At 44.7% G+C, this 144,179-nt stretch overlaps 2 protein-coding genes across 4 annotated transcripts; one reads left to right on the top strand and one right to left on the bottom strand.

Moving 5' to 3' along the window:
* Window positions 1-1,367: 1,367 nt before the first annotated feature.
* On the bottom strand, window positions 1,368-77,098 carry LOC145362121 (SPARC-related modular calcium-binding protein 1-like). Its single transcript, XM_080218168.1, has 12 exons — window positions 76,881-77,098; window positions 36,911-37,082; window positions 29,778-29,890; window positions 23,284-23,383; window positions 20,649-20,699; window positions 16,724-16,780; window positions 16,516-16,593; window positions 14,110-14,178; window positions 12,842-13,034; window positions 11,009-11,091; window positions 9,790-9,886; window positions 1,368-3,462 (listed from the first exon to the last, which is right to left on the bottom strand). Exons 1-12 carry the CDS (start codon window positions 76,965-76,967, stop codon window positions 3,198-3,200), a joined length of 1,365 nt encoding a protein of 454 aa, XP_080074294.1. The 5' UTR covers window positions 76,968-77,098; the 3' UTR covers window positions 1,368-3,197.
* A 34,865-nt stretch (window positions 77,099-111,963) lies between these two features.
* LOC145362250 (dynein axonemal assembly factor 10-like) lies at window positions 111,964-140,116 on the top strand. Of its 3 annotated transcripts, none has more exons than XM_080218325.1 (8): window positions 111,964-112,498; window positions 119,766-119,866; window positions 126,069-126,199; window positions 129,699-129,800; window positions 130,201-130,316; window positions 132,137-132,271; window positions 135,424-135,521; window positions 139,707-140,116. In XM_080218325.1, exons 1-8 carry the CDS (start codon window positions 112,310-112,312, stop codon window positions 139,792-139,794), a joined length of 960 nt encoding a protein of 319 aa, XP_080074451.1. In that variant the 5' UTR covers window positions 111,964-112,309; the 3' UTR covers window positions 139,795-140,116. The 3 variants fall into 3 exon arrangements, with proteins under 3 accessions (XP_080074451.1, XP_080074449.1, XP_080074450.1); XM_080218323.1 differs by lacking the exon at window positions 139,707-140,116 and adding an exon at window positions 138,007-138,959; XM_080218324.1 differs by lacking the exon at window positions 139,707-140,116 and adding an exon at window positions 138,010-138,959.
* Window positions 140,117-144,179: the final 4,063 nt, after the last annotated feature.

Consider the following 144,179-nt stretch of genomic DNA (forward strand, 5'->3'; position numbering starts at 1 on the left):
TGAATGGCGGGGCAGGCTCGAAGGGCTAGATGGCCTACTCCTGCTCCTATTTCTTATGTTCTTATGTTCTTATGACTATCCTCCTGACTGCACTGACTTGTCTCTACCCTACTCAGCAAATTCAGAAGCACCAGGCTTAAATCTAGTTCAAAGATTCTGGCCCACCAACAATTCCACTGGCAGTGCTCCTGTAGTAGAAGGCGGAGTGGTTCTGTAGCCCAGTGGCCTCGTTGGCCCAACCCATTTGAATCCTGAGCCTCACTTTGGACAACATAAGTGAACATAAGAACATAAGAAATAGGAGCAGGAGTAGACCATCTAGCCCCTCAAACCTGCCCCGCCATTCAATAAGTTCATGGCTGATTTGATAGTGGTTCAGTTCCACTTACCCTCCTGCTCCCCATAACCCTTAATTCCGTTATTGGTCAAAAATCTATCTGTGACTTAAACACATTTAATGAGATAGCCTCTACTGCTTCAATAGGCAGAGAATTCCAAAGATTTACTACCCTCTGGGAGAAGAAATTCCTCCTCAATTTTGTCCTAAGTTGACGCCCTCGTATTTTGAGGCTGTGCCCTCTAGTTCTTGTTTCCATTCTAAGTGGAAATAACCTCACTGCTTCTACCCTGTCTAGTCCCTTCATTATCTTATAAGATCTCCATGGATCCCTGCTGGTCAGATACTTGATTTGCTACACCTAAACTGGCAACATGTCCATTGTGGGTGGCATAGTGGTTCGCGCTGCTGCCTCATATTCCCGGCTTGGGTCATTGTCTGTGCAGAGTCTGCACATTCCCCCTGTGCCTGCGTGGGTTTCTTCTGGATGCTCCAGTTTCCTCCCAGTCTGAAAGACGTGCTGTTAGAGTGCACTGGCTGTGCTAAATTCCCCCTCAGTGTACCCAAACAGGCACCGGAGTGTGGCTAGTAGAGGATTTTCACAGTAGCTTCATTGCAGTGTTAATGTGAGCCTACTTGTGATATAAATAAATAATCTTTAAACTTTGAATCAGAGGCAAATATTTTACTTTGAACAGTGGAAGGAAAGGGTTGCTTCGTTCCACTGGATATAGGAATCTTCAGTCATTTGAACCAAGGAACCAGGCCAAACCCCTCTATTTTACAGTTTCCCCAGAAAGCTGACATTCAGGTTTGCCTTGGACACTTCTCTGAAACCCACTGTCAAATCTGTGTGAGTGCCTGATCGTTTGCAAAGCACCTGGGATATTTTATGATGTTAAAAGCCTTATGTGAATTTGAGTTGCTATTTATCTATTTTTTCCTTTTGGGACTTTGTTTTCTTTTGGGAGAGAAAAAGAAAAGGCACTCAAAGCTCATTAAAAAAATGTAAAGCTTTAATCTGCATGTATCCATTTTTTTAATTACACTGTCATATTTTATCCCTTACTCCGAAACAAACTGAACCAACGTTATGTCCACTTAATCATTCTCACATTCTTACTTCAAACATAGAAGGTTTTTTTTAAATCATGTGGCACATTGATTTATGAGCTTGCTGACATCTGTTGCTGTATGCGCAAAATGTTTAACTCACAAAAGTATGTGAACGAACAGGAACCCAGGTCAGCCCAAAGCTTTGAAAGGCTGCTGGCCTCAGACCTTCAGGTTAGACCCTGATCTGCGTCCAATTTCTGTATAGTGAACACCCTGCAGGGGAACAGAGCGAGGAAAAATGTCAACCCATTGGTGCAATCTTTCTGTTTGCAAACTGTTTGCCTGAGGGAATCAACATGTGCCAAAACTGTACACTTGTCACATGTCCCAAAAGCAAGTCTAGCAGCCTTCTTAACTTCTTTGCCTGCCTTTCTCTTCCCTTTAAGATTGTTTTCTTTTAACAGCTTTTGAGCCAAGGGAGTTCCTAACAAGTCACTGTACTTCAAGACAATTCACTGTGTGGGATACATACGTGTGTTTCTGAGGTGACAAGTTGCTACATAAATGACAGTTCTTTTATTCTCTTCCATGACAGCAAGCGAAAGTAAAAAAGCCATAGAGAGAGGGCTATCCCAGCATTCGTAGTGATAGTGAGTACCCTCTTGTGAAAGTATAGGCCCAACAGAGAACTTTTCCAACCAGTATAGATGCTAGAACTTTTCCCTTATGCTGTCAGTCTCCAATGAAAGAGAAATGCCGGAGTTACCAGAATGATTAAAACACAGATGGGAGAGTGATACATGGCTGGAGAGATTCAAGCTGATGGTATGATAGTGCACGAGTTCAGTGGAAGTGCGTCCTATATGAAATGTGTTTGTACAATCCTAATGAAGTTCTTATCGGCTACCAAATAATCTGTATGGATGCGAGATGCAGCCAACTGTGAGAGGGGGCGGGTGTGTATATGTGTTTGTAAGGATGTGGGGTAAATATGTATGGTTCTGTGCAAGGGATACTTTTTGGCATCGGTTGTGTGTATGAACCTGGAGGTCCCAAAGCACAATTGCTTGCACTAGATTGGATATGTAGCAGTAAGTGGAACAAAAAGTCACAGGCGTGGACCCTTCTCCCTCTGAAGTTCCTTCCAAACCATACTTTAGCAAAACTCCCATTTTGTGCTGAAATGTGACAGGACAAAACACAAATATTTGCAAATGACCTCTCTACTGATATTAAGATGTGCTGTCCAGCAAAACTGTAGAAGCAAATAAACTCTAAACACTGAAGCAATACCAAACAAGGACAATATACAACTTAACAGATAATTGCTTCAGTCGTGCAAAATGGAAGTTAACAGCAGACAGCTAAGATCTACTAATTAAAAAAAAATCCATTACTTCCAGCAACAATGAAGCAATGGGTCAAAAACTGATCTTCACCCTGACGACCTTGATCTTCAAGACACTGGTTTGGTGGTGCCTCCACGATATAGTCATAGCCAATCCACTCCTCATTGTGAGATGACCATTGCTACTTGGTATATGACAATGAAATTGGCCCAGTCATTGTACCAGACTATTTACAATATATATTCTTATTGTAGTTGAGAAACTCGGTAACAGGTAAGATTGGGAAGGCGGCTTGCAATATTTAAAAAAGTAAAGTCAGGCTCCAGTCCACTGATTTAATAGTATAGACTTCTGGATTACTAATCCAGTAACATAATCTCTATACTATGATATACTTATCCCCCGTATCCCAGCACTAACATCCTTCATCTTGATGAATCATGAAGATAGAGTCATTAAAACATTGGCCTACTTCTGCTTTTGGTGAACCCCAAGCATCCCTTCAGCTCATGGAGTGAAATGGACTTGCTGCCATTAAGATCGCAGTATTCTATGAACTTCCTCGTGCACTTTTTCGGCTTGGCATTCTTCCTCAGGTAAACCTTAAAGGGCCTCAGCTCTTTCTCGGAGATCTCATTGTTGAAGTCCTTGTCCAGTCTCCCAAAATACCAGCGAATGGCACGATCTTCCAACAGAAAACTAGTCGATCCTTCAGAGACTCTACAGAGAAACAGAAAAGACATATACAATGGCATAAAAAGCAGCCTGTCCTAGGTTTGATTTCTGCAGAGTAAGAACTCACACTTAAATAAGTATTGACCGCAATTGTTTCTGGGTCAAAGCCACAAAACTCCCTACCCAATCTTTTTATGGGAATACCATCAACATATGGACTGCAGTGGTTCATGGATGGTACGGTGGCACAGTGGTTAGCACTACTGCCTCACAGCTCCAGAGACCTGGGTTTGACTCCTAACTTGGGTAACCGTCTGTGCAGAGTTTGCACGTTCTCCCTGTGTCTGCGTGGGTTTCCTCTGGGTGCTCTGGTTTCCTCCCACAATCCGAAAGACATGCTGGTTAGGGTGTATTGGCCACACTAAATTCTCCCTCAGTGTACCCGAACAGGGGCCAGAGTGTGGCAACTAGGGAATTTTCACAGTAACTTCATTGTAGTGTTAATGTAAACCTACTCGTGACACTAATAATAGAAATACAAGAAGGCTTATCACCACTTTCTGAAGAGTAACTAAGAATGGGCAACAAATGCTGGCTTCACCAATGGTGCCCACGTCGGTAGAATTAATTAAATAAAAGCATGTTCTTAAATGAAGCTTGAATATTGATCCCAAACCTAGGTAACCATTGTAATATCTCTCATCTGCTATCTTACTCTTTTCAACTTTAACCTATCTTCCAAATTTCTCAACTTCAAAACAAAAAATATCACACAAAATATGCGAGCAAGGAATGTCAATGTAAATTGGACTCCAAAGTAATAAAAATCAGAAGAGTTGAGATGTCAAAAGTATGCACAATATAGAACAACAACCAACTTTAACACTAAAATACAGAGTTAGGGCAACTGCACAGGACATGACGGCAGATGACCGCTGCCATTTGTCTAATGTATTGAAACCTATAAAAATACAATGAACTAGAGGTCCCAGGAATTTTTAATCTAGTCTTGCTGAATTTGGTGAAAACAGTTAAGATATCTTATCAGGAGATAATGAGCATACCTTAACTGTTTTAGGATATTATGGGTTAATTATACCTATATAGTACTGTATAAAAGAGATTCTGTTGTATTATCTCATTGACTTGATATAATAGAGTATTATCTAGATGTGTTCGCTGTCTCCTACTCCTCAAACTTGTATTAGGGATAAAGGAGGTACGACAATATCCCATAACAGCTCCAAATAAGGGCAGCAGGAATTAGGAGCAGGCCATTTGGGCCCTTGAACCTACTCCGCCATTCACTATGATCATGGCTGATTGCTTGTGGCCTCAATGCCACTTTCCTGCCTACCCTCAATATTCTTTGACTCTCTTGTTAGCCAAGAATCTCTAGGCTCAACCAAAGTATTGTGTCTATGGGCGCCACACTTTAGCAAGAATGTGAGGGCATTAGAGAGAGTGCAGAATGGTTCTGTGGATAAAGAACTTCAGTTATGAACTTCTTCAGTTTAGAGAAGTTAGGACTTAGAGAAAAGAAGGTTAAGAGGAGATTTGATAGAGGTATGATAGAGGTATGATCTGGAGGAGGGAACCGAGTGTAGGGTGTCGAAATTTGCTGATGACACCAAGATTGGGGGAACGGCAAATTGTGCGGAGGGTGTGGAGAGTCTGCAGAAGGATCTAGATAGGCTGGGCGAATGGGCCAGGAAATGGCAAATGGAATTTAATGTTGGCAAGTGTGAGGTGGTCCACTTTGGTAGGAAGAATGGTAGGAAGGACTATTACTTACGTGGCGAAAAACTGCAGCAGGCGACGGTGCAGAGGGACCTCGGGGTCCTTGTGCATGAGTCGCAAAAACCCAGCTTGCAGGTGCAGCAGGTGGTCAGGAAGGTGAATGGGATGCTGGCCTTCATAGCGAGGGGGATTGAATATAAAAGTAGGGAGGTCTTGCTGCGGCTGTATAGGGCATTGGTGAGGCCGCAGCTGGAGTACTGTGTGCAGTTTTGGGCGCCGCACCTGCGCAAAGATATTTTGGCCTTGGAGGGAGTGCAGAGGAGGTTTACTAGGCTGATACCGGAGTTGAGGGGGTTGAGCTATGAGGAGAGGCTGAATAAACTGGGCTTGTACTCGTTAGAGTTTAGGAGAATGAGGGGAGATCTCATTGAGACGTATAAGATGATGAATGGGATGGATAGGATAGAGGTGGAGAGACTCTTCCCGCTCAAAAGAGACAGTAGGACTAGGGGGCACAGCCTCAAGATAAAAGGGGGGCGGTTTAGAACGGAGTTGAGGAGGAACTTCTTCACTCAAAGGGTGGTGAATCTCTGGAATTCTCTGCCCGTTGAAGTGGTGGAGGCTGCCTCGCTAAATATTTTTAAGACGCGGGTTGATGGGTTTTTGATAAGAGAGGGGATTAAGGGTTATGGGGAGAGGGCGGGAAAGTGGAACTGAGCAGCGACAGATCAGCCATGATCTTATTGAATGGCGGGGCAGGCTCGAAGGGCTGGATGGCCTACTCCTGCTCCTATTTCTTATGTTCTTATGTTCTTATTCAAAATCATGAGTAGGCTGCACAAAGTGGATAGGGAAAAAGAATCAAGCACAAAAACGCACAGATTTTAAATTATTACTTTAAAAAAAAAGGTGATACCAGGAGAAGCATTTTTACACAATGAGTAGTTAGCATTTGGAATGCTTTCCTGAGAATGTGGTAAGTCAAGTTCTGTCAAATAGAATAAGACTGTTGTCTGAAAATGCAATTAGCGGGCCTGGAGATTTCAGTCCTAGACGTGCTAATTCATTAAACATAGACTAAAATGACGTTCTGCATATGTAATGCAGATCCGCACTTATTTCTGGAGCCGATGCTGGGAGAAGCATTTGGGTCCGGATGCCCAGGGCGGATTGCGCTAATCTGGCCCCACTGAAATCTCCCATCCCGCTGCACTAAAAAAACCAGCGCAGCGGGATAGGACAGTCATCCCCTATATCTTTCAATATGATCACCTCTTATTCTTCTAAACTCCACTGGATATAGGCCCAGCCTGTCCTATCTTTCCTTGTGAAATAACCCCCTCATCCCAGGAATCAGTCAAGTGTACCTTTCCTGAACAGCTTCAAATGCAGCTATGTCCTTTATCAAATATGGAAACCAAAGCTATACCCAATACTGTAGATGTGAGGCAGGATTCTCTGATCTTGTCCATGGCCACAGCACTGCAACTGAAAATGGAAAGTTTGGTGTTGCAACCAAAACTCCACTCACTTTCAGCAGCACTGGAGAATCCCAGTTATAAACAAGGATGGAGATAACAAAGCATCTCTACTTTTGTATGTCATTCTTCTTGCAATAAACATCAACATTCTATTTGCCTTCAAAATCACTCCCTATATCTGCAAACTAACATTATGTCATTCATACATCCCTTTGAACCCAATCTCTCTCCATTTAGATAATTTTGTATTCTTTCAGCCAAAGTGGACAAGTTCATATGTTCCCACATTATACTCCCATCTGCCAATTTTTTTACCCACTCAGTTAACCTATCCATTTCCTTCTGGAGACTCCTTGGGTGGGATTTTCTAGCCGTGCTTGCCCCAAAACTGGAAACTGCCACCCAAAGTTAACTGGCGTTCCGCACCCCCACCTACCCCCATCTGCTATGATTCACTGTGACAAGCTGGGCGGCAAAACTAACCCCCCCCAACCCGCATTGTCTTCATTAAACTTACTTTCTGACTTATCTTTGTGTCATCAGCAAAATTAGCAATAATATATTTGATCTCTTCATCCAAGTCATTGATATGGTTGTAAATAGTTGAGGCCCAAATATTGATCCCAATAGCACTTATTACACCTTGCCAATCTGAAAATGATGCATTTATGCGTTCTATATGTTTCCTGTTAGCTAAGCTATCTATATTCTATCCATGCTAATATGTTACCCCCTACGGTACTGATGTCGCACTTTGTCAAATGCAATGCATTCTAAAAATTTCAGTACAACACATCCATAGATTCACTTTCTCTATGTTATTAGAACCATAGGATCCCTACAGTGCAGAAAGAGACCATTTAGCCCATCAAGTTTGGCACCAACTCTCTGGAAAAGCATCCCACCCCATCCCTCCTATCTCTCTGCTCTTTCCTGTAATTGTGCACATTTACCATGGCTAATACACCAAACCTGCACATCTTTGGACATGACCGGGCAATTTGCCATGGCTAATCCACCTAACCTGCACATATTTGGATACCAAGGGGCAATTTAGCACAGCCAATCCACCTAACCTGCACAGCTTTGGACACTAAGGGGCAATTTAGCACAGCCAATCTACCTAACCTGCACGTCTTTGGACTTCCTCAAAGAATAAATTTTTCAAACACAATTTCCCTTTCACAAAACCATATAGGCTCTGCCTGTTTCACTGAAATTTTCTAGGTGTCCTGCTACAATTCCTTAACAAAATATTCCATCATTTTCCTTATGACAGATGTTAGGCTAACTAGCCTGTGGTTTCCTGCTTACTGTTTCCTTCCTTCCTTGAATCGAGGAGTTATATTCACTGGGTGGGATTTTCTGGCCACGCTCGCCCTCAAACTGGGAAATCCTGCCCGAGATCAACAGACCTTTGCGTAGTCCACCCTTCATCCAGTATGATTCCCTTGGTGGGTGGGATGGAAAATTTTCCTCCACTATGTTCCAATCTGATGGGACCCTTCTAGAATCTAAGGGATTTTTGAAAACGAAAACCAATGCATCTACTATCTCAGCAGCCATTCCTTTTAAAACCCAAATCCATCAGGATCTGGAGACTTGTCAACTTTAAATTTTAATAATTTTCATAGAATCGCTACAGTGCAGAAGAAGGCCATTTGGCCCATTGAGTCTGCACCAACCACAATCCCACCGAGGCCTTTTTCCTGTAACCCCACATATTCACCCTGCTAATCCCCTGATACTAGCGTCAATTTAGCATGGCAAATCAACCTAACCTGCACATCTTTGGACTCTGGGAGGAAACCAGAGCACTTGGAGGAAACCCACACAGACATGGGGAGAATGTGCAAACTCCAGACAGACAGTGACCCAAGGCCTGGATTGAAAGCTGATTCCTGGCGCTGTGAGGCAGCAGTGCTAACCACTGTGCCACCGTATCACCCTCTCAGTACTCTTTACCTGGTGACTGCAGTTTTTTTAAGTTCTTCTCTCCCTTTCACTTCTTGATTCACAATTATTTCTAGAATTTTATTTGTATCCTCTACATGACAGTATCCGATGTGAATGTATGCAGCACACTTGGTGAAGTTACAGTGACTGAACAGGAGCAGTTGCAAGGAAGTTCCCAACCAAATAAATGACCAGAGAAAGAGCAGAAATACCTCAACAGTATAGTTGCTTGTCTGGAATATTCCATCAGATCTCACCAAAGTTTGAAATGTCAAGACTGAGGAATGAAGAATTTTTCCCACCTTTTGGCTAAAAAATCATTTTCAAGTAGATTACCCAACCACTAGCTCAAGGGTGGAAGAAATTAATCCAATCTGTGTCAGCATCAAGCATTTCCAGATCAAATAGTATTAGATGCAAAGCTCTGCACTGTTCCCAACAATGCACTTCAAACATAATCCTTTTGCCTAGAGCAACCATCAACCAGTGTGGCATTTCCACTTCCTACACTAGGCATTCTTATGCCAAGTATGAATGAAATTACCAACTTGGTGCCAGTTTGATTTGATTTATAATTGTCACATGTAATAGTATGCAATGAAAAATATTGTTTCTTGTGCACTATACAAAGCATACGGTACATAGAGAAGGAAAGGAGAGAGTGCAGAATGTAGTGTTACTTTCATAGCTAGGGTGCAGAGAAAGATCAACTTAATATGAGGTAGGTCCATTCAAAAGTCTAATGGCAGCAGGGAAGAAGCTATTCTTGAGTTGGTTGGTACATGACCTCAGAATTTTGTAGCTTTTTCCTGATGGAAGAAGGTGGAAGAGAGTATGTCTGGGTGCATGGGTTCCTTGATTATGCTGGCTGCTTTTCCAAGGCAGTGGGAAGTTTCCTGAATTAGGTGATGTTTTGCATTGTGAAAGCGTACCCAACAGAAAGTAGGTTAGACTGCCATGCTCATTTCACACAGAACACCAGTAATTAGAGAGGAACGCTTAACCTCACTAGTCACAGCAAAATCTAGTTGCAGTTGATGGATCATGAGACTTATTACTGTAGCATCCATTCCAATAACATTTAATGAACAGCAGTAAAGAAGGAAGTGTGCAATCCAGGTTGCTGTGTAAGATACCAGGATTTCATAGAAGCTATATGCCTTTTCCCTCTAAGTCCTAACCAGTTATACCATACCTTCTCCATGTCAGATGGTAACCAGATTGGTCCATGTCCATGATTAGGGACTTCAACAATGCTGTCACAAACTCAGTCTTCTTTCCACCAGGACAACCTGAAACATAATAAAGATTAGCAAGTCATTGCAATGTGCATTTGGACTCTGTCCCACTACCTGCAGGCAGAAGTAGTTGGCCATTTGAACAAAATGAGATCCCACAACAGCAAATAAAATGAATAGCTAGTTGCTGCTTTGTTTGTGTTGATGGAGGGGATGAATGTTGACCAAGAGCCAAGGAGAACTTAGTATTCTTCAGAAAAGAAGCACGAGAACTTTTCCATCAATCTGAACTAGGAATCCAGTTTAACATCTCAATTGAGACTCAGAATGAACATACAGGTTAGGAGCAATGGCTGCTCCACCATTCAATAGGATCATGGTCAATCTGACTATCAACTTGCGCCTAGCCCAGATAGCATTTTATCCGTGATTTATCAAGAGTCTATCCACCTCTGCAGCAAGATGGCACAGTGGTTAGCACTGCTGCCTCATAGTGCCAGGGACCTGGGTTCGATTCCACATCAGGCCACTGTCTGTGTGGCGTTTACATGTTTCCCCCATGTCTACGTGGGTTTCCTCCGGGTGCTCCAGTTTCCTCCCACAGTTCAGATTAGGTGCATTGGCCATGCTAAATTCTTCCTCAGTGTACCCGAACAGGCACCGGAGTGTGGCGACTGGGGGATTTTCACAGTAACTTCATTGCAGTGTTAATGTAAGCCAACTTGTGTCATTAATAAATAAACTTTATAAACTTTAAAACCTCTGAGTTGAAAACATTTAAAGGCTCTGCTCCCACTGACCTTTGAGGAAGGGTCTCCAAAGAGTCACTACCTTCCAAGAGAAATAAAATCACGGTGAGGGGGGCCAAAACGTCCCGTCTGGTGAATACAACTCCTCTACTCAAGAAAGGAAGGAGACAGAAAACAGGAAACTAAAGGCTAGTTAGCCTAACATCTGTCATAAGGAAAATGATGGAATCTTTTATCAGCCCTATTTTAAGTGGGTGATCGATCCTTTTGGGGAATCACCCTTCCTGTAATATCAAGCTCGATTAGGAGCTCAAACCCTGGAGTGGAACATGAACCTACACCTGATGAAAATGATATCACACTGTCTATCATCTAATGCCTAGCTTTGTTTCTTAATTATTCTCTCATCAATTTCCAAGATACTCACCTTGGAGTTTCCTATCTCTGAAGAGAGGACCCATCTCAGAGATTTTTGACCTTGCACCACTGCCACAGTCCGGTGTCTGGTTACTGCAGAGAACGGTAGAATAAGTTAAAATTCTCTAACTTGATTGTTCAATTCAAGGATTTCAAGCTTTGATTTGATTTATTATTGTCATGGATATAGTAAAAAGTATTGTTTCTTGTGCGCCATACAGACAAAGCATACCATTCATAGAGTATATAGGGGAGAAGGAAAGGAGAGAGTGCAGAATGTAGTGTTACAGTCATAGATAGGGTGTGAAGAAAGATAACTTATGCAAGGTAGGTCCATTCAAAAGACTGATGGCAGGAGGGAAGAAGCGGTTCTTGAGCCGGTTGCTACATGTCCTCAGATTTCTGTATCTTTTTCCTGATGGGAGAAGGTGGAAGAAAGAATGTCCAGGGTTCAAGGGGTCCTTGATTATGCTGGCTGCTTTTGTGAAGCAACAGGAAGTGTAGACGGAGTCAATGGATGGGAGGCTGGTTTGCGTGATGGACTGGGCTTCATTTACAACCCTTTGTAGTTTCCTTTTCCTAATTCATTCATGGGTCATGCACGTCGCTGGCTGGCATTTATTGCCCATCCCTCAATGTCCAAGGGCAGTTGAGAGTCAACCACATTGCTGTGGCTCTGGAATCACATGTAGGCCAGACTAGGTAAGGACAGCAGATTTCCTTCCCTAAAAGACATTAGTGAACCAGATGGGTTTTTCCGACAGTCAACGATGGTTTCATGGTCATCAGTAGATTCTTAATTCCAGACTTTTTTTTAATTGAATTGTAATTCCACCATCTGTGGTGGCGGGATGCAAACCCAGCTAGCCAGAACATTTTCTGGATTAGCAATAATACTATTACGCCATCAGGCCATCACCTCCCCCTCTTGCAGTCTTGGTCAGTGCAGGAGTCATACCAAGCTGTGATACATTCGGAAAGGATGCTTTCTATGTTGCATGTGTAAAAATTGGTGAGAATTGTAATGGTCATGCTGAATTTCCTTAGCCTCCTGAGAAAGTAGAGGTGTTGGTAGGCTTTCTTAACTATAGCTTCAGTGTGCAGAGACCAAGACAGTTAGTGATCAAATGATAAAATTTGGTGATCAGATGGTAAAATTTAACACTTAACCAGATAATGAGATAATTAGGATATGTAACCAAGGAGCTTGGTTTTAAAAGTGTCTTAAAAGGTGAGATTTATGTACTCACTAGATTTCGCACCAAGGCCTGCCACATTAAATGTGGACCTTTTCACTTGCATGAGAAATTTAATTTCACATATCACCCAATATAATTCCAAAGATGTGTGGGTTAGATTGATTGGCCATGCTAAAATTGCCCCTTAGTGTCCTGAGATGCTTAGGTTAGAGGGGTTAGCGGGTAAAATATGGAGGGATATGGGGGTAGGGCCTGGATAGGATTGTGGTCTGTGCGGACTTGATGGGCCGAAGGGCCTCTTTCTGCACTGTAGGGTTCTACGATTCTATAATTCACTCTCTTAGGCACAAATTAATGAATTGCAATATTTGCAAAGTTGCTCTGTGTTCTCAATTGTTTATTTCTGCAACTGTTTCCCTCATGTCAGATACAGTTTCCTGACTGATAGGGAGGATAATCTACCCAAGGTTGATCTTTGATCAGCAATTAGAAAGAGCACGCTAGGTGTGCAACCTGATCTCTTCCTCTTGTGATGTATTCCTCCCACTGCCATATTCTAACCAATCCTTGACATCCTGCCAGTCTCAACATGGCAACTGCTGATTCAAACTTGCTCTGGCCAGTCAATCTAGCGCCGTACTCACCGTGCAGTTGTGCCTTGGATTGGGTGCCCTGAATCAACTCGAACACACCAGCAGTATCCAGTGGCTTGGTGACACTGCACCTGTTTGTATAATCCGCTTGTGGTACACTGTGGAACAAAGGCTCCCTCATACTGATGCTGTTTGGCTTCTTCAATGGCAGATCGGCGTTCCTGCTCGCACGAAACAGGCTGGTCTAACGAGGGAAGAAAAGTTACGCAGTTCCAAATTACACTGGAGACCAATGAGGTATGGAAGCCTACTCCCACCTATCATTAGTTAAATCTTATTTATTGGTCACAAGTAAGATTTACATAAGAACATAAACATAAGAACATAAGAAATAGGAGCATGAGTAGGCCATCCAGCCTTCGAGCCTGCCCCGCCATTCAATAAGATCATGGCTGATCTGTCGTGTCTCAGTTCCACATTCCCGCCCTCTCCCCATAACCCTTAATCCCCTCGCTTATCAAAAACCCATCAACCCGCGTCTTAAAAATATTTAGCGAGGCAGCCTCCACCACTTCAACGGGCAGAGAATTCCAGAGATTCACCACCCTTTGAGTGAAGAAGTTCCTCCTCAACTCTGTTCTAAACCGCCCCCCCTTTATCTTGAGGCTGTGCCCCCTAGTCCTACTGTCCTTTCTGAGCGGGAAGAGCCTCTCCACCTCTATCCTATCCATCCCATTCATCATCTTATACGTCTCATACGTCTCAATGATTTACATTAACACTGCAATGAAGTTACTGTGAAAATCACCTAGTCGCTACGCTCCAGTGCCTGTTTGGGTCAATGTACCTAACCAGATGTCTTTCGGACTGTGGGAGGAAACTGGAGCACCCAGAGGAAACCCATACAGAAATGGGGAGAAAGCATAGACCCCGCACAGTAACCCAAACCGGGAATTGAACCCGGGTTCCTGGCTTTGTGAGGCGGCAGTGCTAACCACTGTGCCACCACTGTACCACGCCACTGTGGCACCATATTGGCCTGGATAACTACAGTCACTGCACTTCAAAGAACTAAACTGTATGTGAATTGCTTTGAGAAATTTATGAGGAGTTGATGGACACAAAACATACAAATGCAAACCTTTCTTTCAAAAAACTATTTTTGTTTGACATGCCCTTAGTTAGCTCCTCTGTCAAAATCCGATGTTCCTCATACCCTCCCACCCCCTCAGTGCCTTGGGAAGTATTACTATTTTAATGGCAGTGTGTAAAGATCCTGTCATCAGAAGGAAGGGCTGCCAATCACTGGACTCACTTACCTAACTTGGCACTGCGGTTCGACTTTGCATCTCTATTGAATAGAAACAATAGGGCTGGATACGTAAGTTCTGAAGAAAGGAAAATGTTAAAACAGGATGAGACTATGTCTCTTGTTAACTATTTCCCATAAATATTAGAACACTGATCAAGTATCACTTCTCTTAATTAAATGAACTGGCCTTGAAATGTTCACTGCCATCCAATGTTTTACCAAGCTTCATGTTACAATACCCAATCTTTGCTTAATGAACTGATCCCAGTTGTGGGTGAAGCTATTGCCTTTAGTAGGCCTGATCACAATAGGGGAGAAAAACCCCTTACTATACTCCTTATACACCTATGAATGTGTGGCCAAATTTCCCTCCAACTCAATTTTCAACTTTGCTAATGACACCACCGTTGCAGGTTGGATCTCAAACAATGAAGAGACAGAGTACAGGAATGAGATGGTGCGACGACAATAATCCCTCAATGTCAACAAAACAAAGGAGATAGTCATTGACTTCAGAAGTGTAATGGAGGACATGCCCTTGTTTACATCAATGGGGACTAAGTAGAAATGGTGGAGAGCTTCAAGTTTTTAGGTGCCCAGATCACCAACAACCTGTCCTGGTCCCTCTCATGTGGACTCACGTTAAGAAAGTCGTTGACACCTCTATTTCTCAGAAGACTAAGGAAATTTGGCATGTTAGCTACAACTCTCACCAAATTCTACAGATGCACCATAGAAAGTATTCTTTCTGGTTGTATCACAGCTTGGCATGGTTCCTGCTCTGTCCAAGACCGTAAGGAACTACAAAAAGTTGTGGATGAACCCAGTCCATCAGCGAACCAGCCTCCCATCCATTGATTCTGTCTACACTTCCTGTTGCCTGGGCAAAGCAGCCAGCATAAGTCAGGACCCCACATACCCCACACATTTTCCCACCTTCTTCCATCAAGGAAAAGTGACAGAAGTCTGAAGACACGCACCAACTGACTCAAGAACAACTTCTTCTCCGCTGCCTCGCATTAAGTTGATCTTTCTCTACATCATAGAGTGACTGTAACACTACATTCTGCACCCTTTCCTTCTCTATGAATGGTATCCTTTGTCTGTATAGTATGAAAGAAACAATACTTTTCTTTGTACCCCAATACATGTGACAATAGTAAATCAAATCAACAGTTCCAATGGGGAGGGGGAGAGAATTTTCCTGTTTTCGGGGGGCAGGATTAGCAGAAGGTGTAGACAATCATGTAAGAGTCCCAGAATGCCTTTTACACCAATCTGATTTCCCACTGCGGTTATTCCCGCCCCATGTCAGTGATAAGAACATAAGAAATAGGAGCAGGAATAGGCCAACTAGCCCTTCGAGCCTGCCCCGCCATTCAATAAGATCATGGCTGATCTGTTGTGGCTCAGTTCCACTTTCCCGCCCTCTCCCCATAACCCTTAATCCCCTCTCTTATCAAAAACCCATCAACCCGCTTCTTAAAAATATTTAGCGAGGCAGCCTCCACCACTTCAACGGGCAGAGAATTCCTGAGATTCACCACCCTTTGAGTGAAGAAGTTCCTCCTCAACTCCGTTCTAAACCGCCCCCCCTTTATCTTGAGGCTGTGCCCCCTAGTCCTACTATCCTTTCTGAGCGGGAAGAGTCTCTCCACCTCTATCCTATCCATCCCATTCATCATCTTATACGTCTCAATGAGATCTCCCCTCATTCTTCTAAACTCTAATGAGTACAAGCCTAGTTTATTCAGCCTCTCCTCATAGCTCAACCCCCTCAACTCCGGTATCAGCCTAGTAAACCTCCTCTGCACTCCCTCCAAGGCCAAAATATCTTTGCGCAGGTGCGGCGCCCAAAAATGCACACAGTACTCCAGCTGCGGCCTCACCAATGCCCTATACAGCTGCAGCAAGACCTCCCTACTTTTATATTCAATCCCCCTCGCTATGAAGGCCAGCATCCCATTCGTCTTCCTGACCACCTGCTGCACCTGCAAGCTGGGTTTTTGCGACTCATGCACAAGGACCCCTAGGTCCCTCTGCACCATCGCCTGCTGCAGTTTTTCTCCACGTAAGTAATAATCCTTCCTACCATTATTCCTACCAAAGTGGACCACCTCGGTGTGATTTCACAGCAGTGCAAATCAGTGCAGGTTTTCAAAAACCTAAACCACGCCAGGGGTTAGTAAGTGCTGTGCGTTGTCTGCAGGCTCTGCCATATGTGGGACAGGTGGTTCTCAAAGAGTCAGCTAGATAAGTTGTTTGGAAGTTTGTGTACTCTCTCTAATGCCTCGACTTCACCTCTGTAGTTCTGATGAAGTCTTTGGAATTAGTTGTATTAAATGGCATATGGACAACAAAGAAGAGACAGTGCTTTGCCGATGACACTTGTATCTTGAGAATGATCAGTCACCTGGATTTTTGGAGATCAGAAGTGCGTCTTTGTGCCTGTCTTCAGTAGGTCTCTGCTTGTGACGATCCAGTGCTTCACCTGCAACAAACTTTCAACTTAAGAAAGCTTTGTTTGTTTAAATTTGTAACAAACCTCAATTGCAATTAAAGCAGCCTCCCTGCTGAAGCGATGCATCTGGGATGAAGACAGAGCAATAAGTGCTGCGTACCTTTACCTGTGTTGCGAATCAGGGTTCTTGTGGTAGGCCGAAGCTTCGCTCCTTGTTCTGGGATTAGATAAGAAAAAAATCGAAAAGACACTATTATTGAGGTTAGTATTATCTATTCTTCCCACTCTCTTGGATGGATAGCCAGAAGGAAAGAATAGCCTTGAAAAGACAGATTGGAAGAATGGAAAGGGGCTTGTATAGTTTTGGTTCTGGTGTGGCATTATCATCTTTCCCCCCCATTCCTCTCCTGAAGCAGCACTTACTAAAAACCTCTATACAGACTCATAACACTCAGTCCTTCAGTGTTACAGTTCAATGATTTAACTATGCCACAGTATTGCCACCATCCAAGATGGGGATCATTATTATTGGAAGTGAATACGTTTTCATTTCAGAAATATCAGCCCTCAGTATCAAGTACTCATATATGTAGGAGTTAAGTTTCTTCTATGTGACTCTAACAATGTACCTGGGCCCTCATAGCAGAGCCCCTTCACTCCACTTACTTACATTTCCCAAACCAGCATTAACATTCAAGGCCAAGTGCTGGCAAGTGAGAGTAGGTGGGCAGGTCAGGGCATTTTGTGCGTTGGTGCAGACTCGATGGCCCATAGGGCCTCTTCTGCACTGTAATATTCTGTGATTAATATGACTCCTTTAATTAGTGCCACAGATTTATTACAGCAAAGAAGGAGGCCATTCAGCTTGTCATGTCTGTGCCAGCTCTCCAAATGAGCAAATTACCTAGTGCCATTCTGCCACCTTCTCCCCATAAGACTGGACATTCTTCCTTTTCAGACACTAACCCAATTCCCTCATGAATGTTTTAGTTGAGCGTGCCTCCACCATACTTGCAAGCAGCACATTCCAGATCTAAATCACTCGCTGCATGAAAAAGTTTCTCCTTATGTCTCCATTGTTTCTTTTGCAAATTGCCTTCAATCTGTGCCCTCTTGTTATCAATCCTTTGCTAGGTTGCCAGATCAGAATCTCCAGGTATATTATGAAGCCAGACTGGACCCCAACAGTTTCTCTATTTTAGCATAAATGTCAGAATAGGATGTTTCACTCCAGATGTGATTCCACTGACAAATTAGGGAGCTTTTATCAAAACAAACTTTATGTGACACAGTTTAACAATAACAAATGAATTAGCTTAACTTTTAACAATTGAATAATACTTAAAATGAAAGGAAACCATTCTAAGTTCTAATTTGGTCAGTTCTAATCAAGCAATATTTCTCTTACTCTTTTAAACATTCCCAGGCATACTTGCATTAATCTTTGTTAATAGCTTTGAGTAAACTTCTGGAGAGAGTTAGAGAGATAGCCTCTTCTTTCCACCAGCTCCAGGTAACAACTGCTCTTTGTTTAAAATGAAAATGGAACTGATTCTCTGCTACAAGCCTAGCTCCTCCCATTTACCTTTCATTACTTGAAATTAAAAAAAACACCCCATTAAGCCTTCTGATAAATAAAAACTTGCATGGCAAAAATGAGTTCTCAGCATCTGCTGCATTCCTTCCCAGACAAATTGACTTGTCTAAAAAAACACTGCCACTTAAACATAATATATATCAATAGCACAGTATCATCACATCTTCCATCAGTGCAAACAGCTTTCCCTATCTACTCTGTTCAGACCCCTCATGATTTTAAACATTTCAAATCTCCTTTCAACCTTATGTTCTTGGAGAAAAAGAATCCAAACTTCTCCTATCTATCCACATGACTGAAGTTCGTCATTCCTGGAATCATTCTCATGAATCCATTTGACACTCTCCAATGTCTTCACATCTGTCCTAAAGTGTAGCACCCAAAACTGGATGCTATTACTCCAAGTAAGGCCATATAAAACATAAGGCCAAAACACTTTTTATATAAGTTTAAAAACCTTTGCATTCTATGCCCCCATTAACAAAGCGTAGGATGGTATATGCTTTATTAACTGCTTCCTCACCTTCAATGACTTATGTACATGTAATGCCAGGACCCTCTGCTTCTGCGCCCCTTTATTTGATACTGTCTATCCTCTATTTTATATTGGCCAGAATTCTCTGGCCATCTGCGCCTCGCTATCGTTGTCAGCAAAGACAGGGAATTTGGTGCTCAGCCAAATCTCCATTGAGCGCAACAGGACGGGAGAATCCCAGCTGCGGATGAAGTCGGAGAATCCAGCCCATTGTATCTTCATTCTTCCTACCAAAATGAAGCATGTCACACTTCATTGCATTGAATTTTATCTGGCATTTATTCCACAATATATCTATATCCTTATAAAGTTCCACACTACCATAGAATCCCACAGTGCAGAAGGAATCCCACCCAGGCCCTATTCCCATAACCCTATATATTTACCCTAGCTAGACACTAACGGACAATTTAGCATGGCCAATCCACCTAACCTGCACATCTGTGGCAGGAAATTGGATCACCCAGAGGAGACACAGACACGGGGAGAATGTGCAAACTCCACACAGACAGTCAGCCAAGACCAGAATTGAACCCAGGTCCCTGGTGCTGTGAGGCAGCATTGCTAACCACTGTGCCTCCCTCATAAGTTTCCTATAATCCACAAATTTTGAAATTATGCCTTGTGTACCAAGGTCTAGGCTATTAGTATATCTCAGAAATAGCAAGGGTTCCAAAATCGACCCCTGGGAAACTCCGCTTCAAATCTCCACCTATAAAACATCCATTAGCGCTCTGTTTTCTGCCACTCGCGCAATTTTTTTATCTATATTGTTACTGTGTCTCTCGTTCCATGAACTATAGGTTTGATCACAAGTCTGTTGTGTGGCATTGTATCAAATGCCTTTTGGAAGTCCAAGCACACTACATCAATAGCATTGCCCTCATCAACCCTCTCTATTACCTTTCAAAAAAATTCCAGCGAGTACTCCTTGATAAATTCATGCTAGCTTTCCTTAGTTAACCTCCTTCACCCCAAATTACTATTAATTTTTGTCTTGAATTATTGTTCGTGGAAGCTTCCCCACCGTCAAAATTAAACAACTGGTCTGTAATTGCTGGGTTTATCTTTACACCCTTTGTTTCACAAGGGTGTCACATTTGCAATTCTCCAGTCTTCTGGCACCACCCCTGATATGATTTTAAGCAAGAATGGAAAATTATTGCAAGTGCCTCTGCAATTTACATTCTCAATTCCCTCAGTATCTTTGGGCGCATCTCATCCGGTCCTGGTCTCTTATCAACTTTAAGTTCAGACAACCTATCCAATACCTTCTACTTATCCATATAAAATCTTCCAAGTGTCTGAATTGCCTCCTCTTTCACCATGATCTGCACAGCACTTTTTTCCTTGATAAAGACAGATGCAAAGTATTAATTTAGTATCAAAGCCTTGCCCCTTACCTCCATGCATAAAGCCCCTTTCTGGTCCATAATTGACCCCACTCTTTTACTATTGATATGCCTATAGAGAAATTTAGGATTCCATGCTTTGTTAGCAGCCTGTCTCTTTTCATAGGGGGTAGTTGTCCTGCCCACCTGCCATGGGAATTGTAGCGGGCAGGAGGCGGACCATGCCAAGGTCTGTTGATCTCAGGCAGGAATTTTGGTTTTGGGGCAAGCATGGTCAGAAAATCCCACCCAAAGTCTCTCTTCCTTTTCTTATTTGCTTTTTCACTTCCTCTCTGAAACTGTCGCATCGTGGACAGTTTCATGTTGTGAGTCAAGCACTCTGGGAACTGCTCAATTCATTTCCTGCAGGGCACAAACACTTCACAGAGAGATGAGAGCTTCATCCCATCATTTTGAACTCCCTTAGAATCCAGGTACCAGAGGTACAAGGACAGTGAATTACATTATATTGTGGTCCCTAATCATACCAGCCTGTTCAGACAAGGGTGAAGTACAGAGCTGCCTCAGAATCAAACAAGATGGCCAAAAGCTTTTAACTTACCCATCCTACTGGAGTCACGACCCCGTTGAGATGTTTTCTCCTTTGTAGAATCTGGAAATAAAAGATTAGGATAAATTATCTATTTTTCACTGCTCACCATACTGAGAGTTCCTGGAATGGGCTCTATCAGAAGAGCTATTAAAGCGACATTCCTCCATTGACATCGACATTACCTAGAAGAATCGCTTCATGGGAGCCTTCGGGTTGGGGGAAGGGGTTGTCACTCAAATTAAAAATGCTTTCTTAACTTTAAACAAACAAATTTTACACCTTGGGATTTAAGTCACTTTCTAGATGGGAAAGGTGACAAGTCAATGGTTCACTTGGTTTCAACATAAGCAGTTTGACTCTGCATCACTGGGACTCATGAATGGCGGGTGGATTGATGTTGAATACCAGACTAGACCATCACCCAGCTGGGGAGTGCAATGTATAACTGGTATGCAGTGAGCATGAATTCCCAGTCTCCAGCGTAGTGTGTGCGCTGACAGATTACTAAATCAGCAGCTAATCATCATTATATCAGCTCTGACGGATGGTCATCCTCACTCCAAATGTTGGCTCTATTCTCTCTCCACAGACGCTGTCTGACCTGCTGAGAATTTCGAGCAATTTCTGTTTTTGTTTCAGATTTCAACATCTGCATTTTGCTTTTAACCATTAAATGGCTCTCCACTGACATGCTGCTGAACTTTTTGATTCATTATTATCACATGTATTAGTCCATAGTGAAAAGTATTGTTTCTTGCGTGCTATGCAGACAAAGCATACCGTTCATATAGAAGAGAGCGCAGAATGTAATGTCATAGCTAGGGTGTAGAGAAAGATCAACTTAATGCGAGGTAGGTACATTCAAAAGTCTGACAGCAGCAGGGAAGAAGCTGTTCTTGAGTCGGTCGGTACATGACCTCAGACTTTTGTATCTTTTTCCCAACAGAAGAAGGTGGAAGAGAGAATGTCCGGAGGTGCATGGGGTCCTTGATTATGCTGGCAGGTTTTCCGAGGCAGCGGGAAGTGTAAACAGAGTCAATTGATGGGAGGTTGGTTTGCGTGATGGACTGGGCTACATTCTCAACCTTTTGTAGTTTCTCGCGGTCTTGGGCAGAGCCTCAGACCCTGATATCAGCTGGAGAGTCATTTTCTTCTTTGCTGTAAAGTTACTCAACGTAGGGAGGAAGGTATATTTTCCACAGTCTACAGACACTGACGTCAGAATTCTACCTCCATGGGAATCGAAGCAGGTGAGGGACAGACAATGGGAAGGTCCGTTGGGATTTTCCAGTCTTGGGTCGAGTGAGACCATGAAACCCGCCCTGACTCTCCCTGGTTTTCCCCGGGCTCAGTGGGTAGTAAACTCACTCTTTGAAGTCAGGTAGTTCTATGTTCAAGTGCCAGTCTAGAAACTTGAGCACAAACTCAGTACAGTCCTGAGGGAATGCTACACTGAGAAGTGCTATCAGACTTTAAACTAAGACCTTCTCAGATGGATGTAAAAGATACCATACTGAAGATCAGGGGGAGCTTTCCACAGTGTCTCGACCATATTTATCACTCATCACTAAAATTCTTTGCACATTATTCGGTTGCTGTTTTTGGCACTTTGCTGAGTGTAAGTTGACTGCCCAGTTTCCTACATTACAACAGAGACTTCAAAAGTATTTCAGTTTTGGGATGTTCAGACGTCCAGGAAAGGTACTTAATAAATGCAGGTCTTTTTTCTTCCAACAAATTTTAAAATCCTTTCAGTATTTTTAATGAAAATAATAAATGGGATTTTAGGACGTTGCTCAGGGTAGTGGTGTCGAGCTTCTAATTGATCTGTTTCTTTGATAGAACCCCAAGAGTGCAGAAGGAGGCCATTCGGCTCATTGAGTTTCTACCGACAACAATCCCACCCAAGCCCTATCCCTTAACCCTACTAGTCCCCCTACCCTAAGGGGCAAGCTAGCATGTCCAATCCACCTAATCCTTACATCTTTGGACTGTGGGAGGACACCGGAGCACCTGGAGGAAACCCAGCCACGCACAAAGAGAATGTGCAGACTCCACACAGACAGGTATACAAACAGGAAATCGAACCCGGGTCCCTGGCACTGTGAGGTAGCAATGCTAACCATTGTGCCATCATGCCGCCCCTTTAAAGGAACACTTCATGTGGGGAAGTGACCTTAATAGTTTCTAAATGGAGTCGATGTTGGAAATTTAGCTGGATAAACAGTTATCTATTACTACTCCCCTCAGCTTTCTGTCCAGACAAGCTCAAGGTGAGAAACAATTTACCAGAAATGACTGGCTTTCCTTTTACATTAAGATGGTATAAAAGAACAATAACCAGTACAAAGTCTGGCAGCCGGAATATGGGGTTGAGGCAAGGTAAATTGCAAAAAAAGCATAATAACTCTAGTATCCAAATCCCTAAAAACATTGCAACAATTCACAAAATATATCTCAACATTTTACAACGCACAATAAATGTCTCATGTCCCAAGCTAAGTGTGTTTATTTCTGCAATTATATTTTACAGTAAATAAAATATGGAAGATTTATTTTGGCTTCCAAGAACTCTCGATGCTCATAAAGGATTAATTGGCAATTACCAAGTTTATAAAGTTAAACAGTTTTGTGTGTCTAGTACCTGAACAGGTCGGAGTCCGGTTGTGGACTGAAGATCCACCAATTGGTTTGCCCTCGGGTGTGACACACCAGCAATAGCCCGTCAACTTGTGACACTGAACCTGTTGAAGCAAAGAGAAGGAAGTGGTTGAAACAGGGGCATTGATAACATTTAAAAGGCATTTAGACAGATACATGGATAGGAAAGGTTTAGAGGGATATGGAGGCAAATGAGGTTAGATTAGATGGGCATTTTGGTTGGTATGGACCAGTTTGGGCTGAAGGGCCTGTCTCTGTGTGTAGATTCTATGATTCTATGGAAAGGGAAATTATTGTAAGATCTAATCTGTGTGTGTGCCTGTGGTGCATGTGCAGATATGTAGTAAAATGCTTTTTATTTAAAGGTAGTGTATGGACATTCCAAAGGTCACGCTGATCTGTCAAGGCTCTAATTTTTAATCAAAAATCTGGGCTCCTAGCAAACCTCTGCAGCCAGATGACTCAGACTACACCTTCCACTCTAGATTACCTGACGGTGAGGGACTGGACTTTCAGTTACTCGCTCCTCTCTAGCATTTGAGAACTTCCTTCCAAAGGTCATTGGCCCTATCACTTTCTTCCCTTTAGATGAGGGCTCTTATCTTGGTTCAGCGGTAACACTCAAGGAATAGTTCTTATGATTCTTATTTCAGGGATATGGAGAAATTCTCTCAAAAAGTTGAGAGTCTGTGGAATGCACTTCCCCAGAGTATGATGGATGCCAGGATATTGTGTAAATTTAAGAAAGAAGAGAACAGATTTTTAATTAGTAAGGGTTTGAAGGGCAATGGCAGATGGGCAGGAAAGTGAAGTTGAGACCTAGAAGAGATCAGCCATGATCATATTCAATAGCGAACAAAGTAGATTCAAGGGGTTGAATGGCCTACTCCTGCTCTTAGTTCTTATGATTCTTATGTGGATCAAAGGCAAGTAAATAGAGGTACTGAACAGCTATGATTTAATGGAATGGTGGGATAGGTTTGAGCAGCTGAATTGTCTATTGCTCTTCCTATGCTCCTATATTCCCCCTGCCAATTAAGAGAGTTTGATGCTAAGTGAATGAAGATTAGTGAAGGTATGAACAATCACAGCTCCCTGGCACGTACTTGATTGCTTAATGGCACATTTCTTAAAATGGCAACAAGTTTTTTTACCTCTCTATTGCAAGTGAGTAAAGGGGCCACGACATTGACTGGCATAGTGGCTGGAATTTTACAGCCCAATACGTGATCGAGAGGGCGAGGGGCAGACAATACAAAAGGTCCTTGACCTTGGGTGGGATTTTATGGTTTGGGGCCGAGGTAAGCCATAAAATCCTGCCCAGTGGGTTTCATACGCTTAATAATGTTTCTCTCGCTTGTCTTTTTATATGTACATGGTATGTTTTCACTTAATGAAGAGCTCATTGGTAAAAGCACTACCAGAAGTGATGGTAAGCGAAAAGTTCAGGAAAATCCCAGACTCTTTAATTTTGTAGTGGTTTCACTTTCAAAGTACACCCTCACACATAGAAGTTCTTGAAAGTACTCTTGAATAATTTAAGGCATGAATTGTGGTAATTGTAGCGTGATTGAGAGGAATAATGACTTAGGACCCATGATTTCCAAAATTCTCCATTACTGGGGTTCATGTCAGATCTCGGTATGTTGTTAATAAATTAATTGTTGGAGATTCATTGCAAAATTAATCAGCAACTCCATTATCATTGTATCATGCATTCCACTAGACCACCCTTAGCCATTTTTCACCTATTAATTGCCACATTCATACAATCATAGCGCATTGAAGTGTCATGAACTCGTTTGTCCTGAAATCCTAAAATCCTGCCTGACATCATTGGATCTTGCCATGTTCCGCCCCTTGCCCGCTATGATTCTCATGGCAGGCGGGGCGGTAAAACTCCGGCTGAGGTATTAGAATCCTTCACTCAAGAGCCTGCCTCCAAGTGGTTGAAACTAGTTGTTACTGTGTCGTGGAGTTTGAAGCTAACAATCATCAGTGAGAAAGATTCCATGAATTCTTTCAAATGCATTTGTGCCATGCAGATTCCACAGATTCCTCTCGCTGCTGAATAGTGATCTGCATTGTGTAATAGAGTCTACAACTCAAAACCCAATTAGCAAAACAAATCAGCAAGAGGCAAATGACTGATTTCAGCAGTTTTTACTCACGAGGTTCCCTCCAGGGCACCCCCAGTCCGTGAGGTTAGAATCACAACACAGGACATACGTTAAACCATGACCCCCCCCCCCATTCTGCTCTCTCAAACAGACATATGAAGATTCCATGATACTATCAAAAGAAAAGCAGGAGAATGTCTGTGTGTACTGGACAACATTCATCCCTCAGCCAACATCTCAAAAACTGCAACTGCTGTTTGTGGGATAATACTTCGTGTACATTAGCTGTGAACTTCAGAAAGGTGTCTACACTTCAAGAATCATTAAATGGCTGTAAAGCACTTTGGGATGTATTGAGCTGATGAAATGTACAATATAAAATGCAAGCTCTCACTTTCCCTGCAGCTGCAAGAAGGCTTCAAGTAGGCTTCAAGTATTGTTCAAACCACCAGCCCGTAATGTGTGCCCTTACACAGACAGCAATAACACAAGATTGGTGCATTGGTATAAGAAGCCTGCTACCTGCAACTAAAATCATTAAGCAAGTTTCAAGTCTCCTATGAAACTCTGAAATTAACCCATCATCATATCCACACACATAACAAGAACATTTTCTTTTACCCAGTCGTGCAACATGGGTGTAGTTGATTGGACAGCATTCCTAGTTGCCCTTGGTCAGAGGGCAGTTGACAGTCAACCACATTGCTGTGGCTCTGGAGTCACATGTAGGCCAGACTGGGTAAGGACAGCAGATTTCCTTCCCTATTAGTGAACCAGATGGGTTTTTCCAACAACCAATAATGGTTTCATGGCCATTGGTAGATATATAATTCCAGATATGTTTTATTAAATTCAAATTCCAGCATCTACTGTGCAGGATTTGAACCTCGGTCCCCAGAACATTAGCTGAGTTTCTGGATTAATAGTCTAGCGACAATATCACTAGGCCATCGCCTCACATATCTTTCCTCAAAAGCTACAAATGCATTTGTTCTCCTCTTGGCTTCCAGGATCATATGAGCTCGTACTGAAAACTCCTTCAGTTAGCTCCACCCCTACTACAAGATTTAGTAAGTCAAGCTTGGTGTCACGTATTCATCATTTCTTGATTTACCTTGCCCAGTTCCTCATTGTTTTCAAATTTCAGGTTATCCTGCACTCCTGGCTTTGGCACTTCACTCTGACTTCTCAGTTAAAAAAAATGAGACAGCACCGACAGTGAGTAAATCGTCAATTGATGCTGTACATTACCAAGTCTTACATCATTGCACAGCTTCTGTGTGCAATAAATCATCTCATGTCGATTAGATGAGTTCATCGGCTAAAGGCTTAATTAATTCTAGGCCTCAATGTCATTGTTTGGTCACAGGCTAATAATTCTTTCTCCACAGCTACCAAGCATTAGCCGTCCAGTCACATTCAGAGCAGAACTTCACCCGAGTACTTTTCAGCCAGCATTCCACCTCTGTTGCCAAAGCATTCAAGAAATATTGTATGTAGGTCACAGAAGAAAAAAAATGACTTCAAGTTGTCCAGGATATTTATAAATTCTCAGTCAGACAGGACGAACAATATCAACTGACAACTCAATGTTCATTTTTATAAAATTGTCCAAATCATTTTTTTTCACTGGTCCTCTGATGAAATCATCCCACTTTTTTTTAACATTTCTCTCCTTCCTCTCTGTCTAATGGTTGTGAATATAACTCAGTAGTTTCATTTTCATTTGGTCAAATTAGGCTGTTCTCATTCACTTCTCCAGTGGCTCAGTCGTCATCGAACGTCAGAGCTATCTGTGATACTTTTCCTGCAAGACAAACTGAGTCATTGAATTCTGACTGTTCCAATTACTATGCAGATATATGGTGTGGCGCGGAGGCACAATGGTTAGCACTGCTGCCTCACAGCTGGGGTTCAATTCCCAGCTCGGGTCACTGTCTGTGCTGAGTCTGAACGTCGTCTGCATGGGTTTCCACTGGGTGCTCCGATTTCTTTCCTCAGTCCAAAGTTAGGTGGAATGGCCGTGCTAAATTCTCCCTCAGTGTACCTGAGTAGGCGCCGGAGTGTGGCAGTTAGGGGATTTTCACAGTAACTTCATTGCAGTTTTAATGTAAGCATACTTGTGACGCTAATAAATAAACTTCAAACTTAATTATTTTTAATTCATTCTACCATTGTTTGCATTGCTAGCAAAGATGGCATTTATTGCTTTCCCCAATTGCCCTTGAGAAGGTGGCAGTGTGTCTTTATTTGAATTGCTACTGTCCATGTGATGCAGTGTAATTAAGTTCTAGGATTTTTGACTTAGAAACAATAAACAGTGATACACCTCCAAGTGATCTTAGAAGTGTTGGCGTTCTCATGCAACTGCTGCCTTTACCCTAGGTGTAGAGGCAACAGGTTTGGGAGGTGAGGAAGCCTTGGTGAGTTGCTGCATTGCATCCTGTAGAATGTGCACAGTGCAGCCATGGTGCATTGTTAGTGGAGGAAGTGACTGTTAAAGTGGTGCATGAGCTATCAATTAAGCAGGCAGTGTCCTGGATGGTGTTGGCTTCTTGAGTGTTGTTGTAGCTGCGTCCATCCAAACAAATGGAGAACGTTCCATCAGACTCCTGACTTGTGCCTTTTAAGGTGATGGTGTCGGAGCAGCACAGAGCAGCACAGAGCAGCACAGTGCTTAGCACTGCAGCCTCACAGCGCCAGGGATCTGGGTGACTGTCTGTATAGAATCTGCATGTTCTCTCTGTATCTGCATGGGTTTTCGCCAGGTGCTCCGGTTTCCTCCCAAAGTCTGAAAGATGTGCTGGTTAGGGTGCACTGGCCGTGCTAAATTCTCCCTCAGTGTACCCAAACAGGCGCGAAGTGTGATGATTAGGGGATTTTCACAGTAACTTCATTGAGTGTTAATGTAAGCCTACTTGTGACACTAATAAATAAACTTCAAACTTTAAACACAGCTTTCTAAGAGTGTAATTATATAAAATGAGATCCGTTTTTCTATTCTCGTCAGAGTCAGTGACTGGCTCATCGCATACGGAGCAGTGGGGCCTATAAATCCTGGCCGCTGTGCCACATGGAATTTAGATGAATAACCAAAACGTAAAATATTCGTCTCTAGTAATTGCTTTCCCAAATGCGGAAAATTGGTCTAGTTCACCAGTTATGGAATTAGTCAGAAGATCCTGTCTAGGTGGTAGTAGGAGCATTCTTACCCAAGTCACAAAATTGTGACTTCAGAATAGCTTGTCCTAGTGGGACATTACTTATCTGTGTAGCAACTTGCAAATTCTCCTTACTCTCCCCATTCCCCCATACTACAGCTGGTTCTTTTACAAATGATTTTAAATCAGTGTCCTCTGATTATTATCTGCTCTAGCAAAGCTCCTGATACTTTTAAATGTCTCCGTTAAATCTCCCCTTTGCATTTTCTGAGAAGAGTAGCCTCTCCAGACAGCTACATAGAGTCCTTATTCAGACTTTCCACAAATAGCAACAATGTAGTGGCACTTTAATGCTATGATCATTGGTAAACCTCTGATCCAAATTGATCTGAGTGGTCCTCAGTTGGATTTCACTAAGGACTGCCATCCCACTCTTTCTAACAGCTCATTGATAAATTACACAATGAAATGCAAATAAAATTTCTCAGTTAAACAAGAGATTATTTATTATCGTCCAGTGATGTGCAGGTTAGGCCATACTAAATTGCCCATTAGTGTCCGGGGATGAATAGGTTAGAGGGATTAGCAGGGTAAATATGTGGGGTTACAGGGATATGGCCTAGTTTGGATTGTTGTTGATGCAGATTTAGTGGGCCTAATGGCTTCCTTCTGCGTTGTAAGGATTCTATAATTCTATTTAGGGGAGGCAGCAGCATTGTGGTATTGTCACTGGACTAATAATCCAGAGACCTAGGGTAATACTCTGGGAACCCGGGTTTGAACCCGGCCATGACAGATGGTGAAATCTGAATTCCATAAAAAAATCTGGAATTAAAAGTCTAATGATGACCATGAAACCATTGTTGATTGTTGAAAAAACCCATCTGGTTCACCAATGTCCTTTAGGGAAGGAAATCTGCCGTTCTTACCCGGTCTGGCCTACATGTGACTCCAGACCCACAGTAATGTGGTCGCCTCTCAACTGCCCTCGGACAACTAGGGATGGACAATAAATGCTGGCCCAGCCAGCAACGTCCATCTCCCATGTATTAATAAAAAAAAATTCCATATCTTAATTCACTTCAGCTGGTAAATTGATTGACTAGGCTTTGGTAGATAAGATATCATGTGGTATCTAATGTCTTATATGTAAATGATTTCAATACTGTGTGACTAACATTGATTCCCAAAAGTACCTCTGCAAAGGAGCCATCCGCGTTGCATTCTGGTACAATGATGGAGTCTGTTGCCTTCCTTGACTGTGCCAGTGCTTGGGCTCTGTCCTCTTGGCATCTTACAGTAGCTCTATCTGTAACACATCAATTTATTTCAGAAATAACTAGGGCTCAATGGATCCCTAATCACACCGTTCACTCAATTAAAGTTCAGAACCTTGGTGATCTTCGAGGTCAAAGGTGTTCAGAAAAAGATGAAACGCTTGACCGCTTTCAGCTGTTCTGCTGAATCTTGCTTTTACCTCAGGAGGCTATTACAGTTTCACAGATTATGAGTAAAATTACAGGCAATTAGGATTAGTTTAGTGGTAAAAACTGTGTGACATGGACAAGTTGGGCCAAAGGGCCTGTTTCCATGCTTTAAAATCCACGACTCTATACCATGGACACAATTAACAGACCTTCAAACCAAGCAAGCACCATAATCTTTCATGGTAAATGAGCACCACGAGTAACTCTGCTTAAGTTTGGGAGAAGTAGTCAGAAGTGAGCAGGGCGAAGAGGAAGGTTTATATAAAATGTAGTCTGTCAACAGGTTCCATTAGAGATGTCCATCAATAGTTCCTGGATAGAGTGTCTAGCCACAACTCCTGTAAAAGGATAGCCCGACCATTGGTTCCAGAAATGGGAATCCATCCAGTGGGTGGTCCATATCTCTATGCCAAAATTCGTAGAAACATAGAAACCCTAAAGTGCAGAAGGAGGCTATTCAGCCCATTGAGTGTGCACCAACCTCAATTCCACCCAGACACTATCCCTGTAGCCCCGCATATTTACTCTGCTAGTCTCCCTGACACTAAGGATGGCAATTTAGCATGGCCAATCAACCTAACCCGCACATCTTTGGATTATGGGAGGAAACTGGAGCACCCGGAGGAATCCCACACAATCACGGGGAGAACGTGCAAACTCTATACAGACAGTGACCCAAGCCAGGTCCTTGCCGCTGTGAGGCAGCAGTACTAACCATTGTGCCGCCCTGACCCGACTCTACCGGGGTAGGTGAAAGGCAGACGAAATATCCATTGACCTTGGCCGCGATTTTCTAGTTTTGGGTCGAGTGAAGCCATAAATCTTGCCCCTAGTCTCAAAGGAAAATGGTCCACTCACATGCCAGAAGCCTCTGACCTCATCCGCAGCTGGGATTCTCCGGGGCCGCTGCAGTGAATGGAGTTTCAGCTGAGTGCCAAATTCACCATTTTCGCTGGCAGCGGGGGCAGGGCAAATGAGATTGGAGAATGACAGATCACCAAAACTCTGGTTACACCACAACTGGGTCATCACCACACATGTTTGGTGTGGAAATGAGGAAGAGTGTCTCAGACAATATATTTAGAGATTAGTAGTAACAAGCGAGGAAAGGCTAAAACAGCAAGGACTAGCAACACAGAAAATAGGAACCAGAGTAGCTCATTCAGTCCATTAATGCAATAGAGAATGCAATAGAGAAGAAAGATTGGATCAGAAAACTAGAAATTAGAGGGAGTAGGTGAAAGAAGGGAGGCTATAAGCTAACAAACCTTACGCTGAGTTAATAACATAATTCAAGTAGAGTGTCCTGTCTGCTGGACTTATTGTAGGATCAAATGCTTTGGGTGTTTTTTTGTGCTTTGGATGTTGGTGGTACAAATGGAACTCCAAGTTAGCATCGGATTCCGTCATTGCGAACTAGGTTGAAACTCATTGCACTGCAGATTGAGCAGTAATTTTTAAAAGTCCTTTTCAACTGCAATTCCCATGTTCATAGATGCCAATCATCACAGTCCTGTTGGTATTGCCCCTTCTTGATAAGTCCTCCATAACCCTGTCTTGCAGCTTCTTCCCATTGCCATCCCTTTCTCTGTTTTGTTTTGGCCCATTGTTGCTTTTATTAATTCTTCATTAGTTCTGATCTGGGATATCAGTAGTTTAACATTATCTTTACCACGTATGCTAACTGTTATTTAGTCAAGAGCCCCTAGCAAGCCCAGTTCTATGCTGTGCGCCAAAGGTAGATAAAATCGATAGAATCTCTACAGTGCAGAAGGAGGCCATTCAGCCTATCAAGTCAGCACCAACAACAATCCCACCCAGACCCTGGAAGAATACTTGAAGAGAATGCCGTTAGTGTACCTTTAGAGTTTTTTAAAAGATCATGTTCTCTGTAGCTCTCATTGCGGCACCGGGTTGTCTCTGAGGAGCCCTTTTATTGCTCCTTAAGTGGCTTAAGTGGGGGTTATTTACTTTTACTTTGGGAATTAGTGTTATGCTGTTGCAGGTCAGGTGACAGGAGTTCTATCATTTTCAGTTCTGAGCTGCAGGATTTAGATTGCGTGGGTTGGGTTAGGCGGATTGGCCATGTAAATTGCCCCTTAGTATCAGGAGGAAGAATAGGGTAAATATGTGAGGTTACGAGGACAGGGCCTGGGTGGGATTGTTGTCAGTGCAGGCTCGATGGGCCGAATGGCCTCCATTTGCACTGTAGGGATTCTATTTTACTGTGCGCCAAAGGTAGATAGAATCAATAGAATCTCTACAGTGCAGAAGGAGGCCATTCGGCCCATCGAGTCTGCACAAACCACAATTCCACCCAGGCCCCTATTCCTGTAACCCCACATATTTACCCTAATGGTCCCCCTGACACTAACGGTCAATTTAGCATGGCCAATCCACCTAACCTGCACATCTTTGGACATCCTTGGCAGCAAAACTGCTGACCACTTCCAGCAGGGTGTGACTTAGTGTGATGAAGGACAGAGGTGTGATAAGAACAAAAAACCCTACAGCACAGGAACAGGCCCTTCAGCCTTCCAAGCCTGCACCGACCATGCTGCCCAACTTAACTAAAACCCCCTACCCTTCTGGGGATCATATCCCTCTATTCTCATCCTACTCATGTACTTGTCAAGAAAAGATAGCCTGTAACGTAACCAGCTTCCTTGATGCTTATAGCAAGGGAGAACAAATTATAGGCATGTGGGAGATAATCCTTTGTAGCTGAGTTTTCATGTGAGTGGCGAGCATGGTTTCACCAGTGGAGAGAAGAGTTTTCTGATCATATTTTTATCTTCACTTTCAGTCTGGACAGATTATTACAGGCATAATGGACTGATGATACAGGCATAATGGACTGATGATCTCCTTCTGCGCTAAAAGATTCTGTGGACAAGATGTTTTAAATGGTGAAAAAATGAGCAGGAACTTCATTCCCACTCAGCTTGGCCGACTCGCAGCCATTTAATGCTCCTTGCAGGAAGTCCCATCTCAGACAGCTGTCAGCTAATCAGAACGGTTAGCAGCTCAGGAGCCTCAACAACAGGGGCCGCGCAGCTTGATGAAGGAAGAGGTAATGCGGCCAACTGAAGGTATGCTAGAGATAACTTTAAACATATAATCACTGCTGATGGAGGGGAAATCTCCCAGGAAAGGGGCTGAGATCACAGTGCCTTCCCTACCACAGCCCCTTCGTTGCTTAGAAAGACACTCCCACACCCCAGGTTGCCAGTGGGGAGTCCAACCACCAGCCTGTTAAAATAGTCCTCAAGATTTAAATTGGTTTCGCGCCTCATGCAGGCTAGGAAATTCTTTCCAATGATTCCACTCCAATTACTTTTTGCCTCTTAGCCATAAAACTGTGCGGCTCCTTATTTCATTCCACCTTTGCCCATTTCGATTAGCTTCTAAAACTCAAGCTTTTTTGATTTGCAGGCAACTTCTCCCTTCAACCTTGTCCCATTGGCTTTAATTATTCACTTGCCTTTCATAATAGTCACTTAGCCTTTTTGCAACATTTAAAGAAAGATTCATCGATCTAGCCTAGACTGAAATCCAGGACCTTGTGATGGACCATTGCACCAGTTAGAGCAGTTCTGCAGGGAGCCCGTTTTGGAGCATTGGTAACACTTTTATATATAGCATTTACATGTTCAAAAGTAATTAAACAGATTGGGATGAGAGAGGAGAAAAGCTAACAACTTGATAATAGCAATGTGCTGAAGTTTTACTTCATTCGTGTTAATAACAACACTCAGCAGAATTTCAACTGCTTGATACCTCTGTCCCGGAGGAAGGAGTCATGCAGGCCTGAGAATTTGGTGGGTTGGACCAAAACCCCGTGCCTTTCCATCTTTCCTGTAAGTAAGCTCCGGGTGCGAAGGCCTACCATAGACCTTGGAGCAGGCTCAAGGGGCTGAATGGCCTGCTCCTATTTTCTATGTTGCAAAATTGGCACTCCACTTGAGTACCACAAGTGGTCACTTAATCTTCTGAAGGGCCTCTTCACTGCCTCTCCTGCGGTCCTAATTCCAGGCAGGCCTGTGGGACATGCGGTCTGCATGACTGGTAAAACTATGTGGGCTGCGTGTCCCTCAATCTGCACTCATCTGATTGAGGGCATGGATAATCGGCAGGGGGTGAGGGGGTTGACCACTGACAGCCATTCTACACCATTGCTGCTGAGCCCCAAGGCAGTGCTCTCCACATGACACCACCCCCCCCACCTTACCTTCGTCCAGGGTTGATGACCTGGGGGAGGTGGGGGAATAGGGCAGCAATAGCCAAAGCCAAGGCCTCCTATTTGATGCTGCCGAGTTGCCAGAACTGCTGGCCTCTTGGCGGGCAGAAGCTTCCAGGGTCCTCAGTGTGGAGGAAGGCTGCCACTGTCCACTTAACTGCCCTGTGGACAGAAGGTACAGCAGGCCTTCTTCCTTAGAGGCAGTACAGTGTCTCTTTGCTTTTTTAGGCAGCTGGCAAGACACCTGCTGAGAATGGAAGATTATACGCACTGAGTGGAAGCCAGTAACTTCCTTTCAGGCTGAACAAGAAGGTGGGTAAATATAATTGCCCTGACCAAATCATCTGCCCCCACCTGGGAATTTCACACATGTAACTGGAGCAAGTTGTCTGTAGCTTTTTTCTTTGTTTAGAGACCCTGTGCACAAAGGTACCCTAGAAAAACAGTATTGCTGTCACTAAACCCAGACAGAAACGGATCGTGCATCCTTTGCTCTGCACGGTGACACACTGAGATTTATAGGAAGTGTTAAATTTAGTAGCAGTCAAGGTCAGAGAAATCCCTCGAGGAGTCATACAAGAAACACCCAGCTAAGCGCTCCAATGATTTAACACTAACCTGTCACACCACATTTAAACAGATGACTTATACATGACTGAAATGGATGTGTCCTACAGGCACCTGTCTGAGACCTAACTGAGCTTTCCGCCCACCTCCACCCACTTCTTTCAACTGCCCGTTGAGGCAATCAAGACTGGAGTTTCTTCTCTGCAATGTCAATAACAATGAACAACACTCCATGGAAATATTACGTATAATTAAAAGCATAGAAACAGATCAGAAGGTCTTTGTTGCCACATGAACCTGACTCTTCTGTCATCTAACCCTTTCAGCTTACATTTCTATCCCCTTCTCCTTCATGTAGCTATCCATTTTTTTTCATTGAAGGCATCAGCCTCGGCTGCTTGTTCTGAAAGGCACTGCCACATTCCAACACCAGTTTCTCCTGAATCCCCTGTTGGATTCATTAGTGCCTATCTTAAATTTCTGTCCTACAGTTTTGGATACCCTGTAAATGGAAGCTTCTTCTCTATGCTCACCATTAGAGGAGGTGATAGCCTAGTGGTACTATTGTTAAGCTATTAATCCACAAATTCAGCTGATGTTTTTAGGGACCCAGGTTCAAATCCCGCTACAGCAGGTGGTGGAATTTGAATTCAATAAAAAAATCTGGAATTAAGAATCTACTAATGATCATGAAACCATTGTCAGAAAAACCCATCTGGTTCACTAATGTCCTTTAAGGAAGGAAATCTGCTGTCTTTACCCACTCTGGCCTACATGTGACTCCAGAGCCACAGCAATGTGGTTGACTCTCAACTGCCCTTGGGTAACTAGGGATGGCAATAAATGCTGGCCCAGCTAACGACACCCATGTTCTACAAATGAATAAAAAATAATTGAGTCCTTTCAGAATCTTGAAAGAGTTCTATTAGGCTCACAGCTTTAGAATGAGTGTGATAGCTTACCCAGAAACATAACAGCAATCTTAGAAAGGAACATGGTGACAACTCAGAAAATTACAGCAGTAATTTTTGCTACAGTATTAGAATGCCTTTTGAAAGGCAGGATAATGAAATACCTGTAAAAGTATTGTTTGGTACAATTGAATAAAGGACAGAGATCAGTGAGGATATAGGAACAAAGGAGAGTTTTGCCAACCTAAATTATCAAACTAGAATCATAGCAACCCTACAGTGCAGAAGGAGGCCATTCGGCCCATCGAGTCTGCAGTGACAACAATTCCACCCAGATTCTATCTCCACAGCCCCACATATTTACCCCACCAATCCTCCTGACACTAAGGGGAAATTTATCATGGTCTATCAACCTAACCAGCACATCTTTGGAGTACAAGGAACAAATGACAGCGTTTGTTGAGATTGGCGACTCTGGAGCTGTGACACAAACGCTTGGATTTTTTTTAGCACCATTGATGTTTGGAAATATCAAACACAGCCACAAAAGAAAATACGAGAAGAGATGACTAAAAGCTTGGTCATAGAGGTAGGTCTTCAGCAGAGGAAAGAAGAAGTTTAAAGTTTATTTATTAGTGTCACAAGTTGGCTTACATTAACACTGCAATGAAGTTACAGTGAAAATCCCCTAGTCACCACACTCTAATGCCTATTAGGTACACTGAGCGAGAATTTAGCATGATCAGTGCACCTAACCAGCATGTCTTTTGGACTGTAGGAGGAAACCAGAGCACCTGGAAGAAACCCACGCATACACAGGAGAACATACAGACTCCACGCAGACAGTGACCCAAGCTGGGAATCGAACCCTGGTGCTGTGAGGTATCAGTGCTAACCACTGTGCCAACTTGGAGAAGTTTAGAGAGGACTTGAGCAGGTGTAGGCACAACCAACAATAGTGAGATGATGAAATTTAGAGATCAGAATTTGACGAAAGTAGAGTCCTCAGAAAATTGGAGGATGGGCAAAGAGGTTAGAAAGATGGGGAGGGCAAAGCCAATAAAGAGACTCCAGAGTATTGAGTAATGGATGAGTCAGCCCTGCCCTCGTGTTCCCATCCTTACCACTACATCGACTCCGTGGCATTGTCTCGAGGGTCGGGTCCCTGCATTTTGCTCGCTGGAAGGCACAGTGGGATTTGTAGAGCTTCCTGTCACTCCCGCAGACTGGCTTCTGTTGAGTTCTGGAGCAGTCAATGTTGCACAAACCCCCTCTGTCGCTCTCAGCTATAAGAAACTGAAACAGGAATAGTTCCAGTTAATTCATGCACATTTAAAAGCCTCCTGATCTCTTTAAAACATACTGTGTTCAGGGGAGGCAATACCTAGTGGTATTATTGCCAGACTATTAATCCAGAAACTCAGCTAATGTTTTGGGGACCCAGGTTCAAATCCCGCCATGGCAAATGGTGGAATTTGAATTCAATAGAAAGTCTGGAATTAAGAATCTACTGATGACCATGAAACCATTGTCGATTGGTTCAATAACGTCTTTTAGGGAAGGAACTCTGCCGTCCTTACTTGGTCTGGCCTACATGTGATTCCAAAGTCACAGCAATGTGGTTGACTCTCAACTGCCCTTAGGCAACTAGGGATGGGTAATAAATGCTGGACCAGTCAGTGAAGCCCATGTCCCATGAATGAATAAAAAAATATTTTGGGCCCTTACCCAGCTATGAAATCTCCTGAGGGGATCCACCTCTCCACTCTGGGTCAAAAGTCCAGCATACCAATCTAACCTTATCAATTGCATTTCAGATCCCAGAATGGGAAATAGGAACAGAAAGAAGCCATTTGGCCCCTCAAATCTCTTCTGCCATTCAGTTATATCATAGCTGATTTGTACCTTAACTCCATTTAGCTGCCTTGATTCCTTGACCCATAGTATCCTTGTCTAACAATCAATAACTCTCAGTTTGGAAAGTTTCAGTTACCCAGTCTCAACTGTTTTTTCTTGGGGGGGAGGGGGGGTAGAGATTGAGTGTTTCAGATTTCCACTACCTTGTGTGTAAAGAAAGGCTTCCTAACATCAAATTTAGAACTAATACATTAAAGGCCCTAGCTTAGGGCCTCTCAACAAGGGGAAATATTTTCTCTCCACCAATCCAATTAAATCCTAATCATTTTAAGTACATTAGATCATCCAATAATATTTTATACTCAGTGGAACATAAGACTAATCTATGCAACTAGACCACATAATTTAATCATTTTGCCTTGTTATCATTCTAGTAAATTGACACAGTACTCACTCGAGTAGTTGCCCACTAATGTGGATGGAATATCATACAGTATATGAATCAGATGCACAATCTTCACACTGTAATTCCCAAGGGGACTTCTGTTGTAGGCAGGGGAATTTTCATGTTGCACCCACCACAGGAATCGTAGCTGGCTGGACATGGACCATGCAAAGGTCCACGGACCTTGGGCAGGATTTTCTGGTCTTGGGGCGAATGCAGTAGCGTGTACTAAAACAAAATATGTATCTACAATTTGTGAGGTTTTAGATTCCTGGCTTGGGTCATTGTCTGTGCAGAGTCTGCACATTCTCCCCGTGTCTGTGTAGGTTTCCTCCGGGTGCTCTGGTTTCCTCCCACAGTCTGAAAGATTCACTGGTTAGGTTCATTGGCCGTGCTAAATTCTCCCTCAGTGTAACCCGAACAGGCGCCGGAGTGTGGCGGCTAGGGGATTTTCACAGTAGCTTCATTGCAGTGTTAATGTAAGCCAACTTGTGACACTAATAAATAAGTTTTAAAAGTATCATAATTAACTAGGCTACAGTGCCATTTTACAGGTTTTATTTTTGCTGCACTCTGATGCTCAGGTGAGGAATCCAATTACTGATAAATAGCCCAACCAGCTGGTTAATCTTTCACATGAGCAGCAGTCAAAGTGTTTGACACAAGATCTACACAGTGCCAGGCTACAGAAGAGGAGTTCATTATACACCCACCGATACTAACATGTGCACCATCAGGTAAGGAGGTAGACAAGAGATTCTTGGTCAGATAATTAGTGCAAATGGAAGCTCCCGTTCTCAATGAGTTCAATAAGTCTACAGTACCGCTGAGACACATGAATGTTCATTTTACCACAAGCATCGAAGATAGGAGCAGGAGGAGGCCATTTGGCCCTTCGAGCCTGTTCCACCATTCATTTCAATCATGGCTGACCATCCAACTAATCCTGCTTTCTCCCATGATCCCCTGCGCCCCAAGTGCTATATCCAGCTGCCTTTTGAATACATTCAAAAGTGCTAACCACTTTGCCACCCCTTAGAAGGATATAATACCTTACAGCATCACCATTGACAACTGGGCAACCATCTGATGCAGCCCTAATGTCAAAATTCCCTCACCTATATCCCTTCAGGGCCATTCCAAACTCAAATTTCTTTCAACCTATTCTGATTATTCATCCTCTTCCTTCTAAATGTTCACTTTTCTGCAATTTTCTACCCACCTTGAGTTCCTCGCATCATTCCAAATCTCATTATGACCTCATTATGCAAGAAAGAGAACCTCCTGGAGCATTAGCTTGGCCCTTGGATCCAACAGAAGATGATCTGGGCTATTTGAGCAGTTCATCTTGTGCCATCCCCCCTGGTTTATCTCTGCAATCCCGCATATTCCATCGCAGGGCATTGCCAATTGCTACTTACTGTGGCAATGAATTCCACAGGCTCGCCATTCATTGGGTGAAGAAATGTTTCTTCACCTTCATCCTAAATGGTCTACCCCAAATCCTCAGACTGTGAGCCCTGGTTCTGGACAACCCCACCATCGCGAATATCTGCCCTGCATCTACCTTCTAGTCCTGTTAGTAAGTTTTCAGTCTCTATGAGATCCTCCCCCTCATTCATCTGAGCTCCAGCAAAAAAAATCCTAACCTAGTCAATCTCTCCTCACACATCAGTCCTGCCATCCCTGGAATCAGCCTGGTAAATCAGCTGCGCTCCCTCAAGAGCAAAGTTAGATTCATACTCAGAAGCGCTCCAATTAGAATAGGCCATGCTTTCAGTAGCACTAAATGAGAGAAGGCATGTTAGGATAAGCAATACCCAGCAGATTCCGATTGGAAACATTGGACAGGATACCACCCACCACAGTTCCAGGACCTGGCACATTAATTGGCAGTGACCATGGAGAAATGACTTCATAGAGTCTGGATCACATCAGCAGGGAGCCCAAAGCAGAGTTGTGCTGTGTGATTTCAGCCATGGCTCAGTCTCCATTTCACATCTGAGCCAGAAGGTGCGAGTTAAAATTCCATTCCAGAGACCTGAGTGCAAAACCTAGACATATACTCCAATGCAGAACTGAGAGTCCTGCACTGGCTGAGCTTTCGAATGAGATGTTAAACTAAAGTCCCCTCACATGAATATAGAAAATTCCTTGGCATTATTTGGAGGAATTACAGGGGTGTTATCACTGGTGTCCTGACCAATATTTATCACTCAGCAAATAAGTTTAAAGTATATTTATTAGTGTCCAAGTAGGCTGACATTAACACTGCAATGAAGTTACTGTGAAAATCCCCTGGTCACCGCACTCTGGCGCCTGTTCGGGTACACTGAGGAAGAATTTATCATGGCCAGTACAACTAACCAGCACATTTTCCAGACTGTGAGAGGAAACCAGACTACCCAGAGGAAACCCATGCAGACGTAGGGAGAATGTTCAAACTCCACACAGACAGTGACACAAGCCGGGAATCAAACCTGGGACCCTGGCTCTGTAAGGCAACAGTGCTAACCACTGTGCCACCCCTAGAAGGATATAATACCTTACAGCATCACCATTGGCAACTGGGCAACCATCTGATGCAGCCCTAATGTCAAAATTCCCTCACCTATATCCCTTCAGGGCCATTCCAAACTCAAATTTCTTTCAACCTATTCTGATTATTTATCCCCTTCTTTCTAAATGTTCACTTTTCTGCAATTTGCTACCCACCTTGAGTTCCTCGCATCATTCCAAATCTCATTATGACCTCATTATGCAAGAAAGAGAACCTCCTGGAGCATTAGCTTGGCCCTTGGATCCAACAGAAGATGATCTGGGCTATTTGATATGAAAAGCCATCAGAATCTGTCTGTATTCTCAGAGTTGCACACACCGGTACTCTGTGCAGGAGTCACTAGATTGTGACTGAAAATTAAAGGCTAATAATTGCAGAAATGTTACAGCACAGAGGAGACCATTTGGCCTGTGGTGTCGGCATAGGCTGTCTGAATGAGCAGTTCATCTTGTGCCATCCCCCCGGTTTATCCCTGCAATCCCGCATATTCTTCCTGTTCAGATTAGTCTAATTCCCTTTTCAATGATACAATTGGACTTGTCTCCACCACACTCTTAGGCATTGCATTCCAGACTTTAACCACTTGTTTTGATAATTACTTTAAATCTGTGCCTTCTGGTTCTCAATCCTTTTATGAGTGGGAACAGTTTCTCCCTCTCTAGTTTGTCCATTCCTAATTGGAGACATTGGACTAGAAATCACCCGATATGACGAGTGGTACACCTGCATTGAGCAATAAGTATAAACATGCCAAATTGGTGTATAGGCATCAAAAGAGGCATCCAGGACTCCACCTGAAACATGTATTAGGCCTGTATGGAAATAAAACCTGATTCCAATTGGTTTATCCTCAACATAGTAGACACCAGCAGACTTACTTCAGGTGAATCAAGCCTACACATAGTCTAATTAGTGAGCCTTTCTGGGAGCCATTGTAGGGCATTGCCAATGACAACCAGGAAAGGTAAGTTTTTAAAAAATTATTAAATGTGGAGATGAGAGGTTCAGCATTAAAAGCATGGATCACTGCTGTTATGTCAGTATGTCTTACATTGCAGCATTAACAGTAGATTGTAACAGTACATTGTAATAGCAGGTGGCACAGTGGTTAGCATTGTTGCCTCACAGCACTAGGGTTCGATCCCCAGCTTGTGTCACTGTCTATGTGGAGTCTGCACGTTCTCCCCGTGTCTGCGTGAGTTTTCTCCGGGTGCTCCAGTTTCCTCCCACATTCTGAAAGACATGCTGATTAGGTGCATTGGCCGTGCTAAATTCTCCCTCAATGTACTCGAACAGGCACCGGAGTGAGGTGACTAGGGGATTTTCACAGTAACTTTTTTGCAGTGTTAATGTAAGCCTACTTGTGACACTAACAAATAAACGACACTTCAAATGCACTTCACTGGCTGGAAAGTGCACGAGATATCCAGTGGTCATCAAAAGCAGTGTATAAATGCAAGTCCTTTTTCTAAAAAACATTGGTTTATCCATTCTGACGCAATGCAACTTCTAGACCAGACCTGCAAACTGAGAAGCTCCTCTCCTTATGCCCAATCTGAGATCAGCTAAATCAGTACAGAACGTTCAAAGAAATTCCTTTTGAATGGGGCATATGATTTTCCTATAAAACCCATTACATCATGTAAACACTAGTGGAATTGCTAGTTGATGAATATAACTTCATCTTTTAAATACACATCAGTTGCTGATGGAATTGGGAGAGTGACATAGAGCAACTGCAGCATTACAGTTGACATAACGGAATGAATGGGAAACATTACCGGAGCAAGTGAAGATGATATAAACTGACAGTATTTATGTTTGTGGGCAGGAAGTGCTGTGCAATATTTTAAGTAATATATCAAATTAATTTCCCGTGGTCTTGTGTGCCAGGAGCCAAGATCAATATGAGGGAGGATTGGAGGGTACAGGCAATAATTGGATCAGAGCACATAGACTTCATTCAGTTCTTCCCCCAAAGCCACAATGGAAATATTTGTAAATTTGTCACATTATAATGGTAGTGTTCTGCCTGTGGTGGCACTGCAGAAGGATGAACTTAAAGCAGTGAAGGGCAACCTAGGCTTGTGAGTGGGTCGTATGAATGGCCCTCCTTCATCTCAGTAGGCCACAAGATTGAAGTTTATCTATTAGTGTCACAAGTAGGCTTGCATTAACACTGCAATGAAGTTACAGTGAAAATCCCCTAGTCACCACACTCCAGCGCCTGTTCGAGGGAGAATTTAGCACGGCCAATGCACCCTAACCAGCACATCCTTCGAACTGTGGGAGGAAACTGGAGCACCCAGAGGAAACCCAGGCGGGACATGGGGAGAAGGTGCACACTCCACACAAACAGTGACTGGAATTGAACCCGGGACCTTGGCACTGGGAGGCAACAGTGCTAACCACTGTCAGCCCAAATCGGGCATATTCACTAAGTATGATACTTGAATAAGATTGAATACATTTAATACATACCAAATATTTAATAACAAGTTGTAGAAAATGCTTAATCATTCATATATTAAAACAGCTATCAACTTCAAGTGGTTAAAAACAAAAGAGATATAAATATTTGATTGGACACAGACTATCACAAACATTGTGTACAATCAGCACACACCTCACTTCACTGCCCTTGCTTTAGGTACATGTCACTTCAGTCACACTGGTAGGAAGAAAGCTATACGGATGGAAACCAGGGAAATGTGGCAACTCTGCACGTAGATGACAGTCAATAAAACAGCCGGAACTTTCCTGCTGTTCACACCGGTGGGATCTTCTGGTCCTGCTGGCAATGCACCCCCGCCATGAGTTTCCTGCTGGCGTGGGATGGAGTTAGTGGGAAATTTCATGGATAGGCAGTGGGCGCCACCAGAAGAAAACTGATGGTGCGCCACCTCCTGTCACAAGAAGAATGCCTCAAGGTGGCCAGGGAATCCCACCCAGTGACTCGCAGGCTGCACCCAGAACCCTGATGGGCTGCATGTGGCATTCAGGCTGCAGGTTGCCCACATCTGACTTAAAGTGTGATGTATTTACATAAACAAATGAGAACATTTATTATGAACAGAGTTGACAGGAAGTGCATGGATACATGAAATTTACACTATATAGCTGGCAATTTTGACAGAGCAAAGGTGACCACAGATCGGAATAGTTAAAAAGAGTGAAATATTTCTACAAGCTCTTTCTTCTTTTATGGGATGTGGACATCACAGGCTAGGCCAGCACTTATTGCCCAGCTCTATGTATAAGGAACAATCAGAATGTTTGCTTCTGAGCTTCTGTTCTCCTTTCTTTCTGCAATTGGAGATTAGAAGGATGAGGGGGGATCTTATAGAGACATAAAAGATAATGAAAGGGATGGATAGGGTAGAGGTAGAGAGATTCTTCCCGCTCAGAAAGGACAGCAGGACTAGAGGGCACAGCCTCAAATTAAGGGGGGGGGGGGCGAGCAGTTTAGAACGGAGTTGAAGAGGAACTTCTTCACTCAAAGGGTGGTGAATCTCTGGAATTCTCTGCCCGTTGAAGTGGTGGAGGCTGCCTCGCTAAATATATTTAAGACGCGGGTAGATAGGTTTTTGGTAGACAAGGGAATTAAGGGTTATGGGGAGAAAGCGGGAAAGTGGAACTGAGCCACTTCAGATCAGCCATGATCTTATTGAATGGCGGGGCAGGCTCAAAGGGCTAGATGGCCTACTCCTGCTCCTATTTCTTATGTTGTTATGTTCTTATTTATGTTCAATTTACAAATCACCCAGGAAAATCTCAGATCAGACACAACACTGAAGCAACACACTGGGTGGGATTCTCCGGCCACACTCACCCCAAAACTGAAGAATCCTGCCCAAGGTCAATGGACATTTGTGTGGTCCGCCGCCCAGCCCCCCCCTTCCCCCTGCCTGCTACGATTCCTGTGGTGGGTGGAACAGGAGAAATCCCCCCCTTTATAATATAAGGTAGACAAAAAAATCAACCTAGATCTCCCTGGGTGGATCAGAAACAGTTCAGATTTGATTCTTTCACTGAAACATTTTTTTTGCATTGCCTTGGATCTTCCATGTCATTGCTTCAATGTGCTTGGCAGGAGGGATGAACCACAACTGGCGACAGCTCAGTGTGAGAGCTCGCTAGAAATTTCATCCTGCTGATTGGAACTCTCAAAAGATCAGAATCCTGGCATTATTTCAGGATCACATAAGCCACAGAACTAAATGTCAACAGTTCATCATCTTGTTGCCATGTTGGGTTTTGCTGCCATCCATGCAATGCTAACAGATGAACAAATTAATGTTTAGATCATTTCTATAACGCAATCGGTCAACCAGCCTGAGGAAAATCCCTTTCATAACTTGTCTACTGAGTATTGAGACTAATGTCAAACACAGTTTAAGGACCGTACAGTTTTTGTTGAATTCTTTCTAGGTCATGAATGACAAGGTTTAAGCACTTGGAGGAAACCCACGCGGACACAGGGAGAACATGCAAACTCCACACAGACAGTGACCCAAGCCCATGAATTGAACCCAAGCCCCTGGCGCTGTGAGGCAGCGGTGCTAACCCCCTGTGCCACCATGCCGCCCAATAGTCCAGAAGTGGCTATTCAGCCATTTGTTTTCAAGTGTACACCCAACCCATTTTCAAGTTACAATCAAGTCTGTTTCCATCAGCCTTTCAGGCAGTGTATAACAATCTACTGCTTAAAAAAAATCCCTCTGTCTGTTTTGCAATTATTACGGTAGACCTGTGTCTTCTGGTTCCTGACCCTCTTGCCACTAGAATTCTTTTTTTTTATTCTTTCAAGCAAGAGCCCTCATAATTTCAAACATCTCTATTATTGTGGGGCGGCACAGTGGCACACTGGTTAGCACTTCTGCCTCTCAGCGAAGGGACCCGCTGAACTAAGGGGGTTGAACTATGAGGAGAGGCTGAATAAACTAGGCTTGTACTCGTTAGAGTTTAGAAGAATGAGGGGAGATCTCATTGAGACGTATAAGATGATGAATGGGATGGATAGGATAGAGGTGGAGAGACTCTTCCCACTCAGAAAGGACAGTAGGACTAGAGGGCACAGCCTCAGGATAAAGGGGGGGCGGTTTAGAATGGAGTTGAGGAGGAACTTCTTCACTCAAAGGGTGGTGAATCTCTGGAATTCTCTGCCCGTTGAAGTGGTGGAGGCTGCCTCGCTCAATATTTTTAAGATGAGGGTTGATAGGTTTTTGATAGGCAAGGGGATTAAGGGTTATGGGGAGAGGGCGGGAATGTGGAACTGAGCCACGACAGATCAGCCATGATCTTATTGAATGGCGGGGCAGGCTCGAGGGGCTAGATGGCCTACTCCTGCTCCTATTTCTTATGTTCTTATGACCCAGGTTCGATTCCTGGCTTGGGTTACTGTCTGTGTGGAGTTTGCACATTCTCCCCATGTGTCTGCAGGGGTTTCCTCCGGGTGCTCCAGTTTCCTCCCACAGTCCAAACGTGTGCGGGTGGATTGATCATGCTAAATTACCTCTTAGTGTCAAGGGTATTAGCTGGGGTAAATACATGGGTTATGGGGATAGGGACTGAGTGGTCGGTGCAGACTAGATAGGCTGAATCACCTCCTTCAACATTGTAGGGATTCTATATCTTCCCTCAATCTTTTTTGCTCCAAGAAAAATAATCTTAGCTTCTCTAATCTTACCACAATTTACATTTTATTCAACATGTAGGAATTCATTTTCATGTTTCTCTTGTTATATATAATTAGAGACTAGTCAACTCAGGGCAGATTAATTGTTTTGCTAAAATATGTGAGGGCAGACCAGAGGCCGTTCTTACCAACTGTGCAAGGACAGAGCTAGGTTATACATCAGGAGGTGGTCCTTTTCCCAGTGAACCATGAATCTTTGGAACAGGATAGCAGCTTTTGCAATGAACATTAATTTGCTGAACTCCTTCAAATGAGAGCTCGACCTATTTCTGTCTGGCATGCAGATCACCTCCTACAAGAATCATAGAATCCCGACAGTGCAGAAAGAGGCCATTCAGCCCATTGAGTCTGCACCAACAACAATCCCACCCAGGCCCTATCCCTGTAGCCCCATGCATTTACCTTGTCAATCCCCTGCACTAATTTAGCATGGCCAATCCACCTAACGTGCACAATCCACCTAACCTGAAGTGTAGCAAGAATAATCCAGGTAATTACAGGCTGGTGAGCCTTATGTCAGTGATAAGGAAATTATTGGAGAGGATTCTCCTAGACAGGATTTACTCCCATTTGGAAATAAGTGGACATATTAGCGAGAGGCAACGTGGTTTTGTGAAGAGGAGATCATGTCTCATTAACTTGATTGAATTTTTCAAGGAAGTGACAAAGATGATTGATGAGGGTAGGGCAGTGGATGTTGTCTACATGGACTTCAGTAAGGCCTTTGACAAGGTCCCTCATGGCAGACTGGTGCAGAAGGCGAAGTTGCATGGGATCAGAGGTGAGCAAGGTGGATACAGAACTGGCTCGATCATAGAAGTCAGAGGGTAGCAATGGAAGGATGTGTTTTTGAATGGAGGGCTATGATAAGTGGCGTTCCTCAGGGATTAGTGCTGGGAGCTTTATTTGATTTGGAAGAAAATGTAACTGGTTTGATTAATAAGTTTGCAGATAACACAGACATTGGTGGATTTGCGGATAGCAATGAGGACCATCAGTGGATACAGCAGGATATAGATCAGTTGGAGGTTTGGGTGGAGAGATGGCAGATGGAGTTTAATCCGGACAAATGTGAGGTAATGCATTTTGGAAGATCTAATAAAGGTAAGAAATATACAATAAATGGTAGAACCCTTAAGAGTATTGATAGGCAGAGGGATCTGGGTGTACAGGTACTCAGGTCACTGAAAGTGGCAACGCAGGTGGAGAAGTTAGTCAAGAAGGCATACGGCATGCTTGCCTTCATCGGCTGGGACATTGAGTTTAAAAATTGGCAAGTCATGTTACAGCTTTATAGAACTTTGGTTAGGCCGCACTTGGAATATAGTGTTCAATTCTGGTCGCCACACTACCAGAAGGATGTGGAGGCTTTGAAGAGGGTATAGAAAAGATTTACCAGGGTGTTGCCTGTCATGGAGGGCATTAGCTACGAGGAGAGGTTGGAGAAACTTTGTTTGTTTTCTTTGGAATGATGGAGGTTGACGGGCGACCTGGTAGAAGTTTACAAGTTTATGAGAAGTATGGACAGAGTGGATAGTCAGAAGCTTTTTCCCAGTGTGAAAGAGTCAATTACTAGGGGGCACAGGTTTAAGGTGCGAGAGGCGAGGTTTAAAGGAGGTGTATGAGGCAAGTATTTTTATACAGAGGGTGTTGGGAGCCTGGAACTCGCTGCCAGGGGAGATACTGGAAGCAGATATGATAGTGAGTTTTAAGGGGCATCTGGACCAATACATGAATAGGATGGGAATAGAAGGATACGGTCCCCGGAAGGGTAGGGGGTTTTAGATCAGTCGGGCAGCAGCATGGTCAGTGCCGATTTGGAGGGCCGAAGGGCCTGTTCCTGTGCTGTAATTTTCTTTGCTCTTTATCTTTCGAGTGCGGGAGGAAAGCAGAGCACCCGGAGGAAATCCATACAGACATGGGAGAATGTGCACACTCTACAAAGACACCGAACTGAGGCAGTAATTGAACCTGTGTCCCTGGCCGCGCTAGCCACTGTGCCGCCCAAGAGATAGGAACTAGGTAATATTAACAAGGGACAATGTATTAATCTCTCAGACTAGTTCAATCAAATAAGGGGATAGAGGGGGGATTTTCTATGTCTTGTTCCCAAAATAGGATGGGAGTGAATTCATCACAAGGCACAGGACAGGTTGAATGAAGCAGTGGATGTTTTCCTGTCTGTCATTTTTTGTGTATTTGTAGAAGTTCTTATTAACAGCACATTAAGATGTAGATCTCCAAAGTATCTCTATCTGTCCTCTGAGCAGTTTTGAGTGTGTGGCATCAGATGACAGCTGCACCATATCTATCTAAAAGTGACCCTTACCTCTCAGTCTAAAACACTGTCGGTGATGTGAGGGTACATATATAATTCAGCGTCACAAGGTGCCTGGTTCTGAGCTAAACCACTGTAAATATATAATCACCAATCTGGCCCAGGAGACTCATGGAGAGATATCAACACTGAAAAAAGGGGGAGAGAAATGGAGGTAGACTTATAAGAAATAGTAGGATCCCAGCTAGGGCAGTGATTAGGGCCACAACAGAATTCTGTAGAGAAAATGCTGGAAAATCTTAGCAGGTCTGGCAGCATCTGTAAGGAGAGAAAAAATCTGAGGCTTTGAGTCCAGATGACCTGTCAAAGCTAAAGGAATAGAAAGTGGGAGATATTTATACTGCAGGGAGAGGGATTGAAAGATGAGTCATAGCCACAGAAACCAAGGGAAAAAGCTGCTAATGGCAGCCCAGAGAGAGAATAGAAGGTGTGAATGGCCAAATGGCAGAGAAGCTGAAATCAGAGGGTAAACTGTAACAGATGAAGATGTGGGGGGAAGAGATGGATGGGTGGGAGAGAGGTAAAAATGAGAAGGGGGAAAGGGGAAGCAAAGGGGGAGAAAAGGTAAGGAAAGAGGGGGTAAAATAGGGGGAAGGAGTGCACAACTTTCTCTCCTTACCGATGCTGCCAGATCTGCTGAGATTTTCTAGCATTTTTTCTTTTGGTTTCAGATCTCAGCATTCGCAGTAATTTGCTTTTATTAATTGATTTCTCTACCCCGGAGTTACAGTAGAGAAAATTCAAGTTTAGATTTCCATTTATCCAACAACTTCTATTGGAAAATAGACATAACTACAGGGAAGATCTGGGGGTGGGGAGGTGAGTAGAAATCCTACAGTGCAGGAGGAGGCCATTTGGCCAATTGACCCTGTAACAACAATCCCACCCAGGCCCTATCCCCATAACCCCAAGTATTTACCCTGCTAATCCTCCTGACACTAACAGGCAATTTAGCATGGCCAATCAACCCAACCCGCATATCTTTGGAGTGTGGGAAGAAATCGGAGCACCCGGAGGAAACTCAGTAGACACGGGGAGAATGTGCAAACTCCACACAGTGACCTGAGGCCAGAATTTGAATCTGGGTCCCTGGCGCTATGAGGCAGCAACGCTAACCACTGCGCCACTGTAGGGTGGGAGTGAAAGGGTCTCCAGGGACAGGGTTGCGCAATAGGTCTAGAAGTCTCTGGACATTAGGGTGGGTGTCTAACTTTGGAAGGGGGTTTTTCATGGGGATGCTTCCTCTCCCTTCCGATCTGAGTTCTAATTCTGTAGATTTCCGATCTTCCCCCCACTCAAGTTCAATAAAAATTGAGGCTGGATGTGAAATGGCTATTGGCCACTTAAGGCTGTCAATTGGGGCAAGGGTGGGCTTTGTGTCTGAGGTTTTGCCTGCCCCACTGTAAAATCACTCTGTGGTCAGGCTGAGTGGGACCCCGGAGGGAATTGCACCTCTTCAATTTCACTGTGCCCCCGCACACACCCCTACCCCACTCCTCCCAACTCTCCCAGCCTGAAAACCCAGTGAGGGAGCATAAAATTCTGGCCATAGGGGACAGAGACACACACACACGCACGGACAGAGAGGAAGGAAATGAGTTGGGAATATTGTCAGATGCAGGCAGAGAAAAGGGAAAAAAGGAGAGGTAAGGACAAGACATGAGGGATTAGCTCGAGAGAAAATGCATCAGAAAAAGGCTCCATCGTAAAAGAAAAATGAAAGCAAACTGCAACGTATTAGAGCTCAGCGAGAGACACTTCAACAGAAAAACACGTCTAATTGCCATTTGTATATTTGTGGAACAGTTTGGCAGCTGGACTCCAGCGGTTTTGTGGTTTTGCGGCTTGTGGTGGTTTGGGAACCCAGTTGGCAGTGAAGAGATTCCCAAGCAGACTCTCTGCCCCCAGATGGCCCGTCTCCCGGGGGAGCCCAGGAATCTGGCCACCATCGGGAGACACAGAGGCAGTTTTACTAATTGAACATTAAATAAATAAAACAAGTTGGAAATAAATTAACTTTGCTCCCCCCCAAACCATATTTTTTATGTGCGTGTGTATGTGTGTGTGTGTGTGTGTGTGTGTTTCTAATTTTCTCAAGGGTTTTCATTCCCTACGTGACATTTGTTAAGTGACTAATGAATTAACACATTACATACCAGAGCAATGTATTAAGATGATGGATTAAACACGTTAGAGAGAGAGTGAAATTTTCTTTCTCTAGCCCTTCAGCCAACTATTCTGAAACAGAAAATGCTGGAAAATCTCAACAGGTCTGACAGCATCTGTGGAGAGAGAACGTTTTCACAAAACATTGTCTCTATTCTCTCTCCACAGATGCTGTCAGACCTGCTGAGCATTTTCTGTTTTTGTTTCAGATTTCTTTGGTTTGATTTATTATTGTTGCATGTATTAGCATTCAGTGAAAAGTATTGTTTCTTGCGCGCTATACAAACAAAGCACACTGTTCATAGAGAAGAAAAGAGAGTGCAGAATGTAGTGTTACAGTCATAGCTAGGTTATAGAGAAAGATCAATTTAATGCAAGGTAGGTCCATTCAAAAGTCTGATAGCATCAGGAAAGAAGCTGTTCTTGAGTCAGTTGGTACGTGACCTCAGACTTTTGTATCTTTTGCCCGATGGAAGGAGGTGAAAGAGCGAATGTCCGAGGGGTGTGGGAACCTTGATTATTTTCCGAGGCAGCAGAAAGTGTAGGCAGTGCCAGCATCCACAGTATTTTGCTTTTATCATAGCATGGACAATGCTGGGTGTGCGAGGTACAAATTGAGCTGGGAAGTTGGTGCGAAGCATCAAGCCCAAATCAAGTGAAAGAGCATCTTGGAAAAAAAAGGGAAGTGAGAACCTTGGGGAGTTACTTCCACAACTTAGGGAAGAGGCTGTTGAAGGCATTGCCATTAGCGGAGAAGTAAAGGATGCATAAACACTCACACACGCACAAAATAAGTCACATGGTACTGATCAGAAATGGAACTTGCATTTTTATTAAATCCATTTGGTAAGAGACTAGAAAAGAGTTGTGGGCTTCAGATCATGCTCTATTAGACATTCCACTATAATGTCTGCACCTTCATCAAACAAACCCTTCCCAGGTCAGCTAGCAAGGAACTTCCTGTACTAACAGATGTTCTGTGCCATCAGGTGGCACGGTGGCACAGTGGTTAATACTGCTGCCTCACAGCACCAGGGACCCAGGTTCAATTCCAGCCTCAGATCACTGTCTCCCCGTACTGGTGTGGATTTCCTCCGGGTGCTCCACTTTCCTCCCTCACTCCAAAGTTATGTGGGTTAAGTTGATTGGCCATGCTAAATTGACCTTAGTATCAGGGGAATTAGCAGGTAAATATGTGGGGTTACAGGAATAGGGCCTGGTGGGATTGTGGTCAGCGCATACTTCAAGGACTGAATGGCCATATTCTGCACTGTAAGGATTCTATGATTACTATAGTCATAGAATGACGTCAAAATTGCCCCTGATTATCTCCCTCCCATGTGATACAAAGCTGGCTAGGATTAACTAACTTGGAGGCAACTGGGTCTGGAACCTTAGACTGCCCTGTCCTTTATTTTTGTTAGGATACACTGTCCATTTACCTATTGAGAGTGCTATCATTTCGTAGAATCATAGAAAGCCTACAGTGCAGAAGAAAGCCATTTGGCCCATTGAGCCTATACTGACAACAATCCCATCCAGGCCCTATCCCTATAACCCTATATATTTACCCTGCTAATCCCCCTGACACAAAGGGGCAATTTAGCATGGCCAGTCCACCTAATCTGCACATCTTTGGACTGTGGGAGGAAACCAGCACAAATAGATGCATTTTTCTATATGTATATTGTATAACAATACTTCATGTCAACTACAAGACTGAAAGCCATGCAGGTCCTAAATAGAAAATTTCTTTAGAAACAATAGGAGTAAAATCCACACACAGACACAGGGAGAACATGCAAACTCCGCACAGACAGTGATCCAAGGCCGGAATTGAACCTGAGTCCCTCGTGGTGTGAGGCAGCAGGGCTAACCACTGTGCCACCCACTTAAAAATATTACTTGATCACAAGAAAGATTAAGGGTAAAATTCAGCACTGCAATAATGTGAAGCAATGAATTGCATGGGGTGCATCAGAACAGAAAAGAACAAGATGAGTTAACTCTGTTTCTGAAAAAGGGGCAAAAGAGATAGATATCAAATTTAAAAAGAACTTGCATTTTTGGAATGCCTTTCATAAGTTCCTAACTTCTTAAAGCACTTTTATTGCCATTCCCTAGAGATGGATAGCATTTTTAAAAGAAAGAAATTTGAACTTGCAGTTAATAGCTTAAAGGATAACATTTCAGATCTTAAGGACAAGATTTCACTTTTAAGAATTTTATGTAACACAGGACTAAAATCACAATCAACAATACTATTTTTTGTAAGCTACTTTTAAACCACAGAACCAAACTTTTTCTTCTTTTAGCACAACCAAAGAAGCACACTTCACAAGTATACTTTACGCAGTCCTTTATAGGCATCATAAAATCCCTGTAGCATAGAAGGAGGCCATTTGGCCCATCGAGTCCCAACCACATCCCATCCAGTCCCTATTCCTGTAACCCCACATAGTTACCCTGACACTCAAGGGAAATTTAGTAAGGCCAATCAATCTAACCCGCACATTTTTGGACTGTGGGAGGAAACCGGAGCACCCGGAGGAAACCCACCCAGACACGGAGAATGTGCAGATTCCAAACAGACAGTAACCCGAGGCCGGAATTGAACCTGGGTCCCTGGAGCTGTGAGGAAGCAGCGCTAACCACTGTGCCAAGTAAACATTCAATTCTTCCAAACTTAGTGATTCTTAGCTCCTGAGGTATTTTTAAAATTCCACATGAGCGTTCGTGTTTAATGGCCGGTGTAAAGGCGGTGGGCTGATGGGTCTCTCTTGTGTTGTAAGACTTTATGACTCTATGTGGGTATCATTGGTAAGGCCAGCATTTATTGCTCATCCGTAATTGCCTCTTGAGAAGGTGGCTTCTTAACCACTGCAGTTCCTGATTGTGGGTTGACCCAAAGTGCTGTTCGGGAAGAAATTCCAGGATTTCGACCCAGCACCAGTGAAGGAACAGCAATATATTTCCAAGTTAGGATGGTGAGTGGCTTGGAGGGGTACTTGCAGGTGGTGGTGTTCCTAGATATTTGTTGTGCTGGTCCTTCTAGATGGTAGTAGTTAAGGGTCTGGAAGGTGTTGCCTTAGGAGTCTTGGTGAGTCCCTGCAGTGAATCTTGTCGATAGTATACACTGCTATGCATTGGTGTTGGAGGGAGTGAATGTTTGCAGATGGGGTGCCAATCAAGTGGCCTCCTTTGTCCTGGATGGTGTCAAGCTTCTTTAGTTGTTGGAGCTACACCCATCCAGGTGTTGTAGATGATGGACGGAAGCAAGTTACTCACCACAAGATTCCTAGCCTCTGACCTGCTCTTATAGCCACAGTATTTAGTGATTAGTCTAGTCCAAATTCTGGTCCATGGTAAGCCATTGATGTGATAGTGGAGGATTCAGCAATGGTAATGCCATTGAATGTCAAGAGGCGATGGTTAGATCCTGTCTTGCTGGAGATGGTCATTGATAGTTTTGCTTATGTGCACAATCTGGTACCTTGTAATCTCAGAACTATCTTTCACAGTGAGGCGAATGGAAAATTTAATTCACAACTGTTTGCAACTTGACATTCTCAGCACTTTTCTGGGACTGGAGTCTATCCACCATTACCACACAAGCTACTACCATTGTCTCCAACCTTTGTCCTAGTGAAATAATCTGAGCCTCCTTTAGTTTCTAACACTCAGACTTACTGTCAGCAGACATCAGAAACATCATCGACTACCAGGAAGCATAGTGGAAGACATGCCCTTGTTCACATTAATGTGGATGAAGTGGAGATGGTCGAGAACTTCAAGTTTCTAGGTGCCCAGATCACCAACAACTAAAGTTAAGAAAGCCCATCAATGCCTTTACTTTCTCAGGAAGCTAAGGAAATTTGGCATGTCAGCTACAACTTTCACCAACTTTTAAGATGCACCAGAAAGCATTCTTTCTGGCTGTATCATAACTTGGTATGGCTGCTGCTCTGTGCAACACTGCAAGCAGCTACCAAGGTCATGAACAAAGTACAGTCCATCACACAAACCAGCTTCCCATCCACTGACTCTGTCTACACTTCCTGCTGCCTCAGAAAAGCAGCCAGCATAACCAAGGACCCCACGTACTGTGGACATGCTCTTTGCTACCTTCTCCTGTCAGAAAAAAAGGTACAAAAGTCTGAGGTCACATGCCAACTGACTCAAAAACAGCTTCTTCCCTGCTGCCATCAGACTTTTGAATGACATTTCGCGCATTAATTTGACCTTTCTCTACACCCTAGCTATGACTGTAACACTACATTCTGCACCCACTCCTTTCCTTCACAATGAACGGTATACTTTGTGTAGCACTCAAGAAACAATACTTTTCACTGGGTACTAATACATGTGACAACAATAAATCAAATGAAAACTGGCCACATGACTCATTACTTTCACTTTAAACTAAAGACATTGGCCAGAATTTTCAGGCCATTCATGCCGGAGGGAGGCTGTCAGTGTGGGGCCACTGCATGTGCACCAGTCTCGGCACTGGCAGATCCGTGCAGGCACAATGGCCCTGCACTGACAGCCTCCCCCTTTGCTGGCCAGCTCGATCGCTGGCCCCCCCCGACCATTCCCAGGCCCAGCCCTGACCCCCCCACCCCCTGGCACTGACAGATTGGTGCGGTGACCCGCTCAGCATGCTGATTTCAGCCTCTCTAGTGTCAATAGGCCCCACGCCCTGTAATTTAATGATATTCATGCTGGTGGTCTCTGCAGTGCACAGAGTGCAGGCAATTCTAGTCTGAACTCCCACTGAAAAAATCAGTTTTCACCCGAGTGCGACCCAGCAAATGTGCTGAGTGATGTTGGTTGAGGGGTAAATGCTGCTCCTGGAAACCGCAGAGAACTACCCTTGTTTAAAACAGCATTGTGAGATCTTTCCCATTCATCCAAGAGGACGGGCAGGGCCTTGGCTTAACATCTTATCCATAAGACTGTACTTCTAACACTGCAGCATTCCCTCACATTATCATAGAAATATAACTGTTACAACACAGAGCGACTCTCCAAATCAGCATCATGACTCAGTGCCATTCTACTGCCTTTTCCCCATATCCCTGCACATTGTTTCTATTCAAATAATCACCTAACACCCTGTAGAAAGCCTCGATTGAACCTGCCTCCACCACATTCCCTGGCAGCGTATTCCAGACTCCTGCCACTCACTGGGTGAAAACATTTTGTCTCACGTCACATTTGCTGCTTTGGCAAATCACTTTCAAAATACTCTCTGTAATTCCAGTGACACTTTCATTCTAGTCCACTAAATAAACCCAAATCGCCAATAGTTCCATGTGACCAGAGAGTTCAGATCCATTCAGCAAATGGAGGAATTCAACTGAAAATGGGTTAAGTTTATTAAACTCAGTCCTTAAAATGAGACTCACCTTTTAAAGTTGCTTCTCCCTAAACCACATCTCTTTAAAGTTTTGATACGTGAGGAATTCGCTGCAAACATGAACTGCACCCAATATAAATATTAGCACATTTCCTAGCATCTCTGTATATAGGAACACACTTAGAGAGCCACTAAAGAGCAATGTAATACAATCCCACCAAATGTCTGCAAATGCTAACATTCCCAGTCTATCTCTGACACACTCCCACAGACCAGCCCCCGCACTCACACCAAGGTTTCTATTTTTGGCAATGTGGGTATCATTGGCAAAGCCAGCATTTTACTGTCCATTTCTAATTCCCCTTGAGAATGTAGGAGTGAGCCACCTTCTTGGACTGCTGTAGTAAGAGTGGTGAAGGTGCTGTTAGAATCACTACAGTGCAGGAGGAGGCCATTTGGCCCATTGAGCCTGCACTGACAACAGTCCCACTCAGGCCCTATCTCCGTAACCCCACGTATTTAGCCTGCCAATTTCTTTGAACTAAGGGTCAATTTAGCATGGCAAATCCACTTAACCCGCACATCTTGAGACACTAAGAGGCAATTTAGCACAGCCAATCCACATAACCCGCACATTATTGGACTGTGGGAGGAAACCATTGCAACAAGAGGAAACCTACGCAGACACGGGGAGAACATGCAAACTCTGCACAGTCACCCAAGGCTGGAATCGAACCTGGGTCCCTGGCACTGTGAGGCAGCAGTGCTAACCACTGTGCCACCATGCCGCTGGATGATAAGTTTCAAAATTCCCAACGAGCAATGATGGAGGAACAGTGATATATTTTCCAAGTTATTTTAAATGTGATGATGATCAGAATTGTCCAACCTTGCCCATGGCTGGGATTCCCCTGTTCTCTGCAATGAATGGAGTTTTGGCTGAACGCTAGATTCTCCATTCTTGCTGGCAGTGGTGGTGGGATGAATGAGAATCCTGGCTGGTGTTCCCATGCACCTCCTGCCTGTGTATTTCTAGGATGCTGGTAAAAATGACAGGGTTGGAAAATGCTATTGAAGAATCCATAATTAGCTGCTGTTATACATCCAGTCAGTGGTACACCAAACACAGTGATGTTACTGCAATAGTAATTTAGAGAATGCAAGTTGAGATCCCACATTTGAGAGTTTGATAACTAAATAAATCTGAAATAGAAAGCTAGAGTCAGTTAAATGAAGCCAACGAATTGTGGTAAAAATTAAATTTATTTTAGTGTCCTTTAGGGAAGGAGTGCGAGGGTTTCCTCCAGGTGCTCCAGTTTCCTCGCACAGTCCAAAGGTGTGCAGATTAAGTGGATTGGCCCTTAGTGTCACAAGATTTGTAAATTTGGTTAGATGGATTAGCAGGAAAAATGCGTGGGGTTTTGGGAATGGGAGATGGAGCCTGGATAAGGTGCAGTATCGGTGTAGGGTGAATGGGCTGAATGACCTCCTTCTGTACCGTAGGGATTCTATGATTCTAAGTCATCCATACCCAGTCTAAGCCATATGTGACTCCTACACCAGCCTATTTGACTCTGCTCTCTGAAATGTCCCTGCAAACCACTCAGTTGAATTACACCCCAACCTCAGGGTTTCACTACAAATATAGACACACTCCCAGGCGTATCCCTGGGGATTCCCTACAAATATTGATACATTCCCACAGGCATCGCTACAAATATTGACACACTCCCAGGGACTCCCTGCTACAAATATCAGGATCTCACTACAAAAATAGACACACTCCCAAGGGTATCACCACAATACTAATACACTCCCAAGGGTTCTCTGCTACAAATACTTACACACTCCCAGGACTCCCTGCTACAAATACTGATACACTCCCAGGGGTTCCCTGCTACAAACACTGACACACTCCCAGGGATTCGCTACAAATACTGATACACTCCCAGGGGTTCCCTGCTACAAATAGTGACACACTCCCAGGGACTTGTAACAAATATCAGGATCTCACTACAAATATAGACACACTCCCAGGGGTTCTCTGCTATAAATACTGACATACTCCCAAGGACTCCCTGCTACAAACACTGACACACTCCCAGGGACTCGTTACAAATTTCAGGATCTCACTACAAATATTGACACACTCATACGGACTCCCTGCTACAAATATTGACATAATCCTGGGGCATCACTACAAATATTGGCAATTTAATCTACAAAATCTTTCTGTAACATCATCAGATGATGCATAGTGAAGTACAGATACAGAAAAATGATGACTGATAAAAAGGTGACAGGTGCAATGACAATCTCCCTCCCAGCTGGAAGTTGCCCTAATGGAGTTTGGGCTACAACCTTCATAGATCCAGTTGTCCTATCGTCACTCCATGTAGCTATACCCCACTGGAGGAACAGAATTATCCCTGCCTCCAATCTGTGAAAGTATAAAAGCGGTGGGGGGGAGGGAGGGATGGGTAGCTGGATCGCATACAGAGTATGTTTCTATAAAAAGTAAAAACTGGATTCATTTTGCGTCTTTCCCCCTCTGCCTGTAAATATAGGGTCATATGTACTAAAAGTTTGTGTGTGTGTGGAGGAGGGGATGTCAAAAATATTTTCGGTAGGTTTTTAAATGGCAGGACAGTGGGAGAATTGGATAAACCTGAACATGGAACGCTCAAATGAATTAGTGTCCATCATGGTTACTTGGCCAGTTTCTGTCCATCAGTTGAATAAGAGGTGGTCTATTCTCAGATATAGAATCACGGCAGTGTGTGGATCGCAGGCTCTCCTCGCGCAGCTAAGCCCCAAGCTGATATATTACGAAGGAATGTGACCGCAGATTACATAAATATGCTACGGTATAAAAGCTCTTTTTATTTTCTTAACATTATTGCTACATAAATATTATTTTGTTAATGCGCCAGCAGTGATTTACTCAGCATGTGTTTGCACAATGCTCTTCACAGCTCACAGGGTTTACTATGTCGTGGTAATAGCCTAATAAAATGCATAGCCTCAACAACCATTGGGTGTAGAAATGTGTCTTTTGTGAGCTTTGGATTGGAGAAAGAGAAAAAAAAATCGCAAATTGAAGCTAACAGCTTACCAGCCGTCCTGTTCTGTCTGCTACCGTTTAATAAGGGTGGATGGATCATTCGTCTGCCAAAGTTAACAGCGTAGAGGAGGCTATTTGCTCCATTGTACTGATCTGATTTATTATTGTCACATATATTTGAGATACAGCGAAAAGTATTGTTTCTTGTGCTCTATACAAATAAAGCATAGCTTTCATAGAGAAGGAAACGAGAGAGTGCAGAATGTCGTGTTACAGTCATAGCCAGGGTGTGGAGAAAGATCAACTTAATGCAAGGTAGGTCCATTCAGAAGTCTGATGGCAGCAAGGAAGAAGCTGTTCTTGAGTTGGTTGGTATGTGACCCCAGACTCTTATATCTTTTTCATGGAACCAGCTAGTCCCACAATTCCCCAATTGCACTTTTCCCACATTTCTGTAAACCGTTTAATTTGCCATTTAAAGAACATTCCTGCTGGAAATCTTAACCCAATAAAAGAGAAAATCTCAGCAGGTCTGGCAGCATCTGTAAGGAGAGAAAACAGCTGATGTTTTGAGTCCAGATGACCCTTTGTCAAAGCTAAAAGGCATAGAAAGTGAGAGATATTTATACTGCAAGGTGAGGGAATGAAAGATGAGTCATAGCCACAGAACCCAAGGGAAAAAGCTGCTAATGGCAGCCCAAAGAGGGAACAGAAGGTGCAAATGGCCAATGGACAGAGAAGCTAAAATGAAGATATTGGGGGTGGGGAGCAGGGGGGAGGTGGGACGGATGGTACAGAGGTAAAATTTAGAAAAGGGATAACAAAGGAGGAGAAAAGGGCAGGGGGATAAAGTAGGGGGAAAGAAAAATGAAGTAAAACAATAAACAAAAGGTAGAGAACAGTAAAAAAATTAAATAAAATAGAATGAAAACAAAGGGTTTGAAGTGGGTTCAAACAAATCATCTGAAGTTGTTGAATTCGATGTTGAGACCGGAAGGCTGTAAAGTGCCTCGCCAGAAGATGAGATGCAGTTCCTCCAGTTTGTGTTGAGCTTCACTGGAACATTGCAGCAGGCCAAGGGCAGACATGTGAGCATGGAAGCAGGATCATGTGTTAAAATGGCAACAACCGGAAGGTCAGGGTTCTGATTGTTCACAGCCCGAAGGTGCTCAGCAAAGCGATCACCCAGTCTACACTTCCTTTCTCTGATATAGAGGAGACCACATTGGGAGCAGTGAATGCAACACACCAAATTGAAAGAGGTTTTATCCAGCTGGAAATCTTTCTTGAAGAGGAATCTTGCAATTTTAAATTTGAGGTTTTGTCCTTTGGTCTGAATATTCCTGTGTGAGGTTTAACACTCCACTGACTGGACACCCTCACACAACTAGCATTGCAAGAAACTTTCCTAAAGTCAGTGTCCCACTCCAGCGTACTTCCCTATTGTCACAGTGTCCCACTCCAGCGCACTTCCCTATTGTCACAGTGTCCCACTGCAGGGCACTTTCCCTATTGTCACAGTGTCTCACTCAGGGCACTTCCCTATTGTCACAGTGTCCCACTCCAGCGCACTTCCCTATTGTCACAGTGTCCCACTGCAGGGCACTTTCCCTATTGTCACAGTGTCCCACTTCAGGGCAATTCCCTATTGTCACAGTGTCCCACTCCAGCGTACTTCCCTATTGTCACAGTGTCCCACTCCAGGGCACTTCCCCATTGTCACAGTGTCCCACTCCAGGTCTGGTCTCCTTGTTTTCAGTGGGTGTTGTAGATGGATTGGGAGCAGTGCCACTTTGGTCCATACCACACAAAACAAATTCTTTGGTCATTTGTTTTCATTTAAGGAATGTTTGGGGGAGAATCCTTTATTTAGCTAATTGAGTGGAAATCCCACAGGATTGGCTGGAACTCACAGGATTTCCTTGCACGGGATTACTCACCACCTCCTTCAATGCAAAGTGAGACACGTGTAAAGACAGTATTCGTTATACTTGATCCCGTTAGTTTCCCAGACAGTGGGTTAGGTTAAGATCACCTTCTCTATTTCTTTCTCTTAAGAATATATGTGCTGCACTGTTTTAATTTAAGTTTATTTATTATTGTCACAAGTAGATTTACATTAATACTGCAATGAAGTTGCTGTGAAAATTCCCTTATCGCCACACTCCGGTGCCTGTTTGGGTACATTGAGGGAGAATTTAGCATGGCCAGTGCACCCTAACCAGCACGTCTTTCAGACTGTGGGAGGAAACTGGAGCACCTGAAGGAAACCCATGCAGAACATGCAGACTCTGCACAGACAGTCACCCAACCTGGGTCCCTGGCGCTGTGAAGCAGCAGTGCTAACCACTGCACCACTTCACTGACCAGGCTGGTCCCATGTTCAATTCCCAATCAAGAAGTTGGCTGACTTTGTCCAGGTTGCTGTGGTTGGCGGGGTAACACTAGTGCTGTCTCTGGGTGCGAATGTGCTTTGAAGTCCTAGTCCAAAGACTGGAGCACAGCATCTAAGGTGGCCAACAGTGCCAGTGTGGTGCCGAGGGAGTGTGCACTAGTAGATATGGGGATGAAACATGAGGCATTGTCTGCTCTCTCACGTGGACATAAAAGATCCCACAGGCACTATGTTGCAGAGGAACAGAATTCCTCTCCCCATCCCTGCCACATCCTGGCCAATATTTCTCCCACAAATCATATCACTAAAGTAGACGATCTGATCATTATTTCATTGCTGTTTCCAGATCAGCTGTATAGAAATCGGTGGCTGCATTTCTCTACATTGCAACTCTAAGTGGTTACTGATCTGTATCCTGGCAGGAGGCACTGTCCTTAGGAAAGAGAAAGTGGGATCAGTATTTTAATTGGGGGAGGCAACGGCCTAGTGGTATTATCACTAGCCTATTAATCCAGAAACTCATTTAATGTCCTGGGGACCCGGGTTTGAATCCCGCCACAGCAGGTGGTGGAATTTGAATTCAATAAAAAAAAACCTGGAATTAAGAACCTACTGATGACCATGAAACCATTGTCAATTGTCGGAAAAACCCATCTGGTTCATTAATGTCCTTTAGAGAAGGAAATCTGTTGTCTGTATCTAGTTTGGCCTACATCTGACTCCAGAGCCACAGGTTGACTCTCAACTGCCCTCCATGGGGAAAGAGAGATGGGCAATGAATGTTGGCCCAGCCAATGACATCCATGTCCAAATAAATGAATAAACAAAAATATTTTAATTATTTGAAGGGGGAGGATGTCTTTTAGACAGGACCACCTGAGGTTGAGGTGTGCCATCATTCCAACCCCCCTCATCTACAGAGCACCTTTGATTGCGCAATATACAATATATGGGTGGCACAGTGGCACAGTGGTTAGCACTGCTGTCTCACAGGTCCAGGGACTGGGGTTCAACTCCTGGCTTGGATCTCTGTCTATGTGGAGTCTGCAGATTCTCCCTGTGTCTGCGTGGGTTTCCTCGGGGTGCTCTGGTTTCCTCCCACAGTCCAAAGATAGGTGGAATGGCCATGCTAAATTGTCCCTCAGTGTCAGGGGGACTAGCTAGTGTAAGTGGGGATGGAGTCTGGGTGGGATTGTGGTCAGTGCAGACTCGATGGCCTGAATAGCCTCCTTCTGCACTGTAGGGATTCTATGATTCCATATATGGACAGTGCGTGTTTATATGTAATGTTCATACATCCTTAAGCATGTACAGCAAGTGTGCAGCCACCCACAGACACATACACACACTCTCACTCATGCTCCCAATAAGTTTCTTTAATGGCCACTGGAGGATTAACAACTGTTTGAGATTTGACAAGCAACATTGAATTAGAAATTGTTAACATTAATAGACTGAGACTAATGTGTGAGAATGATTGAGAACAAGTGTTGGTGGAGGGGGAGGGGTGGGGGGAGGGGGTGACAGTTCCCTAATCAAACTTTTACTGCAAATTCCATCTCTCAGAGTGTCGAGGCTGATGTATGTGGCTGCGAGATCCATCATAGCTCACCGTGAGCCATGCACATAAAAATATCAATAGGGGCTTTATGTGCGAGTGAGTGCAGTGTTTATGTCACCGCTGGGGACAATGCTGAATTCATCTCAGCAACTGTTCAGGCACTAAAAAAAAATCTGCTAACGTGTGAGTAAATTTAACAAATTAGCTGATTGATGCTTCGGAGCTAGCCGTTCAGCAGTCCTAACAAGCGGAGGTCAAAATATCAGCTACCAAGGGACAGGTGAATATAACCTTCTGTTGTAACCACCAACTGCCTGAGGTCTACTCAAGTGCCAGCAGCTTGTCATTCAACAACACCTGTAATTACTCTGCCATGGGGAAGGGGCTTGTGGGATTAACAAAAAATTAAATCACTTTTTTTCCAAAATAAATTGTGAAATGGGACACAGGGGATTCACACCCTTCAAGTATAACATGAGTAGTGTTTTTGTAACAAGGCAGCCAAGCCAGCCTCTGGAGCACAGCCTAATTCTTATAAAGGTTGTGACTCAGAGACTTCAGCCTGGTGTCAAACTGGAGAAATTACAATCCTTCTCCTGCGAAGCACAGAGCCTCAATGTTAGGAGCGTTTAGGCAATTAAAAAGTAAATAAATAGTCTTAAAAAAATAAGTACTTACAGTAGCTATGTATGAAGCCTTTGACGAGACTGACAGGCCTTATTGATGGCACATTCTTTTTTTTAAAAAAAGGAGCCCTGAATTACTGAAGAAGAGTACTGAACATCGACCACAAGTCCTGTGTAAGCAGGGTTAGAAATGTCTTGTGTCAGCATGGCTCGATGGGTTACGGTCAGAATCCTGTGCGTTCATCACCATTGCACATAACACTTAATTGAAGTCCACACTTATAATGTTGGACTGAGGGAGTGTTTGCACTCTGAGATGTCTTTCAAATGAGAGTTTCAACAGAACCTTCTATGATTCTATATTAAAAGGCATTCCAACAGAAAGACTATAAAGCATAGGAGCAGAATTAGGCCACTTGGCCCATCGAGTCTGCTCCATCATTCAGTCATGGCTGATATTTTTCTCCTGACCCCTTATTAATCAAGAACCTATCTATCTCTGTCTTAAAGACACTCAATGACCTGGCCTCCACAGCCTTCTGCGGCAAAGAGTTCCATAGGTTCACCACTCTCTGGTTGAAGAAATTCCTCCTCACTTCTGTTCTAAAGGATCATTGCTTTAGTCTGAGGTTGTACCCTCTGGTTCTAGTTTTTCCCACGAGTGGAAAGATCTTCTCCACGTCCACTCTATCCAGGCCTAGCAGTATCCTGTAAGTTTAAATAAGATTCCTCCCACCATCCTTCTAAGCTCCAACGAGCACAGATCCAGAGTGCTCAACCCGTTCCTCATATGACAAACTCTTCATTCCAGGGATCATTCTTGTGAACCTGCTCTGGATACATGGGTAGGAAAGGTTTAGAAGGTAAATATAGGCAAGTATGGTGAGCTTAGAATGGCATTTTGGTTGACATGGACCAGTTTGGGCTGAAGGGCCTGTCTCCGCGCTGTAGATTCTATGATTGGGCAACACAGTGGCACAGTGATTAGCACCACTGCCTCACAATGCCAGAGACCCGGGTTCAATTCCCAGTTTGGGTGACTGTCTGTGCAGAGTCTGCACATTCTCCCCGTGTCTGCGTGGGTCTCCTCCAGGTGCTCTGGTTTCCTCCCAGAGTTTGAGAGACATGCATTGGCCGTGCTAACTTCTTCAGTGTATCCGACTGGCGCCGGAGTGTGACAACTAGGGGATTTTCTCAGTAACTTCAGTGCAGTATTAATGTAAGCCTACTTCTGACACCAATAAGTAAAGAAATAAACTCTCTTTGGCCCCTTCTAGTAGATGTGAATGATGACACAGCACTATTTCAAACAGGTGCACTTCCAAGTTACCTTGTCTCCTGGCAAAGATTTATCCTTCAATCAACATCACTGAAAATATCTTACCTGGTTATTATCATTTTTTTTTGTGTGGGATTTTGCAAAAAATTGTCTGCTGTGTTTCCAACATTAAAAAATGGGAGATTAAAAGGACAAAATCTTTGGTAGACAGAATACAGAGAGAAGATGTGTAAGTTAGGTGGATTGACCATGCTAAATTTCCGCAGGGGTGGGGGGAGGTCCGCTGCCACTCTGTGGGCGATCGGTTGGGGTGGGGGTGGGGGGAGTGGGGAGGGAGGGTCATGATCGGTCTGGGTAGCAGTGGTGATTTGGGGGGCGGGGAGCGGGGAGCGGTGGATAAGGGGGATAGTTATGTTGTGGGCGTGGGGACATGTCTGTGAGGGCCATCACTCCCAGGCCGCTTTATCTGCTTTTTGCGGCCTGAGAGTGGTATGGCAGGGGAACGTTTTTCAAATTTTCTTTCACTGTGCATACGCAGTTAAAGGCTCCAATCAGAGCAGCAGTGTTTTGTGCACAATAAGCCCCGCCCACAGAGTGATTCAGAATCATAACTTTTTTTTCAGGCAGAGTGCGTATGGGGGCGCCCGGGAACAGATTTACAAGTTAGATCTGAATTACGCCCAGATTCAGCACTTAGAATCAAAATGGTAAAATCGAACTTATTGGAATTCAATGAGGATGTGTCTAGTGCGGTGGACGGAGGGGAACCAGTGGATGTGGTGTTTCTCGATTTTCAGAAGGTGTTTGATAAGGTGCCGCACAAAAGGTTGTTACAGAAGGTTAGGGGGCATGGAGTTGGGGGTAGGGTGTTAGCGTGGATAGGGGATTGGCTGTCAAATAGGAGGCAGAGAGTGGGTGTCAATGGGTGCTATTCAGATTGGCGATTGGTGACTAGTGGAGAGCCCCAGGGATCGGTGCTGGGGCCTGAGCTATTTACCATTTATATAGATGATCTGGAGGAGGGAGCCGAGTGTAAGGTGTCGAAATTTGCTGATGACACAAAGATAAGTGGAACAGCAAATTGTGCGCAGGGTGTAGAAAGTCTGCAGAGGGATCTAGATAGGCTGAGCGAGTGGGCAAGGACCTGACAGATGGAATACAATGTTGGCAAGTGTGAGGTTATCCACTTTGGCAGGAATAATAGTAGGAAGGACTACTACTTACAGGGCGAAAAGCTGCAGCATGCTACGGTGCAGAGGGACCTGGGGGTCCTTGTGCATGAGTCGCAAAAACCCAGCCTACAGGTGCAGCAGGTGGTCAGGAAGGCAAATGGGATGCTGGCCTTCATAGCGAGGGGGTTTGTATATAAAAGTAGGGAGGTCTTGCTGCAACTGTACAGGGCACTGGTGAGGCCGCAGCTGGAGTATTGTGTGCAGTTCTGGTCGCCACACTTGCGCAAAGATATTTTGGCCTTGGAGGGAGTGCAGAGGAGGTTCAGTAGGCTGATACTGGAGTTGAGGGGGTTGAGCTATGAAGACAGGCTGAATAGACTGGGCTTGTACTTGTTAGAGTTTAGAAGGAAGAGGGGGGATCTTATTGAGACATATAAGATGATGAAAGGGATGGATAGGGTAGAGGTGGAGAGGTTCTTCCCGCTCAGAAAGGACAGCAGGACTAGAGGGCACAGCCTCAAGATAAGGGGGGGGGGGCAGTTTAGAACAGAGTTGAGGAGGAACTTCTTCACTGAAAGGGTGGTGAATCTTTGGAATTCTCTGCCCATTGAAGTGGTGGAGGCTACCTCGCTAAATATATTTAAGATGCGGGTAGATAGGTTTTTGGTAGGCAGGGGAATTAAGGGTTATGGGGAGAAAGTGGGAAAGTGGAACTGAGCCACTTCAGATCAGCCATGATCTTATTGAATGGCGGGGCAGGCTCGAAGGGCTAGATGGCCTACTCCTGCTCCTATTTCTTATGTTCTTATGTCCCCTTAGTCTCCAAAGATGATGTGGGTATGCCGGCGTTGGACTGGCGTAAACACAGTAAAAAGTCTGACAACACCAGGTTTTAGTCCAACTGATTTATTTGATAATAGACTCACAAGCTTTCCGGTTAGTCCCTTCGTCAGGTGAATGGAGAGTTCTGGCCTCAGACAGAGCTTTATATGCTTCTGTCTGAGGCCAGAACTCTACATTCACCTGACGAAGGGACTAACCCGAAAGCTTGTGAGTCTATTATCAAATAAATCGGTTGGACTAAAACCTGGTGTTGTCAGACTTTTTACTGTGTCCAAAGATGTGCAGGTTAAGTGGATTGGCCATGCTAAATTGCTCCTTAGTGTCAGGGGAACTAGCAGCATAAATATGTGGGGTTACAGGGATAGAGCCTGGGTGGGATTGTTGTCGGTGCAGACTCAGTGGACCGAATGGCCTCCTGCTGCCCTGTACTGATTCTATGATTCTGTTCTATGATTCATGTGGGAAAGGACAAAGCAGTGAGGAGTGGCCAATTATAACACAAACACTGGAGGGATTGGATAGCAATGCGTTGATTGAAAGGAGAAGACTGAAAACAAATGGGCTCCAGAGTTCAATTGTGGCAGAAACAAAATCTTATTATTTATTTATTAGTGTCACAAGTCGGATTACATTAACAGTGCAATGAAGTTACTGTGAAAATCCCCTAGTCACCACATTCTGGTGCCTGTTCGGGTACACTGAGGGCGAATTTAGCGTGGCCAATGCATCTAACCAGCACATCTTTTGGACTGTGGGAGGAAATCGGAGCACCCGGAGGAAACTCACACATGTCTTAAGCTTTGGTTTCAATGGGACTGGATAGCACTCAAAAACTCTCTGAAGTAGCCATTCTTCCTGTGTGAACCTAGAGGTACAACTGCTCATATTCAAAGCAGAGGAATCAGCCACATTGCACTGGATGGCACAGTGGTTAGCAGTGCTACCTCACAGCGCCAGGAACCAGGGTTCGATTCCCGGCTTGGGTCACTGTCTGTGTGGAGTCTGCACATTCCCCCCGTGTCTGCGTGGCTTTCCTCCGGTTTCTTCCCACAGTCCAAAGATGTGTGTGTTAGATTGACTGGCCTTCCTAAATTGCCCCTTGTGTTAGGGGATTAGCAGGGTAAACATGTGCAGTTACTAGCATAGGGATTGTGGGAGTTGCAAACTTGATGGGCTGAATGGCCTTTTATGGTAACATGAAAGGAAATTCCAAGGCCTTTAATAAGCATATAAATAATAAAAAGGTAGTGAAAGGAAGAGTGCAGCCAATGAGGTATAAGAAGACAGGAACTTGCATGTGGAAGCAAGGGAAATAGCAGTGGTATTAAACAAATACTTTACAACTGTCTTTACTAAAGAAGTTGCTACCCAGCCAAGGCGAGAGAGGAGGTAACTTTCAATTGAGAATGAGGAGATATTAGAAAGGCGATCTTAACTTAACAGTGATAGGACCCAATGAGATGCATCCAAGGGTACTGAGGGAAATGAGAGTGGAATCAGCAGAAATGGAATTTTGCTTTGTTAAATTCATCAGGATGTTGGATTGTAACCGCTTTGTGACTCCAAAATTGCATTCAGGGTCACAGATGGACTTCAGAAACCTGAAGTCTCCGAATTCTTTGCAAAGCTACATTTGTACTGGGGGACTGAGAGAAATCTATTGGCTTTGAGGTGTTAGTAAGAGCTTTGGCAGTTGCTAAGGCTGAGGCACATTAGAGGAAACTTTACCTACAGGAAACTGTCTCATATCTGATCTTGGGAGTACTTGGCAGTGAGTTACAGGAAAGGATTCCATGTTCCATCTCAATTTTTAAAAAAAGGAAATCTAATCCCTTTAAGGAGATATCCTGAGGAGAGAGGGAGCACACACAATTCCATTTCAGACAACACCACCAAGCTCTAACTCAGCAAACCCAGGAGTGGAAATAGGTGGGCTATGAGTTATAACTGGATTGAAGGGAATTCTGCCCACCCCATCATCCACCAGCCCCCCGCACCCCCTCTGCACCATTCACCACAACTCCCCATTCCCCCACCAGCCCCATCCCATTTTCCTTGGTCGGGACTCATCCTGCATCCAAGGCTCTGCCAGGATTTATCTCTGATCAGGTTAGGCACATTGGCCATGCTAAATTCTCCCTCAGTGTATGCAAACAGATGCCAGAGTGTGACGACTCGAGGATTTTCACAGTAACTTCACTGCAGTGTTAATGTAAGTCGACTTGTAACACTAATAAATCTCTGATGCAAGACCACAAGCTACCATTCAGGTTGTGGGAGTGCAGAAAGAAAGACTCTGAAAGGGGTCAAGGCAGTGTGAAGATAACTGCATCCCCCATTGAAGCTGCTGGTCAAAGTCCAGCCTTCCAGAGACGTTGATTCTGAGCCTGATTTGATGGGACATGGAGTTGCTACAAGGCTACATGCTTCTCCTGGGGAATCCTGAAGAAGTTATCACCACTTCCACAGAGCCATGTTGGAAAACAGCAACAAGTGGAACAAATGAGAGGGAAATTCTCTGGAGACAAGGGCTATTTGCATACAAGCGGGAAAGAAGTGGGGAATCTCTTTTGTTATGGCCCATCGCCTGAATTTTCCCTCATTCCCAGGTGGAATTACAGCAGGCGGGATCAGAAACAATCACTCTCAAAATGTCATCGCTAAGCCATTACTGACAGATCAGCAGTTCTGTAAAAAAAAATATATAGATAAAAGCAATAATCCATTTTCCTAAGAATAGGATGTACATTGCTAGATTCAAACATTCATGAGAAGCTTTTTCTCAGGGTGGAAGAGTCAACTACTACCCGGCATAGGTTTAAGGGTGAGGGGCAAGGTTTAAAGGAGATGTACGAGGCAAGTTTTTTCACTCAGACGGTGGTGGGTGCCTAGAACTCGCTGTCAGGGGAGGTAGTGGAAGCAAATATGATAGTGACTTTTAAGGGGTATCTCGACAAATAGAATCATAGAACACTACAGTGCAGAAGGAAACCATTCGGCCCATCGCGTCTGCACTGACCGCAATCCCACCTCCGCTCTATTCCCATAACCCCATGCATTCACCCTAGCTAGTCACCCTGACACAAAGGGGAAATTTAGCACAGGCAATCAACCTAACCTGCACATCTTTGGAAAACTTGAATAAGATGAGAATAGAGGGACATTATCCCCGAAAGGGTTGGGGGTTTTAGTTCAGTCAGGTAGCATGGTTGGTGCAGGCTTAATATAAGAACATAAGAAATAGGAGCAGGAGTAGGCCATCTAGCCCCTCAAGCCTGCCCCACCATTCAATAAGATCATGGCTGATCTGATAGTGATTCAGTTCCACTTACCTGCCTGCTCCCCATAACCCTTAATTCCCTTATTGGTCAAAAATCTATCTGTGACTTCAACACATTTAACAAGGTAGCCTCCACTGCTTCAATGGGTAGAGAATTCCAAAGATTCACTACCCTCTGGGAAAAGAAATTCCTTCTCAACTCTGTTCTAAATTCACTCCCCCGTATTTTGAGGCTGTGCCCTCTAGTTCTTGTTTCCATTCTAAGTGGAAATAATCTAGCTGCTTCTACCCTATCTAGCCCTTTCATTATATGTCTCTATAAAATCTCCCCTCAACCTTCTAGACTCCAGTGAGTACAGGCCCAGTCTATTCAATCTCTCCTCATAAGCTAACCCCCTCATCTCCGGAATCAACCTGGTGAACCTTCTCTGCACCCCCTCCAAAGCTAATATATCCTTTCTTAAATAAGGGGACCAAAATTATACACAGTACTCTAGGTGCAGCCTCACCAGTACCTTGTATAGTTGCAGCAAGACCTCCCTGCTTTTATACTCCAGCTTGGAGGACCAAAGGGCCTGTTCCTGTGATGTAGTTCTCTTTATTCTTTATATCAAATGTGAAACATTAATAAATTGCAGAGCTTTTGTACTTGACATATAGAGCTGCATTTTTTATTTATGTTTTAACTCAGGACTTGGAAAATGTAGAGATGAGATATTCCGCAAGAAATGTGAACATTAAAGTTTTTTTAAAGTTTTTTATTGGTGTCACAAGTAGACTTACATTAACATCACAATGAAGTTACTGTAAAAATCCCCAAGTTGCCACACTCCGGAACACTGGGTACACTGACGGAGAATTTAGCATAGCCAATGCACCCTAACCAGCACATCTTTCGGACTGTGGGAGAAAACTTGAGCACCTGGAGGAAACCCAGGCAGACACGAGAAGAACATGCAGCATCCGCAATCTCCTTTGTTCACTTTGGGGTGGCATAGTTGCTCGTGCCAGGGTCCTGGGTTCAATTCCGGTCTCAGGTCACTGTGTGCGTTGAGTTTGCACATTCTCCCTGTGTCTGTGTGGGTTTCCTCTGGGTGCTCCGGTTTCCTCCAATACCCCTAAGATGTGCGAGTTAGGTTGATTGACCATGTTAACTTGATCCTAGTGTCAGGGGGACTAACTAGGTTAAATACATGGGATTAGGGAGTGGGGCCTGGATGGGATTGTGGTGAGTGCAAGTTTGATGGGCCAAATGGCCTTCTTCTGCCAAGGTGGGAATCGAACCTGGGTTTCTGGCACTGTAAGGCAGCACTGCTAACCACTGTGCCACCTCCTCAACATGTTAATTTTAACAAACCATAGGATGTCAGTAACATCCACCCTGGTGGGCAGTTGCTTTATTAACAGGAGATAGATTTCCATGCAGAGTGGATGATGTAGAAAATGAGTGGTCAATCCCACAGTGGGCGGTAACATTGACCTGCCGGGGTCACAAGTCATTCAAAAGTGTAGCCATTGCTTCTTAAATGTAAAGTTTCTTGCATTTGTTCAGGACAGACAAGAGCAGTCGAATCCTGAATAAAGCACTGACATGTCGCAGTGCTGGGATTCAGCAGGGAGGTGGAGATGCTAGCGTTAGACTGGAGTAACACAGTAAGGAGTCTCACAACACCAGGTTAAAGTCCAACAGGTTTACTTGGTAGCAAATGCCATTAGCTTTTGGAGTGCTGCCCCTTCGTCAGGTGAGGTGGACTTTAACCTGGTGTTGTGAGACTCCTTACTGTATTCAGCAGAGACTCAGACAATTAGATTGGGAACCCTGGTGGCCAGTTTGTATTGTGTTACTGCAACCCTCAATCCTTGCTGCTAGATGCCACCAGTCACTGAAATTATGCTCTCATGACACCTGCTGTTGTGGATAGATACTACAGGATGGGGCTTTCATATTGAATGCATTCCTTGCTGCGGGGGGGGGGGGGGGTGCACCGTCAACGGGACCGGAAAATCCCGCCAGTGTGAACAGCCACAATGTACTGCCTGACATTAAAAAAGGGAGGGAAAAGTGAAACCTCAGATATTTTTCATAATCAATTTCCTACTGACGATGAACGTAATAATCCTTTAGCAAGTGTTTGATAATGAATCTCCACAAACCTCCAATCTCAAACTGGAAGCTTAAATAATAGAAAAGTTGGCAGCTTCCATCAGCTGCTGATCCCTTGATTTGACAACCCTTCTCCCTCACAAAGACACAGATATTCTCCCCTAACCTCACACACACACACACACACACACACAGACACACATACATTCATCCCAGATGATAGATTATCCACAGCATAAATCAAATTACATTTAAATTCCTTCAGGAATACACTTGCAATCTCAGTTGGAATGATACATTTCCCATGCTGGGTCATGTTAGCATCAACTTGTGTTTAGTCATATCATGTTAACCTCTCAACAGGCGAGGGGAAATGTATGAAATTCCATTTTTTTAAAAAGAGCAGCCCTTATGGTTAAAAATGTTGGCACACTTCTTTTTTCAATTTGTTTGTAAACACCTGATGTCATGATACAAGTTCTAGCGGAATGCATCACTGCTTCAGGACATGGCAGCGAATAAAATTAAGGAAGGGGCTGTAAGTTCCCAACCTTTTCTTACAGTCATCAAAAAACTTAGTTGGAAAGCTAGTGGTTTCTGCAGTCAGAAGTAGTTTTAATGTTTTTATTGTTTTAATATCTATCTCACCACCTGAAAGTACCTTCCTCAAAGATCACACTTGTTCTTTCCTAACAAGGAGCTTGGCAATTTAAAGAAATTGAATTTAAAATTGATACATTTACACACTGTTATTCAATTTCTCACACTGAAAGGTACAGTTTGGAAATGCATGGTCTGTCTAGCTCTCAGTTGCATCATAGATATTTATAGGAGATCCCACTTTTTTCTTTAAAGGCTTATTTTATTAGTAGGCTTGCATCAACACAGCAATGAAATTACTGTGAAAATCCCCTAGTTGCCACACTCCGGTGCCTGTTGGGGTACACTGAGAGAGAATTTAGCACGGCCAATGCACCTAACCCACACATCTTTGGACTGTGAGAGGAAACCAGAGCACCTGGAGAAAACCCACGCAGACATGGGGAGAATGTGCAAATCCACACAGACGAGCCGGGAATCGAACCTGGGCCCCTGGTACTGTGAGGCGGCAGTGCTAACCACTATGCCACCATGCATTTAGTTCTTTGTCAGATCTGTTCCTCCCTCTCCAGCATTCTTATATATTTCCATGGTTCACATATTTATGTAATTTTCTCCGGTGATAAAAGAGGGGCAATAATCCCAATTCCTCAGTCAACTCCTGTGGCAAAAACATTCAATGTTCCAATAACACTATGTAAAGAAATTCCTCCTAAATCTCTACCAACCACACAGATGTAGGAATTGGGGAGATAAGCAATAGAGGTCCGCCAACCATCCCCCATTCCACCTGAATCTTACACGAGAGATGATTGTTTTCCCTAATCGTAGCCGCTACAGAGGGGCGCACACAAGCTTTGGAACATTCGATTTTGCATCATTGTGGCACAGGCTTAGACAATCAACAGCAAATCAGATCATTAGAAACAGCTGTCTGGGAAAATATAACTAAATAATTGCACCTCATTACTAATCCATTCTCCGCACTCCCCTGGCAAGTTTACCACATTTAAGATTCTCCCCATTTCAACAGAGAACAAAGAAAGACATTCATTTATATAGCACCACCAATGGCCACCTCAGAACGATTCACAGCCAGTGAAGTACCTCTGAAGTGCTGTGCCTGTTGTAATGTAGAAAAGAAATTCTAGAAATGTATCCAAACTTAGAGATTTAATTTCAAATAGGTATTAACTTGCAATTTCGGCAATATGGTGGCACAGTGGTTAGCACTGCTGCCTGACAGCAAAAAGTCTGACAACACCCTCACAGCGCCAGGGACCCAGGTTCGATTCCCAGTTTGGACCACTGTCGTGTGGACTCTGCACATTCTCCCCGTGTCTGTGTGGGTTTCCTCCGGATGCTCCAGTTTTCTCCCACACTTCAAAGATGTGCGGGTTAGGTGGATTGGCCGTGCTAAATTGCCCCTTAGTGTCCAAAGATGTGCAAGTTAGGAGGATCAGCAGAATAAATACGTGTGGTAATGGGGATATGGCTTGGGTGGGATGATCTGTCAGAGAGTCAGTGTAGGCTCAATGAGCTGAATGCAACGTAGGGATTCTACGCAATCAGAGGGAGGAATAGAGATAAGCGTGAAGGGGAAAGTTATCTTGTAACAACTAGATTTTCAGAAAGGAGAGGTGAGGGATAGTGGGGAGATGATGAATAATTTTAAATTTAACTTATCTACATATTGATTATTATATGGTGAATTACTACATCGAACATAAAGCAATAATGTGGTTGACTCTTAACTACCCTCCAAATGGCCCAGTGAGCCACACATTCAAGGGCAATTAGGGATGGGCAATAAATTCTGGCCCAGCCAGCGAGACCCAGATCCCACTAAAGAATGAAGAAAAAACATGTTTCAGGAGAAAAGATTCGTTAGGATGAGAGAGAACAGAAGGAGGCCATTTGGTCCATTGTCTTTAAGACCGAGATAGGTTCTGGATTAATAAGGGGATAAGAGGATTTAATGAGGAAAGAGCAGGAGAATGGGGATGAGAAAAATATCAGCCATGATTGAACGGCAGAACAGACTCGATGGGCCGAGTGGCCGAATTCTGCTCCTATGTCTTATGGTTTTGATCCTCTTTGAACTATCCCATTTTTATCATTTCCAAGCAATTATCAAATTTCCTCCGGAAAATAGCGAAGTTACTGTTAAGTTGGTTCCCCACCACATTTCCAGACAGTCCATTCCAGATCATAACGAGCAGTGGTGTTAGACAAAAATACCTTATCTCTCCTGGCTCGTGGCCTTTTAGTTTGTGACCCTTTCATCAAAATTCATCTATTCCCCCTGTGCCTCCGAAGGACCTGTTTCTGTTCAGTGTGGGGTGCAGTTCCCCTTTAAACACCACAGGTTGACAATCTCTGCTTCCTCATGGTTACCCTGGTGAAGCAAACTACGACCTCTAGGGGAAACATTGACAACCCAGTGATAGATGATCCGTTACAATCACAGATTGCTGTGTGTGTGTTTAAAGAGAAAATATACACAATAAATTGGATGAAGGTAACCCCTGTTTTGTGACCAAATATTAAAAATTGCACCAAACACTTGTCGAATTAGCAAATGACTGATCTGGGGCAGATTCTGCTGTAATGCACCTTGTGAATATGTTCAGAGAACAGTCTTTCCCTGCTGAACAACCTGTCCTAACTTGTCCTGTGCTGAATAACTGGAGTAACAGCTACATGAGCAATTTTAACACAAGGTACAACATCTCTTCAGCTGAAACTCTGCAGTGTGCAAACCCTAAATCCAAGAGTGGAACACCCCAGATTCTAGCCTCCACCCCTGGATTCAATAATACCTCTCCCCCCAATTCAATAATAATCCCCCCTGGATTCAGTAATACCCCAAACAGAAGCACAAATTGTTTAATTATTAGTGTCATGAGTAGGCTTACATTAACACCACAATGAAGTTACTGTGAAAATCCCCTAGTCGCCACACTCCGTCGCCTGTTCGGGTACACTGAGAGAGAATTTAGCATGATCAATGCACCCAATCAGCAGGTCTTTAGGACTGTGGGAGGAAACCGGAGCACCCGGAGGAAACCCACGCAGACACGGGGAGCACATTCAGACACCAGGATGTGGAGATGCCAGTGTTGGACCAGGTGAACTGATCTGATGAAGGACTAGCACTCCAAAAGCTTGTGATGCCAAATAAATCTGTTAGGATTTTTATTTGGCGTTGTAAGACTTCTTACTGTAGAAACACTACACAGAGTGACCCAAGCCAGGAATCGAACCCAGTCCCTTGCACTGTGAGGCTAACCCACTGTGCCACCCAGACAAAGATATTAAGTAATCACAAAGCATTTGTTCTATTGAACCCATCAGTTCAAATATAGATTCACAATAGAACTGTCTCTGTAGGAATGGTTTCTGAGAATTATGCACTATAAGAACCCTCCAACTTGTTTAATGTTAAGCATAAATGCTTAGAAAGGAAGACATGGGGAATTTTCACAGTAACTTCATTGCAGTTTTAATGTAATAAACTTTAAGTACTTCTATTGGGACAGTTTTGAGGGGTGCTAATGTAAACTCTGACTAATCACATTGGGGGAAATCTTGCCTTAAGACGGGTTTTAAACAGCCAGAATGTATGCAAACAAAAAAAGGAGAGTGGAAGTTCCTTTTAGTGGTGTGACGGGTTTATGATAACGAACCCCAGAGGGGAGCTGGCAAAGGAACTCTCTCTGATGCTGTGAGTGCGCTGCTTACCAGGGTCCTGTCGAAGCGGTGGGGTTTGGAGGTTGCGGTGAAGCCCAGCAGTTCAATGGTCAGAATGATGAGAGAGAGAGGCGACATCCCGAGTACTTTGGATGGAGAGGGGGGAGAAAGATTCCGGGAAAGGGCAGTTCAGGTGGTGTCAGCTCTCCCGCTGCAGAGAGATCCTCGCCTTGTCAGTTTCAGAGTGAAGCTTCGCTCTTACTTGTTGCAAGAATGAATCAGCGGCCGTCACTGGAGTGGATGGATATTCCTTCCTTCCCTCCCTGCCAGGCTGCCTTGCCCAGCTCTCCTCTCTCAGCCCCTCCTGTCCGTGCCTTTGCTGGCCCGGACCTCTCACTCCAGGGGGATCGCTGCCACTTTTAACGGCACTGTTTGGGACCAGTCCACCCCACGTGGAAACAGAGCAAATCCCCACCCACTCCTGCCCCAAGCCCGCCTCCCATTGTCCGGAAACCCGGCCCACCAGCTTTTCCTAAATCCTATTCCCGTCCGGGGAAAATCCCGCCCAGGGAATGGAAGCGACACTCCCACAACCATCTTAACCTTCATAACAACACTTTAAATTCCCGTCCTTTACATGTTCCCACAGCCACACTGCTCCATGTTCATATCTATCATCTTTCCACCGTCACACATTGCCAACCAAGAAATAATGCCTTGCATTTAGTCCAAAAATGTGCGGGTTAGGGTGGATTAGCCATGCTAAATTGCCCCTTTGTGTCCAAAGATGTGTGGGTGAGGTGTATTGGCCATGCTAAATGCACGGGGTTATGGGGATAGGACCTGGGTAAGATGCTCTGAGGGAGTGTTGGTGCAGATTCAATGGGCTGAACGGCCTCTTTCTGCACTGTAGGAATTCTATGATATGATACCGTTCACATCATCTGTAAATCACAAAGTCCCTCACAGCACATGGACTATTCTTTGCCACAAATGTACACCACTCCGCAAACACAACAGTGCCACAGGGACTGTTACTTGTTCCAGGACAGGCATCAGAGACGTCGGTATAACATCTCACTCAAAAGGATGTCCCACACCTGCCACTGAGCCAAGCCAGGGGTAGAGGATTCCACCTCACCTGAGCTTGGCCTTTTAGTTGATCACAGTGGAGGGGTGGGGTGGGGGGGACGGTGGTGAGTGAAAGGGATTCTGTCTTGACAGCTTCTCCCTGAGCTCTGCTTAGCCTTTCCAGCAGCCTGACTGGTGTCATCACCTCACCACAGTCTAAAGATATACAAGTTAGGTGAATTGGCCATGCTAAATGGATGATTAAGGGGTTAGGGCATAGCGGGAGGGCCTGGGTTAGATATCTGTCAGAGAGTCCATGTAGACTCGATGGACTGAATGGCCTCTTCTGCACTGTAGAGATGCCCAGTTGTGATGGTGCCTTGCTTGAATAGTGGACCATGCCGTGTGTGCTTAGATACCCATTTCACTCAGCTTGAAACTCTCAGCTTTATAACAGCAATCTAATTCCAGATTCTGTTAATAGCATGTAAAACTCAAAAACTCACTTACTGAGATTCCTTTCACAATAAATGGTATACCCAGGTCAACTGAATAAACACAGCTGACTCAGTGATACTGAGCTTAATGTTTCAGCACTGCTAGATCCCCAACATCAGCCGGAAAATTTAACCCATTTCCCCATCAACCAGAAGAAAGAGAATCGCCAAGTTACTCACGGGCGGGATATTCCAGGGAAAGATACAATCCTCCTGACAAGATGAGGGAGGCCCCATTGGAATAAATTGGGGCCTATAGCAACACCGCACTGACCCAGAAAACGAAAGAAAACCTTGGGAAGAGAAAAAAACACTAGGATAAGGTGACAGACACAAGATGTGCTTTGGCAGTGTGCACTCTCACATGCACAAATCTCAAGAAAGTGCTCTAGTTTCCTCCCACAGTCCAAAAGACATGCTAGGTTAGGGTGCATTAGCCATGCTAAATTCTCCCTCAGTGTACCCAAACAGGTGCTGGAGTGTGGTGACTAGGTGATTTTCACAGTAACTTCATTGCAGTGTTAATGGAAGCCTCCTGGTGACACTAATAAATAAACTAAGCTGATCAACAGTCTCGATGCTCCAGATGTGGGAAAAGGAACAATCAGTCATGGAACCTGCTCCAGATCCCTCACCAATTCCTGCAGAAAATTAAGTTTGGGTGGCAATCAGCTGAGGACAAGACTCGGCTGCAAGCCACCAGCACCGTCCCAACCCACCCCACTTCCATGCTTCACCAGTCTGCCGCAGACACTTGGGAAAAGTGCCTCTGCGATGTAGGCAGAGTGAAGAGCCAGCAAGGAGTTACACCCCACCCCCAGGGAAAGAAGGGAAATATTCAGTAATGGTCACCTATCCAAAAAAAAAAATCACACCTTTCCCAAGTAATTCCCTGCACTGTAAATTTTCCCTCAATTCATGCCAGCTCTTGGCTTTTGGTAAATGTATTAACATGTAAGTCTTGCTTATTTGGAATCACCATTCCTGCAGACTGGTGGGTAGTAAATAGGAAAACTGATGTTCAAAATCAGGTGCTAGATCTGTTTGAAGAGTTTGGGTGCTAGATATATATAGACATTAGCCTTTGTGAGGGGGCTAAATGGTCCTTTTTTGCTCCCCTTTTCCCCAGACAATTTATTTCAATCTCTTCCCATAAAGAGACAGATAGACTGGGAATTCTGCATGTTGGGAATTGCACGCACAAGCCTCGGCACTCCCATGTTCCAGCGTGCAGATGCATCAATCTTTCACACCACCTGCATTCATTTATCTTTAATCTTCATAGTCATTTTTTTAAACAAATTAGGTTAAAAATAACACTTGCTCTGGGCTTGAAGAACCTTAGCCAACATTTTCACGCCGAGAGCCTGTGTTTATACTTTCCTGTTATCGAAAAGAAAAGACATTCTTACATTTCCGTGCTGCATTTCTTGAGCACAATAGGGAGATGCCGGCATTGGACTGGGTGGGCACAGTAAGAAGTCTTGCAACACCAGGTTAAAGTCCAACAGATTTATTTGGAATCACAGGCTTTCAGAGCGCTGCTCCTAAAGGAGCAGCATTCCGAAAGCTCGTGATTCCAAATAAACCTGTTGGATTTTAACCTGGTGTTGTGAGACTGCTTACTGGTCAATGATCATAGGAGGTCACAAAGTGCTTTGCAACCAATGAGCCACTTTGGAACCGTCATGCCTCCCACCCGTGTCAGCAATGACACCCAGGTGGGTGTTAGAAATGGCAGGCTGGACCCAATTTCAGGATTCCCGCTCCTTTTCCCATTTCCAGCGATTTTGGATAGCAGAGGATAAGGGTGCAGAGAGCACGCCCCACCCACAGCTCCAGCAGTTTCAAACCTCAGCCCCCTTGCAATTCTGATGGAGTCAGGGCCATTCTGTCAATATGGGTAGATCATGGTACCAAAGAGGGGTTGTTAAGGCACACACTAGTCCCACGTGATCCCTTTGGCAGCAAAAAGAAACCATTTATAAGATCATAAGACATAAAAGCAGAATTAGGCCACTTGGCCCATCGCGTCTGCTCCGCCATTCAATCATGGCTGATATTTTTCTCATCCTCATTCTCCTGCCTTTTCTCCATAAACTCTGATCCCCATATCAATCAAGAACCTATCTACATCTTAAAGACACTCAATGACCTGGCCTCCACAGCCTTTTGCGGCAAAGAGTTCCACAGATTCACCACTCTCTGGCTGAAGAAATTCCTCCCCATCTCTGTTTTAAAGGATCGTCCCTTTAGCCTGAGGTTGTGCCCTCTGGTTCTAGTTTTTCACAATAAGTCTCACAACACCAGGTTAAAGTCCAGCAGGTTTATTTGGTAGCACAAGCCACAAGCTTTCAGAGCACTGCTCCTTCATCAGGTGAGTGGGAGTTCTGTTCACAAACAAGACATATAGAGACACAAACTCAATTTACAAAATAATGGTTGGAATGCGAATCTTTACAGGTAATCAAATCTTAAAGGTACAGACAATGTGAGTGAAGAGGATTAAGCACAGGTTAAAGAGATGAGTATTGTCTCCAGCCAGTGAGATTTTGCAAGCCCAGGCAAGTCGTGGGTGTTACAGATAGCGTGACATGAACCCAAGATCCCGGTTGAGCCTGTCCTCATGTGTGCGGAACTTGGCCATCAGTTTCTGCTCAGCGACTCTGCGTTGTAGTGTGTTGTGAAGGCTGCTTGGAGAACACTTACCCGAAGATCAGAGGCTGAATGCCTGTGACTGCTGAAGTGTTCCCCAACAGGAAGAGAACACTCTTGCCTGGTGATTATCAAGTGGTGTTCATTCATCCATTGTCATAGCATCTGCATGGTCTCCCCAATGTACCATGCCTCAGGACATCCTTTCCTGCAGCGTATCAGGGAGACAACGTTGGCCGAGTTGAAAGAGTATGTACCGTGAACCTATAGAACATAGAACAATACAGCACAGTACAGGTCCTTTGGCCCTCGATGTTGTGCTGAGCTTTATCCGAAACCAAGATCAAGCTATCCCACTCCCAATCATTCTGATGTGCTCCATGTGCCTATCCAATAACCTCTTGAAACATAATCTCGCTGCTTTCAAAATCCATCCTTCTAGCAATGAAGGACAAAATTCCATTTGCCTCCTTAATTATCTGCTGCACCTGCAAACCAACTCCTTGAGATTTCTGTACAAGAACACCCAGGTCCCTCTGCACGGCAGCATGCTGCAATTTTTTTACCATTTAAATAATGATCCATTTTGTTGTTATTCCTACCAAAATGGATGACCTCACATTTACCAACATTGTACTCTATCTGCCAGACCCTTGTCCACTCACTTCTATGCCTTATATCTATGTATCTATACCCCTTTGCAGACTTTCAGCGTCCTCTGCAACACTTTGCTCTTCCATCCATCTTAGTGTCATCTGTGAATTTTGACACACTACACTTGGTCCCCAACTCCAAATCATCTATATAAATTGTAAACAAATTGTGGTCACTGCTCTGTGATACCCACAAAACTGTACCGGCCAATTTCAAAGTGCGCAACAAGCTTATTTACCTTGTTTCATATATTTTGCGGATTTAGGTAAACACCTTCAGTCCTGCATTGACCACCTCCCTTCTCATACTTGTTGCCTTTTTTGCTCTGCCTGTGGTTAGATTCCTGCCACCTTCTATACTGTGTTCTATTACATGGGCTGGAAACTTTACTGACCTCTCCTGAGCCTTCAGCTCCTTTAACTAGTTGAAAATCCTCATGAATAACCTGCATTTCTACCCTCTCCTTTAACTTTGATTTTCTAATTCTCCATACAACTGAACCTCCCTCCCACCCCACCATTTAGTTTAAAGCTCTATCTGCAGTCCTAGTTATACGATTCGCCAGGACTCTGGTACCAGCACGATTCAGATGAAGACCATCCCATCGGAACAGGTGCCCTCTTCCCCAATACTGGTGCCAATGTCCAATGAATTCAAACCCATTTCTTCCACACCAAGCTTTGAGCCACATACTTACTTCCTTAACCTTGTTGACCCTGTGCCAATTAGCTCGTGGTTCAGATAGCAATCCAGAGATTATTACATTTTTCGTTCTGCTTTTCAATTTAGCTTCAAGCTGTTCATACTCCCTTAACAGGACCTTTGTTCCTGTTCTACCTATGTCATTGGTACCTATGTGGACTGTGACAGCTGGATATTTACCCTCCTACTTCCTGTGCAGCCAAGATGAGATATCCCCAACCCGAGCACCAGGCAAGCAACACAACCTTCAAGATTCTCGATCCTGGTCACAGGGAACAGTGTCAATGCCTCCAACTACACTATCCCCAATTACGACTACATTTCTTTTTTTCTACCCACTTGAACAGCTTCCTGTACCACGATGCCATGGTCAGTTTGCTTGTCCTCCTGCAGTATCCATTCCCGCCCATACAGGTAGTTTGAATCTTGAATCTGATGGACAAATTCAGGGACTGAAGCTCCTGCAACCCTACCTCCTGGATCACTCTACCTGCCTCGCTCGCAGCCATACCCTCCTGTCCCCGTCCACTGGCCGAATTCAAGGTACTTAATCTAAGGAGTGTGACTGCCTCCTGGAACACATTGCCCAGGTCTCTGCCCCCCTCCCTGATGTTTTGTAGGTCCAAAGCTCAGAATCCAGCTCATCCACTCTGAGCTGGACTTCTTTGAGCAACCAGCGCTTACTACAGACATGTGCACTGGGAACCACAATAGGAGGGAAGAGTGCTACAACCAATCAGCACTCTCTCTTACTGACCAATCAGCACTTTCCCTTATTGATCAATCAGCACTCTCCCTTACTGACCAATCATCTCTCCCTTACTAACCAATCAGCACTCTCCCTTGTGGCCTCTGTTGCCTGTTTCCACCCAACTCCAAAAGCCCTCTCACACAGCCAGGAAGCACTTTTTCCCTTTCAACCATTGCCTTTCTCTCTTTCCTATAATGTTATCAATCAATCACAGCAAATATAGGATCCATGTCAGAAGAAAACAGTGATTCGAGATTTCACCGTGCTGTCCAGAATGACCAGATGCTCAACATTTCTTTATTGTGTATTGTTGATTGAAGGATAAATATTGACCAGAATAATTCTTTTTCAAAATAGCATCATGGGATCTTTCGCATTTACCATAGAAAGCAGATAGGGTTGCAGCCTCTGATAGTGGGACACTGCCTCAATACTGATCCAGGAACATCAGTCGAGGTTTTATTGTTTGCCCTGGAGTGGGAATTAAAGCAACAACTTCCTGCTTCAGAGGCACGAGCGCTAACCACTGAACCACAGCCGATGTAAGACAAATTGCTTTCAAGAACCAGAACAGTCCCTGGCAAGCTCAGATTCTTTTCATGATTAGAACTAGCCAGTTTTTGAAAGCCCCAAGATTCTTGATTCAGAGATAGCAGAAAACAGGCGGTAAGAAATCTGCAGCCTGTCCTACACTGCTCCTGTATTTTAAGATTCCATTGACTGAACTGGGTCCACTTCGAGATGCTGGCTTGTCTTTTCTCTCCTCCAGTGATGCTGACTGATCTGTCAAGAGTTTCCATCATTTACTGTAGTTTCAAACTACAAAGGGTTGTGAACGAAGCCCCATCCATCGCGCAAACCATCCCTTGACTCTGTCTACACTTCCCGCTGCCTTGGCAAAGCAGCCAGCATAATTAAGCACCCCACACACCCCAGACATTCTCTCTTCCACCTTCTTGCAGCAGGAAAAAGATACAAAAGATTGAGGCCATGTACCAACTGACTCAAGAAAAGCTTCTTCCCTGCTGCTGTCTGACTTTTGAATGGACTTACCTCGCATTAAGTTAATTTTTCTCTACATCCTAGCTATGATTGTAACACTACATTCTGCACTGTCTCATTTCCTTCTCCACAGACGGTACGTTTTGTCTGTATAGCGCGCAAGAAACAATATTTTTCATTGTATGTTAACACGTGACAATAATAAATCAAATCAATAAGTATTTGCAGTTTTTTTTTGCTAACACTGCTCCCCTTGCTGAATACAAGAAGAAACACTGGGGGAATTGACAGCAATTTTAAATAATTTCATCCCAAATAGAAAAAGTAAACAGCCAAACCAAGCAGAACATATTCGTTACCTTGGTGAAGATAAACCTTCAGTCATTAGGCTGGAATTTTACCACCCTGCCTGCCCCAGAAAGTGGAGCGGTATACAAAGGGAAGCTCCATTGATCTCGGGTGGGTTTTTATGATTTCTGGGCTGTAAAATTCCATCCGTAACCTGTGCAGGAAACACCTGTGAATCGTGATGCACGTGATTCCATTCCCAGCCAGGGCCCTGTGAAAGGCATTATCACCTTGGCATCATCTTCCATCCGCTAACCAGAAATACTCATAGAATCATCGAATCCCTACAGTGCAGAAGGAGACCATTCGGCCCATCGAGTCTGTACTGACCACAATCCTACCCAGCCTCTGTTCCTGTAACCCTCATTTACCTTGCTAATCCCCATGAGATTAGGGTCAATTTAGCATGGCCAATCCACCTACCTGCACATCTTTGGACTGTGGGAGGAAACTGGAGCACCTGCAGGAAACCCAAACAGACACGGGGAAAACACGCAAATGCCACACAGACAGTGACCCGAGGTCAGAATTGAACCCAGGTGCCACCGTGCCACCCAATCCTTTTGGTATTTAATTATTTAGTGGTTAACACTGCTGCCTCACAGTGCCGGGGACCTGGGTTTTATTCCCAGCTTGTCTGTGCAGAGTCTGCACATTCTCCCCGTGTCTGCGTGGGTTTCCTCTGCATGCTCCGGTTTCTTCCCACAGTCCAAAAGACGTGCTGGTTAGGGTGCATTGGCCATGCTGAATTTTCCCTGAGTGTACCCGAACAGGCGCCAGAACATGATAACTAGTCAGAGTTTCCTTGCATTGTGATGGGGAGCAAATCACTCCTTAGTGTTAGAGGGATGTCAGGGGAATTAGCAGGGTAAGTATGTGGGGTTATGGGAGTAGGACCTGGGTGGGATTGTTGTCGGTGCAAGCTCGATGGGCAAATGGCCTCCTTCTGTACTGTCTGGGTTCTATAATCCTAAATGTCGCCATCAGTTGATGTGGGTCATGAGGCCATGATTAATTGAAGCCAGGCAAACACATATAATTCAGCCTCAATTTTAAAGCCACACATTCTGTCCTCGTTTGCCTTTATCAGCTGGCCTTCTTAAGATGTATAGTTAAATAATAAAACTTAGGACAGAGACAGTGACTTGATTGGATCACAGTTATTTCTCTGTAGTAGAGATGAAGGAGCCAGGAGGTACAAAACTGAGGTACTACAGCCCCATCATAGACAGAGGGCCATTAACCAGAGAATACAAGTTTAAGGCAACTAGTTGTAATAAATCTTCGGAGGCAGAAGTCCCTTCACCAAAATCCTTTTATTTACAACTCTAACAGCAGTACACAGTACTATCAGTAAGCAGTCTACCTCTGGGGGTGTCAGAGGAACTGACACACCCGGTTACATACAAGGCAAAGACTCCCTGATTGGCCCATCAATTGGATTCTTAATCAGGGAGCTCATTCTCTGACCTCAATGACCTGATTGAAGTCATTACACTGGTAAAAGAACTCAGCAGGAGATTTCATTTTTAACACAGCCAGTCATTGTAATGTGGATTTTCACTGTTTGAAATGGCAGTGATAACAAATTCAGTAGTAACTTTGCAAAGAGAATGCGATAAATATGTTTGATTTGATTTATCATTGTCATATGTAATAGCATTCAGTGAAAAATATTATTTCTTGCACACTATACAGACAATGCATACCGTTCACAGGGAAGGAAAGGAGAGAGTGCAGAATATAGTGTTACAGTCATAGCTAGGGTGTAGGGAAAGATCAGCTTAAGGTAAGGAGGTTCATGATGGCAGCAGGGAAGAAGCTATTCTTGAGTCAGTTGGTGCATGGCCTCAGTATTTTGTATCTTTTTCCCAATGGAAGAAGGTGGAAGAGAGAATGTCCGGGGTACGTGGGGTCCTTAATTATGCTGACTGCTTTTCCGAGGCAGCAGGAAGTGTAGACAGAGTCAATGGATGGAGGTTGGTTTGCATGATGGATTGGGCTACATTCACGACCTTTTGTAGTTTCTTGCAGTCTTGGGCAGAGCAGGAGCCCATACCAAGCTGTGATACAACCAGAAAGAATGCTTTCTATGGTGCATCTGTAAAAGTTGGTGAGAGTTGTAGCTACTATGCCAAATTTCCTTAGTCTTCTGAGAAAGTAGAGGCATTGGTAGGCTTTCTTATTTATAGTGTCAGCATTGGGGCACCGGGACAGATTGTTGGTGATCTGGACACCTAAAAACTTGAAGCTCTCGACCATTTCATTCCATTGACGTAGACAGGGACATGCCCTCCTCCACACTTCCTGAAGTCGATGACTATCTCTTTATTTTGCTGACATTGAGAGAGAGAATATTGTCACTGCATCAGTTCACCAATTCTCTATCTCATTCCTGTACATGACAAGGCAAATAACACTTCAGGGTTGTTGGGAAAAAAGCAGGATTAACCGGAAGGATTTCTCTTTCAAGGAGCTAGCAAAGGCAGAATGGACTGAATGGCCTCCAGCTGTACCATGATCAGTCATATTGGGAGAGACATCTATATAAAATATCTGTAAATGAGAACTTTTCAATGCTAATGTCCTAATATAGAAGGAATAAAATCTATCAGTTAAATATTGAGTTTTAGATGCTTGTTTTTCAGGCGAGTGGATCAGTCTGTTCTATTCCTATAATGCTGTGCTGTAATTTTCTTTGTTCTTTGTGTGTCTATTCATTTTCTCCAGCGTTATTTCTGATGTCTTTGGCATCCATTTTAGTATTAGTTCTGCTCTCTAGTATTTAAGATAGAAATGGGAATAGAGTATCTGGCACCAGGGCAGATGCAATGGGCTGAGGAACTTCCTCCAGAGCTCCGTGATTCCAATCTCAATGAGCCAGCTCCAAGCAGTTATGCATCTATACTTGGTCTCATTGTCCCAGCAGCCTAATTTCTGAGGGTTTTATGAGCCTGTGCCGTGAGTAAAAGAACCAAATTGAGAATTGTACATGCCAGGATCTAGCTTACAAAATCCAAAGTCAAACAAAGCATGAGTAAAGCAAGACCGATGTAAAAGTGACACAGGTTTCACCCTTGATCAATGCCAAATGTCCTAAATGAGCCCTGCATTGGAACATGGCTTTCAATGTATTAGAGAAGAAACTATATTTGGAATATCTAGTTTGCTTCCTAGTGACACCACCTTGGTAAATGGACAGAAAGAAATCTGACCTCCTCGCAGAGAGGCTAAAAGCTGCTTTATAACGCGCTGGTAATACATGGGGAAAGATGATAGTTTATTGACTGTATCATTACTGGAAGTGGTTGCGAGCACTATCTGCAGCTGGCTTTGAGAAGACAATAGTAAGTTTAAATAGCTTAAAATGGAATAACAAAGAACAAAGAAAATTACAGCACAGGAACACGCCTTCAGCCGTGCAAGCCTGACTGAACTAAAACCGCCTACCCTCCCGGGGACCATATCCCTCCATTCCCATCCTATTCATTTATTTGTCAAGACACCCCATAAAAGTTACTATCATATCTGCTTCCATTACCTCCCCAGGCAGCGAGTTCCAGGCACCCACCATCCTCCGTGCAAAAAACCTGGCCTCGTACATCTCCTTTAAACCTTGTCCCTCACATCTTAAACCTGTGCCCCCCAGTAATTGACTCTTCGACTCTGGGGAAAAAGTTTCTGACTATCCACTCTGTCCATGCCCCTCATAATCTTGTAGACTTCTATCAGATTGCTCCTCAATCTCCATCATTCTAGTGAGAACAAACCAAGTTTCTCCAACCTCTCCTCATAGCTAATGCCCTCCATACCAGACAACTTCCTGGTAAATGATGCAGGCTGTTTCATTCAATGACACCTTCTCATAAGGTCTGGTCATCTCATAAACTGTCTCAACAAGTGACCCAACACGTTTGGCAGACCTCCTTCCCTCTTTATAACATTATCCTGATTTCCGTCAGTTTTTGAACTGATTAGAATGCACTTTATCATTTATTCTGAATGATTCTGGAGAAAATTGAGATAATCAGGAAATACTTTCCATTTGTTCTATAAGTTTCTATAAAGAGGAAGAGAATTGCTAAAGTAAATGTTGGCCCTTTAGAGGACGATACTGGTGAGGTATTAATGGGGAACAGAGATGGCAGAGGCACCAAGCAATATTTTGCCTCTGTTTTCACAGTACAGAACAATGAAGATTTTCCAAAAACTGCTGTTAATGCAGAGGCAATAGTGCAATATCCATCACTAGGGAAAAGGTATTGAATAAACTAATGGGATTAAAGGCAGATAAGTCCCCGGAACCTGATGGCCTGCACCCTAGGATATTAAGGGGAGTGGCAGCAGAGATAGTGGATGCATTGGTTGTGATAGTTCAAAATTCCTTGGGTTCTGGTATGGTCCCGGTGGATTGGAAACACGCTAATGTGACACCCTTATTCAAAAAGAGAGGCAAAAAGTCGGAAACTATAGGCCGGTTAGCTTGACGTCTGTGGTGGGGAGGTTGCTGGAATCAGTCATTAAGGACGAGATGACTGAGCATTTGGAAAGACAAAGCTCAATCGACCCATTGTCAGCATGGATTTATGAAGGGAAAGTCATGCTTGACAAACTTGTTTGAGTTCTTTGAGGACATAACCAGCAAGGTGGATAGTGGGGAACCTATGGATGTGACATATCTAGACTTCCAGACAAAGTGCTGCGTAAAAGACTGATACAGAAGGTGAGATCGCAAAGGACTGGGGGCAGAGTACTGGATTGGATTGAGGATTTGGCTGACTGGTAGAAAACAGAGGGTCGGGATAAATGGCTCCTTCTCTGGTTGGCATAATGTCTTTAACGGGGTGGCATAGGGGTCAGTCCTCGAACCTCAACTATCTACAATCTTTATAACTGATCTGCAAGCAGGGACAGAATGTAACATAGCAAAATTTGTAGATTATACCTAAATAAGTGAGAAAGCAGGTTATGAAGAGGATATAAAGATTTTACAGATGGATGTAGATAGGCTAGGAGAATGGGCCAAAATTTGGCATATGGAGTTTAATGTGGGTAAGTGGGAGGTTGAAATTTTGGCAGAAAAACTAGAAAGGCAAATTATTACCTAAATGGAAAATTCAAAATGTATCAGGGCAAAGGGATCTGGGTGTCTGTGTTCATTAATCGCAGAAAGTTGGTATGCAGATGCAGCACGGAATAAAAAAGACAAATGGGATGTTGATATTTATTGCAAAAGGACTGGAGTTTAAAAATAGAGAAGTGTTGTTCTGATTGTATAGGGTGTCGGTGAGACCACATCTGGAATATTGTGTCCAGTTTTGGTCTCCTTATTTGAGGAAGGATGTGGTGGCATCGGAGGCAGTTCCGAGGAGGTTCACCAGATTGATTCTAGGGATGAAAGGGTTGCTGTATGAGGAGAGATTAAATAGTTTGGGTTTGTACTTGCTGGAGTTTAGAAGGGTGAGAGGGGATCTGATCAAGGGATATAAAATTTTAAAAGGGGTTGATAAAGTAAATGTAGACCAAATGTTTCCCCTTGTGGGGCAATCTTGAACAAGAGGTCACAGGTATAGGCTGAGAGGCAGTAGATTTAAAACTGAGATGGGGAGGAATTACTTCTCACAGAGGGGGGTGAAATTGTGAAACCCACTGCCCCATAGGGCAGTGGAGTCTGAATCATTGAATGGTTTCAAGAAGGAGATAGATATATTTCTGATTAAAAAAAGAGGGATAAGGGGATATGGGGAACAGGTGGGGAGGTGAATTTGAGACCAGGCAGAGATCAGCCCTGATCTGATTGAATGGCAGAGCAGGCTTGAAGAGCTGAATTTGCCCACTTCTCCTTCTAATTCTTATGTTCCTATATTCCTAATTCCATTACCGCTCACCACATTCTAGAAACTTCTACCATAAACAATGCCAGAGAGGGTTGTGTTAGCACAGTAATAAAACTGCTGTTTATTGGGCAATGTGCACTTGCCTGCTCTCTCCTCTAGCCCATCCTTTTTTTTCCCCAATGACACAAAATAAATCCGAAATAAATAGCATTAAGAATTATTATTTTGATTCCTAAGCATTCCGAGGATAGAACTGGATGTGCTGCCCAAATTCCAGGCACAGTCAGCGTCCTGTTTCTGGCCTTGTCTAGCTCGCGTTGTTTGCTGTAGGAAATGTCAGCCAGTGTTGGTCAGCATGACCTCCTTCTGCTGCCCTCTGTGATCCTGGGTTTTGGAGACTGTTGGCAGAAGGGGGCAGAGGAGGTGGTGGAGAAGTTGTTGCAGTCAGCTATGTGCAAGGAGATAACTAAATAAATGCCAGCATTCACCATGACATGCGGTGAGTATAAATTGAGGGTTTGGGGTTTACTTGTTAAAAATAGAATTGTGCACAATATGTTCCAAGATGGTTACACCGAGACATGGAGTCATCACAAACCACATTAGTAAAACTCAAACAAGTTCCCAGCTAAGGAAAGCCATCGTAATCCATTCCAGTTCAACCATCCAGAAAGATCCAAATTCTCCAATTTGTTGTTAAAAAACTCCACTACTGCTCCCCGGACTCCATCGCAGATCTGGGTCTCTCCCTCGTGGTCCTTACTGAAACACATTAGTTCCTGACGGATTGGATACTGAAATGCTTCCCCCCTGTGGGAGGAACTAGAGCAAGGGGAGCACCTTTTCAAAATCAGACATCTCCCATTTAAGACAGAGATGAGGGGGTTATTTTTCTCTGGGGGGTGGGGGGGAGGTGCACGGCGGTCATTGTGGAACTCTTCTCCCCAGAGTATTAGAATTATAGAATTCCTACAGTGCATAAAGAGGCCATTTGGCCCATCAAGTCTACACTGGCTTTCCGACAGAGCATCTTACCCAGGCCCTAGCACCATACCCCTAAGTATTTATTCTGCTGTTGGGCAGCACAGTGGCCTAGTGGTTAGCACTACTGCCTCGCAGTGCCAGGGATCCAGGTTCAACTTCTGGCTTGCCTCTTAGTGTCAGGGGGACTAGCTAGGGTAAATGCATGGGGTTCTGGGGATAAGGCCCGGCTGGGATTACAGTTGGTGCAGACTTGATGGGCCGAATGGCCTACTTCTGCACTGTAGGGTTTCTATGATAATCCCACTAACCGGCACATCTTGGGACACTAAAAAGCAATTTAGCACAGCCAATCAACCTAACCCACACATCTTTGGACTGTGGGAGGAAACCGGAGCACCCAGAGGAAACCCACACAGACACAGGGAGAACATGCCAACTCCACACAGAAGTCACCTGAGCCAAAATTGAACGCAGGTCTCTGGCACTATGAGGCAGCAGTGCTAACCACTTTGCCACTATGCTGAGTTAGATACGTTTTTAACAAAAAAGGAAAGCAAAGGATGTTGGGAGTAGGATGAAAATTGGCATTGAGGCCTCAATCAGATCAGCCACGATCTTACTGAATGGTGGGGCAGGCTTGAGGGGCCGAATGGCCTACTCCTGCTCCATATTAATATATTTGTTTATTCAGGTACCAAGCTATTAATAACTTCACTTGCAAAATTGCAAGTGATTTTCAGTGGCCATGGGGGTGAGAGCAGGAGCGGGCACACTTTAGAAATAGTGCTGCCTGGTGGAGTGACAATATCCTGACAATTCTGGGGCGCCGTGCTATTTTCAAATTGAGGGACCGACGCAGCCAGGAACCTGCTCACTTACAATCAATTATCACTAAACTCCTTGAGGAACCAAAAGAGAAAATGCTGGAAAATCTCAGCAGGTCTGGCAGCATCTGTAAGGAGAGAAACGAGCTGATGTTTCCAGTCCAGAAAACCCTTTGTCAAAGCTCCTTGTTAATAGGCTGGGGAAGGCTGGAAGGTAACTTTCAAATTTCAGAGCAGCAACAGTAGAAGATGACCTGGACCCTGAGGACATTGAGGCCTTTTACCCAACCAATTAATTGGTCAGGTACATTGCAGTGAGCCATCAATCAGTGTTTCTTGGCCATTCGGCCTCCTCTCTGTGCCCCAAGGATGCTGGCCCTCTGATGTCCTGCTTCATTTGGAGAATTGTGAACAGTTTTAGGCCCCAGATCTAAGGAAGGATGCGCTGGCCTTGGAAAGGGTCCAGAGGAGGTTCACAAGAACAATCCCTGGAATGAAGAGCTTGTTGAATGAGGAACGGTTGAGGACTTTGGGTTTGTACTCGTTGGAGTTTAGAAGGATGGGGGGGGATCTTATTGAAACTTACAGGATACTGCGAGGCCTGGATAGAGTGGGCATGGAGAGGATGTTTCCACTAGTAGGAAAAACTAGAACCAGAGGGCACAACCTCAGGCTAAAGGGATGATCCTTTAAAACAGAGATGAGAAGGAATTTCTTCAGCTAGAGAGTGGTGAATCTGTGGAACTCTTTGCCACAGAAGTCTGTGGAGGCCGGGTCATTGAGTGTCTTTAAGACAGAGATAGATAGGTTCTTGATTAAAAAGGAGATCAAACGTTATGGGGAAAAGGCAGGAGAATGAGGATGAGAAAAATATCAGCCATGATTGAATGGTGGAGCAGACTCGATGGGCCGAGTGGCCTAATTCTGCCCCTATGTCTTAAGGTCTTATCCTTTATACTGTGGTGACAGCAATGATTCTTGTGAGCCTTTGAGGGTTGGGGCCAGCTGTTAATTCCCATCTCCTGTTGTGTCACCAATGTGTCCTTGCTATAGAAGAAGTACAGCGAAGGTTTACCAGGCTGATTCCTGGGATGGCAGGTCTGTCATATGAGGAGAGACTAAGTCGGTTTGGATTATATTCAGTGGAGTTTAGAAGAGTGAGTGGGGATCGCATAGAAACTTATAAAATTCTAACAGGATTAAACAGGGTAGATTCAGAAAGAATGTTCCTGACATGGGAGGAGTCCAGAACTAGGGGTCATAGTTTGAGGATAAGGAGTAAACCTTTTAGAAGAGATTTCTTCACCTAGAGATGGAGAACGTGTGTAATTCACTACCACAGAAAGTAGTTGAGGCCAAAACATTGTCTGATTTCAACAAGTGGCGATGCTGGCGTTGGACTGGGGTAGGCACAGTAAGAAGTCTCACAATAACAGGTTAAAGTCCAACAGGTTTATTTGGAATCATGAACTTTCAGAGCATTGCTCCTTCATCGCTCTGAAAGCTCATGATTCCAAATAAAGCTGTTGGACTTCAACCTGGAGTTGTGAGCGTTCTTACTGATTTGAAGAAAAAATTAAATATCGCTCTTGGGGCTAAAGGGATCAAGGGATTTGGAAGGAAGGAGGGAATCAGGATATTGAATCTGATGATCAGCCATGCTCAAAATGAATGACAGAGCAGGCTTGAAGGGCTGAATGGCCTACTCCTGCTTCTGTTTCTATGTTTTTATGTTAATTTGGTGCCAAACACAACTCTGAGCATTCAGGATGTTTGCATTTGAAGATAATGCCATTATCTTGTGTCTTTCACAATCTCAGGGTGTCCCTCAGAACTCAACACAATGAAATACTTTGCACCTGGAGCCATTGCTGTTATGTAGCAAATACAGTAGCAACCAATCCGAGCATAGCAAACTCCCCCAGCAACAATGTCGCAAATGACCAGATAATTTAGTGATGTTGACTGAGGAATAAATCTTAACTAGCACATCTTGCTCTTCAAAATAGGACCAGAAAATCTTTTATATTCACCTGAGAAAGACCAACACTTCCAACGACGCAGCATTCCCCAAATGCCGCACTGACATTGTCAGCCTGGATAATGTCCACAATTTCATGGAGTGAAATTTGGACCCTCAACTTTCTGTCTCAGAATAAATTCCGATTCCTTTTCAGACAGAGGAGTGAAGGTTTCTCTTCCTTTCCCTTGTAACTCGGTCCTTTAACACTAAGGATCAGCCTGTAATGCTTGGAATCGGGGTTTAAGTTTAGCTTTAAGTTTATCTATTAGTGTCACAAGTAGGCATACATTAACACTGCACTGAAGTTACAGTGAAAATCCCCTAGTCGTCACACTCCAGTACCTGTTCGGGTACGTTGGGGGACAATTTAGCACGGCCAATGCACCTAACCAGCACGTCTTTTGGAGTGTAGGAGGAAACCGGAGCACCTGGAGGAAGCCCTCGCAGACACAGAGAGAACATACAGACTCGACACAAACAGTGACCCAAGCTGGGAACTGAAACCAGGTCCCTGGCACGTGAGACAGCAATGCTAACTGGTGTTAACCCTAAAGTATGGTGCTGACATTAAATGTATTCCAAACTGTGCTGCACACCCTCCTCACAGTGCCTCTCCCCCCGAATATTACATACCCACTGGTTATTAAATACTGACCTTCTCTGGTATCGCTCACAATGCCCATTGGAGAAGGGGTAAAGGGTGGGGAAACAATCGTGAAAGACACCAGGCTTACACTGGCAGGGGATAGTTCCAGTGACAGGAAAAGCAGTGGTTCACTCATGCTGACTGGGGCAGGCAGCCAGTGTAAAGGTCAATTGGTCTCTGCCCTTTGGAGATAAGTTCCTGGCTGCTTGGAGCTGGTCTCCCCATGGGTTCCTGTGGTGTTTGGGCCCCGGTGTTTCAAAAGCTGCATGCCCCAATGAGAGGAGACCTTGGCGACGACGCTGCCTCCTGCTGGAGGGATTACTCCTCCAATCTGTTTGACCCTGGCACAGAAATAAACATTTCTACTTGTCTGAATAAGGAGGCATCCTTTCTTTCCCCTTTTTAACCACACAGCAGACATGTTCATGGGTGAGGGTGGGAAAATGGTGGTTGTGACCTCACTACCCGCTTGAGAGTGGGTCCCCACAATGTCAGAGCCAGGGGATAGGCTATAGGGATAGAGAATGGGAATAATGGGCCTCCTTCAAATAGAAGCACATGAACTGGGGTGTCCAGAGGGACCTGGGCCATCACCTTTTCACTAAATTCATCAGTGACTTCAATGAAAGAACAGTTGGAGTTAAGATACAGCTACACCATGATTAAATTGAACGGGGAAATAAGCTGTGTGTTTGGGTGTGTGTGTGTGTGTGTGTGTGTGGGTGTGAGTGGAGGGGAGGGGGGAGGGCCTGAATGGTTCCTTCTGCACATAGCAGATACGTGGAAACACCACCACTTGCAAGTTTCCCTCCAAGCCACTCACCATCCTGACTTGGAAAATCTTTACCATAGCTGTTCCTTTACTGTCGCTGGTTCAAGACCCCGGAATTCCTTCCCTGACAGCACTGTGGGTGTACCTACACCACATGGACTGCAGCAGTTCAGGAAGGCAGATGACCCACCACCTTCTCCAACTCGGAATGGGCAATAAATGCTGGCCTAGTCAGCGCTGCCCACATCCCATCATCAAATACATTTTATAAATGCTGCCAAATCATGTAAATTATTTTGATATTAAGTGTAAGTGTGTGTCCTTTAAAATTACAGGATGGAACTAATATTATGTAAATACTGAGTGATGTTATACACACAGGTGGGAGACTCTGCAGTTGCGATAACTTGTGTTGTTTGCACATTCATTCGTCACTTTACACTTTTTCACAAATGTAGCAATGAAAGGTGGCACAGTGGCTAGCACTGCTGTTTCACAGCGCCAGGGACCTGGGTTTGATTCCCGGCATGGATCACTGTCTGTGCTGAATCTGCACATTCTCCCTGTATCTGCATGGGTCTCCTCCAGGTGCTCCGGTTTCCTCCCACAGTCCAAAGACGTGCTGGTTAGGTGTCTTGGCCATGCTAAATTGTCCCAAGTGTCGGGGGATTAGCAGGGTAAATGAGTGGGATTACGGAAATGGGGTCTGTGCGGGATATGGTTAGTGCAGACTCGATGGGCTGAATGGCCTCCTTCTGCATTGTAGGGATTCTATGATTCTACATTTGCAATGTGTTGAAAATGAGGTACAGGAGCTCATAACATGTCTTCACAATATTACCGACAGATCTCCCCATGGTAAGTTTTATTACTACGGAGATATCAGTAACCAAGGGTGATAGGGACATTTTTCTAAGAGGAAAGAATGAGAGTTGCAGGAGATGTGTGCAATGCAAACCAGAGAATGGTGGACATCTAGAACAAGCTGTACAATGGACAGTGAATTCCTTCAACTGAGAACTGGATCGGTTTCTGTCAGGGGTGCAAGTCACTTCACTCAATGTCATCATCAAGTTCAGATTCGATCACCTAAAGGGGTGAGAGAGAAATTTTCCAGATTGTTTCTTACTCTTGGTTTGTATTCTTTCTTTGCCTCCCCGAGGAGACCGCCTGGTTTGGGGTGGGAGGGAAAATGCTTTAATAGTGTCTCACAACTGTGTAGGTCAGGACCAATCGGAGGATCTTGTCAGAACACCTACTGTGCTGCTTGGAAAGAAGTTCCAAGGTGTTTCATTCCTGTTGGACTTTGTCCTGGTTTGAGTGGCTCACTCTGCCATTTCAGAGTCAAACAGGTTTCTGTGGCTCTGGAATCACGTGTCGGCCAGACCACGTTAGGTCAGCAGATTTCCCTCCTTAAAGGAAAGAACAAAGAACAAAGTACAGCACAGGGAAAGGCCCTTCGGCCCTTCAAGCTCATGCCAATCATGATGCCCTAATTAAAAAACATCTTCTACCCTTACTTGGTCCATATCCCTCTGTTCCCTCCCTATTCATGTACCCATTCAGATGCCTCTTAAATATTGTTAATGTGCCTGCTTCCATCACTTCCTCAGGCAGCGCATTCCAGGCATCCACCCCTTTCTGCATGAAAAACTTCCCCTGCACATGTCTCTTAAACTTTCCCCCTCTCACCTTGAATCTGTGCCATCTTGTAATTGACACTTGTACCCTGGGAAAAGTCTCTGACTATCCACTCTACCTAGGCCTGTCATAATTTTGTGGACCTCTACCAGGTCTCCCCTCAGCTTCCACCTTTCCAGTGAAAACAGTCCTAGTTTATTCAACCTCTCATAGCCAAGAACGTTGAGAACCAGATGGGTTTTTACAACAATGGGCAGCACAGTGACACAGTGGTTAGCACTGAATTGTTGGCAAAATAGGGGGTGTTTTCTTGCAATTTTGTTGGCACGCTGACAGCGTTGCTGCCTCACAGCTCCAGGAACCCGGATTCAATTCCGGCCTCAGGTGACTGTCTGTGTAAAGTCTGCACATTCTCCCCGTGCCTGCATGGGTTTCCTCCAGATGCTCCGGTTTCCTCCCACAGTCCAACAATGTGTGGTTAGGTGGATTAGCCATGCTAAATTGCCCCTTAGTGTCAGTGGGATTAGCAGGGTAGATAGGGTAACAGGGATAGGTCCTGAGTGGACCCTCTGTCAGAGAGTGGGTGCAGACTCAATGGCTAGCCTACTTCAGCACTGTGCATATTCTATGATTTTGTTGTTAATGTCTAGCTTCAGATTTATTATTCCAGATTTATTATCCAGCTGCTGTAATAAGGTTTGAACCTGTGTTCACAGAACATTGCTATTGCAGTGGCGTTCCCACTATACCTACCCCCTAAGGATCTTACTCTTCCCACCACACACTTCCCTCAATCACTGTTTGCTAATTATGCTCCATTGCTATAAAACAGAGTATCTTGTCAGCACTACCTGCAATGCCTAGGATAATTCGCCAGCAGAGACAACTCACTTCATTCCAAGTATAATTTTTTACATGGGAGTTTATCATGTGCTTGACTAACAATCTGAGGTCATGTACCAACTGACTCAAGAACAGCTTCTTCCCTGCTGCCATCAGACTTTTGAATGGACCTACCGCGCATTAAGTTGATCTTTCTCTACACCCTAGCCATGATTGTAACACACATTCTGCAGTCTCTCCTTTCCTTCTCTATGAACAATATGCTTTGTCTGTATAGCGCGCAAGAAACAAGACTTTTCACTATATACTAATATATGTGACAATAATAAATCAAATCAAGTAACTACTGATGGCACGGTGGCACAGTGGTTAACACTGCTGCCTCATAGTGCCTGGGACGCAGGTTCAATTTCAGCCTCGCATCACTGTCTGTGGAGTTTGCACGTTTCTCCCTGTGTCTGCGTGTGTTTCCTCCGGGTGCTTCGATTTCCTCCCACAGTCCAAAGATGTGCAGGTTAGATGGATTGGCCATGCTAAAATTGCCCCTTAGTGTCAGGGGAACTAGCAGGGTAAATATGTGGGATTACAGGGAAAGGGCCTGTGTGGGAATGTGGTCACTGCAGACCCAATGGGCTCAAGTTACTAACCCCTCTGACACTCAGGTGCAACTTAGCATGACCAATCCACCTAACCTGCACATCTTTGGACACTAAGGGACAATTTAGATTGGCCAATCCATCTAACCTGCAGATTTTTAGACATTAAGGGGCAATTTAGCATGGCCAATCACCGTAACCTGCAGATCTTTGTTGATTGACATTCGCTGTCTATGCTCACACATGGAGAATGGCCAGTTAGCAAAAGTATTGGAGACTGGCCAACCATGTACCTTAGAAAAGTGAGGGAAAAAACAGCAAACTGACTATCCTTAGTGACTAGGTAAGTACTGGACTAAGAATTTTAACAGGAACCTGTGTTATCGTAAAAATAACTAAAAGAGCCCTTTCTCCGTCCTAAGGCACCACAGCACTCAAAACCACAAGGAAAGTATCACTTCATTGAATTACGCTCCTTTCGAACTGCAAATTGTTTCTCACAATGTTTTTCAGAAGGAAGCATCTAAATGTCAGCGAGGATTCTGGGAGTCTGGAGAATGGATTGATTGAGCCTCAAGGCTAGAACATGAGCAGAAATGGCAGACTGCGCTGGGGAATGGCATTTACAGAATTAACCATGGAACATAATGATCTCCTCAGGGAGCGTCACAAAAATTCTTAAAGCTGTCTGAAATGCGCAGTGTTTTAAAGGAAAGTCGTCTGCAGGAATTTCTGGCTCAGGAGGTTAGAAATTCCTGGTTTCAATGGGCTGCCCATTTGGCAATGAACCACATGGCTTTGGACAACAGGACTATTTTTGTACCTTCAACACTGTGGTCTTCAGAGAGACCTCTATTACGGTCAGTCCAGCCTGTTTACTGAACTAGTCTCACCCTCAGCACTCCCCCACCTCAGAAACATTCAGACTTAAGAAAGGATGATAAATATTTTCAACACAATTTTCTTATTTTACTTCTTTTCTGTTGATTCAAGAAACCAAAATGGGATCATCAGCCAGCCAGTGCTGATGACATAATGTGCCTGATTTGACTGGCTGGGGTGCAGACACAGTCTCAGAAATGGAGAGAAATCAAATTATGAATACTTGGGTGGCACAGTAGCACAGTGGTTAGCACTGCTGCCTCACAGTGCCAGGGACCAGGGTTTGATTCCAGGTTGGGTCACTGTCTGTGTGGAGTTTGCATGTTCTCCCCGTTTCTGCATAGGTTTCCTTCGAATGCTCTGGTTTCCTCCCACAGTCTGAAAGACGTGCTGGTTAGGTGCATTAGCCGTGCTAAATTCTCCCTCAATGTATCTGAACAGGCGCCGGAGTGTGGCAACTAGGGGATTTTCCCAGTAACTTCATTGCAGTGTTAATGTAAGCCTACTCATGACACTAATAAATAAGCTTACATGCAGACACAATACACCACACAAGCTCCACACATAGAAAACATAAGCCTAATGTACACACAAAAATCACAACCATTTTGATGCAGAATGAGGCCATTTGATCCATCACACATCTGCCGCCAGTTTTTTTTAAATCCCAGTTAAAAGCAGAACCACTGGAAGTATTCAGCAGGCTAATTACCATCTAGAAAATAGGCTGAGCAAGGTTGCAACATTATTGAGTCTGGATAACAAAGGGTCACGCAGACTTGAAAGGTTGGCTCTATTCTCTCTCCACAGATGCTGCCCAGCGTGCTGAGATTTTCCAGCATTTTCTATTTCTGTTATTTAGTATTATTGGTCGATTAGAATTAACTGGTCATTCTGCCCATTGCCCAAATTTGTGATGAATTGTTGAATTTTTTAAAATTAATTTACAAGATGTGGGCTTCACTGGCTAGGCCATCATTTACTGTCTATCCCTAATGCCTTTCAGATCTTGCTAAGTACAAAATTGCAGCTTTGTCTTCCTATGTAACAATCAGTTTTTTCCATTCGTGGTACATGGGTCTCACTGGCTGGGCCAGCATTTATTGCCCATCCCTAGTTGCCCTTGGAGGGCAGTTAAGAATCAACCACATTGCTGTGGCTCTGGTGTCACATGTAGGCCAGACCAGGTAAGGATGGCCGATTCCATTCCCTAAAGGACATTAGTGAAACAGATGGGTTTTTCGACAATGGTTTCAAGTCAACAGTAGATTCTTAATCCCAGATTTTTTTATTGAATTCGAATTCCACCAGCAGTCGTGGTGGGATTCGAACCCAGGTCTCCAGAACATTAGCTGAGTTTCTGGATTAATAGTCCAGTGACAATACCACTAGGCTTTGGAAGCTCCATCATTGGATACATTTTAGATTGGGATGGACAGGTTTTTGGTCTCTCAGGGAATTAAGGGATATGGTAAAAGGGCGAGAAAGTGGAGTTGAAACTGAAAACCAGCCATGATCATAGTGAATGACAGAGCAGGCAAGATGGGATGTGTGGTCTACTGCTGTCTTTCTTTTGTCATTTACATATGTTACATGGTGGCACAGTGGTTAGCACTGCTGCCTCACATTCTAGGGACTTGGGTTCGATTCCCAGCTTGGGTCACCGTCTGTGCAGACTCTGCACATTCTTCCTGTGTCTGCATGCATTTTTTCTGGGTGCTCCAATTTCCTCCCACAGTCTGAAAGATGTGTGGGTTAGGTGTGTTGGCCATGCTAAATTCTCCCTCAGTGTACCCAAAAAGGAGCTGGATTTTCACAATACCTTTATTGCAAGGTAAGTCTACTTGTGACACTAATAAATAAACTTAAAAGAAATGTTCTAAATAACAGTGACAGCATTCCATGCAATTAATTGCATGCAAAACTTGGGAGCATGAATTCCATATTTCATAACTTTTTGTATGAAAAAACCTCACATCTTTCCCTTTCCAAATTCTAATCCTGCCCTTTTGCCTCTTGATTCACTGATCAATGGAAATAATCCATTAATATTTATTCTCAAATGTTGCACAGAATTAAATTTCCCTTTACATTTTGTATCCCAATTATATTCAAAGAATCCCTACATTGCAGAATGAGGCCATTCAGCCCATCAAGTCTGCACAAACCACAATCCCACCCAGGCCCTATTCCCATATCGTGCATATTTACCCTGCGAATCCCCCTGTCACGAGGGGAAATTTAGCATGGCCAATCACCCTAACCTGCATGTCTTTGAAGTGTGGGAGGAAACCGGAGCACCCGGAGGAAACCCACGCAGACATGGGGAGAACATGCAAACACCACACAGACTGTGACCCAAGGCCAGAATTGAACCCAGGTCCTAGCACTGTGTGGCAGCAGTGCTAACCACTGTGCCACTGTGCTGCCCTATTTTGCAAGAGAAACCATTTTATACTACGTGTCATATCCATGAACTCATTTTGCACTGTTCTGTGATTCTCATATCCTTCCTACAAAGGGGTGGTGCCCAAATCTGCACACAATCTAAAACATAATTATTGGCGCATTTTGCATTTAATATTTGCTTAATTATGTCATTTATCCTTTCTTCAGCTACAGTCCAGCTTCTAACGCCCAGTGTACCTGCATTCTGCTATTTCATACCCCTTCAATTCTGTTCAGAATTATAAGGGGCATTTTTCAGATTTTAGTATAGAATAGGGTGCTGGCTTCTCATAATTTTACATTCACAGTGGCTAGCACTGCTGCTGGATTTGATTCACAGCTTGGAAATCGAGCAGCGTCTGCACGTTCTCCCCGTGTTGCGTGGGTTTCCTCCAGATGCTCCAGTTTCCTGCCACACTCCGAAAGACATGCTAGTTAGGATGCATTGGTTGTGCTACATTCTCCCTCAGTGTACCTGAACAGGCACCAGAGTGTGGCGACTGGGGGATTTTCACAGTAACTTCATTGCAGCATTAATGTAAGCCAACTTGTGTCGCTAATAAATAAACTTTAAAACTCATTCATCCACTGAGATACGTTGAGGGGTGGCTGTCATCAAGTACCCACAAGTCAGAGGCAGGCATAGCATAAGAATCTTACACAGCCACACCCAGGCCATTCACACATACACCCTCATCACAACCCCATCGTGTGCCAGGGACACATTTCACCGAGGAAAAATATAGAGCGGAGTTAGAGTCATAGAGGTTTACAGCATGGAATCAGGCCCTTTGGCCCAATTTATCCATGCTGTCCTTTTTTTTTAAACCACTAAGCTAGTCCCAATTGCCTGCATTTGGCCCATATCCCTCTACACCCATCTTACCCATGTAGCTGTCTAAACGCTTTTTAAAAGAAAAATTGTACCCGCCTCTACTACTATTCTGGCAGCTCATTCCAGACACTCACACTCTCTGTGTGAAAAAATTGCCCCTCTGGACCCTTTTGTATCTCTCCCCTCTCACCTTAAACCTGTGCCCTCTAGTTCTAGATTCCTCTAAGTTTGGGAAAACATGTTGACTTTCTAACTGATCTATGTCCCTCATTATTTTATACGCCTCTATAAAATCACCCCTAAGTCTCCTACACTCCAGGAAAAAAAGTCCCAGTCTATCCAGCCTCTCCTTATAACTCAAACCGTCAAGCCCCGGTAGCATCCTAGTAAATCTTTTCTGCACTCTTTCTAGTTTAATAATATCCTTTCTATAATGGGGTGATCAGAACTGCACACAGTATTCCAAGCGTGCCCTTACCAATGTCTTGTACAACTTCAACAAGACGTCCCAAGTCCTGTATTCAATGTTCTTATCAATGAAACCAAGCATGCCGAATGCCTTTTTCACCATCCTGTCCACTTGTGACTCCACTTTCAAAGAGCTTTGAACCTGTGCCCCCAGTCCAGTACTTGTTCAAGTCAATGCATCTAACCAGCACATCTTTCAGAATGTGGGAGAAAACCGGAACAACCAGTGGAAACGCCCACAGATTAGGGGAGAGCGTGCAGACTCCACACAGACCATAACCTAAGCCAGGAATTGAACCCAGGTCCCTGGCACTGTAAGGTAACAGTGCTAACCACTGTACCACCGTGCAATCACATTACATTCTGGTTTTAGAAAATAAATGAAGAGATGAGACAGGGAAGGAAAGATGGAAGGAAGGAGATAAAGAACAAAGAACAACCCAGCACGGGCAACAGGCCCTTCGGCCCAACGAGCCCACGCCGCCATCTTAACAAAGCATTTTCCTACACCTACCTAGACCCATGAGATATTGAAGGAAAGCAGATGTTCTAATGGAGATAGCTGAAATAATTCTACACCCAATGACCACTAGGTGGAATCTGTGTCCTGAGTTCCCTTGAAAATCCGGAATGTTCTTTAATGATATATATGAATACTTACTTTCAACTTAATGCAACATTAAAACAAATTCTTTCAAAATATTATTATATTCAACAACAAATAAATAAAGCAAGCCACATTGTTGTTCTTTGGGAAGAAACATTCAGTGAGATTGTGACACCATGTACCTCTCTGGCTCCAGAGGTTAAGGTTATAACGTTACTGAATCCAGCCCTGCAATCAATTAACTGACCTCAGCTGAGGAAGCAATGGAGGGACTTGTCCTATGGCATCTGGTGGGGGAGGAGGGCAGGGGTAGAAATAATAGCACAGAGGAAGCCATTTGGCCTATCATGCCTGTGGCAGCTTCTATCCAGTTAGACCCACACTTCATTGTCTTTCAGAAAAACATAGAAAATAGGAGCAGACGTAGGCCATTTGGCCCTTTGAGCCTGGTCCACTGTTCAATATGAATCATGGCTGAATCTTGGAATTTTACCAGCATGGGCAAGGTGTACAGAACAGCATTCTCCGTTGGCATTGGGTGGGATCTTAAAAGCCTCGGGCTGGCGGGCGTGCCGGTAAAATTCAGGCCTCTATCTCAACACCATACACCAGGTCTCTCTCTCTCTCCATATCCGTTGATGCCTTTAGAGTGTAGAAATCTATTTCCTCCTTAAATGTGTTCAGTGACTTGGCCTCCACAGGCTTCTGTGGTAGAGGTTCACCACCCTCTAAGTGAAGACATTTCACCTCATTCTCAGAGCTAAATGGCCTCCCCCATAACCTGAGATTGTGACCCCTTGCTCTAGCCTGCCCAGCCAAGGGGGACATAACCCTGCTCCCAATCTGTCCAACCCTCAGTTCTATACTAATATCCCCTCATTCTTCTAAACTCTAGTGAATACGGGCTCAGTCAAACCAATCTCCCCTCAAACGACAATCCTACCACCCCAGGAATCAGTCTGGTGAACATTCACTGCCCTCCTTTTATGGCATATACATATCCTTTCTTAGGTAGGGAGACCAAAACTGCACGCAATACTCCAACTGTGATCTCACCAAGGCTCTGTACAGCTGCAGTAAGACATCTTTGCTGCTATACTCAAGTTCTCTTGCAATGTAGACTCAGGTCCCCTTTTATTTACCAATCTATCATTGTTTAAACAATACTCTGTCATTCTGTTTTTCATAGAATATAGTGCAGAAGAGGCCATTTAGCCCATCGAGTCTGCATGGACTCTCTGTTGGGAGCATTTTATCCAGGCCATCTCCCACCCTAGCCCTGTATCCCTGTATATTTATCATGGCTAATCCATCTAAACTACACATCTCCAGACATTAAAGGTGGAATTCTCCCATCCTGCCTGCCACAGGAATCATAGTGGGCAGAACACGCAAAGATCCATTGACCTTGGGTGGGATTTTCCGATCTTGGGGTAAGCACGGCCGAAAAGTCCCACCCTGAGGAGCAATTTAGCATCCTAATCCATCAAATCTGCACATCACTTTCTTATTAAAGTGGATAACTTCACACTTTTCCACATCATACTGTATCTGCCCTGTATTTGCCCACTCTCTTGTCTAAATCATTTTGAATCCTCTTTACATCTTCCTTCGGGTAGTCAGTAAAACTGACTCCAGCCTCCTTTCTTCAAGTATCAATCCAATTCCCTTTTATGAAGCACTATATAATCTGGCCATGCATTCCAGATTATATTACGTAAAATTACCTCACACTACTTTTTCCAATTGTCTTAAGTCTGCCTCACCGAGTTACTGACCCACTTGCCAATGGGAACATCTTCTTATTTTCCCTGGTGTAAAAAAAACACAACTTTGAATGCTTCCATCAAGATTTCCCTAGACTTTCTGCAGGCACTCGCTAGTGCATCTGTTTTAATGCGAGGAGTGTGGCGGGTAAAGCGGATGAACTTAGGGCCTTAATGTTCGCGAGGAATTTAGATGTGGTGGCAGTGACGGAGATGTGGTTAAAGGAAGGGCAGGACTGGCAGCTAAATATTCCTGGGTATAAGTGTTTTAGGCATGACAGGGGAGGGTCAAAAAGAGGAGAGTGGCGCTGTTAGTTGGGGAGCACATCACGGCGGTGCAGAGGGAGGATAATATAGAGGGGTTAGGAATTGAGTCTCTGTGGGTGGAGTTGAGGAATAGGAAGGGAATGATTACTATGCTAGGGGTGTACTACAGACTGCCCGACAGCCCGCGGGCAGTGGAAGAGGGTATATGTATTTTGAATAAGTGTAGGAAGAGCAGGGTTGTTGTAGTGGGAGATTTTAATCTTCCTGGGGTGGATTGGAAGGTGCCTAGAGCTGGGGGTTCGGACGGGGAGGAATTTGTAAGACGTGTATTGGAAGGGTCCTTGGAGCAGTATGTAGATAGCCCGACTAGAGAGGGGGCTATACTGGATTTAGTTCTGGGCAATGAGCCGGGTCAGGTGGTTGAGGTTGCAGTAGGTGAACATGTGGCTAATAGTGACCACAACTCTGTCTACTTTAGGATACTAATGGAAAAGGATGAGTGCTGTCCTAAGGGGAGGGTGCTAAATTGGGGGAAGGCTAGATACAGCCGGATTAGGCAGGAGCTTAGGGATACAGACTGGGATAGGCTGTTGGAGGGCAAGTCCACGTTAGGCGTCTTTCAAGGGAAAACTGAAATGGTTGCAGGAAAGACACGTGCCGGTTAAGAGGAAGGATGGGAAAGGTAAGATTAGAGAGCCGTGGATTACTAGAGATATTGAGGACTTGGTCAGAGAGAAACGAGAGGCGTACGTTAGGTCTAAGCAATTGGGAACGGAGAGAGCAGTGGAGGAGTACAGAGAGAGTAGGAGGGATCTCAAAAGGGGAGTCAGGAGGGCAAAAAGGGGGCATGAAATGGCTTTGGCAGACAGGATTAAGGAAAATCCAAAGGCGTCTTACTCCTATGTTAGGAACAAAAGGGTGGCTAGGGGAAAAATCGGTCTTCTCAGGGACAGAGGAGGGGAATTGTGCTTAGAGTCGGAGGGAATGGGGGAGATCCTGAATGAATACTTTGCGTCAGTATTCACGAAGGAGAGGGGCTTGATATCTGGCACAGTCTTCGAGGGAGCTATAGACCAGTTGAAGGAACTATCCATTACGAGGGAGGAAGTGTTAGGGCTTTTAGGTAGCATTAAAACTGATAAATCTCCGGGGCCCGATGGCATTTATCCTAGGCTGCTTAGGGAGGCGAGAGATGAAATTGCTGGGCCTCTGACGCAAATCTTTGTCTCTTCTTTGGACACAGGTGAGGTCCCAGAGGACTGGAGGATAGCGAATGTGGTACCGTTATTTAAAAAGGGTAGGAGGGATAACCCTGGTAACTATAGGCCAGTGAGTTTGACGTCAGTGGTAGGCAAGTTGATGGAGAGGATTCTTAGGGATAGGATGTATGAGCACTTAGAGTGTTGCGATCTGATTAGGGATATGCAGCGTGGCTTTGTAAAGGGGAAGTCTTGCCTTACGAATCTGGTAGAATTTTTTGAGGAGGTGACAAAAATGGTTGATGTCATCCACATGGATTTCAGTAAGGCGTTTGACAAAGTCCCTCATGGTAGGTTGGTTGAAAAGATAAAGGCTTATGGGATACAAGGCCAGGTATCTAGATGGGTTGAGAACTGGTTTGCTAAGAGGAGACAGAGAGTAGTAGTGGAAGGGTCCTTTTCTAGCTGGAGGTCTGTCACTAGTGGTGTGCCGCAGGGCTCAGTACTGGGACCTCTTCTCTTTGTAGTATATATAAATGACTTGGAAGAGGGAGTAAGTGGTGTGATCAGCAAATTTGCAGATGACACTAAGATGGCTGGATTGGCGGGCAGTGAGGAGCAGCGTCTGGCAATACAATGGGATATAGATAGGCTGGTATATTGGGGAGATATATGGCAAATGGAGTTTAATCCGGATAAATGTGAGGTGATGCATTTTGGCCGGAATAATGTAGCGGGGAGTTATATTGTAAAGGGTAAGCCTATAAAGAGTATAGAAACACAGCGGGACCTGGGGGTGCAAGTGCACAAGTCTTTGAAGGTGGCAGTACAAGTGGAGAAGGTTGTGAAGAAAGCTTATGGTATGTTAGCCTTTATAGGAAGGGGTATAGAATATAAGAGCTGGAGTCTAATGTTGCAGTTGTATAGAACGTTGGTTAGGCGGCATTTGGAGTACTGCATCCAGTTCTGGTCGCCTTACTACCAGAAGGACGTGGAGACCCTGGAGAGAGTGCAGAGGAGGTTTACCAGGATGTTGCCTGGTATGGAAGGACTGGGTTATGAGGAAAGATTGAGCAAATTGGGGCTGTTTTCCCTTGAAAGACAACGACTGAGAGGGGATCTAATAGAGGTATATAAGATTATGAAGGGTATAGATAGAGTAAACAGTGGTAAGCTATTTCCTATGTTAGAAACACACGGTACGAGGGGCCACAGGCTTAGGGTGAGGGGGGGCCACAGGCTTAGGGTGAGGGGGGAGAGGTATAACACGGATATTAGAGGGAGGTTTTTCACACAGAGGGTAGTGGGGGTATGGAATGCTCTGCCAAGCAAGGTGGTGGAGGCAGGCACGCTGGAGTTGTTTAAGAGTTACTTAGACAGGCACATGAGTGAGTTGGAGATGGGAGGATATTGGAGATTGTTTTAAATAAGGTTTATTAGCATTGGGACATCCCTGGTAATGTATAAGGATGTGGAATGATACTAATGTTTTTCTCTTTTAATTCACAGGTTTTAAGTCGGTCCGCCTTGTTGTCCAATGAGTGGCATACACGCGATGGGTCGTACTAGGGCTGCTCTTGGATGTTCGAGAGTAGCCTAGTACTTCATGTCGTTAGTGTGTGTTTCAACTGGACCAGATGCTGGGCAACACAACAGCTCAGTGACTATCACTGTTTGCTGTGCAGACACATGGATTTGGGCCGGTGTCTGTGGGAGTTTGCGCATTCTCCCCGTGCTTGCGTGGGTTTTCTCCGGGTGCTCCGGTTTCCTCCCACACCCCAAAGATGTGCTGTTAGGCTGATTGGAGGTAATAAATTGTCCCTAAATTAGTTTTCCCTCAATGTGGAATGCCACAAACATAGATAAGGGTCATGGGTGGAGGGGGGACTGGTAATGTTAAAATGGCGGCACGGGCTCATTGGGCCAAAGGGCCTGTTTCCCGGGCTGGTTTTTTTCTTTGTTTTTTGTTCTTTGTTCTTAGTTAGAATTGAACACGAGGAATTGGTACTTGGACAAGTTTTGCCTTTGTAACATCTTATTGAACCTGCATACTTGCTTTCAGTGACTGGTTTACAAGGATGCACAGGTTCCCTTGTATATCAACATTTCCCAATCTAACATCATTGAATTAGAAGTAGAGGGTTACTGAGCAGGGAGATGCTACTATCATAGAATCATTCGGCCCATCAAGTCGGCACCGACTCTCTGACAGAGCATCTTAGACAGACAGACCTGTTGCTGTAACCTACATATTTACCCTGCAAATTCCCCTAACCTAAATATCTTGCAACACTAAGGGGCAATTTAGCATAGCCAACCCACCTTACGTGCACATCTTTAGACACTAAGGAGCAATTTAGCATGGCCAATCCACCTAACCTGCACATCTTTGGATTATGGGCCAAAAGAGGAGCACCTGGAGGAAACCCACACAGACATGGGGAGAACCTGCAGACTCCATACAGACAAGGGACCCAATGAATCGAACCCGGGTCCCTGGCACCATGAGGCAGCCGTGCTCACTGTGCTGCCCTTACTATCCATGGTGGAACCACAGAGCAGAGGAAAATGAACAGTGCTCACATGGTGATTGCTGACAGTTGTGGGCTGCTAGTTCCACAAGTTTGGAAATATTCCTCCTTGTTTAGCTGTATTTCTGTTGTGCAATTGATCAGTAATAATTATTGCTGCAGGTGTTAATGAGAGCTCCGCAGTGCAAGAGCACTATAATTAAAAACAACATCAGACTGGAGTTAATTAGCACTTCGCCATTGCTTTGTGACTCGCTATTTTGTGACCTGCCTAAAACCATTCACAAGACACAGATGCAGAAGGAATAAATGCCGTCATTTTTGTGCCCCACTGATTCTCCGCCATCCAAGACCCCGATGTTCCCATGCCCTAACAGAAACCGACCCAGGCCTCCCTATCATCAAGAATGGGAACAGTGGTCATTGTCCCCATTCCCTCAGCTCCCATTTCCCCCTCTCCACACACACACACACACACACACACACACACACACACACACACACACACACACACACACACACACACACACACACACACACACACACACACACACTCTGACACCTGATCTGTCAGCCACTAAAATCACTCTCCCATTCTACCCTGAAAATCATGGCTTGTTTGCGAGCAATTCCTTCCCTTCCTCCTATGATCTGGGACGCCACGGTGGCACAGTGGTTAGCACCTCACAGGACCTGGGTTCAATTCCAGCCTCGGGTCACTGTCTGTGTGGAGTTTGCACCTTCTCCCCGTGTCTGCATGAGTTTCCTCCGGATGCTCCGGTTTCCTCCCACACTCCAAAGATGTGCAGGTTACGTGGATTGGCCATGCTAAACTACCCCTTAGAGTCAGGAGGATTAACAGGGCAAATGTATGGGATTATGGATAGAGTCTGGGTGGGATTGTTGTCAGTGCAGGCTTGATGGACCAAATACCATCTGCAACGTAAGGGTTTCTATGATTTTATGACTATCTAGCCTACAGCACTGGCCAACTATAGACCCCACATCCACAGGTCTGTTTGTGTTTATATTTCCTGTTTAAATTTCATTTGCCTGGAGGTCTGAATCCCTACAGTGCAGAAAGTGGCCATTCTGCCCAACGGGTCTGCATCAACTCTCATTTTGGCCCTACCCCCATAACGCTATGTATTTACCCTGCAAATCCACTCACCTACACATCTTGGGTTAGGGCATCTTTGGCATCCTGACATGTTTCGAGTAAGGATGTGTCGGTGCTGTGAACTGACCCTGCTATGACAGAAGGTCATCCAGACTCGAAATGTCGGCTCTATTCTCTCTCTCCACAGATGCTGTCAGACTTGCCAAGGTTTTCCAGCATTTTGTGTTTTAGCTTTATCTGGTGTCAGGGCCAAATATTTACCCTTCAGTGGTTAGCACTGCTGCCTCACAGCACCAGGGATCAGGATTCCCGGCTTGGGTCACTGTCTGTGTGAAGTTTGCACATTCTCCCCATGTCTGCGTGGGTTTCCTCCAGGTGCTCCGGTTTCCTCCCACAGTCTAAAAGGTATACTGGTTAGGGGGAATTGACCCAAACAGGTGCTGGAGTGTGGCGACGAGCGGATTTTCACAGTAACTTCATTGCAGTGTTAATGTAAGCCTTACTTGTGACACTAATTAATAAATCCCTGAAAAATAAGTTTATCAGATCAATATTAACACTGCTGTTTCCATTTTGACTCTGACATTTCCTATATTACACCAGTGACATCAGTGGGGCGGCACAGTGGTTAGCACTGCTGCCTCACAGCGCCAGGAACCCAAGTTCGATTCCCAGCTTGGGTCACAGACCGTGTGGAGTCTGCATGTTCTCCCTGTGTCTGTGTGAGTTTTCTCTGGATGCTCCAGTTTCCTCCCACAGCCCGAAAGATGTGCTGGTTAGGTGGATTGGCCATGTTAAATTCTGCCTCAGCGTACCCACACAGAATGTGGCGACTTGGGGATTTTCACAGTAACTTCTTTGCGGTGTTAATGTAACCCTTACTTGTGACACTAATAAATAAATCACTGGAAAATAGGTTAATCAGATCATTGCTGTTTGCAACTTGACTCTGACCGTCCCTCCATTACACCAGTGACTTCTCTCCTATTCACGCGCTGTGGGCTGTCCCGAAAGGCGATATATAAATGCAAGTCTCTATCATGGGGGGATATTTCTCGCTCGGCCGGCTGATGGCGCTTCTTCCAGTCTGTCTCTGGGCGGCAAAAAGGCCCATAAACTCCACCTCCCAAAAACTTCACTTTCACTTTAAGATCCAGTTGCAGCTCAGTGTTCCATTTGAAATCTGACCCGAGATTTATTCTGCTCGAAACTTTAAATCTTTAGCCCTCGTTGGAAAATATATAAACCCCCGAAATCAGAAATGGGTCACAGCATTTGTTTCAAATGTGAACAATAGCAAGTTGGAATTTGGATTGGTTTTTAATTTGGAGCAGTCCTTAAAGAGAGCGGAGTTTAGGGTTCTTTAATAGAATGGAGTTTAGGTTCTGATCGGTTATACACGAAGGGCATTCTGCATTATTTGAATTAAATCCTTTTTAAATCCATAATTAATCTGTAATCCTTTATTATTTATCTGCGGAACAGGGAAGCTACCCACCCTCCTCCGGGCGATGTCCAGCAGCCTCCAGCCCCGCCTGGTGTCTCTGTCCCATCGGAAAGTGCCTCTCACCCCCTTCGGGTGTCTGTGGATCCCCTGCAGCAACCGCTTCGTCTGCCTGGGGACGGGCTCCGGGCCACTCAGTAAGGGAATCATCGGGGTGTACACTACAACGAGCGGGGAGGTCAGAGACGTGCACACGGTAACTGTTTGTTTTATTCTCCTTGTATTTTCTATAACCCCCATGCTGGAAAGGAGGGGAATGTGTAATAGGGTGATGGAGAATGTTACAATGGAGAAATATCACAGATTCAAAGTTACAATTTGCCAGGGAACACATGGCTACAATATTGTAACCAATGATTCATCATCCATGCAGAAGGAGGCCATTCGGCCCATCAAGCCTGCACCAACAGCAATTCCGCCCTATCCCTGTAACCCCCATGTGAGGTAGCACTGCTGCCTCACAGAGCCAGGGACCCGGGTTCAATTCCCATGCTCAGGTCACTGTGTGGTGTGTGCACATTCTCCCCGTGTCAGCATTGGTTTCCTTGGGGTGAAATATAGAAACTAAGAGCTGGAGAAGGCCATTCAGCCCTTCAGTCCTGCTCTGTTATTCATTATGATCATGGCTGATCAACAAATTCAATATTCTGATTCCCCCCTTCCTCTCATATCCCTTTAGCCCCAAGAGCTATATCTAGTTCCTTCTTGACTGTCTGTGTGGAATCTGCACGTTCTCCCCGTGTCTGCATGGGTTTCCTCCAGGTGCTCTATTTCCTCCCACAGTCCAAAAGACTTGCTGGTTAGGTAAAAAGGCCATGCTAAATTCTCCCTCAGTGTACCCGAACAGGCACTGGAGTGTGGCGACTAGGGGATTTTCACAGTAATGTCATTGCATTGTTAATGTAAGCCTACTTAGGGCACTAATAAATAAATCTCTTAAGTGTGCGAGGAAACCGGAGGAAACCCACGCAGACACAGAGAACGTGCAGAATTTGCACAGTCATCCGAGGCTGGAATTGAACCCTGGGAGGCAACAGTACTAACTACTGTGCTGCCACTTCCTTAGTGCAATGGATTCACTGGCCCTACAACATTTGATGAGAACCAGATCTCAGCTGGACTCTCCAGAGTAGAATTGGCACAATTAATGGATCCAAACCTGGATCCTTACCTGGTGTGGCCTACATGTGACTCCAGAGCCACAGCAATGTGGTTGACTCAACTGCTCTCCAAGAGCAACTAGGGATGGGCAATAAATGCTGGCTAGGCAGCGATGCCCATGTCCCATGAATGAATAAAAATAAACTGACCAATGTTTCTGAATCTTGTTTACCTCTTTTTCTCCCTGAGGTTTGTCCCCACGGCAGTGTTCTGCTATTCACTCACTGCCAGGTTAACTCTGCACAGGTCCTGCCATTCCCTGCTCTGTGGTGGAGCTGGGTTTGGTGGAAGGTGCGTTTGTGTGTCAGGGAGGGGGCACCAATGTGGTGGAACTCTGGATCCAGTGAATTTTGACAGGACCGGAGCTGGGAATTGGTGCATACGGGACACACCCAGCCTGGAGGAAGAGCTTGGGATTGCAGGCCATGCCAGAGGGTCCAAGGCTCCTGATTGCGATATGCAGAGCGAGACCTAGTAGTTCCAGATACTACAGCAGCAATGTTCTGGCTGTGGTACTGCAGACCTGTGGCTCGGAACTAGCTACATCCCCCTAGCCAAGCTGTTTTAGCACAGCAGTACAACACTGGCATCCACCACAATAATGTGGAAAATTGCCTGGGTGGATTGTGTACACAGAAAGCATCACCCTAGCCAACTGGTCCACTCCATCTGCTCTCCTTCAATGGAGTGAGATCATCAATAGTGGTACCTTCTCCTTTTTTTCTTTGGCACTCCCTCAGGATTGAGGATGGCTTGCTCTCACTCCAGAGAGGTGGGTCCTGCTGTGGCTGAATAGCCCAATGCCTGAGCCGCAGACTCTGCCACAGGGGGTGTTGGATGAGGGAGGGTGGGTGGGATGCTCTGGATTCTGCGTTCTCTTTCCGCTGTTTATACTTGGTCTCCGTGTGCCCTATCCGGTGACGCTCGAGGTGATGGACTCCTTCACGGATGCTTCTTCTCCAGTTTGTGGGTTCTAAGCCATGTGATTCCCACCTGTCGATTGGGATGTTGCATTTATTTAGGGAGGTTTTCAGAGTTCCTCTGCCCTCCTAGTGATCGCTTGCCATAGCAGAACTCGGAGTAGGGCGTTTGTTTCGGAAGTATTGTATCGGGCATGTGGACAGTATGGTGCGCCCATTGCAGCTGGTTGTACATAACTAGTGCCTGAATGCTGGATATCAGCCTGGGAGAGGACTCTCACATCAGTATGCCTATCCTGCCAGTAGATTTACAGAATTTCGCGAAGGCAGCATTGGTGATGTATTTGGGTGGCACGGTGGTCCAGTGGTTAGCACTGCTGCCTCACAGCACCAGAGACCCAGGTTCAATTCTGGCCTCTGGTGACTGTGTGGAGTTTGTATATTCTCCCCATGTCTGCATGGGTTTCCTCCAGGTGCTCCAGTTTCCACCCACACTCCAAAGATGTGCGGGTTAGATGGATTGGCTGTGCTAAATTGCCCCTTAGTTTCAGGGGGATTACAGGGATAGGACCTGGGTGGGCTTGTTGTTGGTGCAGGCTCAATGGGCCAAATGGCCTCCTTCTGCACTGTAATTTCTATCCAGGGATTTGAGTTGTCTGCTCCACATCGTCCATGTTTCTGATGCATACAGGAGAGCAGGGACTGTGGCTGCTGTGTAGACCAGGAGCTTGCTGCTGTATTTGAGGTCTCGGTTTTTAAACATTCTGTTCCTCAGATGTCCGAAGACTGCACTGGTGCATTGGAGTCAATGCAGGATTTCATTGTCAAGGTCTGCTTGTGCCGAGAGCAGGCTCCTGGGGTTTGGGAAATTATCCACATTGTCCTGGGATCACTGTGGATATTGGTGCTTGGGAGCAGTTTTGTGTGGCAGGAATCATAGAAGCCCTGCAGTGCAGAAGTAGGCCATTCAGCCCATCGAGTCTGCACCAACTCTCTCTGACAGAATACCTTACCCAGGCCTATTCCCCAACCCTATCCCCATAACCCCATGGTTAATTCACTTAACCTACACATCTTGGGACACTAAGGGGCAATTTAGCATGGCCAATCCACCTAACCTACACAAGTCTTTGAAGTTTAAAAAGACATTCAATGGCCTCCTTCTAAGGTTCTGGACAGTAGTGTGATGGAATACTCCCCATTTGCCTGGATGGGTGCAGTTCCAGCAACACTCATCATCCAGAACATTTGTTTAATAATTCATCCACCTGCCAAAATATTCACCATTCCACCATTGTTGACTCCATAGGATATTAGGAATCATGTTGGTGTCTAAAACACTCGGAGCTCAGCACATTCTTAGGAGAGAGTGGTCGCATGTCCACACTGGGCAGTGCAGTCACCAGTTGAGCCACAGGATGAGTAAACTTGCAGTAGAATTGTTACAATGGCAACCGTATCGGATTGTTTCCAATTGTTACATTGGTGCAGAAACATGTGGGAGAAGATTGCACTGCCCATAAATATTGATAAAATTGATGCACTGTGCACCGTCGCATCGGAGGGTGGCAAGTTTTATATGATCTGCCTTTCCTGTCTATTTGAGAGATTTGTAATTTTTCATACATCTGTTTCCGAATTTGTTTTTGGAACATTCCTGGAAAAGATACTACGGCTGGAGGAAAGACAAAGATAACAAATGATTAAATAGCTCAAAATGTGTGGTGGTTTTACTTCTCGTTGTTCTGCAGATTGGTCTCAGTTTTAATTTAAAGGGGTGGTGATGGTTGAAAGGAGTATTGATGGAGGCATTTCCCTCCCCTTTCCACTGAATTAGGAGCTGTGGATGTTGTGGATCGTGTTGATCTTATGGTGTTTGTTTTGGGACATTTAGTCTCATCTTCTGTATTAACTTCCTGAAACTGCACAGTTTCTACAATCCAATCTTTACAGAGTTATATTTACAAGAGTTTTTTAAAAATCATTTAAGTGACTGAAGAACAGCTTCTTCCCTCTGCCATCAGACTTTTGAATGATCCTATCATATATTAAGTTGATCTTTCTCTACACCCTAGCTATGACTGTAACACTACATTCTGCACCCTCTCCTTTCCTTCTCTCCGTGTACTCTATGAATGGTATGCTTCGTCTATATCGCGCGCAAGAAACAATACCTTTCACTGTATTCCAATACAAAGAACAAAGAAAATTTCAGCACAGGAACAGGCCCTTTGGCCCTCCAAGCCTGCACCGACCATGCTGCCCGACTTAACTAAAACCCCCTATTCTTCCAGGGACCATATCCCTCTATCCCCAGCCTATTCATGTATTTGTCAAGACACCTCTTAAAAGCCACTACCATATCTGCTTCCATTACCTCCCCTGGCAGCGAGTTCCAGGTACCCACCACCCCCTGTGTAAAATATCTGCCTCGAACATCTCCTTTAAACCTTGCCCCTCGCACCTTAAACCTGTGCCCCCGAGTAATTGACTCTTCCACCCTGGGAAAAAGCTTCTGACTATCCAATCTGTCCATGCCCCTTGTAATCTTGTAGACTTCTATCAGGTCGCCCCTCAACCTCAATACACATGACAATAATAAACCAAATCAGTTCAATATATTGCGTTCCTTCGTTGTTACTGGATCAAAATCCTGGAACTCCCTCCCTAACAGCACTGTGGATGTATCTACACCACACGGACTGCATTTTTTTTTAGCTTTTTTTAATTGGAGTCACAAGTAAGGCTTACATTAACACTGCAATGAAGTTACTATGAAACTCCCCCAGTCACCACAGTCCGGTGCCTGTTCGGGTACACTGAGGCAGAATTTAGCATGGCCTTTGCACCTAATCAGCACATCTTTCACACTGTGGGAGGAAACTGGACACCTGGAGGAAACCCACGCAGAGATGGGGAGAACGTGCAAACTCTGCACAGACAGTGACCCAAGATGGGAATCGAACACTGGTCCCTGGCGCTGTGAGAATGCAGTGCTAACCACTGTGCGTGCTACCGCCAATGGTTCATGAAGGCAGCTCACCACCGTCTTCTCAAGGGCAATTAGAGGTGGGTGATAACTACTAGCCCAGTCAGCTATGCCCAGATCCCAGAATGAATTTTACCAAGGCCTTACTGAGGGAATGATATATTACTGGAGGTGCTATCTGGCTCTTGAGCCTGAAACCATGGCACTTTTTTAAGGAACAGCCTGTTGCCTAGCCAATATTTATTCCCTCCATCAGCATCACTAAAACCAGATTACCTGATTGCTGTTTGTGGGATCTTACTGTGCACACTTTGGCTGCCACATTTCCTGCATTACAACAGTAACTCCACCTGAAAAGGCACTTCATTGGCCGTGAAATGTTTTTTGATGTTTTGAGGCCATGAAAGATATATAAATACAAGTATTTCTATGTTATGGCAAATTTGTTTCATCTCTCCAATGCATGAGGTACCCTTCACACTTTGGATCTTTGTAATGCATGGTAATATGAAGTAATTTGAGAGATTTCTGGGTAGTGTGATTAGGTACTATCTATACACTAGTCCTTCTTTAGCTGTTGAAGAAGGTATAGTCATCCAATATTTTCTTGAATTCATTCACTGGACAAGGCAAGGATTTTGAAGTGTAGTGCTGCCTCACAGTGCCAGGGTTTGATTCCAGCCTCGGGTCACTGTCTGCAAGGGTTCCCCCTGGGGCTCCAGTTCCCTCCCTCAGTCCAAAGATGTAAAGGTTAGGGGGATTGGCCATGCTAAATTGCCCCTTAGTGTCCAGCGTGTGCAGGTTGGGTGGATTGGCCATGATTGATGTGTTGGGGGGTTACAGAGATAGGGTGAGCAATACAGCCTAGGTAGGGTGTTTCTGTAGAGGGTCGGTGTAAACTTGATGGGCTGATTAGCCCTTCTGCACTGCAGGGATTGTATAATTCTATGCTAGTCATGGTTGCTAATGAGGGAAACACAGCAGCCAATTCTTAAACACCTTGCAGAAAGAGTGGGACAAAGTGACCAGTGTAAAATCCAGCAGTATTCATTGCAGCTGCTTGAGACGTGAATCTTTAACTTTGTAATTCCTTTGCAGATTGCTTGAATATTGAGATTAAGAAACAGGTAATCTGATGCTGGTTGAGGGATATTAATTATTGGCCAGGAGTACCCCCATTCTTCTTTGAGGTGATCTTTTGTGTCCACCTGAGGGGCAAACAGTTTAACATCTTGTGTAAAAGGCACTGCAGCAATACCTCGGTACCGCAGCGGCAGTGTGACAGCCTAGATTTGAACTTGAAGTGTTTGGATTGGGAATTCCAGGGATCTGTTTTTGACCTAGTGTTAACATAGCTCAGAAATCTCTCTAGACACAGCTGAAATTTGCAAAGACTGTTTCTATAACTCCATTTGATTTTCCTTGATTCAAGTGGCCATTGAACATTTTACATCTCAGCAATGATGCGGACAAGATGATAACCCAACATGAGCAGGGTTTTGGAACTCTATCAAGCATGATTTGATTTGATTTATTATTGTCACATGTATTAGTATACAGTGAAAAGTATTGTTTCTTGTGCACTATACAGACAAAGCTTATCATTTGCAGAGAAGGAAGCAAGAGAGTGCAGAATGTAGTATTACAGTCATAGCGAAGGTGTAGAAAAAAATCAACTTAATGTGAGGTAAGTCCATTCAAAAGTCTGACAGCAGCAGGGAAGAAGCTGTTCTTGAATCGGTTGGTACGTGACGTCAGACATTTTGTCTCAAAATGTCTCAAAGAGACATTTGTCTCTTTTTCCCGATGGAAAAAAGTGCAAGAAAGAATGTCTGGGATGCGTTATGCTGGCTGCTTTGCCGAGGCAGTGGCAAGTATAGACAGAGTTAATGGATGGGAGGCTAGTTTGCCTGATGGATTGGGCTACATTCACAACCCTTTGTTGTTTCTTGTTGTCTTGGGCAGAGCAGGACCCCATACCAACCTGTGATACAACCAGAAAGAATGCTTTCTGTGGGGCATTTATAAATCTTGGTGAGAGTCGTGGCTGACATGCCAAATTTCTTTAGTCTCCTGAGAAAGTAGAGGTGTTGGTGGGGCTTTCTTAACTCTCATGTCTACTGGGGGGGTGAACCAGGATAGGTTGGTGGTGATCTTGACACCTAAAAACTTGAAGCTCTCGACCATTTCTACTTTGTTCCAGCTGATGTAGACAGGGGCATGTTCTCCTTTACACTTCCTGAAGTCGATGACAATCTCCTTCGTTTGTTGACATTGAGGGAGAGATTATTGTTGCCGCACCAGTTCACCAGATTCTCTATCTCGTTCCTGTACTCTGTCTTGTCATTGTTTGAGATCTGACCCACTACAACCTTATTTCTTTCGCTTTGTAGATTGAAAAACCCAGAGCCTTCAGATGTGGCACGTTCGGAGCTACCAGTCTACAACAGAGGCACCTGGCAACAGGAGACTTTGAAGGCAATCTTCACGTCTGGTAATAAATATTGCTGGGATTCATTAAGTTGGTTAAAGTTTGGGCTCAATCTCTCATGTAAAACTTCAAAACTTCCAAATGAAAGGACTTTCATTAATTCCAAAATCCAGCCTGAAATCTAGCCTTTTATAATCACAGAACAGTTACAGCCCAGGAAGAGGCCATTTGGCCTATGGTGTCTGTGCTGGCTCTCTGAAGGAACAATTCACCTTGAGCAACTCCCTCACCTTTTCCCTGCAGCTCTGCACATTTTTCCTTTTCCAATGATAATCCAATTCCCTTTTCATAGCATCCTTACAGTGCAGTAGGAGGCCATTTGGCCCATTGAGCTTGTAGTGACTGCAATCCCACCCAGACCCTATTCCCTTAACACCACACATCTACTCTGCTAATCATCTGACATTATGGAGCAATTTAATGTGGCCAATCCACCTAACCCGCACATCTTTGGAGTGTGGGAGGAAACTGGAGCACCCGGAGGAAACCCGCACAGACACAAAACTACCTACAACCCACAAGACTATGAATGAAAAGGCTTGAAAGAGATGGTGCACCCAGATTGTGTCTACCTTGAACTATCTCTACTCCTGTGGTCCTCCCATCATCCATGCAATCTGACTTCTGACACCATATTCATCCAGCATAGTGGTCTAATAAAAATTGGGTCTGTTGCACCTGCTACAATTAACCATGTGAAAACATGTAGTGAAGAATATGCACTTTTTTGCTGCAGAACATGGAGCTGTAACAAATGTAATGTGGGGACAAAGTGCAAACTCCACACAGACAATGACCCAAGCCAGGAATTGAACCCGGGTCCCTGGCGCTGTGAGGCAGCAGTGCCAACCACTGTGCCACCCCTTTGGCCCATTTGAAAGCCTTGATTGAATCTGCCTCCACCACAGGTTTTAAGTCGGTCCACCTCGTGTCCAACGAGGGGCATACACGCGATGGGTTGTACTGGGGCTGCTCTTGGTTGTTCAGGATTGGCCTAGTGCTTCATGTCGTTAGTGTGTGCCTAAACTGGACAAGATACTGGGCAAGACGACAGCTCAGTGACTATCACTGTTTGCTGTGCAGACACATGGATTTGGGCCGGTGTCTGTGGGAGTTTGCGCATTCTCCCCGTGCTTGCATGGGTTTTCTCCGGGTGCTCCGGTTTCCTCCCACACCCCAAAGATGTGCTGTTAGGCTGATTGGCAGGAATAAATTGTCCCTAAATCAGTTTCCCTCAATCTGGATGGCCATAAAACATTAGACAGGGTCGTGGGGGGAGTGGGGGACTGGTGGTGTTGAGATGGCGGCGCAGGCTCGTTGAGCCGAAGGGCCTGTTTCCCGGGCTGATTTTGTTCTTTGTTCTTTGTTCACACTCTCAAGATCCTGATCATTCACCAGCGGTGAAAGGTTTCCCTCATGGCGCCATTTCTTCTTTTGATCATTGCTTTACTTTGGTGTCTTCTGGTTCTGGGCCCTTCCATCAATAGGCACAATCTCTTCCTATCCACTCTTCCCCAGACTTATCATGATTTTAAATGTCTTTATCAGGTCTGTTCTCAAACCTTTCTTTCCAAGGAAAACAGTCCTATCTTCTCCAATCTGTTTGTTGAATGTTTCCTCTTTTAGACACTGGGGAAATTTGCTCCCAGCCTCCTAGAACCTCACAAAATGGCCATTTTTCTTCTGTAAGCCTAGTGTTAGCTGATCAAATCTGGAAGGCATGGCAGTCAAACCCAATCATGACCTCTCACTATCGCATTACTGGGGTCACCAAAAAGTGCTGAGGAACCAAAGTTCCTGCCTTCTCTAACAAAGGGCCACCTGTAATTTCTCCTGCCCATTCCCCAGGCTAATTTTATACAGACTAGGTTAATCAGTTAATTTTATACAGACTAGGAATCAAAGCTAAAATCTATACAGGAACTCAGTGGATGAGAATACAAAGCCCTGGTGAAGCCACAACTGGAATACAGCAAAAGAGAAAATGCTGGAAAATCTCAGCAGGTCTGGCAGCATCTGCAAGGAGAGAAAAGAGCTGACATTTCGAGTCCAGATGACCCTTTGTCAAAGCTTTGACTTCTGGAGTCGAAAATGTTAGAAACGCACGTTACGAGGGGCCACGGGCTTAGGGTGAGGGGGGGGAGGTATGACACGGATGTTAGAGGGAGGTTTTTCACACAGAGGGTAGTGGGGGTATGGAATGCTCTGCCAAGCAAGGTGGTGGAGGCAGGCACGCTGGAGTTGTTTAAGAGTTACTTAAACAGGCACATGAGTGGGTTGGAGACGGAGGGGTATAGGAGATTGTTTTAAATAAGGTTCTTTATAAAATTTAATTTTTAAATTTTATAAAATTGGGATGTCCTTGGTAACGTATAATGAGGTGGATGATACTAATATTTTTCTTTTTTAATTCACAGGTGCTTTGGTCCGCCTTGTTGCCCAAAGAGGGGCATACACGTGATGGGTTGTACGAGGGCTGCTCTTGGTTGTTTCGAGAGTAGCCTAGTACTTCATGTCGTTAGTGTACGCTTAAACTGGACCAGATGCTGGGCAACGCGACAGCTCAGTGACTATCACTGATTGCTGTGCAGACACATGGATTTGGGCCGGTGTCTGTGGGAGTTTGTGCATTCTCCCCGTGCTTGCGTGGGTTTTCTCCGGGTGCTCCGGTTTCCTCCCACACCCCAAAGATGTGCTATTAGGCTGATTGGTGTAATAAATGGTCCCTAAATTAGTTTTCCCTCAATGTGGAATGCCATAAGCATAGATAAGGGTCATGGGTGGAGGGGGAACTTGTAATGTTAAAATGGCAGCACGAGCTCGTTGGGCCGAAGGGCCTGTTTCCCGGGCTGTTTTCTTTGTTCTTTGCTCTGAAACACCAGTTTGCTAATGATCAGAAAATCTCTTCTCTGTGATGTTGTTTAAGGGATAAATATTGTCCAGGACACCAGGGAGAATTTCTTTGTTCTTTACCATGGGAATTGTTACATCTAAACCCAGCAGGCAAATGTGGGCTCAGTTGTAACATCTTGTCTGAAAGAAGGGTGTGTCTGTGCAGCACACCCTCAGTACTGCAGTAAATTGCCAGCCTTGATTTTCTTATTGTGCTCAAACCCCAGGGGGCTTGAACCTGGAACTTTGTCGCATAGAGACCAGAGTGATATCAAAAGAGCCGCAGCAAAATTTATTTATATCGATACCTGGAGTGTAAGGGTTAAATTGTAATAAGGCATTGCACCCAACGGGGGTTGTAGTCCCTAAAATTTAGGCACTTGAAGGGCGACGTGAACAAAGCTTTCAAAGTATTATGGGTGATTGATCGAGTAGATAGAGAAAAAGCAGTTCTGCTGCTTAGGGTTTCCAGGGCTAAGGGGCAAAGCCTGGAGAGAAATTAGGAACCACCTTCACACACAAAGGGAGTGAGACGTTTGGAATTCTCTTCTGCAAACGGCAATTGACACTAGATCAGCAATTCACCTTAGACCACAACCACTTCCAGCTAGAAGGACAAGGGCAGCAGATACATGGGAACACCACCCCCTGCAAGTTCCCCTCCAAGTCACTCACCATCCTGACTTGGAAATATATTGACGTTTCTTTGCAGTTTCTGGCTCAAAACCCTGGAATTCCCTCCCTAATAGCTGTGTGGGTTAATCCACAGCATGTGGACTGCAGCGATTCAAGAAGGCAGCTCACCACCATCTTCTCAAGGGGCAACTAGGGATGGGCAATAAATGCTGGCCCAGCCAGTGACACCTGTGTCCCACGAATAAACAGATAAAAAAATCAGTTGTTGAATTTGAAACTGAGACTGGTAGATTTGTATTAATCAAAGGGATGTGGGACAAAAGTAGGTAGATGGAGTTAGGTTCCCAGAACTTCATTGGTTGTAAAGCACTTGAGCTGTCCCGTGACTGTGAGCAATGTGGTATAAAGACATTGCCCTGTATTCGAAAAAGAAAGCGGGTGCTGGAATCTGAAACACAAATAGAGTGTGCTGGAAAATCTCAGCAGGTCTGAAAGCGTCAGTGGAGAGAGAATCGAGCCAACATTTCGAGACTGGATGACCCTTTGTCAGTGCCTGACTCAAAACGCTGGTTCTGTTCTCTCCCCACCCCTCTGGTGCTGTCAGACCTGCTGAGAATTTCCAGCATTTTCTGTTTTTGGTTCTAACTGGATCGTTTCTTCTGGAAAAGGTTTGAAGAGGTTTTGATTAATTCACTGCTAAAGATATTGGACATTCCCAAGGAAGGGTCATAAAATGATCCAAAGTGTTTGGATGGCACAGTGGTTAGCAGTTCACCGTGTGACAAGTTCTATTCAGGGTAAGGAGCAAACTGCAGGCATGCATAAGGCTGTGGACAGGTGTAATGGTGGAACGGCAAATTGTGCGGAGGGTGTGGAGAGTCTGCAGAAGGATCTAGATAGGCTGAGCGAATGGGCCAGGAACTGGCAAATGGAATTTAATGTTGGCAAGTGTGAAGTTGTCCACTTTGGTAGGAATAATGGTAGGAAGGGCTATTACTTACATGGCGAAAAACTGCAGCACACGACGGTGCAGAGGGACCTCGGGGTCCTTGTGCATGAGTCGCAAAAACCCAGCCTGCAGGTGCAGCAGGTGGTCAGGAAGGCTAATGGGATGCTGGCCTTCATAGCGTGGGGGATTGAATATAAAAGTAGGGAGGTCTTGCTGCAACTGTACAGGGCACTGGTGAGGCCGCAGCTGGAGTACTGTGTGCAGTTTTGGTCGCTGCACTTACGCAAGGATATTTTGGCCTTGGAGGGAGTGCAGAGGAGGTTTACTAGGCTGATACCGGAGTTGAGGGGGTTGAACTATGAGGAGAGGCTGAATAAACTAGGCTTGTACTCGTTAGAGTTTAGAAGAATGAGGGGAGATCTCATTGAGACATATAAGATGATGAATGGGATGGATAGGATAGAGGTGGAGAGGCTCTTCCCGCTCAGAAAGGACAGTAGGACTAGGGGGCACAGCCTCAGGATAAAGGGGGGGCGGTTTAGAACGGAGTTGAGGAGGAACTTCTTCACTCAAAGGGTGGTGAATCTCTGGAATTCTCTGCCCGTTGAAGTGGTGGAGGCTGCTTCGCTAAATATTTTTAAGAAGCGGGTTGATGGGTTTTTGATAAGAGAGGGGATTAAGGGTTATGGGGAGAGGGCGGGAAAGTGGAACTGAGCCACGACAGATCAGCCATGATCTTATTGAATGGCGGGGCAGGCTCGAAGGGCTAGATGGCCTACTCCTGCTCCGATTTCTTATGTTCATTTCTTATGTTCTTATAATACAGACCATTTTAGCTGTGGCTTGTCATTGCTGTAAACAGCGCGTGGAAGATGGTTTCCGTTTTGTGGTTGGGGCAGAATCTAGCTCCAGCAGATTAGAATTCATTGTTAAAAGCAGAGTCCAGGCACTTACAGGAGCTGGTTCCCTTGTCTCAGCTGGAAATCCCTCCCAGACTCACCTGGATTCTCCCAGAAACAGTGAATAATCCGCCAGTGGCTGCCATAGACAGAATGCATCCAGGCTGCAGTGGGACTCTGCAAAGCCATGGGGTGAATGGTGAAGCTTCTGGAGGATTGTGGGTATTGTGGCCACCATTGCCTTGTCATTCTAGGCAGTGAGGGGGTGGGAAGTTGTGTGAACTCCTGAGTTATGGTCCAATAATAACAACAGCTTGCATTTATGTAGCACCTTTTGGGCAGCACACTGGCACAGTGGTTAGCATTGCTGCCTCACAGCGCCAGGGACCTGGGTTCGATTCCAGCCTTGGATCATAGTCTGTGTGGAGTATTGCACATTCTCCCTGCGTCTGCAAGGGTTTCTTCCAGGTGCTCCGGTTTCCACCCACAGTCCAAAGATATGCGGGTTAGGTGGATTGGCCATGATAAATTGCCCCTTACTGACCAGAGAAGCGGAGGTTAGGTGAATTGTAGGGTTGCAAGGATAGGGCAGGGAAGAAGGCCTGGATAAAATGCTCTATTGGAGAGTTGGTGCAGTCTTGATGGGCCGAATGGCCTCTTTTGGCACTGTGGGGATTCTATTCTATTACTGTAATAAAGGGATGTTGACCCAACAGGGATATGTGCGTGCACACACACGCACACACACGCACACACACACACATAATACTCTCCCAAAGCTGCTCAATGAAAATGCAAGTATATCAACTCACCTGTTGTCATCCCACAGGAACTTGGAGGCACCTGAAGTTCCCCTCTACTCAGCTAAGGCACATCGAGAAATCATTAACTGCATCGATGGCGTAGGTGGGCTTGGAATTGGACAGGGGGCCCCAGAGATAGTCACCGGCAGCAGGGATGGTGAGTACCTGTACAGACAGTTTGGCAAATGAACCAGGAGGTTCTCATTTTACTGTGCTGCTGGAAAGCATGTCAGAAAGCAGAAATGGCACAGTGGCCCAGTGGTTACCACTGCTGCCTCACAAGGATCCCATTGAAATCAGGCCTTTGGTCACTGTCTGTGTGGGGTCTGCACATTCTCCCTGTGTCTGCGTGGGACTCCTCCGGGTGCTCCAGTTTCCTCCCACCATCCAGGTTAGGTGGATTGGCCATGCTAAACTGACCCTTAGTGTCAGGAGAACTAGCTAGGGTAAATACATAGGGCTATGAGGATAGGGCCTGAGTGGGGTTGTGGTCAGTGCAGACCTGATGGGCCGAATGGCCTCCTTCTACACTGTAGGGATTCTATGTTGGGAGCAGATTGGCTAGTACTTCCAAAAGGGAGCTGGAAAAGCAGTAGAGAAGAAGCAGGAGAAATTGAATGGCTCTTTCAGAGAACACAGTCCTGATGGGCTGAACGGCCTCTTCTCGGCACCATTGTTCTGTGAAACTGAGACATGGCACTTTCTTTCTAAGCCAGGATCTCAAACCATCCATAAGTGCTGCAGAAACGCGAAATGTAAAATAAAGACAGGGAAAATTGAAATGTCAGGCAATGTGGAGAAAGAAACCAAATCAATGGCCGAAATTCTCCAGCTGTTCACACCGGCGGGATTCTCCAGTCCCGCCGGCAGCGCAGCCCTGCCCGTGGGTTTCCCACCAGTGTAGGGCGACGTCAGTGGGAATTCCCATCAACAGTGGCGGGACTGAAGAATCCTGCCACGAGCAAACAATGCGCCACCTCCCGCTGGCGGGAAACAGGCACATTGGGACTCGGAGAATCTCACCCAACATTTCAGACTAACGACCTCTTGTCGAACCAGGTCGCCCTTTTACTCCCTACCTCCTACAAGCCGAAGATTTTGAAAGGTTTGAGCAAAGGGGCCGAGGACTCTCAGGATCTGTCCGTTCGAGAGAAATGCTTCAAAAATAAGCCTCATTATTAAACCAAAGCAAATTGGAATCGCAGCTGATGAGAGAAAGCTGCCTGGTTGACCGCAGAGTAAATGATGTTCCCACCACTTACGCAAATCTGCATTATTTATATGGTGACGATGTCCATCTGAATATTACATGAATCGATGCCAGATGTTCCATCACTAACACAGCTTTAGCACTGGGAGTGTAATCTACTTCTCTACATCACTCACTGACCCAGTCACCTTACTGTCACCCTCCATCAATCACAGCTCTCTCAGAATCTCCAGTCCTTAGCCACGCCAACCCTCACAGTTCAGAGAATTCCTACAGTGGGGAAGGAGGCCTTTCAGCCCATCAATTCTGCATCAACCTTCTGACAGAATATCTTACCCAGTGTAGATGTTCAGAATATCTTCCCCCTCCCTATTCGTGTAACCCCACTCATTTAGCATGGCCAATCCATCTAACCTACAACATCTTTGGACACAAAGGGGCAATTTAGCATGGCCAATCCACCCCCTGCTCCCCACAACCCCTTATCCCGATTTCCATCAGAAACATATCCATCTTTTTCTTCAACCTGTTGATTGATTTTGCTCCTGCTGCACTCTGGGGCAGGGAGTCCCACAGATTCACAACCCTCTGAAAGAAGTACTTTCTCCTCATCTCAGTTTTGAACCTACCTCCTTTCATTCTGAGGGCAGGATTTTCCAACTGCGCTCATCCTGAAACCGGAAAAATCCTGCCCGAGGTCAACACACCTTCCCATTGTCCACCCCTTGCCCGCCACGATTCCCATGGGAGGCAGAACTGGAAAATGCACCCCTACATCTGTGCCCTCTTGTTCTAGACTGTCCCACAAGGGGGAACATCTATTCAACGCCCATCTTATCAATCCCCCTGAGTATTTTATATTCCTCAATCAGATCCCTCCCTCCCCCCCCCCCCCCCCCCCCACCCCCCAACATTCTTCTGAACTCCAGAGAGTTTTCCTCGTATGACAGTCCCTTTATCCCCGGAATCAATCTGGTGAACCTCCTCTGAACTGCCTCCAATGTCACCACATTCTTCCTCGAATAAGGAGACGAAAACTGGACACAATACTCCAGATGTGGTCCTACTAACACCTTAGACAATTGTAATGACATGTCTTTACTTTTGCAATAAATGCCAAGTTTCCATTTAACGTGGTAACCTGTTCATTCTGAATGCTATCGACTGAGCCAAGCTGGCTCGGGCTTATATCCCATTGGATTCTCATCAATTGGGAAGGATGAGTTTGGAGAGCATAACAACTCCTGGAGTTGGCTGTTAAGGAACCGTATTTTTATTGTACAAATGAAAATAAACAATAACCACTAGCCTATGGAGAACACACCAAGTGCCAACCGGAACTAAAAGATAATGGACCCTCTCGGGGTCTTACTTTATATAGAATTTGGTATTTGAGTTTGTAAGAAGAGTTTTCCAGGGTGTCCCTTTACAGGGGAGGAGTCTCAGCTACCTCACTCAGCCAATATAGAAACCATGAAAGACAGCATGTGGTTAAAGAACAAAAGGAAGTTTATTGCTAATGCATGCATCAGGAGAGAAGATAGTCAGTGAGTGCCAAATACCCTCTCTGACATAACAGTACATGTGTGAGATTGATGTACTTTTTCTAAGCACTTAGATTCCTGCCCAAACTGGAGAGTCCAATTACAATATTACACATTATTACCTTCGCCAATAACGCTCCACCTGTCAGCAAGATTAGGAGCTCATTAGTCCATGGCACCTGAAACTTCATTCCTTGTTACTAAACAACCTACCCCATGTAAATCCGATGGATTCAAAGCTCTGTCAATGTTAATTGGTAAAACGAGTCAATTCCCCCACCTGAGCCTGACCCCATTATCAGCATCAGAAACTCCAGTAACCTCGCTAACCATCAGTGAATGCATTCCTGTACATTCAAAAGCTCTGGTTAACTTGCGGCTGCCTGACTCAAGCTGATAAGGAGAACTGCTCTCTCTATGGCCCTCTGTCTAAACAAATTCCGTCTGCCTGCTACTGCCTACTTCCCATCATGCTAAGCAGTTAGATCATCGGTTGGCCAAGGTTCATAAGGCAGACGTTAAGAATACAATTTAATTTCATAATACTTGGTTAGCTTGTGGTTATACAGACAATATCTTTGCATATATTGCATTAGGCATGTGGTGAATCCTTACCCTATATAGAAAGCACTTTGTAACCTTCACCTTAAGCCAGTCTACTTGTTATAGTAAATGCAAAATTAAGGCTTTTACACTGGAAGTTTTATACCCTCCCTCGGAGCTCTACCTGTCGAGTCCATTACCAATTCCCAGGGAGCTCGTATTTGATGTGTCCTACAGGGTAATCAGTCCCTGTGCTTATTCCCAGTGCAAGCCTGGGAGTTATTGCAGAGGGGAATAAGCTGCTTAGGGTCAAATGACGATTACTTGTAACCTCCTCAATATTGTACCTTTTTTTCCAGGTACGGTCAAAGTCTGGGATTCACGACAAAAGGATCTTCCTGTGGCCAACATGGAGCCTGCAGCCGGAATCAACAGGAGGGACTGCTGGACAGTCACTTTCGGTGAGTTGGAGCACATCTATGATCTGCATCACTGCACATAATGTACATCTCACGCACACTCACATGCACACGCACACAGGCGCACACAGGCGCACACAGGCGCACACATGCGCACACACGCACTCGCGCACACACTCGCGCACACACTCGCGCACACACTCGCGCACACACTCGCGCACACACTCGCGCACACACTCGCGCACACACACAAATGCACACATGCACTTGTGCACGCACGTACACGCTCTCATATACACACTCTCAAACACGTGAGTGCGCACTCAGCACAGACACACACACACATATACACACAAATACACATGCAGGTACACATTTACACAGAAATGTTCAAGGTATTTTTTTTGTGTTTAAAGTATGTTTGTCTTGGACTGGTTTTTAGGACATGCTTGTACCCAGTGGGATCGCTGTGTTTGTGCCGGATATGACAATGGGGATATTAAACTATTTGATTTGCGAAACATGGAAGTACGATGGGAAGCAAACGTCAAGAGTGGGGTGAGTTTGGAGTGGATTCTCCTGGAGGGAAGTCCAGGTCTGCGGTGAAGCTGAGACAGACCAGCGTCAGCTCCTCGTCTGAGCTCAGCTAGAGGATCTCAGCTGGGACAGCAGCGAAGGTCGGAGCCAGCTGTAATTGAACCCAGATACTCCTCCGTTCAGTTAAGGTGGCATGGTGGTTAGCAGTGCTGCCTCACAGCGCCAGGGAGCCTGGTTCAATTCCTGGTATGGATCACTGTCTGTGCAGAGTTTGCACATTCTCCCCATGTCTGTGTGGGTTTCCTCCGGGTGCTCCAATTTCCTTCCACACTCCAAAGATGTGCTTTGACCCTGTTTTAATGTGTGGGGTTACGGGGATACGGTAGGGGAAAGGGCCTGGGTAAGATGTAAGATGTAAGATAATCTATTTATTTATTATTAGTGTCACGAGTCGGCTTACATTAACACTGCAATGAAGTTACTGTGAAAAATCCTGTAGTCGCCACACTCCACTGCCTGTTAGGGTACACTGAGGGAGAATTTAGCATGGCCAATGCACCAGCATGTCTTTCAGACTGTGGGAGGAAACTAGAGCACCTGGAGGAAACCCCGCAGACACGGGGAGAATGTGCAGACTCTACACAGACAGTGACCCAAACCGGGAATCAAACCCGGGTCCCTGGCGCTGTGAGGCAGCAGTGCTAACCACCATGCCACTGCGCCGCCCAAATATCAGAGAGTCGGTGCAGACTTGATGGGCTGAATGGCCCCTTCTGCATGTCGGAGTTCTCTGATTCTAAGTCTGCAAGGGCACGCTATTTCTCTCCAGTGTTATTTAGAGTTTGGTGGGTAGTCACATGGTTGGGGATTCAAGTCCCTTTCCAGGCAGTTGAACACAAAATCCAGGCTGACTGTGCGGCACTGAGGGAGCGCCATGGGGCACTGAGGGAGCGTTGCAGGGCACTGCGGGAGGCCCATGCCATGCTGAGGGACTGCCGCACCGCGTTGAGGAAGCACCACACAACACTGAGGGAGGGGCACTGAGGGAGTACTGCACTGTTGGAGGTGCTGTTTTTTTTGAATGAGATATTAAACCAAGGCTTGTTTGCTCTCGCAACATTGGTTTAAGGTGAGAGGCAGAATTCTTCCCCAATATTTATTCCTAAAGCAGTATTGCTTAAAAACAAAAGGGAATTTGTTCTTTATCATGTTGCTGCTTTTGGGAACTTGCTGTATACAAATGAGCTGCTGTGTTCCTGACAGCACCAGGGAGCCTGGTTCAATTCCTGGTATATTTCACTAAGAATGATATTTCTCATTCTTTTAAAATGGAGTTCCAGTTTTGCACCCACAAACACATCTCCCTCATGCTGTCCAAATTTTATTTCCTGCTTTTGGTCTGATGTGGCTTGAAGCTTTTTTTAACCATATTTGTTTCAATTTGTTAGTGGGCTGCAAAGTAGTTTGAAATGTTGTAAAAGGTACTATATAAATGCCATTTCTTTCTATTACTGATGTTTCTGAACATTTAAAAACTATAGAATTGGGCACAGTAAGAAGTCTCTCAACACCAGGTTAGAGTCCAACAGGTTTATTTGGAATCTGATGAAGGAGCAGTCTTCAAATAAACCTGTTGGACTTTAACCTGATATTGTGAGGCTTCTTACTGTACCCACCCCAGTCCAACTCCAGCATCTCCACATCAAATATCGATTTGGCAGGGATGGGAAAGCCCCCTGGACTAAGTGGTCTTTTTGCCAGTGGTAGCCGTGGTTTCTGATGAGGAAATGCCCACTGAAGCTGACTCGAGTCTATGTTTTATTACCCGAATTCTGGGGTAGGTATGCTGCGTGGAGTTTGATGGAAAGGACACAAGCTTGAATAAGCTAGTTGCAACAACTCTGGAAGGAAGGATCCATGTCTTCAACATGCAGAGGTTCCACACGGACAATAGCTTTACCTCCCGGAGTGAGAAGGTAAGATATTGAGAGTGGAATTTATACAATCATACAGAGTTCTGGGTCAGACCCCATCTGAAGTAATAGAATTGATATACGGACATCACACCCCAGGATGCACTGGCTTTGAACACGGTGCAGGTCACCAGAATAGTTAGAATCTAGAATCCCTATAGTGCAGGAGGAGGCCATTTGGCCCATCAAATCTGCACCGACCACAATCCCACCCAAAGCCTGTCCCCCTAACTCCGCATATTTACCCTGCTATTTTGGCAATTTGGCATGGCCAAACAACCTAACCCACACATCTTTGGACTGTGAAAGGAAAGCGGAGCACCCAGAGGAAACCCACGCAGACACGGGGCGAACGTGCAAACTCCACACAAACAGTGAGCCGAGGCAGGAATTGAACCCGGGTCCATGGGGCTGTGAGGCAGCAGTGCCATCATCGTGACACCATGCACCCCATAGTTCCTGAGCTGAAAGAGTTAAATCATTAGGACAGGTTGTATATCTAGACTTAAATTCACCTAAGTATAAAAGATCAAAGGATGATCTATTTTGTGCATTTATAATAATTAAATAATTATATAATTAAATAATAATTATAATAATTAAAGCAGCTTTTATTCTTAATGCTACAATTAACATTTCCTTTGTCTTCTACCAAAAACACCTTTGTCATACAATCCCTACAGTGCAGAGGGAGGCCATTCAGCCTATTGAGTCTGTCCAAAAGAACATCCCACCCAGGCCCTATCCCTGTTATTAATCCCTCTATAATCTACACGTCTTGGCACACAAAGGGGCAATTTAGCACGGCCAATACCCCTAACCCACATATCTTTGGAGTGTGGGAGGAAACCCACGCAGACACGGGGAGAACGTGCAAACTCTGCACAGTGTCCCAAGGCGGCAATTGAACCTGGATCCCTGGCACTGTGAGGCAGCCGTGCTAACCACTGTGCTACCTTACTGCCCATTGTCAAATTTCTCCTAACTCACACCTATCTCCGACCCTCTGCTTTGCTTCACCTACTCCACCCCCTCGATAACGGGATAAAACTCATCACATTTCTCCCTCTCCTTAACTCTGAAAAAGAGTCATAACTTTTAACTGTTTCTCTCTCCACAGATACTGTCAGACCTGCTGAGTTTTTCCAGCATTTTCTGTTTTTATTTCAGATTTCCACATTCGCAGTGTTTTGGTTTTATTACGAAGGGATTAGTATGGTTGATAAGAGAAATAATTTCCTCTGGTGAGCAGGGGAGCGGTGGAAAGGGTCAAGGACTGGGGGCATAATAATAAAATGGGAGCCAGGCCCGTTAGGGGGGATGTCTGGAAGCACTTCCTCACACAAAATTTAAAATAAACTGATAGCTCAGGGAGTGAGACTTGTCCCAGAGATAAGATAAGCAGCAATGGATCTAACACTACCAATTTCAAAAGTTATTCAGTGTGTTTTTTTACATTGGATTAATAGTGATACGGACAGCCTCTGCTCACAATAAACACTGCTTTACACACCTAGACAGAGCAGAGTTAGTACTTAATGATGTAGGATTCACAATAGTTCGTAAGACATAGGAGCAGAATTAGGCCATTTGGCCCATCCAGACACTCCACCATTTGAAAATGGCTGGTATGCTCCTCATCCCTATTTTTCAGTCTTCTCCCCATAACCCTTCAACCCATTCCCAATTAAAAATCTGTCTAACTCCTCCTTAAATTTACTCACTGTTTCAGCACCCATCAACACTTTGGGGCAATGAATTCCACAGATTCACAACCTTTGGGAGAAGTAGTTTCTCCTCAACTTTGTTTTAAATTTGCTGCCCCTTATCCTAAGACTATATTTTCTCATCCTAGAATGTCCACAAGAGGAAGCGTCCACTCCACTTTATCCAGACCTTTTATCATCTTGTAAACCTCAATTTGATCTCCCCTCATTTTTTCTCAATTCTAGAGTGTCGGCCTAAACTGTTCAATCTCTCTTCATACGACAAACCCCCTCATCTCTGGAATCAGCCCAGTGAACCTCCTCGGAACTGCCTCCAATTCCACTACATCTTTCCTCAAATAAGGGGACCAAAACTGTGCACAATACTCCACATGTGGTCTCACCAATGCCTTGTATAGTTGCAACAATACTTCCTTCCCTTTTATATTCTGTTCCTTTAGCTATAAATGCCAACAGTCCATTTGCCTTCTTTATTATCTGCTGTACCTGCATGCTAGGTTTCTGTGACTCATGAACAAGGACACCCAGATCCCTCTACACTGGAGCACCCCGAAGTCTCTCTCCATTTAGGTAATAAATCGCCTTCCCATTTTTCCGACCAAAATGCATGACCTCACACTTACACCGTGTAATGTTTCCCTGTAACTGCACTGTTAAAATCAAGAACTATAGACTCCAGCTCAGTCTTCACCAGAACATCATTCCTGAGTTTCATCCGTCACTCCTTCCTCTTATCATCTGTAGGAATTTTCAAAATCCAAACTTGCCTTAATCATCATTGCTGCCTCAGTTATTATGACTCCTCAGTCTCGGGGCTGACCTGTGCAATTATCATAGAATCCTTATAGTGCAGAAGAAGGCCATTCGTGCCATCAATCCTACCCAAGCCCTGTCCCATAACCCTACGTATTTATCCTCCTAATCCCCCTGACATAAGGGAGCAATTTAGCATGGCCAATCCACCTATCCGCACATCTTTGGACTATGGGAGGAAACCAAGCACCTGGAGGAAACCCACAGGGAGAATGTACAGACTCCACACAGACAGTGCCTCAACCAGGGAATTGAACCGGAGTCCTTGGCACTCTGAGGCAGCAGTGCTAACCACTGTGCCACCATGTTATGATCGCACCCTATCCTTCAGGATTCTTGTTATGAGGTACAGGTGATCACAGTGATGTTTGTCATACTGGCATCTTCCTATCTGTTTCTATGAACTGCTCAGAGCTGTGCAGAGCAAACCCACCCCTTCATCACACAACCTTTCTCAGCCGAGAGAAATAAACACCTTTATTTTAATTTCAGCCCTGTGGAAGGGCAAGGCTCAGCCTTCAGGAACAGCAGCTCCGGGAGCTTACTTCCCATTAGAGATTTCCTACAGACACATCAAAGGCCAATAACTTGTGTATTTTCATTCTCTTTTCAAAGCCATACAAACTTACAGCTTGGACAGTACGACATTTACCTCAGAATGGAAATATCTTCATTACAAGTGGAGGAGCTGGCTGCCTGCATCTGTGGAAACAGTGAGTGAATGTGTCTTGGAGTTTTAGCAATTGCTGTTGCCTGTTACTAATCCAGCAGTGTGCTGGCCCAGTGTGGCTTTGGCCGTTTGGTCGCAGTTAATGCTTGTCCTTTGGAGGTGAATAAGTTCGTTGTGCTGTCTGCTTCCATTCATGGAGTCACAGAGCAGGACTTTACAGCTGCGCTCACCCCAAAACCAGATAATCCCACCCAAGGACATTTCCATGGTCGGGCGGGACTGGAAAATTTCCCCCATAGAGTCACACTGCGCAGAAAAGGCCCTTCGGCCCATCGAGTCTATATCAACAATAACCACCACTAAATTCACATTAATCCCGTTTTCCTGCACTTGTCCCATATCCTTGAATGCTAGGATATTTAGGGGAGACAGTGGCCTAGTGACATTACCACTAGATTATTTAATCCAGAAACTCAGCGAATGTTCTGGGGACCAGGTTCGAATCCTGCCACATCAGGTGGTGGAATTTGAATTCAATAAAAAAACTCTGGAATTACGAATCTACTGATGACCATTGGAAAAACCCATCTGGTTCACTAATGACCTTTAGGGAAGGAAATCTGCCATCCTTAACTGGTCTGGCCTACATGTGACTACATAAAAACTAGGGGCAGGAGTAGGCCATCTGGCCCCTCGAACCTGCTCCACCAGTCAATAAGATCATGGCTGATCTTTTCGTGGACTCGGCTCCACTTACCCGCCCACTCACCATAACCCTTAATTCCTTTACTGTTCAGAAATTTATCTATCCTTGCCTTAAAACTCCACGAGCCACAGCAGTGTGTTTGACTCTCAATTGCCCTCAGGTTACTAGGGATGGGCAATAAATGCTGGCCCAGCCAGCAACGCCCATGTCCCACGAATGAATAGAGAAAAAAAAATTCAAGTGCTCATCCAAATATTTTTTAACGGTTGTAAGGTTTCTGTCCTCCACTACCTTCCCAGGCAGCACATTCCAGATTCCCACCACCCTCTGGCTGAAATTTTTTTTTCGCAAGTTCTGAATCTCCCACCCCTTTATCCGAAAACTCTGTCCCCTCGTGATTGACCCCTCAACCAAGGGGAACAGCTGCTCCCCACTCACCCTGTCCATACCCCTCATTATCTTACACACCTCAGTCATGTCCCCGTCTCAGCCTCCTTCACTCCAGAGAAAACAATCCCAGTCTATCCAGTCTCTCCTTTCAGCTCCGTCCCAGGCAGCATCCTGGTGAACATCCTCTGATCCCCGTCTACTGCTATCACATCCTTCCTATAGCGAGGTGACCATTCATAGAATGCTCTCAAATCCTCTCAGATTGGTCAGCTCACTTGTAGAAACACAAGCAAAAGGGGGAAAGCCCATTTGATAAGATTCGTGCTGGTGTGTGTGCTTGTGTGCGTGTGTGTGTGTGTGTGTGTGTGTGTATGTTGGTGGGGGGTATAAAAAGAATTAGAAATGATTCTTTTCCGTTCTCCTCCTTTGTTCCTTCCCCATTGTTGCCGTGTGCAGCTCAGGGGGTACTGGCTGGTTTCAGTTGCTCCATTCAAGTGGTTATTGTCAGATTATTCAAGCTTCTGGGTGGGACATCAAAACTGACCCAGTCTTTATTCCATCACATGAGCATTTCTCCGTGACTAGCAGCCCCAGGAATGTTCCTGGCTCAGGGACACTGTAGCCAGCCCTCGTGCCCTAACAGCACTGCTCTGCCTCATCAGTACATGCCACCCGATAGAACAGTGGCTTCACTGGGTAAACAGGAGCATTCTTCGATTCACTGTCTTAAAAACTTGTAAAATTCTAACACGATTCCACAGATTAGACTCTGCAAGAATGTTCCCGATGGTGGTCATTGAATAGAATTAGAGAGTCCCTACAGTGCAGGATGAGGCCATTTGGCCCACCTAGCCTGCACCCACTACAATACCATCCAGGCCCTATGCCTGTAACCTCATATATTTACCCTGTTAATCCCTCTGACGCTAGGGTAAATTTATCATGGCCAATCCGCCTAACCTGCACATCTTTGGAGTGTGGGAGGAAACTGCAGCACCCAGAGGAAACCCACGCAGATATGGGGAGAATGTGCAAACTCTACACACAGTTACCTGAGTCCCTGGCACTGTGAAGCAACAGTGCTAACCACTGTGTCACTGTGTTGCCCCCATAGCTTGAGGATAAGGGGTAAATCTTTTAGGACTAATGTGAGGAGAAATTTCTTCACCCAGAGGGTGGGGAATGTGTAGAATTCACTCCCACAGAAAGTAGTTGAGGCCAAAACGCTGTGTGATTTCAAGAAATTAGATATAGCTCTTGGGGCTAAATGGATCGAGGGATACGGGGGGGGGAATCAGGATATTGAATTTGATGATCAGCCATGATCAAAATGAAAGGTGGAGCAGACTCGAAGGGCTGAATGGCCTCCTCCTGATTCTAGCTTCTATGTGTTGATCTTTCTAAGTCATATGTATCATTGTTTTTTTACCAGCAGTGAATCTTCAACACTGCTCAACAAAACTGATCAGGAGCCAGAGAACAAGGATTCAGCAAGTGCCAGCAGACTCCTGAGTACCATCTCTGTCTCATCTCAGCCCATTGGTAGCCTCGACTGGAATGCGGATAAGCAAGGGCTGTGTATCTCTGCGTCCTTTGATCGCAGAGTTCACATCCTCATCATTGCAAATCAGCAGGGTTTATAAACACAGCAGCAAGGAGGCAATGATTGTCACCACTTGAAATTTCTCAGCAACCTATGGACACTCCTGAAGCTGTATCAGGGAAAGACTTTGCTCAGGGATGGCTGTAGTCTAAAATATTTTGTTGTCATGAGTTTAAATGGAAGCAAAATGTCAGGTTGTTCATCTCATTGTCAAACCCATCTCTTGGTAAAATAAACGCAGTTGTAAAGAAATGCTGGCAGCGGATTTAATGCAACATTATCCCAGGTCGACCTTGTTCACTCCCATCCTGGCAGCCAGCAAGAGCAGAAAATTTGGTGCTCAGCCAAATCTCTGCTCACTGCAGCGGGACTGGAGAATCACAACCGCAGGCAGGACTGGAGAATCCCAGCCTCAGGTGAAGTTGGAGAATCCCAACCTCGGGCAGAACTGGAGAATCCCAGCCTCGGGCAGGACAGGAGAATCCCAGCCTCGGGCGTGACTGGAGAGTCCCAGCCGCGGGCGTGACTGGAGAATCCCAGCCGCAGTCTAGCAGGCTGCCACAGCAGAACTATCATTAGTCACAGTGATTCAAACACTGCACTGAGATTTCTAATGAATATAAATGAATAATTCATAATTAACAAAAGCTAGTAGCATGAAATTGCAGCAACAATTGAACTCTTAGGCGGCACAGCGGTTAGCACTGCTGAATCACAACACCAGGGACCCAGGTTCAATTCCAGCCTTGGGTCACCGTCTGTGTGGAGTTTGCACGTTCTCCTTGTGTCTGTGTGGGTTTCCTTCGGGTGCTCGGATTTCTTCCCAGTCCGAAAGACGTGCTAAATTCTCCCTCAATGTGGTGAGGCAGCAGTGCTAATCACTCTGCCACTGAAGTTGCAATTAAATCTGCTACCTTCACCCTTTCAGTGTATTCTAGATTATAACTTACTGTTTAAAATAACTTCCCATCTTAATCTGGTCATTTTTGCCAGTGATTATAAAGATGAGCTCTCTCGCATTGAACCTTCTGCCAGTAAAAACACTTTCTCCTATGTGGGATGCTCTTTCGGAAGGTCGGTGCAGACTCGATGGGCTGAATGACTTCCTTCGCACTGTAGGAATCCTATTGTTAATTTTCACTGCTCTAAGGACAATCCCAGCTTAGAAGGAGAGTTTGGGTCACTCACCAATTCTCTTCAGGACTGGCAGTTAAATATTCCAGGATCTAAGTGTTTCAAGCGAGATAGAGGGGAAAGTGAAAGAGATGGGGGGAGTTACAATACTGGTTAGGGAATATATTACAGCTGCATAGAGAGAGGACACCTTGGAAGAATCATGTAATGAGACACTATGGGCAGAAAGAGCTCAGAAACAGGAAGGGGGCAGTCACTATGATGGGGGTGTACTACAGGCCTCCCAACAGCCCCTGAGGTTGAAGAATAGAAATGTTAGCAGATTCAGGACAGACATAGAAATAACACGGTTGTTGTAGTGAGAGACTTTAATTTTCCTCTCTTTTACTCTGCAGGTGCGTCGGTCCACCTTGTTGTTTAACGAGGGGCATGCACACGGTGGGTCATGCGTGGGCTGCTCTTGAAAGTTCGAGAGTAGCCTAGTATTTCGCGTTGTTTGTGTACGCTTAAAACAGGACCAGCAGATGGGCACCGCAACAGCTCAGTGACTATCACTGTTTGCTGTGCAGATACATGGATTTGGGCCAGTGTCTGTGGGAATCAATTCCCACAGAGCGCATTCTCCCTGTGGTTGCATGGGTTTCCTCCCACACCCCAAAGATGTGCTCTTAGGCTGATTGGTATAACAAATTGTCCCTAAATTATTCTCCCCTTAATCTGGTTTCCAATGGGGAAATCATAAGCATAGACACGGGTCAAGGGTGGAAGAGGAAAAACACATTGTTAAGATGGTGGCGTGGGCTTGTTGGGCCGAAGGGCCTGTTTCCCGTGCTGTGTTGTTCTTTGTTCTCATATTGACTGGAAATCCCTTAGGGCTAAGGGTCTGGATGGTGAGGAACTTACTAAGTGTGTCCTGGAAGGCTTTTTGGAACAATACGTGGATAGTCTGACTAAAGAGGGGGCTACACTGGACCTAGGGAATGAGCCCGGCCAGGTTATCAACATTGCAGTGGGGGAACGTGGCGAACTGTGATCACAATTCCATAAGCTTTCAAATACTAATAGAAAAGGACAAGTGTTGTCCTAGGATTAGGGCAGCGGTCTCCAAAACCCCATCTGGATGTGGCCTGCTGCAAGCAGATGGGTTAGGGTAATAAACTGGGGAAAGGCTAACTACAATTGGATTAGGCAGGATTTGGAGGCTGTTGTTTGGGAGAGAGAGGCTGTTTGAGGGTAAATCTGCATAATGGACTCTTTCAAGGAGCAGGTGGTCGAAGTGCGGGACAGGTCTGTGCCTGTGAAAAGGAAGGACAGGAAAAGCAGGATTCAGGAACCGTAGATGACCAGGGAAATTGTGAGTCTGCTCAAAAAGAAAAAGGATGCACATATGAGAACGAGACAACTAAAAACAGATGAAGCATTTGAACAATACAGGTAAAGTAAAAACACTTTTACTTTGGAGTGAGGAGGGTAAGAAGGGGTCACGAAATGTCCTTGGCAGACAGGATTAAGGAGAATCCCAAGGCATTTTATGCATATATTAGGAACAAGTGTAAAGGACAAAGTGAAATTATGCAGAACCAATGGAAGCGGATGAGATCCTTAATGAGTACTTTGCATCGGTATTCACAAAGGAGAGGGACACGTTGATTGATGGTGTAAATCCTTTACAACAAGTCATCATTACAAGGGAGGAAGTGTTAGGTGAATTAAAAAGCATTAAGGTAAACAAATCCCCAAGATGTCATTGATCCCAAATTACTGAAGAAGACAAGATGAAATTGCTGGGCTTCTGACAGAAATCTTTGTTTCTTCATTGGAAACTAGTGAGGTCCCAGAGGATTAGAGGATAGCCAATGTTGTCCCGTTATTTAAGTAGGATAGCAAGGATAAGCTGGATAATTATAGACCATTGAGATTGATGTCAGTGATAGTGAAATTGTTGAAGATTCTTCGGGATAGGATCTATACACTATTGGAACCGAATGGTCTTTAGTGACAAGTTTTGTTTGAGGGAGGCCATGTCTCACTAATTTAATCAAAATTTTTGAGGTGGTGACAAAAATGATTGATGAGGGGAGGGTATGGATGTTGTCTACATGGATTTTAGTGAAGCAATTGAGAAGGTCCCTCATGACAGGCTGGTGCAAAAGGTTAAGTCTCACAGGATCAGGGTGAACTAGCTAGATGGATTCAGAATTGGCTTGGTCATAGAAGAGGGTAGGAGTGGAAGGGTGTTTTTCAGAATGGAGGTCTGTAACTAGTGGTGTTCCACAGGGATCAGTGCTGGGACCTCTGCTGTTTGTAATATACATAAATGACTTGGAAGAAAATGTAGCTGGTCTGATAGCAAGTTTGCGGATGATAGATTGCTGGAGTTGCGGATAGTGATGAAGATTGTCAGAGGATACAGATAGGCTGGAAAATTGGGTGAAGAAGATGAATTTTAATCTGGACAAATGCGAGGTGATGCGTTTTGGTAGATCCAATTCTGATGGAGCCAAAAAATGGCAGAACCATCAGGAGCATAGACACACAGAGAGATCTGGGAGTACAGGTCCACAGATCCTTAGAAGTGGCAGCACAGGTGGAAAGGTGGTGAAAAAAGCATATGGCATGATTGCCTTCAGTGGACAGGGCATCGAGTATAAAAGTTGGCAGATTATGTTACAGTAGTATGAAACAGGCCACATTTGGAATACTGTGTCCAATTCTGATCGCCACCCTACCAGAAGGACATGGAGGCTTTGGAGACAGTGCAGAAAAGATTTACCAGGATATTGCCTGGGTATGGAGGGTATTAGCTACGAGGTGAGATAGAATAAATTGGGATTGTTCTCCCTGGAAAGACAGAGCCTGAGGGGTGACCTAATAGAAGTTTATAAAATTATGAGGTACAGATAGGGTGAACGTTTGGAAGCTTTTTCCCCAGGGCAGAAATGGCAATTACAAAGGAGCACAGGTGGGTGAGAAGGACATGAGGAGGTTACAAATGGACATAGTTAAGTAAGTGAGTGAGTGAAGATCTAGTAAATGGAATATAATGTGGGAAAGTGGGAAATTATCTACTGTGCCAGGAAAAGTGAAAAAAAAACCTAAATGGTGAGAATGCAGAATGGGCCAGCACAGTGGTACAGTGATTAGTGTTGCTGCCCCACAGCACCAGGGACCTGGGTTCAATTCCGACTTGGGTCACTGTGTGGAGTTTACACATTCTCCATGTGTCTGCGTGGGTTTCCTCCAGGTGCTCCGGTTTCCTCCCACGGTCTGAAAGGCATGCTGTTTAGGGTGCATTGAACTGAACAGGCACTGGAATGTGGCAATTAGGGGAATTTCACAGCATCTTCATGGCAGTGTTAATGTAAGCCTTACTTGTGACTAATAAATAAACTTTAAAGAGATCACAGAGCTCTGAATTGCAAAGAGATCTACAGGCCCCCATGGGCTAAATACAAAAGGCTAGTATCAGGTACAGCAAGTAGTTAGTTAGGAAAGCTAATAGAATGTTATCATTTATTATGAGGAGATTTTGAATACAGAGAGGTTATGCTTCAGTTAGATGGGCTGACACTACGTAGATTACTGTGTACAGTATTCATCTCCTTACATAAAGGAGGATTTAAATGCATTGGCAGCATTTCAGAGGTTTACTAATACCTGGATTGATCAGGTTGTCTTATGGGGAAAGGTTAGGCAGGCTCAGCTTAAGGCTGCAGGTGTTTAGAAGAGAAAGAGGTGACTTGATTGAAACGTACAAGATCCTGAGGGCTGTTGATAGGGTGGATTTGGGAGAGGATGTTTCCTGTTCTAGGAGAGTCTCATCTGAGGGAGAGAGTTTGCAAAACAAAGGGTTGCCCACTTAGGATATAGGAAAATTTCTGTGTGATGGTCGAGAGTCGTTATAACTCCCTTACTCAAAAGGCAGTGGAAGAAGAGTCTTTGAATATTTTTAAGGCAGAGGTGGATAGATTTATGCTAAGCATAAGGGTGAAACGATTTCAGGGGTAGGATGGAATGTGGATCTGAGGTTACAATCAGATCAGCCATATTCTTCCTGAATAGTGAAGCAGGCTCAATGGGCTTAAAGCTATATAATTATAACCTAATTCTACCATTCATCGTGGGGGCGGGGAGGCCGGTGGGGCATGGCGGGCAGAAGAGAATGGCCTAGTGGTATTATTGTTTGACTATTAATCCAGAAACTCAGCAAATGTTCTGGGGATCCGGGTTCAAATCCTGCCATGACTAATGGTGACATTTGAATTCAATAACAAAAATCTGGAATTAAGAATCTAATAATGACTGTGAAACCATTGTCAAAAACCCATCGGGGGGTTCACTGAGTCCTTTAAGGAAGGAAATCTGCTGTCCTTACCCAGTCTAGCCTGCGTGTGGTCGACTCTCAACTGCCCTCCAAGGGCATCTAGGGATGGGCAATAAATGCTGGCCAGCCCATGAATGAATAATATAAATATAGCCCAGAGTGACTCAATAACACCTTTTAATATTTCTTTGAATGTCACAGGAGCATCATAAAACACAAGATGAGTTAAAGCTTGGTCAAAGAGGTAGATTTTGAAGGAAAGTGAGTGGCGAGACAAGAGATGTGGTAGAGCTTGGAACCAGGGCAACTGAAGGCACAGACATCAGTGGGGGAAGCGATTAGAATTGGGAACACACAAGCAGTCAGGATTAGAGGAGGGCAAATATTTTGGAGACTTGTGGGACTGGGGGGAAAAATACACAGATGGAGTGGTGAGACTATGGCAGGATTTGAAAACACAAGGATGAGAATTTTAAAATGAGAGGACACAAGTCACATGTGGACCAGACCAGGTAAGGATGGCAAATTTTCTTTCCCATGGTGA

The sequence above is a fragment of the Carcharhinus amblyrhynchos genome, unplaced genomic scaffold (assembly GCF_965287045.1).
Source record: "Carcharhinus amblyrhynchos unplaced genomic scaffold, sCarAmb.v2.hapA scaffold_37, whole genome shotgun sequence".
NCBI lineage: Eukaryota > Metazoa > Chordata > Chondrichthyes > Carcharhiniformes > Carcharhinidae > Carcharhinus > Carcharhinus amblyrhynchos.

Bases quoted from the DNA above. Each gene is read 5' to 3' on its own strand.
- LOC145362121 (XM_080218168.1), bottom strand. From the start codon at position 76,967: ATGTCGCCTCTCTCTCTCATCATTCTGACCATTGAACTGCTGGGCTTC. The intron at 16,781-20,648 runs GTAAGTTAAAAG...ATCTAATCCCAG, and splicing joins TCGTGACTCCAGTAGGATGG to AACAAGGAGCGAAGCTTCGG. The intron at 13,035-14,109 runs GTAAGTGAGTCC...TTCCCTCGTTAG, and splicing joins GAACCGCAGTGCCAAGTTAG to ACCAGCCTGTTTCGTGCGAG.
- LOC145362250 (XM_080218323.1), top strand. From the start codon at position 112,310: ATGTCCAGCAGCCTCCAGCCCCGCCTGGTGTCTCTGTCCCATCGGAAA. The intron at 112,499-119,765 runs GTAACTGTTTGT...TTCGCTTTGTAG, and splicing joins AGGTCAGAGACGTGCACACG to ATTGAAAAACCCAGAGCCTT. The intron at 135,522-138,006 runs GTGAGTGAATGT...TTTTTTTACCAG, and splicing joins TGCCTGCATCTGTGGAAACA to CAGTGAATCTTCAACACTGC.